The sequence below is a fragment of the Populus nigra genome, chromosome 1 (assembly GCF_951802175.1).
Source record: "Populus nigra chromosome 1, ddPopNigr1.1, whole genome shotgun sequence".
NCBI classification, from domain to species: Eukaryota; Viridiplantae; Streptophyta; class Magnoliopsida; order Malpighiales; family Salicaceae; genus Populus; species Populus nigra.
In genome coordinates, this window is record NC_084852.1 from 49,693,439 (window position 1) to 49,801,339 (window position 107,901).

General features: G+C 34.0%; 7 protein-coding genes and 1 pseudogene across 10 annotated transcripts; 7 read left to right on the forward strand and 1 right to left on the reverse strand.

Annotated features, from left to right (window-relative positions):
• The first annotated feature begins 3,463 nt into the window (after positions 1 to 3,463).
• Positions 3,464 to 36,981, forward strand: LOC133691077 (callose synthase 9). 2 transcript variants are annotated; one of them, XM_062111438.1, is made up of 52 exons: positions 3,466 to 3,695; positions 4,746 to 4,950; positions 5,570 to 5,667; positions 6,043 to 6,206; positions 7,088 to 7,184; positions 7,834 to 7,944; positions 8,023 to 8,148; positions 8,990 to 9,079; positions 13,551 to 13,648; positions 13,752 to 13,869; positions 14,251 to 14,382; positions 15,442 to 15,518; positions 16,351 to 16,429; positions 17,015 to 17,137; positions 17,434 to 17,536; positions 17,696 to 17,819; positions 17,925 to 18,114; positions 18,307 to 18,359; positions 19,028 to 19,088; positions 19,164 to 19,248; positions 19,787 to 19,836; positions 20,924 to 21,010; positions 21,208 to 21,293; positions 21,406 to 21,430; positions 22,129 to 22,226; positions 22,861 to 22,942; positions 23,078 to 23,235; positions 23,321 to 23,441; positions 24,672 to 24,766; positions 24,852 to 24,942; positions 25,032 to 25,192; positions 25,279 to 25,388; positions 26,577 to 26,711; positions 27,652 to 27,720; positions 27,794 to 27,971; positions 28,204 to 28,318; positions 28,822 to 28,941; positions 31,219 to 31,334; positions 31,419 to 31,502; positions 31,590 to 31,702; positions 32,205 to 32,257; positions 32,329 to 32,505; positions 32,991 to 33,038; positions 33,479 to 33,637; positions 34,222 to 34,335; positions 34,424 to 34,512; positions 34,605 to 34,763; positions 34,842 to 34,944; positions 35,056 to 35,175; positions 35,352 to 35,402; positions 35,505 to 35,687; positions 36,465 to 36,981. In XM_062111438.1, exons 2-52 carry the CDS (start codon positions 4,749 to 4,751, stop codon positions 36,699 to 36,701), a joined length of 5,718 nt encoding a protein of 1,905 aa, XP_061967422.1. In that variant the 5' UTR covers positions 3,466 to 3,695; positions 4,746 to 4,748; the 3' UTR covers positions 36,702 to 36,981. The 2 variants fall into 2 exon arrangements, 1 of the variants encoding a protein (XP_061967422.1); XR_009841613.1 differs by lacking the exons at positions 35,352 to 35,402; positions 35,505 to 35,687; positions 36,465 to 36,981 and having other exon boundaries at positions 3,464 to 3,695; positions 34,847 to 34,944.
• A 4,408-nt stretch (positions 36,982 to 41,389) lies between these two features.
• On the forward strand, positions 41,390 to 45,289 carry LOC133691254 (uncharacterized). Of its 3 annotated transcripts, none has more exons than XM_062111718.1 (4): positions 41,390 to 43,155; positions 43,807 to 43,929; positions 44,517 to 44,599; positions 44,726 to 45,289. In XM_062111718.1, exon 1 carries the CDS (start codon positions 41,659 to 41,661, stop codon positions 42,817 to 42,819), a length of 1,161 nt encoding a protein of 386 aa, XP_061967702.1. In that variant the 5' UTR covers positions 41,390 to 41,658; the 3' UTR covers positions 42,820 to 43,155; positions 43,807 to 43,929; positions 44,517 to 44,599; positions 44,726 to 45,289. The 3 variants fall into 3 exon arrangements, with proteins under 3 accessions (XP_061967702.1, XP_061967858.1, XP_061967779.1); XM_062111874.1 differs by having other exon boundaries at positions 44,751 to 45,289; XM_062111795.1 differs by lacking the exon at positions 43,807 to 43,929.
• A 2,310-nt stretch (positions 45,290 to 47,599) lies between these two features.
• On the reverse strand, positions 47,600 to 51,666 carry LOC133698601 (probable plastid-lipid-associated protein 12, chloroplastic). The gene is made up of 11 exons (XM_062121584.1): positions 51,364 to 51,666; positions 51,234 to 51,287; positions 50,800 to 50,874; positions 50,158 to 50,277; positions 49,339 to 49,530; positions 49,101 to 49,184; positions 48,913 to 49,005; positions 48,303 to 48,356; positions 48,112 to 48,191; positions 47,927 to 48,034; positions 47,600 to 47,846 (listed from the first exon to the last, which is right to left on the reverse strand). The coding sequence occupies exons 1-11, from the start codon at positions 51,613 to 51,615 to the stop codon at positions 47,759 to 47,761; spliced, it is 1,200 nt and encodes a 399-aa protein (XP_061977568.1). The 5' UTR covers positions 51,616 to 51,666; the 3' UTR covers positions 47,600 to 47,758.
• Positions 51,667 to 64,884: 13,218 nt separating this feature from the next.
• Positions 64,885 to 66,598, forward strand: LOC133681026 (peroxidase 15-like). The gene is made up of 4 exons (XM_062104111.1): positions 64,885 to 65,147; positions 65,254 to 65,442; positions 65,681 to 65,843; positions 65,967 to 66,598. The coding sequence occupies exons 1-4, from the start codon at positions 64,944 to 64,946 to the stop codon at positions 66,365 to 66,367; spliced, it is 957 nt and encodes a 318-aa protein (XP_061960095.1). The 5' UTR covers positions 64,885 to 64,943; the 3' UTR covers positions 66,368 to 66,598.
• A 19,618-nt stretch (positions 66,599 to 86,216) lies between these two features.
• LOC133683498 (peroxidase 15-like) lies at positions 86,217 to 87,882 on the forward strand. Its single transcript, XM_062106778.1, has 4 exons — positions 86,217 to 86,429; positions 86,535 to 86,723; positions 86,962 to 87,124; positions 87,248 to 87,882. Exons 1-4 carry the CDS (start codon positions 86,226 to 86,228, stop codon positions 87,322 to 87,324), a joined length of 633 nt encoding a protein of 210 aa, XP_061962762.1. The 5' UTR covers positions 86,217 to 86,225; the 3' UTR covers positions 87,325 to 87,882.
• A 9,688-nt stretch (positions 87,883 to 97,570) lies between these two features.
• Positions 97,571 to 99,276, forward strand: LOC133682811 (peroxidase C1A-like; annotated as a pseudogene).
• Positions 99,277 to 101,353: 2,077 nt separating this feature from the next.
• Positions 101,354 to 103,007, forward strand: LOC133693738 (peroxidase A2-like). The gene is made up of 4 exons (XM_062115028.1): positions 101,354 to 101,619; positions 101,708 to 101,899; positions 102,135 to 102,303; positions 102,394 to 103,007. The coding sequence occupies exons 1-4, from the start codon at positions 101,407 to 101,409 to the stop codon at positions 102,849 to 102,851; spliced, it is 1,032 nt and encodes a 343-aa protein (XP_061971012.1). The 5' UTR covers positions 101,354 to 101,406; the 3' UTR covers positions 102,852 to 103,007.
• A 3,074-nt stretch (positions 103,008 to 106,081) lies between these two features.
• On the forward strand, positions 106,082 to 107,745 carry LOC133690462 (peroxidase A2-like). The gene is made up of 4 exons (XM_062110682.1): positions 106,082 to 106,352; positions 106,445 to 106,636; positions 106,872 to 107,040; positions 107,130 to 107,745. The coding sequence occupies exons 1-4, from the start codon at positions 106,140 to 106,142 to the stop codon at positions 107,585 to 107,587; spliced, it is 1,032 nt and encodes a 343-aa protein (XP_061966666.1). The 5' UTR covers positions 106,082 to 106,139; the 3' UTR covers positions 107,588 to 107,745.
• The last annotated feature ends 156 nt before the right edge of the window (positions 107,746 to 107,901 follow it).

Genomic DNA, 107,901 nt, shown 5'->3' on the forward strand with positions numbered 1-107,901 from the left:
TATTATGTTAAATTCGAAAGAGAGGGAAAGAGAAAAATCATGAATTTTCTTCCTAAAAATTACTTTATCCCTACGTCTTCAACATTTTATAGGTTAGATATTAACCTCCTTTGAATTTTCTCCTTACTCGAAAATCATCTAAAAATCAAGTAAAATGGGCAAAAAGTTACCTCGTTTGCTCTCCAACCAAACATGATCTTAAGAAGGTGAAAAACAGGTGAAAAATAAAACGTTAAATATGTTTAATAAACGTGTAAAAAATAATTTGTAATGATAGGTTATTTCAAAAAAATTTCAATCAATATTAAATAATATAATAGATGATGTACATTTGGAAAAAAAAATTATTATTAAAGAAAATTTAATATAAATAGTGAACCTTTGTTTTTTGGGTTCAATTAGTATTTTTTTATTTTTTTTATTTTACTTTTTGATATTTTTTACTAGTCATTTATATTATTTTTTGAATGGCCAAATCGATTGGATGATATCAAAACAACTCACATGATTTAATTTTAAATCCATTTTAGATAATGAGTTGGGTTAATATATTTTTTTTTTATAAATTTTATAAAAAAATTTTAATTTCATCTTTAAATTTTTTTTTTAATTAATTGAGTTGCTTTTAAACTAGTTAAGTTGACTAGATCACGACAACTTCCACACAAAATTGACTTAAATTAAGGGTCATTTGGGCAATAGTCAAGCCCCCACTTAACAAAAAAAACCCGTATAATAAATAATATATATTTGTTAATTATATTTTATGAAATAAAAATTACCTCTAATGAAAGGATTGAAGTACAAAATAAATATTGTTCAAAGCCTCACTTGTCACACATACATCAAAATAATAATAAAATATTTCTTAAATATTTTAAAATGCTATATTTATAGTTATGTTCAAGATTTCTATTTATATTAAACTAGCTTAACTTCTATCTAATTTAATTTTAAACTCGGTTGAATAACGAGGTTTCAAGGTTCATATTGATTGTCATTCATTTATTACTGTGCATGACTTGATTCAAGTACCTAAACATGATTGTGAAGAGTTGAGACTGGTTGCTAGCGAAATGGTTCACCACTTTTGAAGTTGCTAGCATCAAATGAAGGAGGAGTTGAAGGGCCGAAGGGAGGCATTGTCTCGTTGCTCTCCAAATTGAGTCACAGACGCTCCTAGTCTTCTGGCTTCCACCTGGTGAAGTTGCAGGCCCTTGTCTGAAAAGATGACAATGAGCCATACCAAGTAAGCGTACTCCTGAAATACAGGAATCAATATTATTTTATTTTTATTTTTTTATTAATCGTGAATGTCCGAACCAGTTTATATACATCTTGATTAATCATTTGAGGCACTGAAGTAAATAACCATGTAATTCTCTAGCGGCCTTGAGATTTGTGGATCTCAAACTGGTGACTTCTAAATAGCGAACTCAAGATTAAATCAGTTGAGTTACACTTTTTAAAATTACTTGAGCACTATTATTGATTTTATAGAAGGGGGCTAACTATTAGGCATGGAGATGTAGAGAAACATTTTCATGGTGTTGAAATTTGAAATTTGACTAAAGAAAATAATGTTTAGATAAAAAAAATTCACACCATTACTTGAAAAGATAATTTTTCATTCAAATCATACTTCTAAAACCTGATATTAAAATTGACTCAGGATAAGATTTGAGTTGCAGATTAAAAGTGTTAATTTGGATTGACCTCAATTTTTTTTAAGAATCAAAATAATATCGTTATGATAAAAAATTCAAAAAAATCAATGAATTGATGGCTAAATTTTAATAGAGTTGGAGTTAGATTGACTAAGCTAATGAATTGTCCTAGATTTTTAATCAACTTGGCTAATTTTTTTCTCTTCAATTAATCCAACCTAAATTTTAGATCAATCAAGTCTTGGATACACCTACGGAAATCCATAGTTTACAACTATGCTCGAAATTACCCAAATGGTAACTCCGCAGGCCATTTCCCATTATTTGATCTCCGTATTACAATTAATTAATTTATTTTTGATCATTCACCAATCAATTTCCTTGGTGTTACTATCAATTTATTAACTAAAGGTCTTTTTATAATACAAAAAAAGGATCAAGTGACCATGTTCCACCTCCACGTGCACAAGGCCCAATAGACCTTTTTACACTACTTTTCTTTTCCGCGTTAATTATTCAAAGACATCGAACCCCGTGTCATGGCCTATAACCGGTAAATGTCTTCTTCTCATCCCATGTTAATAAAAGAGTAAATTATAAATTAGTCCCTCTATTTTTAAAAAAGAATTAAATATTTTTTCTAGTTTCAAAAACTAATTAATTAGTCCCTTATTAGTGCTAACCATACTTAATCTAGTATTAATTTATTCTTAAAAAATACCTTCTTCTTGTACTTTCTTATCATCAATTTCTTTTCTTCTTGTAGGAAAAAAGGTTAAAATTAAAATGGATGAAAAAATTAAGCCATAAATAAATTTGACAATATAAATACTCAAAAGTTACTCATGTAAATTATATAAAATAGCATAATTGGTTGGAGATCACAAGGTATTTAGTGTAAAATATTTAAATAAGATATAAGTACTTTTATTTTATTTAGTGTTTTCTTTTCGTATTTATTATATTTTTATGTTTTAGAGCTATATTAATTTGTTATAACTAATTATTTATTGTTCTCATCTGTCAAACAAAAAAATGTTTTTACAATAAGATACAATCAAAGAATTTTATGAATTTCATTGCATCCTTTATAAAAAAAAAATAAATGGAAAAAAAATAATAAATCACAAGTATATTTAAAAATACATGGACAAATCAATTACATTTCTAAACTAGAAAGGTTGATTTATAATCCTCTCCTTTATAAATTATCAAATCCGAATTCAACCGATTATGACCCGTAATTATCATTTTATAATTACATAATTATCTTTCTATAGATTTTTTATCGTTCCTCTTATTTATTTTCTCTCTTCTCGTAAACGATTTTTTAGCTCTTTTTTTTAAAAACAAACAGCAAAGTAAAAATATTTTTCTTTTTAAAAACTCTATTTTTTTTGTTTTTTCATTTGAATTTTTTTACTTCAAGATGAAAAAGAAAAAGAAGAAGAAATCGATTCATGAATATCTTTTTATTATCTAGTATTTTCTTTTAGTATTTATTATATTTTTATGTTTTATAGTTATATTAATTTATTATAATTAATTATCTATTGTTCTCATTTGTCAAACAAAAAACTATTTTGATGAGAAGACACAATCAAATAATTTCATGAATTTCACTGCATCCCTTAGAAAAAACAAATAAATTTAAATGGCAAAAATAAAAATAAATCACAAGTATATTTAAAAATTCATGACAAATCGATTACATTTCTAAACCAGAGGGGCTAATTTATAATTCCCTCCTATATAAATTATCAAATTCGTATAATTACATAACTACTCCTTTATAGATTCCCTATCACTCCCCTCATTTCTTTCTCTCCCCTCGGAAACGATCTCTCAGCTCTCTTTTTAAATGGCAGCAAAGCAAAAACACCCTTCCTTTTAAAAACCCCCGTCCTTTTGTTTTTTCATTTGAAATCTTTTGCTTCGAGACGAAGAAAAAGAAGAAGAGATCGATTCAACTCGCCTTGTCAACTCGGTCTCTATCCTTCTCTCTAACATTTTCGTGTCGCGATTCAGGTAACGGTTTTTGGTTTTTATTTTGTTTTTGAATTTTTCTCCTGTTTCGTTACCGAGAAAATTAGTGACTATAATTTGAGATCTATTAGGTTTTTGTTTTTGTTGCTGTTGGCCACAGAAAAATAATTCGAAAAAGTTTCGTTATTTTTTCTATTTTGAATTCCGTAACCACAAATTTTTTGATTTGTTTATTTTTGGAAACCTTTATCTCTCTCTTTGATCTGCAACTTCTTTTTAGCAATTTGTGTCTTTTTTTTTACATATTAGTATATATACACACAAATTTAACTAACTTCTGAGTATTTTTTCTTGTAATTTTAGCTAATTGTCACGTAATTTCTTATTTAGAAAGTATGATTTGGCTAGCTTAATTGTTTCTGTTTGGTGTTATCATGCTATTTAATTGTATTGCTCACTTTTTAAGTTAATTTTTCTGATAAATGTTGGTTTTAGGGTTTATGTTGCTCTCAAGTGTTCGTCAAAATTAAGGGCGTAGTCTATTGTTTAGTGAAAATCTAAGGTTCTATGAAAAGGACTAGGTCAAGGCAGTATAAATTTTACAAAATAAATTTGCTTAAAGCCTTTTGTTGTAGTATCTTGAGGCGTGCACAAATTTTGTGTGCAATTGGTTGTTGGATAAATTTAATCTGATTGGTGATTGCTTGCAGTAGCCTTGTTGGTCTTCGGATTGGATACCTGTTAGTAATTATTATTAGTGTCGTCTCTTGAATAATTAGTTTGCGTTTTGGTTTTAATGATTTGTCGGCTTTTACTTCAGCTGTGAGCTGCACTTCTTCAGTCTTAGACTGTTGATTGCCAGCTAGGCTGCCATACTTCAGTAATGCTCTATTGGTTGTAAAGGACAAACAATTTTAACTGCAAGTACTATTTATATTTTTATTTGTGTCTGATGCATTTTCATGACATCATCCATTGTATCAATCAATGAATCTATATGTACTTTTTATTTAAAATTCCAAAGTACAAGGTTCTTGTTTTTCATTTTTTCAACTATTTGGATAGAGTGCACTGATGATTTGTGCTCTGCAGAAAATGTCTCGAGCAGAGGACTTATGGGAGCGGTTAGTAAGGGCTGTGTTAAGGAGGGAAAGAACTGGGACTGATGCACTTGGTCGGCCTGTTGGTGGTATTGCTGGATATGTTCCGTCTTCGCTTACTAATAATAGGGATATAGATGAAATTTTGAGAGCAGCAGATGAAATTCAAGATGGAAATCCAGCTGTGTCTAGAATTCGTATGTATTTTATTTTCTTTTGGTTATGTCACTCTTATTTTGCATGTTTACACCATCTAACCTAGGGTATTTATGCAAATCTCTTAGTGAGAGTGTTAATCATTTTAGCTTAAGTTGATCAGACTTGCTTACATTCTAGCACAACTCAATGCAAAAAAAAAAAAAAAAAAAAAGAAAAAGAAAAAGAAAAAAGAAAGAAAGAAAAGATTTTGGATGAAGAAACTTTTGAACATGAACAATTTAGTCTATCATGATGTAAAATCTGAACTTAAGTTTAAGAAAAATATTACAAAGTTCATAAACTAATAAGCTGATACTTCAAATCAATTAATTATCAATGTCCCATGCATATGGAATATTTTGCATTTCCTATTCAAGACATAATAATCTAGGCAATTTAGTAAACCACAAGTAATTAAAATAATAAGCTTTGAGGTAAGTCGTCAAGCAAATATCAAACCCTTATAAGCATGACAAAGAGGAGTTTCTATGTTTTGCTTGAATCACTTATGTTCTGCTGTTGTTTCTGTTTTCTATTAATGATATGCCCCATATAATCAGCAGAAATTTTGCGCTCTTGAAGCTACTGTATTTTTTTTAATTATTATTTTACCTGCAGTATGTGAACATGCTTATTCACTTGCACAAAATCTGGATCCTAATAGTGAAGGAAGAGGTGTTCTACAATTCAAGACTGGTTTGATGTCTGTTATCAAGGTATACCTCTTGTATATGAAGACTTTTGGTCTTGTTTACATGTAGAAGATCTTTCAGTTTTGTAGAAAAAAAATTCAGGAAAATACAGTATTACCAGAAGATAGATTTCCATATAAATGACGAAAGCTATTTTGTAGACGTGCTGAGAAGTTTTTAAATTTGTCTTCTCTTTTCATTATCTATAATAATGATAATTGTACATTCAGGTATTGTTTTGATTGGTAGTTTATAATGTTATAGTTATGTTATTCTTTAGATACCTTAACAATTATAATATGTTTGACGCTATTCAATAGTTATTATAGATGTGATGTGTTTTTATATATATGTCTGCTAATATCATGTGCCTTCTTTGTCCTTTTGAGAAAATTTCAGCAAAAGCTGGCAAAAAGGGAGGGTGGAACCATAGATAGAAGCCAGGATATTGCTCAGCTGCAAGAGTTTTACAAATTCTACAGAGAGAACAACAATGTAGACAAGCTACGAGAAGAAGAAATGCAGTTGAGGGAATCTGGTGCTTTTACTGGAATCCTTGGCGAGTATGTTCCTAAAATAAAAAAGAATTCATTAAAAGATTGAGTCGAACTTTGCCTTTAAACAGCAGAATGCCTTTAATGTCATCCACAATAGTTTGGCTTTCCTTTTATTTTTCTTTTCTTCTCTTTGTCTCCACCTCTCTCCCTCTGTTTATTTTCTCTGCTTCTTTGCCAATTTTTAACATCATTAATTTCATGGAATAGGTACCATAGACATGGTTTGTATTTAAACACTGCTTCTGATTCATACATGTTTTTTTTTGTCATTTCCTTAGGTTTAATCAGCATTCATGATATAGTTTTAGTTTCTGTGAATATAAACCTAGATGAGAAGGGGCAGATTTTTATAGTTCTCCAATATGTAATAGTAAGCCCTTGTACTTGGGGGCTTATATGAAGAATTTAACTAGTGATGCTTGATACAACTGACCCCTATTAGTTTGGAATTGAGGCTTTGTCGTTCATGCTTGGTATTCATTAGAATTGCTGAATGAGGTAGGAATGCATTTTTAGTTATATTCTCCACTCAATTCTGGAGGTATCCACTTCATATGTTGTATCTCAAAATGCTCGCCTTTGAGTTTGGACAAACTCTGATCCCTCCCTCCTCTCCCAGAAACAAAAAAAAAGTGCCCCATCAAAATGGCTGCCACCATAAATAAGCCCTGTCACTGAAATTACCTCAGGTGGTAACTGTAGCTCTGCTAATTAATTTTCTGGCTTAATTAATTCATTAGCTCCATTTTCTTCTGTTTCTAAGGTTTCTGGCAGTCCCATAAATTTAGTTTTTGCTACATGCATGTGCACTTTGTTACCTAGTTTGAAACTATTTATGATTTCTCTTGTTTCACCATGGCATGCTTGGTTTTGATTTGTCAATCCAGGTTGGAGCGGAAGACAGTGAAGAGAAAAAGAGTTTTTGCAACTCTGAAAGTTTTAGGATCTGTACTTGGGCAGCTAACAGATGAACTTCCCGAAGCGGTTCGATCTATAGTCTTTTCAAACATAATTCTCTTCATGGCTGCTCATACATTAATTTTGCAGTTACTTATCCTGTGGACCATATCAGGATTATTTTGAGAATTTGAACTTCTTTGTTTCTTTCAAGCCACAAAGTTTTTTTTTCTTCATTCTTTCTCTTTGAAAAGTTAAAATTGCATGCATATGCAACTTCTATACTCTCTTCTTCCAGGTTGATTTTATTTATTTCCTGCGCCATTTCAACATGTTATGCAATATGTGCTTCGATCTACTTCTCTACTCTCCTGCCTACCACGGCCCCTATGCTATGTTTTTGGTAGAGCTTGGTGCTTCTAAGCCATCTCAGAAATCCAGATAATTCATCCATTGTGGTATTATCTATGACATGCTCTGCTTTTGTGAAGTTGTATCCATGGTTGCGCTAATTGAAGACATGGGAGGAAACTGCAGCATGAGAATATAATTTTGCTTTTCATTTTTGCTCTTTTACTTAGTCGTGAAAAGATATTCTTAATGCAACCAACTCTCGCCCCCTCCCCTTTTTATGGATACCAATGAATGCTATCATTAATATATGCATTTGTAAAGGTCGTTGGTAATACTTATATGTGTCTACTGTCAATTAATATGCATGTTGTATTTTGTGCAGCTTAAGCGAATGATCGAATCTGATGCCACCATGACTGAGGACCTTATTGCTTATAACATCATTCCATTGGATGGTCAAACTATGACAAATGCTATTGTTACTTTCCCTGAGGTCAACTAGTTTTATTATTATCCTATGCTCATAATTTGTTAATTGCATAATTTTTCACTCAACATCATTCAAGTGCAGGTACGAGCAGCAGCAACAGCTTTGAAGTATTTCCAGGGCCTGCCGCAATTACCAGATGGTTTTCCTATTCCTGCTAAAAGAAGTCTTGATATGCTTGATTTTCTGCACTACATTTTTGGGTTTCAGGTTTGTAATCCCGTGATTATGTTCTGTATGAGGCTATTTCACTTGTGCACTTCTGTAGTTTTTGTTTGTTTTCTCTTGATTCATGCTTCTAAAAGTAGAAATCCACCAATGAAGTGTCAAGCTTGGAGATTGTATGCTTATTTAGAAGCAGAAATTTTATTTGGATGTCTTTTGGATTTGCAATATCCGCAGTTAGTTATTTTTTGATGTTGTATTTGGATGTGATCAGAGCCTTATTATATTTTGATGCTTTTGGGGTTCTTACCTGGCAACTACATTTTAATCGGGTAATAATCTGGTTCGGTTGCAATTCTCACTCCTCATTGGTTCACTTAAAATGCAAAGGGAGTTTTAAAACTTGAATTTCGTTCATGAAATAGTAAATTGGGTCTTTGTTCTTTTATTTGGCCCTACCATAATCAATTTTCAGTTGATTCAAAATACACTATAGCAACAAGGATATCAAAACACCATGTCATTGTCTTCATTAAGTTCATTAACCGAAAAAGGAGCAACTTAATTGATTCATAAGGGGAGATAGGCTCTAGGAATACGACTCGTTTAGAGAGGAAATTAAAAGAAGCAATTGTGGGTTTTTAAATTGGATTCATATTTTTTGGATGCTAATAATTCTGTGCTTTGCCCAGCCTCCTATATCTATCTTCCATTCAGAATAGGTGAAAATTATATAAGTTTAGGGGGGGGGGGGGTTCAATTCAAAATCATGCTTCTCTACACTACTTTTGCATTCACTTCATCTAGTGTATTATGGACTTTTTCTAAGAAATCATTTGGAATAATTTGTTTCTTGCTTCTCATTTGTGAACTTTATGGCTGTCAGAAAGACAATGTTTCAAACCAGCGGGAACATGTAGTTCACCTCCTTGCCAATGAACAATCTCGACTTGGTATACCTGATGCAAACGAACCGGTATGTCTCACATGTTTCTGTTTCATATTTGGGTTAATTTCTGTTTTGGAATTTTAGGATGCTATCCCAAGGTAAATATGAATTTTCCATATCTGATCTTCTTATTAACTCTCCGCTAATTAAATAGCTTCGCGTGCAAGTATTTGTAGTTTATAGTTCAAAGATTTTAAGTTCCGTGAGATCGTTTGGAACTAATGCTGTTTTAGTGCTTACATTTGGCATTGAGTGATTTGATTTTCAGTTTGTTATTTTAATTTAACCTGGACTCTTTGTTCATCTTTTTTGCAAGTACCTTTATAATGGCTTTTATCTTCTTAGCCTGCTCTATAGTGACACAGCCAAGCACATGTTATTTGTTGCTTTTAATTTTTTAACACCTGCCCAACAAGGAAAGGATTAAAACTTTGCTTCAATCAATTGCCTTATAGGAAGTTTCTTGCTATATTTAAAGGTTCCTTTGCATGGTGGCGTTGAAAATTTGTCAAATAAGTATACCGAAGATAAAGAAATGCTAAAATTTAAAAAAGTATAATTTTGAAATGTGAATTTAGTGTTGTCAAAAGTGAAAGTTGTCCTAAGGCGCCAATGGTGCTAAACACCTGAGGTGCCATAGGCCCACTCGAACAAAATGAGGTGATATACTAAAATAAAATAAAATAATCAAATTTAAAATCAAAATATCATATTATAGAAAGCCATATCAATGTTCACTAACTGTTAATTAAGTCTATAACTTTGAAAGATAAAAGAGGATACTAGATAATTTAAAAGAGCAAGTAGATTAAATAAGTCTTAAAGATAGATGGAGTTATTTAAGGGTAACTGTTCAACCTTTATCAACTTCCAAGACATCATCATCCTTCCTCTCCTTTACTAAAGTCCTTAATTTCCATTTCATTTTAATCGTGATCTATTAAGCCATAATGTATTTCTTTAGAATTGACGCTTCTATGCTTAACTAGTTGTACAAGTCTAAAAGGAAATAATTTGAAAACCGTAGAAGAAATTTAAAAAAATAAAATCAAATTGAAAATCTGGCAGCATAATATAGCTTAAATATTTATAAATAAAGATTGATAAAGAGAAGAAAAGTGTGGTGAAAGTCAGAATAGATAAAAGAAAAGAAGAAATGAACAAAAGAAGATGAATAAAATAATAGTAAAGCATGGAGGTTAGCTGGTTCCATTAAATGTCTCTGCCGTTGAAAGGAAAAGGTGGTCCTCACATGCTATGTGTCAATCCCAATGATAGTTCTTGATGAATCTCTTCCTTATGTTTCTTTTTATAATTTTTAAAAGACAAGAGCCTTTGGTTTCACAATTATACCCTCTAAATAACAATGGGTGGGTGGATAGAAGAATAAGATTAGTTTAGTCAAAAATGAGAAAAAAAAGACAAAAATTATTGCCTAGTCAGCACCTCAAGTCCTAGCAACTCTTCTCCAGGCGAGCACCTATTAGATCGCCTTGCTTGGTGGCTCTCTCCTCACCTAGGGTGCCCTTGCTTTAGTGAAGTAATGTTTTGACAACACTGGTTGTGATTGCCATTATACATTTGTTTGCAGGCCGTTATTAGCGTGATCATATATATCTTCCAGTATTTTGTGGCTGATGCTCATTTTCCATTTTCCAATAGTTTGACCATAATAGACTAACAATTCTTTCAACAAAATAAAGGTACTTGTTTACTTTGTTCTATTCTAATTTATCTGATTAGAAGGGGCCGTACAAATACTTAAATTGGTAACCTAGTGAATCGGGGTCATCCTTATCCTCTCCTTATCATGAATAAAGGGTAAGGATTTAGGAAGCTCAATAGATTGCTGAAGACTTATGACATGCTGGATGTCAAGCATTGAGGACAAAGCATTAGGGAGCTTAAGAGTTTGTTCAAAATCTATGAAATGCTGGATGTCAAGCATAGGGGGTGAAGAATCATGAAGCCTGGAATGCTGCTCAAAATCTATGACAAGTTGGGTGTCAAGCATAAAGGTCATGAAATTAGTGAACTTAGAATGATAAGTATCTTGAAACTCTCCTAACATTGCACTTGTCTTTTCAGGCAACTTTACGAGAGTCTCCAGAAACTTTTACAAATAAAGGAGACATAAATGATTAATCAAACACAATGTTACAAGCAAGGACTCGCAATTATCAAAGAGGACTAGATGCTAGATATCAATGATGAAAGAGGTTGATAAGAAAAAAATAACAGATAAAAATGTAAGGTGAGATATTTTTTTTAGGAAGGTGAGATATTTTTTTTAGGCATAAAAAATAATATTAACGACAACTTTAAATGACAAGTGTAAAACCAGAAAAGTAAAACTAAACAAATCAAAAGGTGGAGAAATCATTGAATTTGATAGTAGATGGACCTTCGAATCACGTTGTTGTTGGTGATGTAGTATCGTTGACGCAATGGTGTACTGGATGATGTGATCTCTTTTTGCTATCGTGAGTATTTTTTTTTTGCCTTGACTCTTATTTTTGACTTTTTTTTATCAATTCGCTTTTTTATTTTAACTTTTTTTTTTACTCTAACTCAACTTTTTTTTTAAAATCAATATAAAAGAAAATAAAAATAAAAGTATAGTAAGACAAGAGATGGGTAATTTGCGGAAACTTGCCCTATACAATTCCTTTATTCTTCACGTCTATCTTAAGATCTTACTATTGGACACATGCTATGGTTCGAGGTGGAAAACCTGTTGATCTTTGCTGGCTGATGGGTTCTGCCGTGCATGAAAGTTTCTGGCTCTTTTTGGTTTTAATGCTAGTTTGATGGGTTTTTGGTTCTCCTTCGGCATTTGGTGCTGTAAGAGGTGTTGCCAGCTGAGACTGTGTGGGGGGGCTGACCTGCTAGGCTGTTGTGATGGCTGCAATGGGGTGGAGAAGATGAATTGATTTTTGACTCCTTCAATGTTTTTTTTTTTTCCGTTTCCCTTTGATGGGTTGTTTGGTGATTGAGTTGTTGAGGTGTTATAAATCAGAGGGACCCTGGAGACGATGGTTGCGACAGTGGGTCTTCATCTACTGTGATGGTGCTGAATCTTTTGGTGTGGGTGGCTTCCGTTGTTGTATTGATTTGATTTGTAAGGATTTGTGGAGGGTTTGTTGAAGTGGCAAGAAGAATGGAATAGGGCTTGTGTGGTGGATGAGGCAGGTTGTGGTGATGATTGTGGCTGTGCGGCTGGTTAAGTTGGGTAGAGAAGATGAATAGTAACTTTTTTTTTTGGTACTTCTACATTTTTTGTTATTTGATGAAAGCTTCCCAAAAAATTTAGAGTTTACGAACTAGATCGAATGTCAAGAATTTTAACAAGTGTATAGATCGTTTAATTGTGAGAACAATTAAAAAATCATCCTCTAATACCAAAGCTATTGTGGCACAAGAAGAGATTTAGAGCTAAAGAAGAAAGAAAAGAAGAAGCTAAGAAGAAGCAGCCAAAGAAAAAGAAGAAAAAGCCAAAAAAGAGAAGAATAGAGTTGAAAAAGTTCGCAATTTTGCAATTCTTTATTCAATTAATTAAAACTGTCTAACTTTTAGAAAAATAGGATATAAATACTAAAACCCTTACTAGAACAAATAATTGGGTTTATAGCCCACCAAATAAAATATCTAACAATGACTGAATCAAGCCCAACAAATAAACTCAAATAATCCCAAATAAAATCCAATAATGCAAGGGTTGGACAATCTTCTGTCATCATAAATCATACGGACATGTGAACCATGTCTCGGATCGATGTCCCCATCATGATTACTCTGAACTATTCTCTTTGTGCATGGTAGGTTGATAACTATATGGATGTGGATTATTTTGGTTTGTGTTGAATTTATTTGGATTCCCATTCCATAACACAATAAATTGAGAGTAAACCTGAACAGGATATTCTGTGAGATTTGCACTTTTTTACTGTTGATTCCTAATTTGACCGGGAATGTGATTGCATGTTTAAAGTTAAAGGCTGTTGGCTCTAAAAAGAGTAGTGGCTCAGCAACAGTCCATAAATGCATGCAATTGAAAGATCCAATTATACACTTGGGCCAGTGTATGTTACAGCTCCATTGATAGCTGTTGTTCAAACCATTTTAGAAAGCACTTCTACACAAACATTCATGCTTAAAGTCATCCATGTGTCTTGTATTTTGTTTATTGTGATCTATTGATGAATTGAAGAGAATATGTAAAAAGAGAAAGATTGTTTGACTACCTTATGAGTGCTTCATTAGGTTTGGCCTTTAACTTGCGGAATATATTATTTTTTCTATTCTTCAATATGGATACTGATTTTATTAGGCCATGTAACTGCAGAACATGACCGGATTCCAACAATTTATACTAATGTGAATCTTGGGCCTTGATTTAGTTTATGTAAAAAGCTCTGAACAATTTTGTCTTGATACAAACTTTTTTTCATAAGATGTCTTCAAATCACTATTTGTTATATGCCCTCGGTTTGTTCAGAAATTGGATGAGGCTGCTGTGCAGAAGGTATTCTTGAAGTCACTTGATAATTACATTAAATGGTGCAGCTACCTGTGCATTCAACCAGTGTGGAGCAAGTATGGAATTTTAACCTCTTACATTCTCGTTTGTGTTAATTATTGTATTTTAATTCATGAATGATAATGTTTGAAACTTGTGCCAATAAAATGTTCTGTGCAGTTTCGAAGATTTAAGCAAGGAAAAGAAGTTGCTCTTTGTTTCCCTGTACTTTCTAATATGGGGCGAAGCTGCTAATGTTAGATTTCTTCCAGAATGCCTGTGCTACATATTTCATCATGTAAGTGAATCTCGGAATACGCTATGAATGGATTAGTTTTTATCGTTTCCCTTTTCAGAAAAGGAACATTACTAATAAGATTGGTAATTGGCTTATTTTGGACCCATCAGCAAGTGTACATTTCTGCACTTGTGTTTTCTTTTCCTACTGGATTTTTTTTTAAAATTTCTCATGTGTTGAAGTTTGGCCTGAACCTCATATTGAGATGTCTTTTGATATTCTTGATCCTATTAATTTATTCTGCTTCTTAAAACCTTTGCTAGTGGATTCAAATCGTTGGTTTGAAGTGCTGTAACTGATAAAAATGAAAAACTATAATAAAAAACTGGTGCAACAATTTTTCTACTGACCTTATTCCACGAACTTTAAACTGATATTTAGATGGTAAGGGAAATGGATGGGATGTTGAGGCAGCAAATTGCTCAGCCAGCAAAAAGCTGTGATTCCAATTCTGAGAATGGCGTATCATTCCTTGATCAAGTTATTACTCCTTTGTATGAGGTTGTTGCAGCGGTGAGTGCACATGTTTGTCACTTCTTTCCTTAATTCCTTTACATTTAATTGATAAGGGACAATCACGATCCAGCTACTATCCTTCTTTCTGGATGTTGCTCTGGTTCACTTGGCTCGTGCTGTTAACTTCTTTGTTGTGGTGTTTTATTTTTATATTTATGTTCTTTTTAAGTGCTTTAAATCATAACAAAGTTTGTTGGTGTAACATGGTAAATGTGGCATGAATAGTTGCATTAGAAAAATAGGAATATAGAAATGAGTCAAGTGAGTTCATGATTTGGATAGTGTGGATGGGCAAGACTACATGAGATGCTCTCTTTTTAGCTCATGTCTATGGAATTAATAGATTGATTGCATTGCCGTAGAAAAATAAGAAAATAAAAATGAGTTAGTGAGTGCATGGTTTGATAAGTCTAGAAAGGAGTTTCGCAGCAGTTCCATAACAATTTATAACTGTTTGTGTATATTAATTCCAAGTACACCTAATAGTAACTTTTCTTTTCCCCCCTTGTAAAGTGGCAATTACTACTAATGTTGAAAAGTTTTTAAATCACATCTTTTAAGCCATGTTAATGATCAGTTATCTTTCTCTCAGCTAGGAGGCACACATTTTTCTTCTTTTGCTAACAGATGAAGGAATGGCAAGGAAAAAAGGTCAATGTGGAGGACTATTCTTGGAAAATGGTCATGTGAATTATAATACTGCTTATGTTTGTCTTTCCAGAGAGAACTGGCACCTAAGCCAAGTGCTGGAGTAGTTTTGTCATGCATGAATAATACTTAAAAATTTGGCAGCAATTTTTCACCAATAGAGCACACATAACATCATCTCTATGTTATGTCATGCATTGGTGCTAAGTTTGTTGCTTTGGGACTGACTTGTTCTATTGTGATGCCATTATGATTTAGGCTGGTCATTGTTATTTTTACTTGCAGTCATTTCTGTACATGCATCTCTTCCGGGGATGTTATCTTGTCATAAACCGTGCCAATTTCTTCTCTGCTGTCCTATGCATTGTGGTTTTGCTTAAGATTTGACTTCCCTGCCACTACACCTAGGAAGCAGGAAACAATGATAATGGACGAGCGCCTCATTCTTCTTGGAGAAATTATGATGATTTTAATGAGTATTTTTGGTAAGTCTCCTTTGATTTGTCAGTCTTTTCTCACTTAACTTGGAGTCATGTTGAATGGATGGAATGAAGAATTTAGATTCATTTTCCCAATTCATGCAATGGAAACAAAAAAAAAAGAGCTTCTATTCATTTAAAACTTAAATATTGGTGAATTAATGTAAATGAACACATGCAATTTAGTCTTTCTTGTTATTCATCAATGGAATAGCTAAACTGTGCAGCTGTGAAATTTATGAAGTATCCATGCTCTTTATTTCTTTTGCAGCTATTTCATAGACATTAAAGAGAATTCTATTGTAATTAACTATACTGAATTATTCAAATCAACTATATTGAATTGGAAAATCTATTTCAATTCTGTTTGTGGTAAGAAAATGATTGTCTCTGACTTGGTTAGTTATAAATAGAGTAATATTCAGTTTGATCTGACTTATGAAGATTAAATTTTGATTTTGAGTCATAATTCAAAAGTTATTTTTCTATAAACAACTTACGAGAAAAATGAGTTAGGTTAGAAGTATATTTAGCAAAAAGTTACTCAAATCAACTGTTTTTGAAGAAAGGGGAGAGGATAAATTATGTAATCAATAAGTTAAAAAGTTAATTTTTAACTTTTGATTAAAGCAGTTTGAACTCAAATTTGTAACAAAATTGATTTATGTCAAAAGTTATTTCCAACCAAATTTATTTATGACTTTTCTTTGGGTAAAAAATTACAGCAAATCAAACCAATTTGCAAAAGTCATAGTAAATGGAACCTAAAACTATTTTTGTGTCAGATGGTTGCCCATTGTTTTTCTCCTCATCCTTATCCATGTATTTCCATTTCCAGGTCACTTCATTGCTTTGAACTCAGTTGGCCGTGGCGCATGACTTCATCCTTTTTCCAGAAACCAAAACCAAGGACAAAGGTTTGTAACATTTTTTTATGCTTTCTGTTCCTTTTTGGAACATCTTTTAATAGTATCTGAAGACAGCAACGCTAGGAGCAGAAGCATATCCTTTGCTTAATTGATTCTGGCTCTGTGGTTTTCTTGAAATGTAGTTGCTGTCATTTGACAAAGTAAATATGTCATCATGTTCATGTATAGAGTTAAATATGAAAGCCAGACTGTTTGGCTTAAATCATAGATTATATAGAGACAAGGTGGATTAAACAGAGCAGAGAAGGTTTTCTGGGAAACTTGTCATGTTGAGGTCATATATGTATATATATATATCCACTTTTATAATCTCAACATGGCAAGCTTCCATCCTACACCCTTAATGCTCTGCTCAATCCTTATTACTTATATCCACTTTTGTTGGATGAGGGCTTGTGAAAGTATGGCTTTTCCTTCCTATAATGGCCAAACTATATTCATTTACATTTGTAGATTGCTTGTGGTGGGTATTACATTGTGCTACAATGTATGATTAAGGCTTTAGGTTTGTAGATTGCTTGTGGTGGGTATTACATTGTGAATCACTATAAAGCATGTCTTTTGTCCTTACAGTATTTGCTTAAAACTGCTGGAAGTCAACGCAGAGGGAAAACTTCGTTTGTTGAGCACCGGACGTTCCTTCATCTTTACCATAGTTTCCACCGTCTGTGGATATTTCTTGTTATGATGTTTCAGGTTAGCATGTCAAAATCAAATTCTCATAGAAACTACTATCCTTCTCCTGCTGTGCATCTGAAAAGCTTCTCTGTTCATTTTGTTTATTTTCTTGCCATGCATTTGAAAGGTCTTGTCCTTTGCCTTTTAGATATAATTTTTGTTTATTGCAAATATCCACACCAGCGACTCCCCTCTTCTTCATTGTTGTGAATATTTTTTACTATGCATTGATGAAGTCTCTACTCATTAATAACTTGTTAGCTTGACTAGAATGTAGCATTCTCATGGCTGCAAGCTTTCTTTTCTGTTTCCAGGGACTCACTGTCATTGCTTTTAATGGTGGAAAATTTAACTCCAAGACACTGCGGGAAATTCTAAGTCTTGGTCCAACATTTGCTGTGATGAAGTTTATTGAAAGTATGGTTCTCTGACGCATAAAATGATTTTCTCATTGTTATGTTGAACTAATTGTTAATTACTTACAGCTGTGAATCATCACGATAAGAAATATAACTATTTTTTATATTGCAATTTCACGAGTAATCTGATTTTTGATGTTCATACTTTTTGATTTAGGTGTGCTGGATGTTATAATGATGTATGGGGCTTATTCTACATCAAGACGTCTGGCTGTGACTCGAATATTTCTTCGTTTTGTGTGGTTTTCTTGTGCTTCTGTCTTCTTAAGCTTCCTTTATGTGTATGTTTTCTTAAGCAAGCATTTATACTTGATATCATTTTCTGCATGCTTGTCATATGTGAATAACAAGCTACCTTTTATTCTTGTTGTTTTCTTCAAATACAGGAAAGCTCTCCAGGAAGAGAGTAAACAAAATTCAAATTCAGTTTTTCTTAGATTGTACATGATCGTTGTAGGCATCTATGCTGGTGTCCAGTTTTTTATTAGTTTCCTCATGCGAATACCAGCTTGCCACCATATGACTAATCAGTGTGATCGCTGGCCATTTATTCGCTTTGTAAAGTGGATGCGCCAGGTTTTTCTTTTAACTTTTCTTTTGGCCAAATTATTTCTTCTTTATGCTTGATTTTCCTTTTATGTGCTGGATTATATTTTTTGGTCCATTGTCAAAATGGTTACTGTCCTATGTCCTTGGATAGTTTTTCTTGTTAATATTTTAGGTGTATTTTAAAATTTAAATGTTGATTCGTTGATTTTTTTTTTGAAGGAACGCTATTATGTTGGGCGTGGCATGTATGAAAGGACTAGTGACTTCATTAAGTAATGTCTTCTACATCTCTGTTACTTAAACCTCTTCTCCACAAAATATTTTAATTCTTGCATTGGACATTTGCTTCTGTTATGTTAGATTTTTGTCTCTGCTTTTTTTTTTGTTTGTTCGCTGTTGTTGTACAATGATGATATAGGGATGATAGTTTGTCCATAATTTTATTGGCTTAATCTTGTCAAGACTAGCTTCCTTCTTGCCCAAAAGCAGGGGAAAAACAAATACCAGACTGACCACCACACTTTAATGTCCTTTTAACATTGTTTCAAATAATAGCACAGTCATGATCTCTTCCATCATTTATACCGATAGCTTGAAGTGCAAATGCTCTGTTTTATGTTAATGGATTCATTTTGGGCTGCCTTTTGTGGCTTGACTGATTAGAATTGGCTCCTTAGATCTGTAATTGTGTAAAAAAGTCCAATATATGCATTGTGGACATTTTGAAGAACAATTAAGAAGAACTTATGAAAATCTAACATTTTCGCATAGAAGATGTAAAACATATATTATGCATTTTAAAAATTGAACAGCATTTCTCAATTGATTTACTGAAGAATAAATTTTAAATCCAAGGGATCTAATTCATCTTCATTGTTTTTATCTAAGTGCTTTCTAAATTTAAAGAAGATGAAATGAATTTTGAATCTTTAACAAGCAGGTACATGCTCTTTTGGTTGGTTGTTTTGAGCGGAAAGTTCTCATTTGCGTATTTCCTTCAGGTCAGTGAGATTTATATAACACCAGCCTTAATTTTGACGGAAGTTTCCTAAATTATATTTTAACCTTTTTTGCAGATCAAGCCCTTGGTGAAACCAACAAGGACAATTGTGAATATGACTGATAATCTAAAGTATTCCTGGCACGATCTTGTATCTAAAAGTAAGGTCGTTTGACAAAATTTTAAACGATAATTATGTTGTAAAATTTCTGTTTATTTTTTTTCCCATTGTGTTATATATTTGCACCAGTATTTTGCTCCCAAATATATGTGATGTAATTTTGGTAACTATAATTGTATTCTGTTTTATATTTTTATAGAACTTGAGAAGCCATTATTTGACTGTGTTCAATGCTTTGAGAAGCCATATTTTTGGAACTTTACAGTTTCTTCTCCAACTTCTATGTTTAAAAGCATTTTGCTAATAACCTGGTGGCATTTGGCAGAATTTTTTTTATCACCTTATACTGTTTAAATGTTTCATTGTTGCCATGTGGATTTGGAGATTTTTGCTAAAATGTCATTTTAATTCACTGTAGGTTTTTGTAGTCTCCTTGGAATCGTAACATTTCAAAATTTTGCTGGATTTTTCCCAGCATTTCAATACCAGTGTAGCCTCTGTGGTCTTGTTTGATGTTGCAACATTCTCTTTATTAATTTATGAATGCATAGCTCATTGGGAATTCTCTTTCATTGCAGATAATCATAATGCCTTGACAGTTGTTACCTTATGGGCTCCAGTGATTGCTGTAAGTTGCAATTCATACATACATGTTCTCACACCTGCACATATTATGAATCTGTAATTGATTTTTTTGTTTCTTTCATTCATTCGAATTATTGGTCCCATAATTTTTCTGCTGGATGTACCTCAACAATCTGACAGTTGGAGTTTTTTTTTGCCCGCTATGTTTGAGTTACTGATATAGTGTGGGTAGCTTAAAAGGAGAAGGTGGCTCTATTGTTCCCTGATGTGTTTCCAATTCGCTTCAGCCATATTGGCTGAATGGTTTCAGACATGCCTTTTATGCAAGGGGGTGTGGGAGGATGCAACATCTCAAATAGATGGGATATGGACAAACAACCTTGAAAATTATTGAGGCCTTTCTTATGATCATTAGTAAAATTAGAGCAAGATTACCAGAAAAAGCATACTACATGAAGAAATTAAAATTCACATGCCTATTATAGTTTAATGACTCTTCTAAACCCTCTACTGCCATGCACCATTAGAGGCTATGAAAACTCTAAAACTCACAAGACAGAATTGATGGAATTTTCTAAAGAAGTGGAAGAAGAACTAGAGATACTCTAAAGTGCCAATTTCAGCTCGGTAAGTGGTGGTTGAATCCCTCAAAATGGTCACCAGTAGTTTGTCTTATTCCAGACAGCATTCATCAAGCTTCATTGCTACCAACTTAGACGACGATATCATCATAACCACTACAACACTTTTGCAAAACTGCTGCAGCACCTTTGAAGCTACCCACCACTATTGTGATCAACATCATTACATCACCACCTAATTACCCCTTTTTTCATTATCACTACTGCTACTATTACTATGTTTTATATTTTTTTAAATAAAACATGTATCCTCACTCTTATCTACTTAATGATAAATAGTTTTTAAAAAACCAAAAATTGTAAAAAATTAGATTTTGGTTTTTGAAAAACAGAAAACCTATTTTAAGAGTGCTTTTGAACACAAACTTTCTATATAAACTAGAGTTTGGTCAGTGCAAGTAGTTACTTGCAAATTGTGTGATATCTGTTATTTGCTCAGCTAAATCAGAAGCTTTATTTTATTTAATACGTTTCCTGGTTTCCGGACAGATTTATCTTTTGGATATCCATGTGTTCTATACCATTATATCTGCTATTTGGGGATTCTTGCTTGGAGCAAAAGACCGCCTTGGGGAAGTAAGTGAATTTTTTTTTTGTATATTTGCTTTCTTCTTTTCATAAACATGGAAGCTAGATCCTTGTTGTTTTTATCTCATTTCTATTTAGCTAAAATTTTATATTTCCTTTCCCTTCTCATTTCTCATTAGTCTTTGCATTTCTTTGGTTTTTTATGTGTGCCTTAAGATTCATTATTATGCATGTAATAAATCCAGATTAGATCTTTGGAAGCTGTTCACAAACTTTTTGAGGACTTTCCTGGAGCTTTTATGAATAATCTTCATATCCCACTCCCCAACAGGCATGGTTTCGTTAATTTTCTTTCCCACCCATTTATAAGATATTATGATCTCAATTGTTTTCCTCCTTGTTTTCATTATGTCTTTCATCTGAAAGCAATCTCTGCTTTGCAGAAGTTCCCGCAGCTCTTCAAGTCAGGTGAGTCATTTGACAATTTAGTTTCCTAAATAATGTTTTTGGTCATTTTTCTAGATAAATTATATCTTATACCATCATCTTCTTGAACTTCTATAACCTTTTTTTGGGGACCTAAAGGGGTTCAGGTATAAGGTAAATTAGAGAGCCCCTCTGAGGTGTTACAAAATTACACATCATCCAAAAGTTTAAAAATTTGGCAGAATTCCCTCCTTGTTTATGTAAATATTCCAAAAATCCCCTACTATACCCAAAATGCCCTCAATATTCTCAAAATCATTCCCTTTAACAAAATGAATTTTTTTAAAAAGAAGTGCATTTTGGGTACAGTGGGGATTTTGTAATATCTTCTAACTATTGGGTAGTCATGGTAATTTCATGATATCTCATGGACGTTATTGTAATTTACCCTTATATACTTTTATGAACTTTCACTGTGTGCTTGTTTTGTTCTGTATTTCAGAAAATGTTGTCTTATATCGTTTTCATTTTAATGATTTGTTGAAATTCAGTCGATAAACATGAATTCAATGTCTTGCTTTACTCAGCACTTAAAGGAGACTATACTTTTGCTGCTTGGTTCTAACGCAACCACAATCTGCATTGCTCTGATTTTTTTTCCTATATTTTTTGTACATCATTTAGTTTTGTGATCATGAATGCGATAGGAATCTTAGATAACTCATTTTGGTGTGATGCAGGATGCCTTGGAGAAGAGAAAAAATGATGCTGTTATTTTCGGACCCTTTTGGAATGAGATCATACGCAATTTAAGGGAAGAAGATTATGTCACCAATTTGTGAGTCCTTGAATATCACCTATTCATTGCAGTTGTTCCATATCTTTTGTATTTATTGATATTGCATGCTTCACACTGTACTGCAATGCTTGATAACAATGATTGTGCTTTATTGTTGTTCATTAATCTGGAGCCACTAGTTTTTATTCATCCTTTGTCAATTCCCTCTTGAACAACCATTCAATAATTTTTTTATTTATCCTGAGAAAGAAGTTTGCAATATACAACTTGGGGTTTGCCTTATAATTGTCATACTAAACTTTGAATCACCAAGTAATTTAAGCTTTGTGGTTAAACTTTATTTTTGAAAAAAATGCCATTGAATCTAAACAAGAAATCAAGACTTTTTGAAGTTGGTTAATCTTTTATTTGATTTGATATTTTATCAAGGGACGGAGGAACCATGTAGGATTAGGGTGGTTAATAATTCTCAATAATAAATAGTAGATTGTTTTAAGGCCATGCTTTGAGGACACTATATTCTGTTGAATTTATGTTGTCTTTGTCCATGTTTCTTTTACTGTTTTTCTAAGTCATAGTGGATTTTTCATGTCTCTTTACAAGCTCTTCAGGTTCTGCTCTACTCCTAGCAGATTGTTCTGATGATTATCATATCTCTGCTATCTCATTGCAGAGAAATGGAGTTGCTTTTGATGCCTAAAAATTCTGGGAACCTTCCCTTGGTTCAGTGGCCCCTTTTTCTTCTTGCCAGCAAGGTCATCTTGGGGCCTCCAGCCTTATATTTCTTGTCTCATCTCCATTTCTTTTGATGATTTTTTTTTCCAGTTTCCGGAGATTCTTGAACAACATGATCTTAATTTTTTCCTTGTATTTGTTTATGTTTTTTGTAGATTTTTTTGGCTAAAGATATGGTGGAGGGTAGTGATTCACAAGCAGAGCTGTGGGAACGGATTTCAAGAGATGACTATATGAAGTATGCCGTTGAGGAGGGCTACCATGCCCTTAGATTTATCTTGACAGAAATATTGGAGGGCGAAGGAAGGATGTGGTAAGTTTTGAGATGAGGAAACTATTTGAGCCATTGTACATAGGTACGAATGCTTTGTGATGTATTAATATCTTCTCTACCTCAGGGTTGAAAGGGTTTATGCGGACATTGAAGACAGTATTGCAAAAAGGAGTATTCATGTTGACTTTCAGCTGAAGAAACTTTCACTTGTAATTACACGAGTTACTGGACTGCTTGGAATTCTGGTAGGTCTCATTTCTGCTTTGTGTAACATGTTTAAACTTTGTATAAATTCATGCTTACCTATAGAAACATCTGTTGTGTTGATAATAGAATTCATCGAAAAATTACAACATTCTCAAGTGCATTGACATAATCCAAGGAGTGCCAATGTGGACCAAGAATTAGAGGCAAGAAATTGAAAACTGTCAATAGAGTACAAAAATGGAAAGCATATAAAGGCCAAGTAACAACCTCCATGATATGGATGCAAACTCTCTGTTCAATTTAGATGGGGGGAGAGATTTGAGAAAAAAAAGGTTTCGTTTTCATTCAATGCCCATGGAAGGTTGAGCTGCATGATATTCTGGATCATGTCTGTCTAACATAATCCATGAATTGGGAATGCAGTCACGTGGTTTTATAGTAAAATGAGACATGATAATCTATGGAAAGTTTTAAGTAATTGACATTTTTGTATGATACAAATGCTTTTCTTTTCGCTGTTCCCTCGCTACCTTCTGCTTCATTCGTGTGCATAGCACAAATTATCCTGTCTTGATCAGCTTAAGACAGTCATGTTTGGCGATTTCTTTGATATTCTAATCAGCAATGTCATTGTCTTATCTGTCTAATATTTTCCTGAGACTCTGACCCTTGTAAGCTATCAAATGTTCAAATCTAGTAGTTACCTACAGAAAACCCCTTCTTTTGCTATCTGTGTTTAAACCTGACAACTGATATTTTCTTATACACAGAACTGAGGATATAAATATTCCCATGGTTCATTTGTTTCTAATCTGGAGCTTTTCTCGTTTGTTCACTTCTTAGATGAATTGGTGATAAAGAGATGGTTCTGACCCCACTGGTTCAGCTATAGATGTTCTATATCAGGCTTTTATTTGTGACAAAATATCTGTGGGCATTTCTATATTTTTTACTTTACCCCAGAATTTAAAAACTTTTCTCCCACACGGGGATTTAACAAGGTCCCTTATCCTATGCGATGGTGTTTTCCAGCAACACCTGTTTTCAATAACATTCTTTTTTACACATTGAATAATTTTGAATATCTCCAGTTATCATGATCAGTTGTCCCCTAATTATGCTATTCAATATGAAGGATGATTGATAATGCAAGGATTTGGTTTACATTGTCTAATTTCCTTGGCAAGGGACCTTTCATTCTATATCTATCTCTAAAGCCATAAACTGCTATTGAATGCTTCTGCACTGTATATGAAATTCTTCTACAGAAAGCTGAAAAACCAGACCAGGAAAATGGTGCGATTAAAGCTGTTCAAGATCTGTATGATGTGGTGCGGCACGATGTCCTTTCTGTCAACATGAGGTCTGGTAAAATTGCTTGTGTTCACTTACGCATTTGAAACGTTGACACTTTCCTCTCAAATATGCCTTTTGGGTTCATATTCCAGGGAGCACTATGAGACGTGGAATTTGCTGTCAAAAGCAAGGACTGAAGGTCGTTTGTTTACAAACTTGAAGTGGCCAAGAGATACAGAGCTGGTATGTTAGAGAAGATTTATCTTGTTTCTTCTCTTAGTAATGACAGGGTGTGTTCTATATGAAATTATTTAACTTTGGAGGATATGCAGAAAATGCAAATCAAGAGATTGTATTTGCTTTTAACAATCAAAGATTCCGCTGCAAATGTCCCCAAAAATATTGAAGCCAGAAGGAGGCTACAATTCTTTACAAATTCCCTTTTCATGGATCTGCCTGCACCAAAGCCAGTTCGTGAGATGCTATCCTTCAGGTTGTACTTTTTCAGTGCATTAATTGTAGGCATTAATGCATACTTGATGGATCTAGTTTTCTCATGATGTTTGTATGCATGTGCAGTGTGTTCACTCCATATTATTCTGAGATCGTTCTTTACAGCATGAATGAACTTCAAAAGAAAAATGAGGATGGAATATCAACTTTGTTTTACCTCCAGAAAATATATCCAGGTACTCTGTGTGCTTTGTTGTGATGATTAAACTAACTTTGACACTGCTGTTTTTTGCTTGAGTTTATTTGTCCTTGCTTTGTAATTGCTTGCAACCTTTAGTTTATGGTGATTAGAATGTTTGTTCTTTACTTTGAAGGGAAAGGTTGGAGAAATTTGCCTGGTTGTTGGGAGGATTTTATGTGATAGTCTTGATTCCCAAGTGGTCAATTCTATTTGTGTTTTCTTTTTCCTTTCTTGTTTTTTTGTTGTACATGTACTCCTTGCATTCTTTATCTCTTACTAAATTACGATCCTGGTTTAGGCATGGTCAATGGACAGAATGCACTCACTGAAGGAGTCTAAGCTTTATGCTTTGTGTATTTAGCTTTATGTGATGTCAAGCTTTCATCTGCTTTGGTATTTATTTGGTTTCCCATTTCTTGTAATTCCAATTTGTGATTACTTCGGAGATTTACATTACACTTGGTGGACAATTTACATCTTCACAAACTAAAAATGTTGGAAAATTTTTCACTCAGTTTTTAACACTTCATTTCTGTGGACCCAATATCTGTTAGAGCGGAATATGTGAATCCATACATGACTTGGATGTGGCATGTCATGGATAGTTAATTGCAGGTAACGATATGAGGAATAGAGTTGTTGACAAGGTGGAGTGATGATCCATGATAAATCTTGATTCTCTTCCAGTGAATAGATAGTCCGATTAGGGAAAGAAGAAAAAATAAAATAGGTATTGGGATTTAGTTATGAATAGAAGAATTTCTTGGGTTAGTTTTAGTGATGATCATGGAAATTTTTTTATTCCCTTCCAGTTTCATAGTCTCTGAATTTAAAAGAAAACCATTGATTACATTGTCAATTGTTGATTTTTAGTGAAGTCTTTGCGTGCCCTTGATTTTTATGGCATTTTTATCCAAGTACTAATTTGAATTTGAGATAGTATAGAATTGGGAATCCAATAATGAAGACCACCTGACTTTTTGATAGTTTACCAACAGAAAGTGCAAAAATGGACTGTATTGTGGGGGTATAGAGGGAGTGTTGCAGTTCTTGAGTTTTTGATTTATCAGTCTGGTTGGCTAGTTGACTATTTATGGCTGCTTTGAAAAAGTTTGCTTAATGACATGAAATGTATTTTCTCTCACTTGCTGGCACCCTCAAAATTGTTTATGTTTTGTCACAGATGAGTGGAAGAACTTTCTTGATCGTATTGGCTGTGATGAGAATGCACCAGACTCAGAGCTCATTAATAATCCTGATGACAACCTTGAACTTCGGATTTGGGCCTCTTACAGGGGACAAACATTAGCCAGAACTGGCAAGTGATCTTTCTCTTTTCTCACTTGAGTTTCTTGGTTCCATATTCTATTAGTTCATTTGGGAGAAGTTCTTATAGTAAAACAATATAATCCGTTTCTTTATACAGGATCTGGTCATGGTCTAAATTTGTATGGGAAATCTGAATTTTGTTATTTGGTTTTATGATGTTTAGTACATCTTTCCTGTCCTATTCCAAGTACATTGATTTCAGTGGATATATGATTTCACACACCGCTATTCTATTCTCTCATATATTTGGGAAGTCATGAACCATTTCTTGTATTTTAGTATTGTTGCCTGGTTCCTGTAAGGCACACATGTCCTTTTCGGGCTTTCCATTCCAGATTGCTCTCTACACTGTGCTTGTAGGTTTTCTTCTCCGGTTTGTTTTTCCAAAAGTTGCTTGTCTTTTGAACTATTTTCTAGGAAACTGTGTATCTGGTGTATATGTGGGACAAATACATTTACTGTGTTTCTAATTCATGTAAATGCATGTTAAGTTGTTGATAATTCTTTCCTATTTTGATCTTTTAACGACACTCACACATCCACTTGAGTTTTTTTCCTAGCCAAGTGTACTTGTGTCTGCTCGGATGAGATTCCAGTTGGGTCATTAGCCACTCGCATGCCATGCTCACACTTATACCATGAAACTTGCATCAATCAGTATATATTATGCTTTTCTAGGTTTTATAACCTGCCAATTCAGGATTGAGGGTTTTTTTAGATGAGTATTGGATTATAGTTGAGTGAGTTAATTAGGGGACATAGCTCCTTTCTTAAGTTAGCGTTTACTGATATGCTAGCATCATCTGGACTCTTGGTCTCTTCACTTGAAGATAGGTTTCTTGCTTTTCTATTTTATTAGTTGCACAAATGCAATGCATGTCTTGTAAATTATTGGGTATTTTGCTAAATCACTGTTTTGATATTTCCAGTCCGTGGGATGATGTACTATAGGAAAGCTCTAATGCTTCAGTCTTATTTGGAAAGAGGGGCGTCTGGAGGTTGGTTCATTTATATCTTTCTTTTTTATAGCCCTGACATAATCACTGATCTGATCATGCATGTCAATGTCAGATGTGGAAGCTGCAGTTTCTATTAATGATACAAATGATGCTAAGGGCTTTGACTTGTCTCCGGAAGCACGAGCACTGGCTGATTTAAAGTTTACTTATGTTGTTACGTGTCAAATTTATGGAAAGCAGAAAGAGGACCAAAAACCTGAGGCTGCTGATATTGCATTGCTGATGCAAAGGTGAATTTTAGCATGTCAAATAGATGTTCTTATGCTTGAAGTATGTTCTCTTTTGCCAGATTTATTTTGTGCCCCCTGCGCACTCTCCTTGCCTGTCTTTTTTTTAAAGCATGTTAGTTTTTCTTCGCCAAATTTAGAGATTCAAGCATTTCTCTGTAGTAATAGCTTTTCCCACTTGAATGCTTGGTTATATTATAGATACCTAATATCTAGCTATTTACTTATGTTGTAGAAATGAAGCTCTTCGTGTTGCTTTCATTGATGAGGTTGAATCTTTGAAGGATGGTAAAGTGCATAAAGAATACTATTCGAAGCTTGTGAAGGCTGATATCAATGGAAAAGACAAGGTTCACATTTTTTTTGCTGTCCTCTAATGTTGATGATAGCCATTGGCTTTAGTTGAAGTATGTTGAATGAACTATTATTTTTATAATATTGGTGCAAATGCATTTATCTGGGTTGTGTTTTAACCCAGTTTGAATTTGTTGTATTTTTCATCGTGATTTGTTGCATTTTTTTTTTAATTTTGGTTGTATCTACAAATAAAGTAAAATCATAGTGTGCTTTGAAAACCGATATTACTCATATATTGGTTGGTTAGTGTTGTGTAACGTTTATCCTCTAGATAATGTGGGTAGAATTGTTTCTATTCCGTGCTAATGCACTAGCAGTTTATTGGATGTGCAGTTTCGGGATGTATTTGCGTGGAGCTAATCCAATTAGGAGTCAAAATAGTTCCATCCTGAATAGATTATAATGGACAATGCAATCTGACAACTTCTATTTAGAGCAAGAGCTGTTCTTTGTTCCACTTGTTGCTTATTAATTTGTGAATTTTTTTTCTTTGAAGGAAATATACTCTGTTAAGTTGCCTGGGAATCCAAAACTTGGAGAAGGAAAACCTGAGAATCAAAACCATGCAATTATATTTACTCGTGGAAATGCAATTCAGACAATTGATATGAATCAGGTAAGTCATAGTTTTTTCCCATTAATGTAATTATCTTGAACAGTTTTGGACTCGTAAAATGTTGAGACAAAACTAATCTGTCATTTTGTGCAAATTGGCCTCATTATTTTTTGTTCTCCTGTTTTTCTTTTGAACTTTTATTATCAATAACCTTATTGGAACAACGAGAAGTATTATTTCCTCCTTCACAAAATTACAATTACTAGAAACCCAATTTGACAAAGGGCCTTACATTTCCAGTCTCTTTTGCTTTAACCCAAGACTAGATGTTTTAGAAGCACTGCACAAAGTCAAGAAAGCTACCATATTCCACAACATCTTTTCAAGAGGAACACCTCCCAAAATTTTTGGAATTCTTCTTGCTCCCAATCCAATAATTGTTGTGTGGAAAACGAAGAAGGATTTTTTATGTAATATAGGAACAATAAAGTTCACTTGTATGTTTGTAATGTAGCATGTTTACAATTTCATTACTATTTAAGGAAAGAACATTAATGATGAATTAAATTTCTGAATTAAGTATTGTTTCTTGACGCAGTGTGTAACGAAGATAAAACTAGGGTTCTCAAGCCCTAAGGTTACAGATTAAACTGTAGAGAAATCTAGAGAAAACTCTCTTATATTTTCATTGAATCTAAATAAAAGTCTTAATTTCCATAAAATAAACTAGACATTACTTTTTATATTAGTACTAAAATCCTTTATAGAAAAAGATTCCTAATTAATAGAATCCATCTGGCATTGAGATTTCTAAATAGTAAAATACTAATTAAATTATAAGTCCTAAGCTAAGTAGGAAACAATTAATTAAAATCCAAAATTAACTAGGAAAATAATTAAAATAAGAAAACAATAACTTCATGCTTCAATATGGTCCTTCTCTCTTGGGATAATTGCTCTACAGTAGTCTCTCCCATTTTAGAAAAACTCGTCCTCGAGTTGAGTTCAGTATTTGGAAAGCACTCATAAAGATCAACAACATTGAAGGTCTTCGATATGCCTATGCTATTTAGAAGACCAATAACACAAGCATTGTCATTGATTTTCTTCAGCACCTTGTACAGACCATACTTCTTCATCTTTAGTTTATAATAGGTTCCTACTCGAAACCTCTCCTTGCGCAAGAAAACCATGACTCCTTGAAACAATTTAACTCCTCTATGCTTGTCTGCTGCATTTTCTAGCACCTGTTTCTTCCAGTTTCCTTCTGACCTTTTGATGCACAACTTGCACTGTTCAGTCAATTTCTCTGCTGACTTGCTTTAGGCAGTGAGTAGATCGAGCACATGATTCTGAAGTTTCATGTACACAATTTCTAATGATGTCTTGTCAACAGCACTATGCTTGGAACTGTTGGAAGCAAATTTTGCCTGAGCCAATGCAACATCTCACAGTTTAGGCTTGTCCCCACAAATGCTACGAATCAGATTGCTCAAAGTTCTGCTTAGACTCTATTTGGCCATCAGTTTATGGATGAGCAGTACTACTAAACTTCAAAGAGGAATTAAACCTCTTCCACAAAGTTAGCAAAAAGTGACCAAGGAACCTGATATCTCTATTAAACGTGATGGATTGTAGAACACCATGCAACCTCACTGTCTTCCTAAAAAATAGCCCAGCCACACTGATCACATCTATATGCTTTTTGGGTTTTCTGAAACACATGCACGTAGCGAAAACGATAAATTTTTAAAAAAATTGGGAGATCTAAGATCCTGTTCGACAGATCTAGTGTTTTTTAGAGTTTATACAAAGATTACTTGAAAATTAGATATTTTTTTCGGCTTTGAATAATTGCTTCAAAAGTGAGTTGTCGCAAATCATAAGTTGTCTAAATGTTCGACCTCTAACGGTATTCCACATGAACCATCATTGATAAATCTCTTAAACCCTTTTAAGAGAGAGGGATTGCTATGGCTTTGAGTGCTAACTCTTTTCTTTTGTGTTTTTCAGGTGTTCTGTAACTTATTATATAGTTTATGTACTGTGTACTTAGAAAATAAAAAGTATAACATTCTATTTATAGGAAAACCTGAAAACCCTATAAATGAAAAAATATTAATTTGCCCCCTTAATAATATCAAATATATATGATTTCTCGTTGTGAAAGTTACGAAAATGATTTTTTAATGCGTCAAATAAAATGAAAGTTACTCTACATTTTTTCTTCTTTGTTCCCTCACTGGGTTGCTGTTGTTATGGTATGTAGAGTAGGTATTTGTAATTTTCTTCACTGTTTAATGTTGGTTGTAATGTGTCTTTACATGATAACTCTAGGATAATTATTTTGAGGAGGCCTTGAAGATGAGAAATCTGCTGGAAGAATTCCATCAAGATCATGGTATTCGTCCTCCAACCATTCTTGGTGTTAGGGAACATGTATTTACAGGAAGGTATGTTTCTGCTGAAACAAGTATTTCTCTCATTTGAGTAATCGTGTTATTTTCTGCTAAAGGCATTACCGGTGATGATTGCAGTGTCTCTTCTTTAGCCTCATTTATGTCAAATCAGGAAACTAGCTTTGTAACTCTCGGTCAGCGTGTTCTGGCTAATCCTTTAAAGTAAGCTCGTAGTTTTATAGCAAGTAAATTGGTAGCATACTGTCATATTGAATTTTCAGATACAGATAACTAGTACGTAACTTGCAGGGTCCGTATGCATTATGGACATCCAGATGTTTTTGACAGAGTTTTCCACATAACTCGGGGTGGTATTAGCAAGGCCTCTCGTGTTATCAACATCAGTGAAGATATATATTCAGGCATGACTGTTTTACTTGACTATTGATGGACTTGTTTCTTGTTTCCACTTCTTTTTATGTCTTTGCTAGGGGCATATGGTACCTTAGATCAAAACCTGATTTGCTTAATCTGTTTCTGAAAGTTTTAATACCAGTAGCATTTAGCACCTGATGGGTTTTATTATCACCAAAGAGAAGTTCCTTGTTTTATCCAAGTGATCAGAAAGTTTAAGGGTTGTTGGAAGTTGGTTCATTTCTCAATAAAAGAAGCATCACGGCCTCGTGAATTTGATCTGCCAAAGCCAATCTCTCTTGTTGTTGTTCAGTATGTGTGGGCTTTCTCCTTCACCTTAGGCTTTTAGTAATTATTTTAGTTTTTAAGTTAAAAACCTATGAAGGAATTAGAATGTAGTTTCTTTCAAATACTTTTATTTTTACATTTAACTCTCTCTCTCTCTCTCTCTCTCTCTCTATTATGTGTGTGTGTACCTGACACAATTTTGCCTTTTGACATCCCATGCAGGGTTCAATTCAACTCTACGCCAAGGAAATGTCACACATCACGAGTATATTCAGGTATGGTTTCTCATTTCTTACTTGGAGCTTTTTTAAGGTATGTAATTGTAATCCTTAATTAAAATTTACAGGTTGGAAAAGGACGAGATGTTGGTCTCAATCAGATAGCTGTATTTGAAGGGAAGGTTTCTGGTGGTAATGGTGAGCAAGTTCTTAGTAGGGATGTCTACAGGCTCGGGCAGCTTTTTGATTTCTTTCGAATGATGTCATTCTACTTTACCACTGTGGGATACTACTTTTGTACGATGGTATGTAATTGCCAGCTGTGGTTATGAACATGACAATTTATAATTTATTTGCGGTTGAATGAATTGAAGGTTTACATTGGTTGGCTTAAGTTGTTTAATGCAATCATAAAGAAAATGCAACATGTAAAGAGTTAGACTATGCTAATTTTACGCTGTTTCACGAAGGGAGAATGTATATCTTACTCTAAAAGTTTGCTTTCGTTCCAATCCTTTGAGTGTGCACCTTTTGCATGCCTTTCTTCTTACCAGCTGGCCTCTATGATTTGATTCATCGTGTAGGTTTTGTGTTGCATTTCTAGATAGTATTTAGATAAATGTGTATCTAGTACAACAGAGATTGGGGTTTACATCTTATGCTCCAATTTTACAGGGAAAAAGAGTAGGAGAGGAAAAATTTGGTGTGAAAGCTGCATCATGCTTTTTTGCATGCACACCTCTCATTTTATTTCTTTTTAACAAGTTTTGTTTTTGAAATTATATTGCAGTTGACGGTGTTGACTGTATACGTTTTCCTTTATGGGAAGGCATATTTGGTAAGATTGATATCTGTCCATTACTGGACAAAAATTTCCATTCTTGTATACTTGTTCACTCTAAATCCTTTGCACTCCAGATCACGACTTATATGTTCATTTTTATATTTAGTTTGCTGATATTTTTCTGTTTCAAGTCGATAAAATATGATATGAAATTATGTACCCGTTTGAAGCCACCATAAAATGAAAAAACAATGTCTAACATGTATCATAAATACAATCCCATAGGTTTTAAGGCATTCATCTGATGTAAAAATGTTTTAAGAAATAATCCATATATGTTTTTTTTTAGTAGAATAATCTATATATCTGATTTTATAAGACTATATAAATATAGTTCACAGTTTTGTTTCAACTCAGCACCTGCTGTTTTGCACAAATATGCTAGCTCTTGTTCCCAATTTATTTTTCTTGACACTGATGCGATTTTGTTTTAGGCACTATCTGGAGTAGGTGAAGAAGTTGAAGTTAGAGCACTGATAACGAAGAACAATGCCCTGAGTGCTGCTCTGAACACTCAATTTCTCTTTCAAATTGGTATTTTTACTGCTGTGCCAATGGTTTTGGGCTTCATCTTAGAGCTGGGATTCTTGAGGGTAAATATCATTCTTACTATATGTTTCGTAAGCTGTGAATGCTAATTACATGAACTAACTAAGGGTTAAGCAAGATACAAGAAAGTTTATCTCTTTATATTTTATTTTCATTTACATTTTTTGTCCACCTATATCATCCTTACATTTTATGCCCTTACATTTTTATTCTATGTTAATTTTTCTGAGCTTCTTGGTGTCGTAAATGCCAAACATCTGCATGTGGTACATTACATCCTAAGCTTGTAAAATTATTTTTATGTAGGTTAGTGTTCCTCCTTCGCAAGCATTGTTTAAGCAACTGGACCCAGTAAACTTGGAATTACGAAGAGAAGAGAACTAAGATTTTGCATTTTTTTTGTGTTGCATTATTGCACTCATCTACAAGCATACATATTTACATTTGAACTTCTGCTTATGCTATCCTGTCATCTGAGACTACTGTAATTCGTTGCTTAGCTTACTTGACTCATGTGCTCACAGTTCACAGTTTTAAGTACATGAACTTCTGCTTAGCCTCATGTTGTTTAATTTTGTTGCTGAGCTGAAAAATTGTTGTGGTGGTAATCTTCTGATTAATGTTGCAGGCTGTTGTCAATTTCATCACAATGCAGCTTCAGCTCTGCTCTGTATTCTTCACATTTTCATTAGGCACAAAATCACATTATTTTGGTAGGACCATTCTTCATGGCGGTGCAAGGGTATGTTCAATCATTTTCTTTGTTGAATATTTATTATTTGTTTTTAGTGCTGTGGAATGTGTTACAATAATATTCTTTTTCCTACTAGTATCAAGCCACTGGTCGTGGATTTGTAGTCCGCCATATTAGATTTTCTGAAAACTACAGGCTTTACTCCCGCAGCCATTTTGTCAAAGGGTATCTCTCTCTCTCTCTCTGTGTGTGTGTGTGTGTGTGCGCGCGCGCATGCTTGAGCTGCAATAATCGTTTGATTGTCCTCTTATCTTCAGACTAGAAGTTGTGCTTTTGCTGGTCGTGTACCTTGCATACGGGTATAATGATGGTGGTGCATTATCTTACATTCTTCTTTCAGTCAGCAGTTGGTTTATGGCTCTATCTTGGCTTTTTGCTCCCTATTTGTTCAATCCATCTGGATTTGAGTGGCAAAAGTAAGCACTGTTTCTTATGTTTATTTATGGGTTTTTTTTGGCCACCTTGTTGAGTAACCCTTAATGCTGTTCTTTTAGGACAGTGGAGGACTTCAGTGATTGGACAAATTGGCTTTTTTACAGAGGTGGAATTGGGGTTAAGGGACAAGAAAGTTGGGAGGCTTGGTGGGATGAAGAATTGGTATTACTTTTGTTCTTGTACATGTCTTGTATGTTTCACTTTTTATTTAGCATGTTCTATTTTTTTGCATTTCACCTTGTTTCACGTTAATGACCTCAAAATATCGTACAGGCACATATTCGGACTTTGAGTGGGAGGATAATGGAGACTCTTTTGAGTCTACGATTCTTTATCTTCCAGTATGGTGTTGTATACAAGCTTCATATACAAGGAAGTGATACATCATTATCGGTAATACATCTCTTAAAATGTCTCTTTATGCAGGACTTGCTTTGGCTTCTGAAATGGCTATTTTGGCTCTTAATGCAGTTTTACCCCTCATATGTTTCGTCCTCCAAATGAAAAAAGATTCATTGATCTTACATGCATTGCTTATTCTTGGGAAATCACTTTTTGATGTATCTTAGGTGTATGGCTTCTCGTGGATTGTGCTAGCTGTCCTTATAATTCTTTTCAAGGTGAGCAGTATTGCTGCACAGCCACAAATTATGTACTTTTAATTATGAGACTTGCTTGTCATGTTGTTTGTAATTCAATTCATCTTTACCTTTTGATTACAGGTGTTCACTTTCAGTCAGAAGGTCTCTGTCAATTTCCAACTTTTGTTGCGCTTTGTTCAAGGTGTCTCCTTCATGTTTGCTTTGGCTGGTATAGTTATAGCAGTTGCGCTTACAGAATTGTCAGTGAGTGACATATTTGCGAGCATCTTAGCATTTATTCCCACTATATGGGGAATTTTATCCGTGAGTTTTCTGAATCACCTTTTTCATTCTTCTTTTAATTCTTTATCTTTACTCATCTTCTTTCCTTAAAGCACAAGTAGAAAAATTTCCATACGTTCTTCAGTGATGAAATTCTGAACTACTCTTTTGTTGTTGCTGTTGCTGTGCTGTAATCTTGATATATGCGAGTTTAACATCAAGGACAGATTATTTCTTGTGTAAATCTGTGAAAATTGAAAACTTTGGAAGGAAAAACATCTTGTCAGATACATGTAGGCTATTTAGTCAACTTTTATTTCCTCATGAATTGTCATGGTAAGAATTATCAGGGGGGTGGGGCACAAAATGAAAAAAAAAATGTCCTCAAGAAGCCATTGCACAAAAGTGAGAGTGAATAAGCACCGAGTGGTCATGCTAGAACAATGAAACTGCTTGCAGTAAGATGAGTTACGCATGTTGTTCATATCTAGAAAAACAATTCCATGCTATCAAACACAAAAGAATGCAAGGGCTTTTGAGTGCCGCATCAAACATCGTAATAGACATCCTGAATTAATTCAATACGGTACGAACTTGAGAGAGAAGGAAGAGGGGAGAGAAGGAAGAGATAGACATCCTGAATTAATTCAATACGGTACGAACTTGAGAGAGAAGGAAGAGGGAGCGGAGAACATGGACAAGTAGTTTGTCTTTAACCTGATTGTTTGTGAACAATGTTTATTATATATATCTTTTACACAATTCTTCCCCGTTTCTTTCATGGTTTAAGATTATAATTTCATTCTCTCTTTTTTTCAGATTGCATCTGCTTGGAAACCTGTAATGAAACGGATGGGATTATGGAAATCCATCCGTTCAATTGCCCGCCTATACGATGCTGGGATGGGGATGCTGATCTTCATACCAGTAGCATTCTTGTCTTGGTTTCCATTCGTTTCAACCTTCCAAACCCGGCTCATGTTCAACCAAGCCTTCAGCCGAGGACTGGAAATTTCTCTCATTCTTGCTGGTAACAACCCCAATATTGGGATATGATGAACAGGTTTGATCCTAAAGGAGAGTTTTGTTTTTCGAGTAGTATCGGTTTGATCTTATTATATCTCTGTGATAGCAGCAAACCAGTTAGGTTACATTTTAGCTACGTGAATAGCAATGTAGCATTTGTTGTTATATTGTATATTAGATTCTGTGGTTACAAACATTGCACAGTTTGTGGTTAGTTATGTGTATACATATTCAGCTAAAATTTTCAACCGATTTAACACGTAAATCTTGTGCTTTAGTGGCTAATCTGAAAAACCCTATTGATTGTTAATTCCATCTTAGCAGTGGTATATTGCTGCTGATTACCCATTATTATTATTATTATTATTATTATTATTATTATATGTTTACATTTAAGTTCAAATTGGCACATTCTTCTACTTAGTAAGTACACAAGCAAGTAGTTCACTTTGTTTTTGTCTTTGCATTTATTTTATTTTTTTATCAAATAGCACAATATTGGAGCATGGTTTGATTTCGGGATGCATCTAAATAAGCGTTCGTGTTAACTTGTGGGTCGCTTGGTGAATGTTAAGCCTAACCTTAACAAGATTCAGGAAAATAGAAGAAGAAAGGATAAGGAATGAACAGAATAGGAAGAGAAGATAGAAAAAGAATTCCCCTGTTATTTCTTGCATCTCACGTAATCTCTATATGGGCTTATATACATCACCAGACCGTCATTTAACGAACTCTCCCTCGCTTATTGATGTACTGACAGTTACTGTCATTAACAGCCTCCAACTGTCAATTAACCATCACACTATTAATGTGTTATGTGTATTTCCAGCTTAGCTTTTGTTCTTCCCCTGAAGGTTGTAACAGTACTCCCCTCTTGAATGACAAGAATGCTCTAAGTTGGACCCCACTGAATCAAGCCAGCTGTTGCTACTCTGTTCCTTTTCTTCATCAGTTTCCTATCCAGCACTGTGACAGGAAGAACTTCCATCCTTCCTCCATTTATTACTGGTAATGTGGAGGACACCACATCCTCTCAGGCAATTTCAGTAGATTAGCTACTGCGCCAATCTTCTTCCTGCTAATTTGATATGGTCTATAATACCCAAGATTAAGTTTAAAATTCTTCCTCAAGGCCACACGACCTTTCTTGTATGGCTTTAGCTTCAAGAATACCTGATCACCGTATGAGAACTCTCTCTCTTTTTGTCCTGTTCTTGTTAGCCAGTTGCTTCATTCATATTGACTCTCCTTGCACCAGCTCTTCCACATCAGCTACTAATATTGACTCTGGATGAACCATTTCTCTTTAGGGAGGGGCATGACCATAGAGAGCTTGGAAGAGGCTCGTTTCTAGGGCCGAGTGGCAACTGATGTTGGACCGCCATGTGCTAAAGACAGCCATAGGCACCCATCTCTTAGGATTATGCATGGCCATTTTGAAGAACTGGTTGGAGATTCCCATTCTTTTATAAACCGTTGTTCTTCTATCTTATCATGCATAGTCTCGTGGTGTGACCTGAAGATGTTCACGTGAGTGACATTGACAGAAAAAGAATATTAAGGTTTGGGGGTTGATTAGATACTAAATACCATCCCATTTCTGTGATTCTTACTCCACCAGATGGGATTGGATTGATGGCCACTATATGCACCGCCTGCTTTTTTGTAAAATCTAACCCATTTTCTTTTTTCTAGAATTTCGCTTTCACTCATAGGTTGAACAATTATAATTCTATGTGGTAAATTGTGTGGGCTTCAACAAGATTTTTCATGCACCACCTGCTTTTCCTTGAGAAATTCTTGGAATTTACTCGGCTAGGAATAGAGCAAGATGGTCAGGTCAATTTCTTACTTTTCAATTCAATTCAAAACTCATTCCAAATTAACTTTGAAGGTCATAAATCTCTTAGACCAAACTCCCGAGAATTAATCAATTTTAACAACTACGATAGAAAGGGTCAAAACAGAAAATAAGCGAGAAAAAGAAGAGAACCAATGGCTCCTCCCTTTACGAGATGCCGGTGTTCTTGTTTCCTCCCTTCTGTGGTTTCTTAGAAGCTCGCTCATCAGCAACCACAAAGGCATGCAGTGCAATGGATTCCACCACATCTCTCTACCTACTGAAGCACAAAGAGCCCTTTTCATTGACGAGTTCACTTCACACTTGAATCTTTTGTGCCCAAGAGTTCGTTAAATGGACACTTTATCACACGGATCTAAAGCACCGTTTTCAACTAGCAAGAGCATTTTATATGTTACTCAGTCTCGTAGTATTTCTTCCGTATGGTATACTCGTATATATGCCGTTGTCAAGTTTTCTCTCTTTCCTCCCTCTTAGTTCTCTTAAAAAAAAATCACCAATGGCAGCCCATCATCTCCCTGGTTCTCCATTTTATTTCCTTCCTTCGTTTCTTAGAATGTTAACAAACTTGAATGAAAGTTAGGCGTTTATCATAAAATATCATTGCTTGTTGCAGAGATTAGCTGTTAGATGCCGTTTAAGGTTAGGTGATTATCTTTGGCTAGAATATATACGGGGAATATTTAGCGAAAAAAAGAAGAAAAGAAAATCTGGGGTTTAATCTTTAGACCGACAGGTATATCATAAGGTTTATTGAAAAGCCTAAAAAAATAATCACACGATCTTCCTCATTGTAAGCTGGGAACAAGAATAGAAGTGAGAAATACTTGTTCCCTTTAAGCGCATGATATTCTTCGTTAACATTTGAGTGAAAAATATATATATTTATATGTTTTTATTCTGAAAACATAAAATTTTAAATCAAATTATCTTATAAATATTTATTTTTATATCTTCACCGTATTTTTATTATTATATTTATTCTAAAACATTAACTAAGTATATGTCCCATGCATGTCATTTTCCTCCTTGCTTACCACCCAAGCCACCTCTAAGTATCACCATCATCGAAGTATGTTACTTTTTCTCTCTCTTAATTTTCACTCATTCCATTCTTTCCCTCTTTGTATTCCCTTCTTCCAACAAAGAATTTTACACGATAAGTTTAAATAATTGGTGACTTTAAATCTAAAATTCAAAAGGGTTAACTTGCTTAATAAGATGCCCTCTTCTATACTTCACACATAATTATTCCTTAAATTAATACATAAACAATTTATTTAAACACAATAAAAAAAAGACAGAATTAATTTTAATATATTAACATATATTAAAAATGCTTAGCTTTTCACTATAGAAATATAGCAATAAACAATGAAAAACCAAGTTCTTTTTCACTTTGGTCCTTAAATTTTTTAGGTTTTTTTTTTCAATTTTATCTTTCAATATTAAATTTATAGAGTATAGAGCTTCATAATTTGTTTTGACTTCCTTTCTATTAAGTTATTCTAGTCTCATAACTCGGGTCATGAATTTTACGGGTTATAGTCGTGTTGACTCGGGTCGTTTTCTTTGTCTATTTTTTTTATTTTATCCTTCAATATTGGATTGATTGAGAATCAGACTTTATAATTTTTTTTGAATTGCTTTATATGTAATTATCACAGTCTTCTGCTATACGTTTGGTAAATTAATCCAAGTTTATGCCAGTCAATTTTTATTTCAATGTAATCCTTGAAAATTAGAGTTGATTGAAAATTAAAATTTATACTTTTTTTTATTTGCTTTCTAAGTGGTTATCACGGTCTTATGTCCTGAGTCATAGGCTAGGCCAGCTGACTTGGGTTTTTATTGTTTATTTTAGTAAAATTTTATTGAAGTTCATCATTCAATATTGAGTTAGTTGAGAATTAGGATTCATAATTTGTTTTGGTTTGCAATCGATCCAGTCTCATAACCCGAGTCACAAGTTTGGTTGGTTGATTCAAGTGGTTTTTTTTTTGTCTTTTTTTTTTAATTTTACCATTCAATATTGAGTTGATTAGGAATTGAGTTTTATAATTTGTTTTGATTTATTTTCTATAAGATTATTCCAGTCTTATAATCCAATAGATCAACCGAGTTGATTTGACTCATTTTTTTAGTTGAATTTTATTTTAAATTTTATCCTTCAACATTACATTAGATTGATTGAGAATTGAGTTTAATATTTTTATTAATTTGCTTTCAATAAGATTATCATAGTCTCATGATCTGAGTAACAGATTTGACATGTTAATCTAAGTTTATTCAAGTCGATATAATATGTTGTCATTTTAATATTTTAAAATAGATTTCATTCTTGATATTATATTTGCGTTGAATTTTTTTTATTCAACTTACAACATTATGCAAACAATTATCCAGTAAAAATTAAATCAAGAAACAATTTGCTATTAAATAAAAAAAAACTCTAACATTGAGCAGCTCATAATGTTCAAGTAATGCTACTTATTCAAATTAATATTACTGAAAATACTAATTTGAAAGGGATTGTTTTAGATGATTATCCAAAACCCAAAATTCTTTCAAAAAGAAACATAGAAGTACTTCTACAATGGTTATTAAATACAAAAACTCTAAAGGACCAAGTTGCAAAGTCCCTTCATTCTCCAAACTAAAATATTCAATATCTCATAAACCAAACCCTAAGCCCATAGAAAATAAAGACTAGTTTGCAATTTCCCTACTTATCGCCTTCAAGCAGTCAAATCAAAACCCTTTCAAACCGACACGTCCTTTCATCTCCACCGTCCATTACAAAACCCCCAAATCCAACCGCCATAAATCTCCTTTATCCCCTATATAAACAGCCCCTTTATACCCCACCGCTAACACAATAACACAGCCCTAAAAAGACATTAACCAGGAATTCTCTAGATCTCTAAAATTAAAAACAAATTAAAGAAGTTTTAAAAAGTCGAAAAATATCCGATCTTTTTAGGGTTTCTCGATCTGATCTTAATTTCTCATCCTCTTCTTCTTAGTAGACGGGAATTGATCTTACTTGCAAATCTAATTTTCTAATTTAGATTTTTGTACGTCAAAACCGAGCCTCTTTTTTATTTTTGTCTTAGGGTTTGAATAATGAACGATCAGCCATCACCGTCAATCATGAATCAGCAGCCACCGCAATTGATGGGTCAGCCACCGCCGATTCATCTTCAATTACAGATGTTGAGTCACAGTCAAGCCATGAATCAACCACAGCCGTTGATGATGATGATGATGAACCAGAGACCTTTCAAGAAGTTTCAAAATCCGTCGAAGTTTAATAATAATTTTGTTCCTTCAAAGCCTAGAAGCAGCAACAGCAGCAGCAGCAACTGGAAGGGTAAAAATGCCAACAACAACAAAAGAATGGAAAATTCCAATAATAACCCTGGTTTATCTTGTGGTGTAAGTGGCGGCGGTGGCGGAGGGTATAAGCCACCGAGTTTGAATGAATTGCAAACACAAAACAGAATGAAAGCGCGGAAATATTATCATCCAAAGAAGAAATTTAATAATCGGTTCGCGCCTTATGCGCCGAGGAATACGACGTCGTTTATTATCCGGGCGAAAAAATCTGGCGGGATTGCTTCGTTGGTTTCTCCGTGTCCGGTGACTCCGGCAATGTTGCCAACTCCGATGTTTTCGCCTTCGAGGGAGGTGTTAGGTGATATGGCGAAAGAGGAGTGGGGTGTTGATGGGTATGGATCGATGAAAGGGTTGATTAGGTTGAGATCCCCTGGAAATGAAGCGAGTGAGGATGATGAGGATGATGAGGAGAGTGATGTGGAAGAGCATGTGGAAGTGGAAAGGAGATTGGATCATGATTTGAGTAGGTTTGAGATGATTTATCCGAGTGGTGGTGGTGTTGGAGGGGAGTATAGTTATAATAATAATAATAATGTTTTGGAGAATAGGGTTGCTGATCAGGACACGCATATAGCGCAATTGGAAGAGGAGAATTTGACTTTGAAAGAGAGGTTGTTTTTGATGGAGAGTGAGTTAGGGGATTTGAGGATGAGGTTGCAGTTTTTGGAGAGGCATCAGCAGCATGGTCAGAGTAGCAGTAGTGCTATGGTTTTGGAAGATATTAATGAGGAGGTTGTGGAGAATGTTTCTGAGAATGAGAGTGATGGAGGATCTGATATTGGTGTGAATACTGTAGCTAACGACGGTAACGAGGAGGTGATGGAGTGGGTGGAAATGGAGAGAGTAGGGAGGAATGTTAGTAATGTTGATAAGGAGGAAGGGGAGTGATGATGTTTGTATGGAAGAAAATGCACTGATGATCAATTTATCATGAAGCATGAGGTTAAGGATGAGAAGGCAGGTAGTGGATTTGTTAATGATGTAGAAAAAGGAGACGATTTTGTAGCTACTGATGCAGTTGATGAAGCAAATGATGAAGAGGGAAAGCTAACTTTTACCAGACTGTCTGGTTTCAAAGGTGCAGGAGCCTGTCTAAAGGTGATACTGCTGACAACAGGGTTGTGCAAGACAAAATGGTTTCAAAGGAGGACACTTCTAATGATAATCAAGTGTCCTTGGAGAAGAGCATTGGCGGTGGTGACTAATCTTTTGTCCCGCGTTAATGTAAGTCTCTTCTCTGAATAGATGGAATATCATGTTCATGTCTCTGCACAAAGGATAAATGTGACCTTTGTAGATTTAGTTTAATTTTTTTTTTCTCTTTTATGTTTTGTTGGTCTGAAAGGAGGAAATAAGGGAGGATTTGTTTTGATTCCCCAATTTTCCCTTGTTCAGATTGCAAAACCTAGGAATTAGGTTGTATCTTGTTATCCTTTTTAGGCTACCGCGGGTGGTATTTGGGCGGGAGGGTTCAGGTAATGGGGGGCTAGTGTGAATGTTAGTTCTGTTAAAAGCATAAATCTGTATGTTGCATTTTATGGCTTTTGAGCCGGATGTAACCTGGAACATGTGGCGTAAATCTATAACCATGATGTACTGGCTTTTCATTTGTCTAATTCCATAAACATTTCTACCGCGTTTGCTCTTTTTTTTTTCCTTTCCATGGAATGCCTTTCTGAATGTTTTATCCAAATTATCCTTACTATATTTGTGATTACTTTTCTAGTATTATTTCAATTCTTGATTGCAGGGAAGGGAGGCCTGCTGTTCTGATCTGTGCACATGTACCTTTATAATTGTTACCATTTTGTTCATGTTTCTGTACTTAATTACTAAATGGCCTTTTTTTTATTATTGTTTCTTTGGTTTTCTCAGGAGATCTGAAACTTTTGAGCCTGAAGAACTTCTCCCTCTTAATTACTTTTTTTTTATTATTATGTTCAGGTTGTTATGACATGTAGCCATAAAAAGTTACACATGATTGAGTGATAGTGGATGGTAGGTTTATTACTTTCTGATTCCAGATATGATTAGAAGTAGAAAACCAGCTGTTGGAGATTCTAATAAAACTTTCCCATCTGAGACTCTGAGTACAGTTTCCAATTTGAGAATGCTGGGAGATTTGGTTGGGTGTTGCTCTTCGAACTTTGCTTATTAGTGCAAAACTTGTACTTTGATGCCATTAACTGTTATTGCTTATTGTTGTTTGTAGTCAAAGAGGGTGGAGTTACATTCAGTGGCTAAAATTGGAAAAAAAATGGCCTCAACAATTTCTCTGTCCCTTGGTATATCCGTTACTGGATTGTTCAGAGAGAGCTAAAGTGCAATATCTTGCATGAAAACATTTAGTGTCTCCTCATATGAGGTTAATGCAGCTTGACTTGTAATTGCAGACAGATTGTGACTTAAAATTCTTTTTGAGAACTCGCATACTTTGGATAGTTCAATTGATCATAAAAATCGGTGTCCAATGTTTGAGCAATTGTAGCTCCTGAGATGCTTATGTTTCCCGGCAAATGTGATGCTTATGTTTCCCGGCAAATGTGATGCTAGCTTTAAGATGTTTTTTTGGTTGCCTATTATAGGGGCGTGTTTTAAGCTGCAGGCTATGTTGCTTCCACACGAGTGATTGTCCTGGTGGATGATGCAGAAATTTGGAGACTTGATGGTGAGTCTGCTACACTAATGAGCTTGCAATAAGTCTTGACTAGCAATATTAGTTCTTATAATCGTTGTGGCATTCAATTGGTTTTTGTTCCATCACTTGATTTTAAAGTCTTTCCTTCTGTGTCAGGTACTGAGGATCCCTTTTATGTCAGGTTTATAAAGAGATCGACACTTTTGGTCTCTCCGCGTCTGCCTGAAGCTGTGTTCCTGCATTCCTTTACCCGACAGGAAGATGGCAGCAACTGTTTGTCTGCTGTATCAGGTTCATTGTTAATACAATGTTATTTGTCGAATCTTGACAGAATTCATGTTCATGTTATGCTAGCTCATGTGTCTATAATCTAGTCATGAATCGAGTGACAGGTAATTGACATTTACGGTTTTTGTGGGGGCATCATTCATGGTGTAGAGCCGTAGGTTTCTTGCTTAATCTTTGAAATCAAGGAAAGGCCAAATCCTTGTTTCCTGTGTGGCTGAACCTTGAAAACCCAGCTTCCAAGATGCGTGGCTAATCCACGAAGCAACCTTTCATGATTTGTTTTTTTTTCCTTTGGATACAAGGGGTCCTACAGTAGAGTATACTTTTAATTATTTCCATAAGAATATTTCAAACATCACAGCTGCATGAGAAGACTAAGATTTTTCCTTTAAATTTTGTCTGAAGAGCAAATGCACTCTTCGTGTGGTTACAGAGGTGGCTTTACTTCAATTGATGGCTATTTCCTATCTGTGGAGACCGCGTTACCTTGGTTTGGTTGGCAAACAAAGTCATGATCTTTGGGCCTGAAATAATGTGAAAAAGACTAGGTTGCTTGATATTACTTGACAAAGAAAAAGCTCACGAGAAGAAGAAAGGATGCTAAATACACTTTATATTTTTTTGCCCCCAAGATACCTTGTTGGGTTAGTAGTTATTCTCTTTTTTAGCTGGGCCCGGGTTAGGTTGTTAAAAAAGTTGATCTAAAATTGACTTGTGAATTGTGATTCTATCAAAATTTAATTCGATTTTTTTTTTAAAAAAAACGTTGTCTAAGTTATGGGTATTGGATTTAATAATCCTGGTTGAAGTGATCAAAGAAAATCTTGGACTAAAATATCATACTAAATTCAATATCATTTAAATCGATATGAATTTAACTTTGCATTAAATTACCTTCCAAGAGCATGCTGTGGTAAGTAATTATTATAGATGATGTTTCCCCGCTAAATGCTCACTACATCTTATCTCAATCTCTATATTTTTACTTGGAGTGATGCTGGTGGTGGTGACCGTGCCCTCCCTCCACGCTTGTGAAACGTACGAAGGATAAGGTAACGTGTCACGCATGCAATTCTTTTATCCAAGTTGATCTCTTCAAAATTAAAAAATTAAAGGATATTGTTTTGATTAAATTTTTTATCAAAAAAAAAAAATAGTTAATAAGTTTTTTCAGTTTTTCTTTTAACCTATACCGGTTAAGGTTTTCAGCCAGGAGGCTGATTTTACAAGGAAGAATTGTATTGATGTTGGTTATGCATTGCTGTTTTTTAATAACGGGTTCTTAAAGCTCAAAGGGGCAAAGGCAATGTGGCACGCATGCAATTCTTTTAACGGTTTCAATTTCTGCCATTAGCTCGCACGGAGGAGCGTCTTTGCCCTCCTTTTCTATTTGTTTTTTCCCTTGTTAAATCCAACTTACGTTAGGTTGACTCCACCGATTCAGGATTTAAAACTTGGTTGATTTAAACTATTAATTAAACTGAATAAGATATTAACTTTGATAAAAACTTTTAATTGACTTGATTAAATGTAATTGAGTTAATATTTAAAAATAAATTATTATTATTATAAAAGTAATTGATTTGGATGGATTTGATTATGTATTGATAAATAGACCCTCTCACATGCCTGCGATTTATTCCTTCCCTTCGCACCATATTTATATCCGATGGCTCTTCCCTCGGAGACCTGACATCATGCTGCAATTACTTGTTAGTTGGTGGCCTTTCTTTTTAGAATATATATATAGAACTTGTTGATATATATAATTTTAGCATGGCTAATTATTGTTGATAGTGGGGTTCTATATAGGAAGGTAGATTTTATTTTTTGTTATAACTGAAGGTTTATAAGAGAATAAAACACTTTATTTATCTATTTAAATAAATTTCTTTTTATATGATATCATAATTTTAATAATCATTCAATTATACAAATTTGAATTTTATCATTTTTATTTTATTTTTTAATTAAAATTATTTAATAATGTAAATTATATAGGGACACCTCACTAGTTTAAATTTTTTATAGGTTGAGATAGTTCTTAAATTATATATTCGAATCTTTTTTTTTTTTTAATTCAATCACAAAATTAACATGGAAGCTTGCGTATGGAAGATTTTAGGGCCCAAATATTGCCTATTCCAGATGAGTTCCCATGGTTTTAAAGCAAACCAAAAGGCCAGGCTTAAATATGGGTTTGATTGGCCAACTTTCATGGGCTATTACCTCAACGCACAGATGCGGACCCTCGACGTCGAGTCACTGTCTCCCAAAGTCATTATCGTTTTGTTTTTGTTTGGGGCTGTGGGTTTTATTAAATGTTTTCCGTTTTTGTTCTCAAAAATCTTAAAATAAAAGATATTTTTTTTTCTTTCAAAAATATAGAAACCAACTATTTTAAAACATTCTCAAAAAATAAAGTGTTTCGAAAATTTCTGATAATAGTTGGTTTTATTTTTTTCATTAAAAAAAATCAATAACAAACCATTTTTATGTTTTTGTTTCCAAAAATAAAAATAATACCACACAACTCCTTGCGTGAAAATATTCTTATCATTATGTTTTTGTTTTTTTAATTTTTATATCCGTTCATCTCTTCAAAACGGATTCATCAAGTATTAATATTTACTCCTGAATTTCATAAAAATCTATCAGATTTTTATCTCCATTTAGCTGACAAGCAGGTATGCTATTATTAGTTCAATTTTCTACACAAGGAAAAAAAGAGGTAAGGGAAAATCAAAGGAAAACCAATGTTCTGTATGCTGTATATATATATGTAATACAAATTGAATAAGAACACTCACAATTTCCTCTTTCTAATATTCTGTCAAAGATGCATCAAGAAAACTGACAGAAACAAGTTGCAAATTCTCCTTGGTTGATCCACCAATTGGTTTATTTCTGCCTTGTTCCATCTGTTCGTACATGCACAAACACAATGTTTTTGTACCCTCGACTGATTCTGATTTTATCATCACTATATCTGCAACATGTATACCTTCTCTTGTTAATGGTCAGCGGAGAAAACCATCTATTGATAGTATCTAAGACCAGAAATCTTACAGCAACTCTAGGTTCATCTTGGTTTCCATCTCCACAGGGAGTCCAAACATGCCACCAATGATGGCTGCATCATCCATTTTAACATCATATGTATTGGGACTTGATTTCCTGCCAATAGTTTGTGCCATATCAGTTTTACTTGCATTTCTTCTCTGTAGATCCCCACAAAGTGCTGATAGACTTACACAAATGTTCCTGTCATGGAGAACCTGACACCGAGCAAGATGTCAACCACGAACTTTAACTGTCCGTTCTTTGTGACAATCTGAAATGGCAGGAGTAGAGGGTGAGGGAGTTAGGATGTGATTTGTAAAGAAGATTTGGGCATGCAGGAAGATTTAACATGAAGAAGAATATTGACATCCTTTGTGCTTACCTGCTTTCCCATTAGACCTCTGCCAGCATTCTCTATCCAACTATCTGTCTCCATCTGCATCATAAAAATTGCTATTTGGATCTAGGTAAAGTAGAACTGACAAAAAAATCATATTAAGAGCTAATTAAGAATCAGTGTCAAGTAAAGAATTTAAATTTAATATTGAATGTGTTATAAGAAGAAAGTCGCTTGAATTTGAATGATTCAACGATAGATTATCAACATCCTTGTATCATCTAGAGATATTATTCATGGTGCTGATGTCCATGTTAAAAAACAATCTCAACTCAGAAACTTAAACTATTAGTTCAGGTTTCAAAAACATTTTTATATTATTCTTCGATTTGCTTTTTCAAGTAAAATTTCTTGAACTTGAAATTTACACGAACTCACTACTACTTTCTACTTAATTTTTATAATTTAATTAAATAAAATATGGTTGTGAGATTTTAATCATTTAGGTTTTGATACCATATCAGAAAATCATTATAATCTAAAATTTTAAGCTATTAGATGAAGTTTTAAGAATAATTTTATAGGCAATTCAAGTTTTTTTCATTAAATAAATAAATAAATAAATAAATCTGTGCAATCATCATCACACAATCACCTGTGAACTCCATATCATCTGCCACTCTCCATCGATGAGTTCCATTTCATCTTTAGCAACATTCTGATTTAACTTTATAAATTCATTGATTGCCTGCAAAGGTTATAGCTCTGTAATTAGCAACGTGGAGCTATATTAGCTAACAAAGCACGTCCTCTGACGGTCTAGAAAGACGATTGTGATTTTACCTCTAGAACTCCGGTTCCTGTCCCAATTGCTGACAGCAATCTTTGTCTAGGTTCAGTTTTCTTCTGGAGCACAAAGGTGGTGCCCTGCACTACAGAAACATTGCTTGATGACTTCAGCAAATGAAACCAAAAGAAAACTTCTGAACCAATATCATTAGTACCTCCCACCCACCAATAGAGAAGGTAACAGCATATACACTGAATTTAGGATGCTCAAGATCATGTAGTTCTTATATACCTTATTTCCTCTCGAGATGCGAAGGTTTCCAGATGGAGACAAGTATGTGGTGTCCAGCCAGCCCTTTGCTTCATCACCAAGAAGCCTAAATGGCACTGGATATGGAACCTTAAATGGTAAAAAATTGAAAGAAAAGGCTGCTCTGTCAAACTGGAAAAGGATCCTCTTTCCATTTTCAATTGTTGCTGCTGCCTGAGAGAAAAATGAAATGTGCATAGGGTAAGAGAAAGAGGAGTGGGTCATTTATAACAAAGCTTGAAACATGAACTTCAGATGCATGGAAGTTGGGGCTATAACCTCTACATTGTTCACTATATGCATCATTTAAAAGAGAAAAATACTTAGGGAGCGTTTGGGAACGCGACTGCGGCTGCGTTCCTAAAAAATTTGAAAATTTTTCTCTTTTTTTTTTGCTAAAATTTAATATGGTTTGTATGTTTTGGATCATTTTGATGTGCTGATGTCAAAAATGATTTTTAAAAAATAAAAAAACATCATTGGCATGAAAGCACCCGCAACCACACTGCCAAACACGCTAGTCAAAGCATTTTTGCATGGCTCTGAAGATGCATGTGCTTGTCAGATACTTCTTAGGGTTGAAGGAGAAACCATTGCATCTATGCTGATTGTCCTAGTCCCTTCTTCTATTCTTAGGCCATGCTTTCAAAAATGAAAAGATGACTCGAGTGCAATGACTTGATGGGCTCGGGCTGACTGGCTCGTCCCTCACATCGCTTAATCGAGGTGGCTAATGGTGTTTGATGAGACTTTTCTGGTGGAAAAGCTTATAACTTACTAGAAAAGATAGTGGATTCATACCTCTACTTTCAGCTCGCCTATAGCATTTGAGAATCTTACAATGTTGGACACACGAGGATCATTTGTCCGAAGGTATACCTCTTGAAATACGCTGAAGAAGTCAACACCAACAAATGTTCTCTGCAGCATATTGCAAAGCACATGGCCAGAATGAGCACAAAATGCACTGGGAGAAATTTATGCTATTCAAAATGGTATCAACCCAGCAAATCCACTTTGTGATTTTGAAGTTTCTGTAAAAAAAAAAAAAAAAAACTATTTCAAACCAAAACTTTAAACTATTTAGTGGAATTAAAAAATGATTTTATATTATTTTCTAATATATTTTCTCGAAATAATATTTTATTGAGCTCGAAACTGATATAAACCCACATTCAAGATAGAATAAAAGTGAAGAAATTAGAATTTATAATTAAAATTATGATATTATATCAAATAACCTTTTTAATTTAAAAACTGATGTATAGTTTTATATTACTCAGATGATTTCTAAATTGTCTAATGACACAAAAGCACCAGAAAAGTAGATCCAATCCCGATGTTGTCACATGAAAATTAGGACAAATTCCAATATTTTACACTAAGGAACCAAGTTACATGAAAAGCACAACAAAAATGTATGGCAACAAATTGCAATCTAACCTGAATTGGAGATGCTGTCCCAGGTCTAGTAGTAAACATTAATTGCCACCGACCTTCGATCAAGTTCGAGCCTGTCTGTGGGTGGTACTCAGAGTCATCAGAATTCATAACAATCACAAGATCCAACACATCATTACAATTTCATCTGCCCCTCCCATTTTTCCAAAAACATTTACTTGTCAATTTTTTAGGCTAATTACAGATGACTCCAACTAATCTTATGAAATCAATCATGCTGCAAACAAACATAAACTACCTTTAATTTGATTTACTCTAGTTTCCGAAGTAAATAAACATTGTCATAAAACCCAAAAACAAAAAGAAACCTATCAAACTTTAACAATTTTAATCAAAATCTGGAATTATATACAAAAAAAAAAAAAACAAAAGAAGAGAAATCCCACCCATCAATATTCCAAAAACTTATCACTTACAGGTTCAGACACTCCTTCTAAGCCTTCAAGAACTTTAACTGCGTGTCCCACCTCCTGACAAAAAGTCCCATTACATTTAAAACAACCACAGCATCTCATCAAGAAATAGAGGGAAAACAAGAAGACGTACATTGAGTTGCTGAGGGGATGCTGATTTTCCTCTGCCTTGGATGCCAACAAGGGCATTTATCAGCTGATTTTCTTGCTCATTGAATGAAATTTGCTGCTGTTGTTCATCGACAAGAGAGGACTGACAAACATGAGTTTTTTTTACTAATGATTTCAAGAGTTTCTGAGGCTTACAAAATGATGGTGCAAATAATGTAGGAGATGGGCTCAATTGCAAGCTTAAATGAATGGCAGCATGAAATTTTAGAGCCATTTTTATTTTGTTGGAGCGAAGAATCTAGTAAGACTGAGTGTTTGTTCAGTTAAGTTGGTTAGTGGTCTTTAAGGAACCAGATGAGAAAAATATCTTAATGGGATTTTGACACGTGGTCTGTTCTCAGTCTGACACGTGGTGTCCGTTATCCTTAGCGCCAACTTATGTTTGGCAGTTAGTTAAGCAGCTAGCAATGGTACAAGTAAATTCTAGTCACTTGAAGGATGGAAAAGATGAGAAATGATCCACGTCACCAATGAAAAAGGATGACAAATGATCAATATTTTGCTTGTTAATTGATTTTTGTAAGCTCCACAAATCTCTCATGCCCTTATTTTAATTTCTTGTTGGCAAATCTCAAATTAGTCTCCCTATTATAAGTTTCTCGTTGTAGTTTCCAAACCATCGATATTCTCAATTGGTTTCCCCATCTTTCATTTTTTTTCTCAATTAGATGTTGGATATACGACTAAAATTCCATATTGGTTAGAAATGGGGAGGATCATAAATATATAAGGATGGATAAATATCTTCATTGGTGTGAGGTCTTTTGGGTATAACCCAAGAGCAAATTCATGAGGGTTTAAGCTCAAAATGAACAATATCACACCAATATAGAGATAGATAGTGTCTATAATCCTTACATTAGATCCCTCTGATATTCTGATGTAAGGGTGCAAAATTGGGTCAGTCGTTTAGGTGCCCATTATTACATCAGATAACAGTCACTTATGGTCGATGGAATTTAACCGAGGGACCCAATTGAAGAACTGATTAAATATAGGGGATCTAATAATAAAATCAGTAGCTCGAGCCATAAAAAAGGGAACCCCTCGACTGTTTAGAGGACCATGCTTGTTTTTTAGGAGTAATGATTCATAGTCCCTGTTAACTTATGACTGCCAGAACCTGAATAAACAAAATAAGAAGAGGTTAAAAACTATAATGCGATCAATAAACTTAAACAACACTTCAAAAATATTTTTTTCCCTGTCAATGGAGGAGATGATGATGAGAAGTTTACCCTGCCGAACCTAAATTAAGCAAGGGGATTTGAAGTTGTTGATGCAATAAAGAGTTATGTGGAAAGTCAATGTAGTGGTGTTAGTCCAATATTCTCTGTTTATCATGTTAAATATGCAGTATTTGTAGATGATTTTGAGCTACAATATGTCGGCAGAGAGGGGGGAAATCATGGAAAGTTCTGTTCGGAAGAAGAGATGGACTCGTGGCTAACCAGACTGGAGCAAATCTTCAACTCCCTGCCCCCATTTGAAGGAGTGGATGACACTATTCGTAGGTTTGTTGGAGTACGTTTGAATGTCACCAATGTATGTTGGTTGTGGAAGGGGATGGTGGAGAGAGTTCATAGTAGGAGGGAAAGCCTCACAGCATAAGTTAGCTTTTGAGAGGGAGATAGGTACAAGATCACCTAATATGGCCTTATCAGAGATGGTATCCGCTTAACGAGAACTGCATCCACGCTGTGGGCTACAAGGACTTGTTCTTCAACTGTAAATTACATGCATAATTTCATTAGTCTGAAAATCGGATATTATGTAATTTCATCAGTCTGAAAATCGGATATTATGTAATTTCATCAAGGTGCTCGATCACACAATTGGACTAGCAAAAGGGGCTACCTTCAACTACAGATTGTTCAACTTCTCGGGATCTGGTTCTCCGGACGTTACAATGGAATCAAGTAAGGTATCTGTATACAGAATCCATGTCCACTAACCGATGATGGGAACAAGACTACAGCTCTTGATCGGAACCCAACTGATCTATTTGACAACCACTATTTCCAGAACTTGGTAAGCAATAAGGGCTTGTCACTTCTGACCAAGTATTTTCAAGTGATGCAGCCATTTGGGCAGCCATAGATCTTGTTCAAGCTACATCACTAGTCTCCATTGGATCTTGCAGAAAGATCTCTGCTTGATACATCCACATCACAAATGTATTTGGATGGATGAAAGAAGTTTGCCTACCCCTTTTGGCATTCTAAATACGGACATAAAATATATAGGCGGGAAATTAAGGATACTTTTAATAAGACAAAGACGACCAGCCATGCTTAATAATCTCTCTTTTAACATATGAAGCCTTTTAATTATGAAACTTCTCTATCACTGGCTTCCATGTGGAGATACGAGATGGATTGGCTCCCAGTGGCATGCCAAGATATTTGCTTGGGAGGAAGTCTGATCTACAAAAAATAGATGTAGTCAAGTGCAAGCACAAGTGATCGTAGACATTGATACCAATAATGGAGCTTTTATGGAAGTTTATATGAAGGCCTAAAATCAGAGCAAACCATCTCAAAATTATTTTGACTTGAACTAACTGATCAATATCTGTTGGGATGAATATTAGCATGTCATCTGCATATTATAGATGGCTGAAGCAAATTCCTGATGCGAATTGCAGCCCTTTGAGAATGTTCCCACTAGATGCCCTTTGAAAGAGGATCGAGAGGCCCTCAGCAGCAATGTCAAACAGAAAAGGGGTAATCGGGTCTCCTTGACGCAGTCCTCGTCGAACAAAGAATTATTTTGAAGGAGATCCATTGATGAGGACCAAGAGTTTTGATGAAGAAAGACATTCATAAATCATGCTTCTCCATTTTCTGCCAAACCTCATTAACCCATGATATCATCTAGGTAATCCCAGGAGACCGAGTTGAAGGCTTTATGGAAATCAATCTTGAAAATCAGACCTGTCGCTTTTGGCTTTTTCAGATCACTCACCAACTCATTTGCAATCATAAAGCCATCTATAATGTTGCTGTCTGCTATAAACATTGATTGGTTAATGCTAATGATATCTTGCATAACAGTCATCAATCTGGACGCAAGGATTTTAGCAATGATCTTGTAGATATCACGAATCATGTTGATGGGTCGAAAATCTTTAAACTCTATGGGGTCTATTGTCTTGGGGAGGAGAGCTACGTAGGTTGTATTGATTCCTTTAGGTACCCTTCCAGTTCTGAAAAAGCTTAAGACTATATTGAGGATGTCTTGAGCAATAAAATCCTATGCTAATCTATAGAATTTAAAGTTGAAAACATTTGGTCTAGGACTCGTTGACCCATCACAACCCCATACACTGCGCTTCACTTCTTCCATTGTGATTTCCTGCTCCAGCCATTCAAAAGATTCTTTATAGAGGTATTTGAAACCCAAAGGATTTTATTGCAGCTTTCTTTCAGAGGGAGAGTCATACAGCTCAGAGAAATAATCCATAGCAGCTTGCTTAATACCTTGTTGAGAATCAAAAGTGTTGCCATTATGGTGGATTTTTAGGATAGATGATTTATCCTTCCTGAAATTGGAAATTAAGTGAAAAAACTTGTTATTTCTGTCACCCAATTTGCACCACATCTGTCTTAATTTATGCCTCCAAATAGATTCAATGTGGTTGTTGCGAACCCAGCGGTCTTTCAACAGAAAGTCTAAATGCTCCTGCTCTTGGTCGGTTATACCTTTTTCTTCATATTTTTCCTCTAGTATGTTGATAGCTGAAAGGGTTCGTTGAAGGGCAGCTTCTTGATTTCCAAATTCGAGCTTATTCCATTGCCTCAATCTGACTGCAATATGATTGAGCTTTTTGAGAAATTTATAGTGGCCAGGGTGAAGGGAGCATGCATCATTCCAGAAGTTTTCAATGATGTGCTTGAAATTTAGGTACTGAATCTAACAGTCTAAGAAATAGAAAGGACGCCATTCATGGTCCTGCAAGAAGCTAGATATAATTAAAGGGCAATGATCCGAGAACTCTCTTGGAAGTCGACGAAGAGATAAACTGGGGAAATGAAGATGGCATGATGAGTTTATGAACATACGATCCAGTTTGCTCTTGGACCCTCCTCTAAACCAAGTAAAATAACCTTATGCTAAAGGGTATTCAATGAGCTCACAAGATTGCAGAAATCTACTTAAAGAATTTGAGCCTGCAAGATGACAGATTCCACTGTTTCCGTCTTTTTGAGAGAATGTTTTATTAAAATCTCCAGCTATTATCTAGGGAACTTCAAAAGCGTGTTTAAGAAGAATAAGATCATCCCAAAATTGTTGTCTGTTCTAATAGTTACAAAGAGCATAGATGCCAATAACAAAGCAATGAAAATCATTGTAAACATGTTTACCATATAAACTGATCCAACCATGATCATATTCAATTATAAAGACTTCAAAGTTGGTGTTTTTCCACATAACAAGCAGACCTCGTTTTGATCCTTGAGTATTATTACTAAACCAACTCACATGATTTCATTCCAAATACGAGACACAAAGTCAATGGAACAATTAGCCAGCTTAGTTTCCTGCAGGAAACATATATCAATCTTATATTCTGTTATTAATTTTGTGATTCTTCTTCATTTCCTCATGATGCCTAAGCCATAGGAGTTCTAAGAAATAATATTCATAACAAGCCTGTGTTATGCTGCAAGATGGATAAAAAAATCTGGACTCTCAACAACAATGGCCTCTTCATTGTAAAATCTTGCTCCAAAATAATAGACCAGATGCTCTATGGTCGTGCCAAACTATTCCAATCTTCTATTTGGATAAAACTAACCCCATCAAAAGTGCAACTTTTTCTCTGGCTCCTTGTCCAAGACAAAGTAACCACAAGATATTTTCTATTTCAACATGACTATCTCATCCTTCAAGAATTTAGATGCGCTTTATGCAATAAAAGCTTGGAATCTTCAAGTCACCTCTTCATTTATTGCCACTTCACTTGGAATATATGGATGAAACTGCTTTCTAATCAGGGCTTTTGCAATGTTTTTTCAAAATCTGTTGATGATATGTGCTACCAATGGTCTTCCATGGTTAAAGGCAAGCAACATAATCTCTCATGGTAGCTTCTTTTCTCATCCGTTGTTTGGAATCTTTGGCTCCACCGGAATGACATCATTTTTAATGATGCTGCCCCTAACCTCTAAATGTGTTTCTCCATGGTGCTTTATGGCTAAGGCTTGATTCCAGCTCTTTGGAGCTTAATATAGAGAATGTTCAATAGGGAGGAGTTGGTTTCTTATGTTTATTTTTTGTTCCCTCTAATTGTTGCGCTTTCCTGTTTCATACAACAGCTTTTGTGCTTTTCTTTTCTCTGCTTGTTCATCTAATATAAGTTAGGCTATTATCTTTGTAGCTTTTTTTCTTAATAAAACTTTTGACTATTACCCAAAAAAAATATTCACAATAGAATTAAAAGATCTATCTGTAGGAACTAGGGATGAAAACTTACTATTGTGTTATTTCCGCTTAATTACATCACGAAGTCATGCACACACCACCTGGTCTTGTTTTACCACACCACCTGGTCTTGTTTTACCATATAGTATATTGCAATTTAGTGCATGAATGAATTCACAGTTAGTAGGATTTCTATATTCTGTTTTCCCGTTTTGTTCCTGATAGAACAAAAAGATCTTATTAAAAATGGCACTAAAGATACAAACACAGACATCACTGCGAAGCACTAAATCTGCACTATTGCAGAGATGGCAGTGTATAATCTCAGACCAAATAGACAATAGCTTATGACTTTTGAGCAGCAACAAGAATCGGCACCATCATCATATGCTATTAACAGTGGTTTTCAACTTTCAAAATATTAAATCAGCTGCCAAATCTGGCTGAATTCGTTGGAAATGTTGTCCTTTCATCTTTTAGCAGCTGTTCAAAGGAGATGAGAAATTGTCTTCGGATATGATCGATTAACAGGCAAGACTTTTGATTTTTCCAACGTAGTAAACTGAAAATACTATGGTGATTGTGAAATTCTGGCATTTTCAAATCACTGGATGCTGCAATGACAATCCTTAAGGCCTATATCTATCGTCAATGATAACGAATCAATATTATATTCAATGTTCTTATATTAGAATTAGAATTATCATTCAATGATAATGATCAGCTGAGAAGTTGCTGTTACCCCAAAGTAAAATGTCACAATGAGCAGAAATTCTGCCCTCTTGACTTGTATACCAATCGATGGTTTCTTAGACTCATAATAATCCTTTTGTGGTTAGGAAAGTTTGAAACTTGATTAACAACATTAAGTCTGACTTGAATGGAATTTTTAAGCATGCTTAAGCAATTTCTTGCGGGTTTCAGATACAATGAATAGTTTTCAAGCCTGTAGCTGCTGACTGCAGAAAATCATGAACTTAATCAAGCATAGACGAACTGATGTGATTCCTCCATAATTCAGGATCCTGATTTTACTACATTATTTTTTTTCAAAAACTGACAGGCAGAATAATTTTCATAGCTAGATATAGTTGCACCTTAGGATCTAGTTGCTCGAAGTTTTCAACCATGCACGTGTATATATATTTTCAACCATGCATGTGTATATATGTGGTTTACAAATCTTGAACTCACAGTGTTAGCCGGATACGGACACCTGATCAGTCTAAATCTAACTGAAGAAAATCTGGAATGATTTTTGTTTTCTTCTCAGCAGCACAGAATCCACATGTTCTGAAAGTTGAATACTGTGTCATTCTCAAAAAAATGCTTGCTTCCGCATTTGCAACAGTCAAGTGAAAAATCCCAAGCCGCAAAGTAAAATTAGACAACAATCCCGGACCATGAAAATTTATTAATTAATCGAGATATTATTTATACTTCAAATTTAAGTTGAAACCGAACAAAAACTATATAATCGAGGTTATTAATTTATTAAGGTTATAATTGTTAAAATAACTAAGATCAAACATAAAAGAAGGATAGAATTCTCAATGATCTGTTTATTATGAATGCTTAGGGTTAACCTAAATACAAAAAAATTATATATAGGTTAAACTGAAAATACAATTATACCTTTAATAAATAAGATTAAATAAATATTATTTAATATCTCCCCTCAAACTCACGATGTAGCAGCTACAAGCATCAAGAGTTTGCTAACTAGAAAACAAAAACGAGAAATGAAAGGCGCCTTGGTAAAGAAATCTACAATCTGCAAGGAAGAAGAAACAAAAGGCAAAGTAATGGTGTCATGCTTGAGATGATGACGAGTAAGATGACAATCGATCTCAATGTGCTTAATTAGTTCGCTCATGAAAAACTGAGTTGTGAGCAATCTGAATAGAACTCTGGTTGTCACAATATATAGGAGTAGAATGAGAAAATGAAACTCCCATATCAAAAAGTAACCAACGTAACCAAACAATTTCTTTGGTAGTAGATGTCATGGCATGATATTCTGCTTCGGTGGATGATTGAGAAACAATATATTGTTTTTTGCTCTTCCAAGAAATAAGAGAATCACCTAAAAGATTCAGAACCCGGTAACAGACTTGCGATCTGTGGGATCACTACCATGATCAACATCAGAGTATGCACACAACTACAAGGAAAAGGTGGATGAAAGTAAAAGACTATGAAAAACTGTACCCAGAAGATATCATAAAATATGAAAAACAGTTGCCCAGTGAACAATAGTAGGAGAAGCAACAAACTGATTAACAACATGAACAACATATGCAATATCTAGACGAGTAATGGTGAGATATACCAAGCTCCCAATAATAGTACGGTATAAAGTAGTATCTATTAAAGGTAAACCATCAGAAGAAGAGTACCTTGCGTTAACTTTAATAGGAGTATCTATAGTGTTGTTATCAGTAAGTTTAGTATGCTCAAAAATATCTGCAACATATTTCGACTGAGAAAGAAGGTAACCTCTAGGTGAGTATGCTACCTCAATACCTAGGAAATATCGAAGAGAACCCAAATCCTTCATTTCAAATCGTCTAGTCAACTCTGTCTTTAAAACTGAAACATACAAAGACAAAATGATACGACCTGCATAAGTGCACTTAATAAAAAAAGCAGAATCATGACTACTAGAAACAAAGCCAAGAGACAAGATAATAATAGAGAATTTCTCAAACCAAACACGAGGTGCTTGTTTGAGACCATATAATGCTTTCTTAAGCTTACAAACATATCCAGAATTATGTGAAATACCAGGAGGGGGTGCCATATAAACTTCTTTTTGAAGATCCCCATTCAAGAAGGCATTTTTAACACCAATCTAAGAGATATGCCACTAACGAATCGAAGCTATGACAATAAGAGTATGAATAGTAGTTATTTTTGCAACAAGGGCACATGTCTCCTCATAGTCCATACCATACTGTTGAGAGTATCCTTTTGCACCGGCCTAACTTTATATCTCTCAATAGACCTATCAAAATTAGTTTTGATCTTATACACCTAACGACAACCAACAACACTCTTACAAGTAGGTAGAGGAACCAAATCCCAAGTATATGTCTTATGCAAAGTAGAAAGTTCCCCATCCATAACTTGCTGCCAAAGCGAATCAAGAATTGTCTTTTTATAAGAAAAGGATTCAAAGAGACAATAAATAGAAGCTAAAACGGAAGTAAATGATGAAGAATAACAAGAATAAGCAAAATATAATAGTTTTATGGACTTACAAATACGGATGGACTGACGTAAAGGTGGATCCATAATCTTAGATGAAGCTTGAAAGGCTATAGATGAGAACAGAGCTTCAAGTGTGCTAGAAAGTAAAGTATCAGTATCTGCAGAATTATGAGTACAAATTGGTAGAGCATGGGGAGAGGTCTGACTATCAGAATCCTCAGAAAAGGGATCTATACAAATAGAGCAAATTCTTTAAGACAATAGCTTATGACTTTTGAGCAGCAACAAGAATCGGCACCATCATCATATGCTATTAATAGTGGTTTTCAACTTTCAAAATATTAAATCAGCTGCCAAATCTGGCTGAATTCGTTGGTAATGTTGTCCTTTCATCTTTTAGCAGCTGCTCGAAGGAGATTAGTAATTGTCTTTGGATATGATTAACAGGCAAGACTTCTGATTTTTCCAACGTAGTAAACTGAAAATACTATGGTGATTGTGAAATTCTGGCATTTTCAAATCACTGGATGCTGCAATGACAATCCTTAAGGTCTTAATCTATCGTCAATGATAACGAATCAATATTATATTCAATGTTCACATATTAGAATTAGAATTATCATCATTTTCTGCAGACTTGGTTTTTCTTGCAGGGCTACTAGTAAAGCAGGATACTTTCCAAGAAACCTACTTAGTTTACCGAATCAAATCAAATTCAAGGCCACAAATTCTTGATCGAGACCTCTATTTGCGAAGATTGTTAATTCGTTAGCAACAAAAGAGGAAAAAAAGAGCAGGAAAATTAAAAATCAACTGATCAATGATTAGATAATGATAAGCTGAGAAGTTGCTGTTACCCCAAAGTAAAATGTCACAGTGAGCTGAAATTCTACCCTCTTGACTTGCATACCAATCGATGGTTTCCTAGACTGATAATGATCCTTTTGTGGTTAGGAAAGTTTGAAACTTGATTAACAACATTAAGTGTCTGACTTGAATGGAATTTTTAAGCATGCTTAAGCAATTCCTTGCGGGTTTCGGATACAATCATTAGTTCTTAAGCCTGTAGCTGCGGACTGCAGAAAATCAGGAACTTAATCAAGCATAGACGACCTGATATGATCATTCCTCCATAATTCAGCATTCTGATTTTACTACATTATTGTTTTTCAAAAACTGACAGGCAGAATAATTTTCATTGCTAGATAGTTGCACCTTAGTCTATTTTGGGTCTTAACGGAAAGGGTATGATCTCTAAATAACCACCTTTCACACATCGAGATTAAGCTCCTCTTCGATTATGTCTTAACCATTGGTGCATTCATAAAAAAATAATTTTTTTAGGTTATGTTTGATCATTATGTCCCAATATATAAGGGATAAATACAAAAGATACAAAAACATATTTAGTTGCATAAAATAAATTTGTATCTAGAACAATTTTGAAGTGAACTCTTATATTTTCAAAATAGAGAGCGCAGGAAATCCATCCCTTTTATCTCTATTATTTTCATCTTTTTTTATTTCAAAACAGTAACTACATGCTTCTGAAACAGTAACTTACCTTACATTCTCTTCAAGGATTCGAATCCTAAACCTATATCTTTTGTAGAGTAGAAAATAAATTTAACCCCTCGCGATTTAAAAGGAGATAGGATATCAGGATTGATTTTGACACGCAAATAAATACAACCAAATCCGACTTATGATAACTTAGAAAAAAGTTGGAAGGTTTCTATCTAATTATTTTAAGTGCCGTAAGACCTTGTCAGGAACAGATACTCGTATCCATGGCTAGAAGTTGAGCTAACCAATATAACAAATAGAGATGTGTGTGTGTGTAAACGAAGCGTTTACAAGTATAATAACAAATTAAGAAAGAATCAACTAGATACATAAATGCTGCTAACATCAAACTACTGTTTTCCTTGATTGATTCCATTTACATTAATAATAGCAGAAAACTACGGGTAACTAAATCCTTGGAATTGAGTCACAGTTTCCTGGATTGACCGATGACAATTGAAGAAAAGTAAGACATTGCTAATAATTATAGTAATTGCATGGATAATGATAGGGTTTGACCATTTTAGTTGAGCTAGCCTGGCCTTACACCTTGAGATGGATATATATTTAATCTGATCTTACCAATCGGTCCATTACAGACCATAAAGTATAATAAATAATTAAACAATCCCTTGAATATATAGCTTTGACAATCCTTACTTTACAAGTTTTTTTCCTCCAAAAAAACCTTTTTTCTTGATCAAACTTGTATACATTTGTGATAAAATACCTTCATTTTCCATTTTCTAAGAAATAAAAAAATCAAAATAATTGAAAAGGAAAAACATGGAATCTGTAACAGCCTCCTGTCAAGCAGCAATTTCTTGTTTTGTTTTTGTCTCCTTGAAAAATCTTCATGCAAGTCCACCCTGAAAAACCGCCCATGATATGGATTTTATGTCAAATTTATTCACAACAACGTGTTCAAAACCTTTTCCTCCACCATTACGTACAATATTGTGATTTGTAATCTAGGAGTCTGAATTATCCATGCTTGCAAGTATTACTTTCAGTACGGAATAAATTATAATTTATATAGTCCTTGTTTTTTTGATAATCAATTTATATAGTCCTTGTATTCTCAAGAAACTAATAAGTTAGTTCCTTATTCAAAGAATTTCATATTTAATCCCTATTTTTTCATATTCATAATATCGTTATTGAGATGTTGAGTTGTCACTTTAGGTACTAACAATGAAAGGAAATAAAACGGTTAAAAACATATATATAAGAGACTTGGTTACAGTAGGACCAGCGATCCAATTTTTTTACCACAATATTATCATTTCATTTTTTTAGGTAAAAAATATCTGTTTGAAATGAAACACGCTCCAAGTAATTAGCAGGTCATAGGGTTGACCCGCCATGCCAGAACGAATTTTATAACTATGGTAATTAAGAATTAATAGTCAAAGCTGGCGAATGATTCAGTTATGATTTCCAAAAATAGAGGAGTAAAATTACTGTTTCATCAATACAAGGACCAAGTAAAATCATTACTCTTTGAATAGTTGGGAGGAAAGCTCTAAGCAGATTCTGAGTTCCTGCAAATCAAGCTGTCTCATCTGTAATACAAGTACTCCAGTTCAGCCTCCAAGTTTGATATTAGTAGAGCAAATCAAGCTCATGATTATGGAAAATGTTATCCTCCAGGTTGGCTTCACTCCTTCGTGACTTTGTCGGTTATCACAAGTCCAGAAGGTTGCATCTACTCAAGGCATGTTAATTTGGCCCGAGTATCTTTCACGAGTACCATACAAGATGTCCCACGTAACTTTGACATATTCCTTTCTTTTGGATCATACCAGCTTACGGGTTTTTTTTTTAACATAACAAAAAATTTATTGGTTGAATTTAAAATTAAATTGTATAGAAGTTATTTTGATATGATTTAATTATTAAGTTGGTCCAAAAATAATCAAGATAACTATTAGAAAACGTATAATGATGAAAGTTTGAGGGGAAAAAAAGGAAGAAACTGAAATTTTAAAAAAAAATTGAGAGAATGGAAGAACAATGGCGGGCTGAATAAAAAAAAAACTCCATAACGTGATTCTCTGCTGCTTTAGTATAGAAGTAACAATATTGCGCGTAACACTTTTTCTTTGCTTTTTACCTAGAATTTCCCATTGATCTTCAATGTTTAGTACAGTAGGGAAACCCTGCTTGTATCAAGCTCAGATTGCAGGAACACGTAAGTTTGAGACCGAAAATATGAACATAGGCTCGCAAGAATTTTATTTTTAGATGGGATAGGAAAGTTTTTGTTTCTTCTTCTACTTAGGCAATCCATGTTTTATTAGCTAACTATCCTGCTTAATTACGTTTTTGCGAAATAGTCCTGCCATCACAAGGGAATTTCATCTTCAAAGGGGCATAGTAACATGAGGGAGGATACAATTTTAACTTGGAGAATTTTGGTTGCAAGTTGCACTCATATTTATCGGTAGAGATCAAAGTGTGTACTGTTCTAAAAAATGCGTTGCATGCTCTGGTAATATTCAAACTATTCTAGAGGTTTACAAATCTTGAACTCACAGTGTGAGCCGGATACGGACACCTGATCAGTCTAAATCTAACTGAAGAAAATCTGGAATGATTTTTGTTTTCTTCTCAGCAGCCCAGAATCCACATGTTCTGAAAGTTGAATACCGCGTCATTCTCAAGAAATGCTTGCTTCCGCACGCATGAGCAACAGTCAAGTGAAAAATCCCAAGCAGCAAAGTAAAATTAGACAGCAATCTCGGACCATGAAAATTTATTAATTAATCGAGATATTATTTAAACTTCAAATTTAAGTTGAAACCGAACAAAAACTATTTAATCGAGGTTATTAATTTATTGAGGTTATAATGTAGTTAATAATTAAGCCAAAATGATTAGCTTGGCTCTGTATGGATTCTTGGACTCCGAACTGTGACAAACCGTGTCCAGAGAGAAAGCTCACTCCTTTGGCCTTATGGCAATGGCACCATATGTATTTGACAATGATTAGCCTTGCAAGATTAAATATTTCAAACATCTTTCAACAGTAGAAGTATCCTACATACGGTTTGAAATATTAATTGTGGGCGAGCCAGGTCCACAATCTTTGATATTTTCTGCTTGAGGAAAAGTAAGAAAAATAGTTTTCTAACAGTTCCCTTTTGGTCCCAATTTCTTAGTATGCAAGTCTCAACCTCAACTCTGAACCCTTCTTCCTCTTTTTTTGTTAGGCAGGGGTGTACCTTTCAAGCTCTTACCTACTCTCTTTTTTTTCCTCTATTTATAGGGTGCAATATCACAACAAGCTCGACCTCAATTCAAAACATCTAGCATTTCCTTTCTGTAAGAAAAATGTCTTCTGTTCTAGCTACAGTGATCTGTGTAGTAATGTTGTTTTGGGGCATTTCTAATGCTCAATTAAGCCCCACATTTTATGCTAGCACTTGCCCGAATGTGTCGAGCATTGTGCGAGGTGTAGTGGAGCAAGCTGCGCGAAATGATGTCCGGCTTGGAGCCAAGCTCATTCGCATGCACTTCCATGATTGCTTTGTCGATGTAATTATCTTCCATATATAGTTTCTTAAAGATTCACCTAGCAGAAAGATTTTCTTTATGTATGAAGTACCAATGCACTTATCTTCTTTTCGTATTTTTTTGGCAGGGCTGCGATGGCTCTATTCTGCTGGTCGATGCGAATGGCATAAATAGTGAGCAAGATGAACTTCCTAATCAATCCGTAGAAGGTTATGGTGTCGTTGATGACATTAAAACAGCAGTGGAGAATGTTTGTCCTGGCATCGTCTCCTGCGCAGATATATTAGCCCTTGCATCTGAAATATTGGTTACCTTGGTATAGTATTATCAACCTTTCATAATGACCTTTCTTAATGTATTGCCAGCATCTCATGATGTCATAGGCTAGTTGGTCAAGTAATGAGCTCATAAGTTGATAGATGTCTGGTTAATGACTAAAGAAAAAACAAAAAAGGGTTGAAAAACTGAAGATGACTTGTGCTAGCAAGTCTTGATGAGTTTACTTTAGTTGATTACGAATTTTGTGGCCTTAACAAGTAAATGATATGTTGCAGGCAGGAGGTCCAACATGGCAAGTGCCACTGGGAAGAAGGGATAGTACGACTGCAAACGCAGCAGGAACTTCTGACATTCCTAGTCCTTTCGAAACCTTTGAAAATCTCTCTCTCAAGTTCTCAAACAAGGAACTTGATTCCACTGATCTAGTTGCTTTATCTGGTAATTAATTAGAAATCTTTCCAAATTTTCATCACCAAAATACAGCACGAACAGCTCTTATTACTTGTGTTTAGCATTCAGTACTATTGTTTTATGCTTACAAAAGATAAAATGTTATTTCAGGTGCACACACATTTGGGAGGTCTCAGTGCCAATTCTTCAGCCGGAGACTCAATGTTACAAACCCTGATCCAACCTTAAACACAACATACTTGCAGACACTTCGCCAAGCATGCCCACAAGGCGGAAATCCAAGTAGATTGAACAATCTTGATCCTACAACTCCTGATGATTTTGACAACAACTACTTCACAAATCTTCAGAACAATCGTGGCCTTCTCGAAACTGACCAAATACTCTTTTCTACTAGCGGGGCTGATACTGTTGCCATAGTCAACCGGTTTGCTAGCAGCCAGTCCGCCTTCTTTGATAGCTTTGCTCAGTCTATGATAAAGTTGGGAAATTTAAGTCCTTTGACAGGAAGCAGTGGAGAAATCAGAGCCGACTGTAAGAGGGTCAATTAGGGTCTTTGGAAATTCTATGCTATGAGATGGAAAAACTATGCATTTCTTTCCTCCTTTTCAGTTTTTTTCCTCAAATTCAACGTGTGCTAGAACTAATAAGAAGGGTGGGATTTTTTCTGGTTCTGAGCAGAACCTCAGGACTGAACTTTGAATCATCCTCTACGTTGATGTATTAGGAGCGTACCAAATTTGTGTTAAACACATAATTTGAATGGAAGAAATTTTTAATTATTACATATTGTTATTAGGAATGAATATAGTTCAATAAATTATTAGCTCTGCAGTACAAAAACAGAGCTGCTGCAGATCAACCTATAAATTTATCATCAAAAAATTTATCATAAATTTTAATGGGTCAACCTATAAACTCGAGATATGGTTTTAATGGGTCAACCTATAAATTTATCATTAAAAAAAAAAGACTGAAATAATATCATTATAAACATCTTTAAAGTTCACTCAGTTAGGTGTCATTCAAGTTTGGTTAAGTTCAGGGTTGACTCATCGAGTCACTTGTGTATTACTAAGTTAATGTTCAAAACAATTCGGGAAAAAAAACCCTGAATATCCAAACTGTTAATTTATAGCTTGATTTCCATTAATTTTTGAATTGGGATTCTAATTAATTTTTTCAATTAGAATCTCATCGAGACTATCTTATAATTTATTCAAACTCTTTATTTGGTAACAAATTGATTTTAATCTGGATAAATCAACTATAAAAACAGCATATGTGAACATTCTCTTCTCTATATGTATATTCTTTCAAAGTGATTTTTGATAATGGCTTCCAGGAAATTATTTGCTACTGCAGTTCTCATATCCAGATATGTTTCTATTGACGGTTGCTATTTTTTTTTAACTATAAATATATTTCTGAACGTGATTCATGGGCGAGGGGAAATTTCTAAAAAGCAAACCACATGGTTACTATATTTACAGGAGAACTGCAAATCAAATTGCCCACCGCGTGGATTTCGTACAGGAACTTGTGTGGCTTTCGATAATCATCCTGTTGCAGATTGTTGCGGAGACAATGACAAAGAAATCTACCAATTTATAGGACTGTTATTCCATTTCCATGATCACCTCCACCTTTACTAGCATTTTCTTGGAATATATATATATACACACACACAATCACATACAATGTGTGTGCCAATAATTTTTTAAAAAATTAAATAATAATAATAATAATAATAATAATAGTGATGATAATAGTGATAATAATGATAATAGTGGTGATAGTAATAATAATAATGATCGTGATTTTGATGATAATTATAATAATGATGATGATATAATAACAATGATGATGCTATTAATAATAAGATAATAAATATATTTTATATATTTTTATTGTCACAATTGTAACTAACAAGTAATAATTTTTAAGTCAAGTTTGAGTTTAGGTTTGGATTGTGAAGATTTATAGGTTTTTATGAGTTATTTATGGGTTTTTTTTATAGTAAAGTTTTTCTAAATTAGAGTAGAAGTCTTGTTTATGAGTTAATATTTTATAAAATAGTTTATTAAGCTTTGAATAAGGCTTGGATTTGAGACAATTTCCCTAACAAGTTAGTTTTTAAACTGATAGCAAAAACTTTTTAGTTACTGTGTCGTTGGTTTCATTTTTACATATTTTATCTCAAAAGCATCCCAAAGCTACAGAGGAGGCCTACTTAAAAATGTTTTTTTGAGTTCCGAGAGAGATGGGCCAGGAGCATATTAGTGTGTGTTTCAGTAATTGTTTCTGTGTTTGAAGTAAACCATGAAAAATACTTTGTAACATATAAATAGCTATTTACTGTTATAGGTCCCAGTTAATTTTTTTGTTGAAAACACGGGTAAAGTAAAAGCTGCTCCAGACTGCTTCTCAACTACTGTGCTACAATTAAAAGACCGGGAAGTGCATAGTGAATTTCACTCTGCACTGAACAGTGCAAAATGAAATTCACTCTGCACTTCCCGTGAATAGTATCCATTGTTCATGATCAGATCAGGTCCGGTTCGAACCTAAATGTATTGGACCGGGTCCAACTCAGAAAAAATAAATCTAATTTTTTTTATTTTTAATTATGTTTTATTAAAAAAAACTAGTGTTTAACATTATTTAATGACACTACATAAATTAGAAGGAGATCGCATGAAGGCGTAGCATTTGCAGAATTTGATCATAATTTCAATTTTGTTCCTGATGATATTTTACCTGATTTTGTTGCACGCTCAAAAAACCATGAAAATTGTAGTCCTTGTCGAATGAATTTCGTTCGTGATAGAATTGTAGATAGTTTAATGGAATAATAAAAAATATTTTATATAAAGTATTATTTATTTCAAGATGTAATAGCAGTAGTTAAATTTACAATATTTAAATTAAAAATCATCAATATTAATATATATATATATATTAGTTGTTTTATAACCTCAATTTCAAAAGCATTCTTAACCAAGCACATTAAACTACTTTTTCTTCAACCTCAATTTCAACCACAATTTTAACCAAACACCTATTTTTTCAAACCAACCTCAACTAAAAGTGTTTTTTTATAAAAACAACTTTTTTCAAACCACAACCACAACAGGTACCGCAATACCAAACACACTCTAAAGAATATTCAATGAGCTCATAAGACTGCAGAAATCTGCTTAAAGAATTTGAGCCTACAAGATGACAGATTCCATTGTTTCTGTTTTTCTGAGAGAGTGTTTCATTAAAATCTCCAGCTATTATCCAGGGAACTTCAAAAGCGTGTTTAAGAAGAATGAGATCATCCCAAAATTGTTGTCTACTCTGATAGTTACAAATTAAGAGCATAGATGCCAAAAACAAAGCAATGAAAATCATTGTGAACATGTTTACCATAGAAAACGATCCAACCATGACCATATTCAATATTATAGACTTTAAAGTTAGTGTTTTTTCACATAACAAGCAGACCTCCTTTTGATCCCTGAGCATCATTACTAAACCAACTCACATGATTTTCATTCCAAATACGAGACACAAAGCCAATGGAACAATTAGCTAGCTTAGTTTCCAACATGAAACATATATCAATCTTATATTCTGTTATTAATTTCATGATTTTTCTTCGTTTCCTCATCATGCCCAAGCCATAGGAGTTCCAAGAAAGAATATTCATAACAAGCCTATGTTCTGCCGCAAGATGGACAAGAAAATCTGGACCCTCAACAACGATGATGGCCTTTTCAGTGTAAAATCTTGCTCCATAATGATGGACCAGCTGCTCTACGGTGGTGCCAAACCATTCCAATCTTATATTTGGATAAAACTAACCCCACCAAAAGTGCAACTTTTTCTCTGGCTCCTTGTCCAAAACAAAGTAACCACAAGAGATTTTCTACTTCAGCATGACTACCTCACTCTTCAAGAATCAAGATGCGCTTTCTGCAATAAAAACTTGAAATCTTCAAGTCACCTCTTCATTCACTGCCACTTCACTTGGAATATATGGATGAAATTGCTTTCTAGTCGGGGCTTTTGCAATGTTTTTTCAAAATCTGTTGATGATATGTGCTACCAATGGTCTTCCATGGTTAAAGGCAAGCAACAGAATCTCTCATGGCAGCTTCTTTTCTTATGCGTTATTTGGAATCTTTGGTTCCACCGGAATGACATCATTTTTAATGATGCTGCCCCTAACCTCTAAATGTGTTTCTCCATGGTGCACCAATGTATTGCTTTATGACTAAAGCTTGATTCCAGCTATTTGGAGCTTAATATAAAGAATGTTCCGTATAGAGGAGTTGGTTTCTTATGTTTATTTTTCATTCCCCCTAATTGTTGCGCTTCCCTGTTTCATGCAACAACTTTTATGCTTTTATTTCCTCTGCTTGTACATCTAATGTAAGTTAGGCTATTATCTGTGTAGCTTTCTTTTTAATAAAACTTTCAACTATTAAAAAAAAAAGAATATTCATAACAGAATTAAAAGATCTATTAGCAGGAACTAGGGATGAAAAATTACTATTTGTGTTATTTCCGCTTAATTACCTCACGAAGTCATGCACACACCACCTGGTCTTGTTTTACCATATCGTATATTGCAATTTAGTGCATGAATGAATTCACAGTTAGTAGGATTTCTATATTCTGTTTTCCCGTTTTGTTCCTGATAGAACAAAAAGTTCTCATTAAAAATGGCACTAAAGATACAAACGTAGACATCACTGCCAAGCACTAAATCTGCACTACTGCAGAGATGGCAGTGTATAATCTCAGACCAAATACAACAAATTCTGTTAAGACAATAGCTTAAGACTTTTGAGCAGCAACAAGAATCGGCACCATCATCATATGCTATTAATTAATAGTGATTTTCAACTTTCAAAATATTAAATCAGCTGCCAAATCTGGCTGAATTCGTTGGAAATGTTGTTGTCCTTTCATCTTTTAGCAGCTGTTCGAAGGAGATGAGAAATTGTCTTTGGATATGATCGATTAACAGGCAAGACTTTTGATTTTTCCAACGTAGTAAACTGAAAATACTATGGTGATTGTGAAATTCTGGCATTTTCAAATCACTGGATGCTGCAATGACAATCCTTAAGGCCTATATCTATCGTCAATGATAACGAATCAATATTATATTCAATGTTCTTATATTAGAATTAGAATTATCATTCAATGATAATGATCAGCTGAGAAGTTGCTGTTACCCCAAAGTAAAATGTCACAATGAGCAGAAATTCTGCCCTCTTGACTTGCATACCAATCGATGGTTTCTTAGACTCATAATAATCCTTTTGTGGTTAGGAAAGTTTGAAACTTGATTAACCACATTAAGTCTGACTTGAATGGAATTTTTAAGCATGCTTAAGCAATTTCTTGCGGGTTTCCGATACAATCATTAGTTTTTAAGCCTGTAGCTGCTGACTGCAGAAAATCATGAACTTAATCAAGCATTGACGAACTGATGTGATTCCTCAATAATTCAGGATCCTGATTTTACTACATTATTTTTTTTTCAAAAACTGACAGGCAGAATAATTTTCATAGCTAGATATAGTTGCACCTTAGTCTAGTTGCTCGAAGTTTTCAACCATGCATGTGTATATATGTGGTTTACAAATCTTGAACTCACAGTGTTAGCCGGATACGGACACCTGATCAGTCTAAATCTAACTGAAGAAAATCTGGAATGATTTTTGTTTTCTTCTTAGCAACTACTTAGGGTTAACCTAAATACAAAGAAATTATATATAGGTTAAACTGAAAATACTATTATACCTTTAATAAATAAAACTAAATAAATATTATTTAATATCTCCCCTCAAACTCACGATGCAACAGCTACAATCATCAAGAGTTTGCTAACTAGAAAACAAAAACGAGAAATGAAAGGCGTCTTGGTAAAGAAATCTGCAATCTACAAGGAAGAAGAAACAAAAGGCAAAGTAATGGTGTCATGCTTGAGATGATGACAAGGAAGATGACAATCGATCTCAATGTGCTTAGTTCACTCATGAAAAACTGAGTTATGAGCAATCTGAATAGAACTCTGGTTGTCACAATACATAGGAGTAGAATAAAAAAACAAAACTCCCATATCAGCAAGTAACCAACGTAATCAAACAATTTCTTTGGTAGTAGATTCAAACACAAAAAAGGTTAGAATTCTCAATGATCTGTATATTATAAATGCTTGGGGTTAACCTAAATACAAAGAAATTATATATAGGTTAAACTGAAAATTCTATTATACCTTTAATAAATAAGACTGAATAAATATTATTTAATATCTCCCCTCAAACTCACGATGCAACAGCTACAAGCATCAAGAGTTTGCTAACTAGAAAACAAAAACGAGAAATGAAAGGCGCCTTGGTAAAAAAATCTGCAATCTACAAGGAAGAAGAAACAAAAGGCAAAGTAATAGTGTCATGCTTGAGATGATGACAAGTAAGATGACAATCTATCTCAATGTACTTAGTTCACTCATGAAAAACTGAGTTGTGAGCAATCTGAATAGAACTTTGGTTGTCACAATACATAGGAGTAGAATGAGAAAATGAAACTTCCATATCAGCAAGTAACCAACGTAATCAAACAATTTCTTTGGTAGTAGATTCAAACATAAAAAAGGTTAGAATTCTCAATAATCTGTTTATTATGAATGCTTAGGATTAACCTAAATACAAAAAAATTATATATAGGTTAAACTGAAAATACTATTATACCTTTAATAAATAAGACTAAATAAATATTATTTAATATCTCCACTCAAACTCACAATGCAGCAGCTACAAGCATCAAGAGTTTGCTAACTAGAAAACAAAAATGAGAAATGAAAGGCGCCTTGGTAAAGAAATCAGCAATCTGCAAGGAAGAAGAAACAAAAGGCAAAGTAATGGTGCCATGCTTGAGATGATGACAAGTAAGATGACAATCGATCTCAATGTGCTTAGTTCACTCATGAAAAACTGAGTTATGAGCAATCTGAATAGAACTCTGGTTGTCACAATACATAGAAGTAGAATGAGAAAATGAAACTCCCATATCAACAAGTAACCAACGTAACCAAACAATTTCTTTGGTAGTAGATGTCATGGCATGATATTCTGCTTTGGTGGATGATTGAGAAACAATATATTGTTTTTTACTCTTCCAAGAAATAAGAGAATCACCTAAAAGATTCAGAACTCGGTAACAGACTTGCGATCTGTGGGATCACTACCATGATCAACATCAGAGTATGCACACAACTACAAGGAAAAGGTGGGTGAAAGTAAAAGACTATGAAAAACTGTACCTCGAAGATATCATAAAATACGAAGAACAGTTGCCCAGTGAACAATAGTAGGAGAAGCAACAAACTGACTAACAACATGAACAACATATACAATATCTAGATGAGTAATGGTGAGATATACCAAGCTCCCAATAATAATACGGTATAAAGTAGGATCTATCAAAGGTAAACCATCAGAATAAGAGTACCTTGTGTTAACCCCAATAGGAGTATCTACAGTCTTGTTATCATTAAGTTTAGCTCGCTCAAAAATATCTGCAACATATTTCGACTGAGAAAGAAGGTAATCTCTAGGTGAGTATGCTACCTCAATACCAAGGAAATATCGAAGAGAACCCAAATCTTTGATTTCAAATCGTCTAGTCAACTTTGTCTTCAAAACTAAAATATTATCAATGTCATCACCAGTAATAATCATGTCATCAACATATAAAGACAAAATAATACGATCTGCATCAGTGCACTTAATAAAAAGAGCAGAATTATGACTACTAGAAACAAAGCCAAGAGACGAGATCATAATAGAGAATTTCTCAAACCAAACACGGGGTGCTTGTTTGAGACCATATAATCTTTCTTAAGCTTACAGACATATCCAGAATCATGTGAAATATCAGGAGGGGGTGCCATATAAACTTCTTTTTGAAGATCCCCATTCAAGAAGGCATTTTTAACACCAATCTAAGAGATATGCCACTAACGAATCGAAGCTACGACAATAAGAGTATGAATAGTAGTCATTTTTGCAACAAGGGCACATGTCTCCTCATAATCCATATCATATTGTTGAGAGTATTCTTTTGCACCAGCCTAACTTTATATCTCTCAATAGACCCATCAAAATTAGTTTTGATTTTATACACCTAACGACAACCAACAACACTCTTACAAGAAGGTAGAGGAACCAGATCCCAAGTATATGTTTTATGCAAAGCAGAAAGTTCCTCATCCATAACTTGCTGCCAAAGCGAATCAAGAATTGCCTCTTTATAAGAAAGGGCTCAAAGAGACAATAAATAGAAGCTAAAACGGAAGTAAATGATGAAGAATAACAAGAATAAGCAAAATATGATAGTTTTCTGGACTTGCGAATACGGATGGACTGACGTAAAGGTGGATCCACAATCTCAGATGAAGCTTGAGGGGTTGTAGATGAGAATGGAGCTTCAAGTGTGCCAAAAAGTAAAGTATTAGTACCTGCAGAATTATGAGTACAAATTGGTAGAGCATAGGGAGAGGTCTGACTATCAGAACCCTCAGAAAAAGGATCTATACAAATAAGTTCAGGTTTAGTCAGACTATGAGTAGTGGATGGAATAGAAAAGAAAGGTAAGTGCACGAGAAAGACAACATGACGAGACATATAAAGTTTCTGAGTTATTGGATCAAAACAATGATACTCCTTTTTACCTTCACCATTACCCAGAAAAACACAAATAGCAATTCAGGAGGATAGCTTACTGCGTTCCACATGAGGACGAAGAACGAAACAAGTACAACCAAAACTTTAAATGAGGAATAATCAGGGATATACACATATAACTTTTCAAGATGAGATGGACCTGAACTATGAGAAGATGAAATTGTATTAATCAAACTTACAGTAGTAAGAACAACTTCTTCCCAAAACTCACTAGGACTAAAAGCAGACAATAAGAGAGAACGAGCAGTTTCGATAATGTGCCTATGCTTTCTTTCAGCAACACCATTTTGCTCAGGAGTATCTATACATGAAGTTTGGTTAATGGTTCCATCTAAGGCAAGCAATTGACAAAATTTATTAGAGGTGTATTCCCCACCCAAATCACACCTAAAGCATTTGATCACAACAAAATATTGAGTTTTGACTAGAGCTCGAAAACCTGCATATATCTCAAAGAATTCAGAATGATATTTCATTAAATAAACCCAACAATAACGAGTATGATCATCAATAAAAAAGACATAATATCGAGACCCTCCTTTTATGGCAACAGGAGAAGGTCCTCATACATTAGAATAAATCAAGTCAAATGGTGAAGAAGAAACAGAATTACTTGGATTAAAAGGTAAAGCAGAAAATTTTGCCAGTTTACATCCACTACAATCAGAAATGTCAGGAGTTTTCAATTTCCTAAAGCTCCTGCGGATGCCCAAAATATCAAACGAGAAGACGAAACATGTACTAGACAAGAATGCCATAAATAAAAACTAGAAGACAAAGAACTCAAACGAAAAAAAGGCAAATCAACAGTAGTAGTAGTAGCAACGGGAACTGATACTTTTAACTCATCCAAAATGTATAGTCCATTCTCTCTATGACCTGTCCCAATCAACTTCTTAGACTGCAGATCTTGTACACAACAAAAAGAAGAGAAAAAAATGACTAAATAATCACCAGAATCACATAATTGACCAACACAAGCAAGATTCAATTTGAGATTCGGAATAAGATAAACATTAGGAAGAGACAAGTGAGATGTGACAACAGAACCAACACCTATTAAGGGTATATGAGTGCCATCAGTAGTCATAACACGAATGGAGGGTGAAGGGGAAACAGAGGTAAAAGATGAAAAATTTGGAGATATATGATGTGAAGCACCAGAATCTAAAATCCATTTAGAATGAGACATACTTGAGAAACTATGAGGCAACTGACTTATGGAAGAAGAAGCGGACATTGCTTATGGATGCAATGAGAGAAACTTCTGAAATTGCTCAGCCAAAGTACTAGGATCGGTAATAGAGCCTAAGGAAGCTACTGCTGCAGTATTGTGGTGCGGTGATTTATAACCCTGAGGTGGTCTATGAGCATTAGATTGTGTCTGGCTGCCAGGCTTCCAAGCTTGATTATGCTATCTCAACTTAGAACACTGAGCCTTCCAATGACCTTTCTGCTTACAAAAACTACACTCGTCGAAGCCAACCCTTGTGTAAGGCTTATGGTGGTGATTGAAGAATTGCTTATGACTTTTGAGCAGCAACAAGAATCGGCACCATCATCATATGCTATTAATAGTGGTTTTCAACTTTCAAAATATTAAATCAGCTGTCAAATCTGGCTGAATTCGTTGGTAATGTTGTCCTTTCATCTTTTAGCAGCTGCTCGACGGAGATTAGTAATTGTCTTTGGATATGATTAACAGGCAAGACTTCTGATTTTTCCAACGTAGTAAACTGAAAATACTATGGTGATTGTGAAATTCTGGCATTTTCAAATCACTGGATGCTGCAATGACAATCCTTAAGGTCTTAATCTATCGTCAATGATAACGAATCAATATTATATTCAATGTTCACATATTAGAATTAGAATTATCATCATTTTCTGCAGACTTGGTTTTTCTTGCAGGGCTACTAGTAAAGCAGGATACTTTCCAAGAAACCTACTTAGTTTACCGAATCAAATCAAATTCAAGGCCACAAATTCTTGATCGAGACCTCTATTTGCGAAGATTGTTAATTCGTTAGCAACAAAAGAGGAAAAAAAGAGCAGGAAAATTAAAAATCAACTGATCAATGATTAGATAATGATAAGCTGAGAAGTTGCTGTTACCCCAAAGTAAAATGTCACAGTGAGCTGAAATTATACCCTCTTGACTTGCATACCAATCGATGGTTTCCTAGACTGATAATGATCCTTTTGTGGTTAGGAAAGTTTGAAACTTGATTAACAACATTAAGTGTCTGACTTGAATGGAATTTTTAAGCATGCTTAAGCAATTCCTTGCGGGTTTCGGATACAATCATTAGTTCTTAAGCCTGTAGCTGCGGACTGCAGAAAATCAGGAACTTAATCAAGCATAGACGACCTGATATGATCATTCCTCCATAATTCAGCATTCTGATTTTACTACATTATTGTTTTTCAAAAACTGACTGGCAGAATAATTTTCATTGCTAGATAGTTGCACCTTAGTCTATTTTGGGTCTTAACGGAAAGGGTATGATCTCTAATTAACCACCTTTCACACATCGAGATTAAGCTCCTCTTCGATTATGTCTTAACCATTGGTGCATTCATAAAAAAAATAATTTTTTTAGGTTATGTTTGATCATTATGTCCCAATATATAAGGGATAAATACAAAAGATACAAAAACATATTTAGTTGCATAAAATAAATTTGTATCTAGAACAATTTTGAAGTGAACTCTTATATTTTCAAAATAGAGAGCGCAGGAAATCCATCCCTTTTATCTCTATTATTTTCATCTTTTTTTATTTCAAAACAGTAACTACATGCTTCTGAAACAGTAACTTACCTTACATTCTCTTCAAGGATTCGAATCCTAAACCTATATCTTTTGTAGAGTAGAAAATAAATTTAACCCTTTGCGATTTAAAAGGAGATAGGATATTAGGATTGATTTTGACACGCAAATAAATACAACCAAATCCGACTTATGATAACTTAGAAAAAAGTTGGAAGGTTTCTATCTAAGTGCCGTAAGACCTTGTCAGGAACAGATACTCGTATCCATGGCTAGAAGTTGAGCTTACCAATATAACAAATAGAGATGTGTGTGTGTGTGTGTGTGTGTAAACGAAGCGTTTACAAGTATAATAACAAATTAAGAAAGAATCAACTAGATACATAAATGCTGCTAACATCAAACTACTGTTTTCCTTGATTGATTCCATTTACATTAATAATAGCAGAAAACTACTGCTAACTACATCCTTGGAATTGAGTCACAGTTTCCTGGATTGACCGATGACAATTGAAGAAAAGTAAGACATTGCTAATAATTATAGTAATTGCATGGATAATGATAGGGTTTTGTTGGGAAAACTCGGGACAATTAACCGGATCAATTCAGCGGAATACAATTCACAATTCACAAGTCCCAATCCTTTTTTTCCCTCTTTGTGCAGTAAAAAACAGAATCAAACAATGATCAAATATAATGCAAATAATCACACAAATCAACACCAAGATTTTTACGTGGAAAACCCGATGCGGGAAAAACCACGGGACCGGAGTCCACCTAAAAACTTCCACTATCACAAATAATGGTTTCACAATTGTTCTTCCTCAGATTCAACTAAGGGCTACAACATATATATCATCAAGAACTACTTATTCTCGGATTATAACAAGATTAAAGAGAGTAATGTTAGAGAAAAGCTCACAACATTGACAGCCCCGTTTTCTGTCAAAACGACCAGCTTCCACACCACCAATCTTCAATCCAACCGTTCAGAATGAAGAGGAACGTGTCTAGAAGCTGCTGTCAAAATCTCAGCCCGATCCAACGGTGAACGAACTGGAAATCGAAGAAAGAAGACAGACTGCTCTGCTGCCTCCTCTTCTTTCTTTCTCTCGGTTTTCTTCTCCTCTCTTGTTCAAAATAGCTGCTGCTGCTACAGTACCCGACCCACATTAATTTAAATTCCAAGAGACAACATGTCTCTTGACAATTAATGTGGTGGTCCCACCATCACATGGTGCGGGACCACACAACAAATCTCCCCCTCACGCACCATGTGAGGAATTCGCCATACTGGCGATCAATATGTAAACTTCAATTTAGGAGGCTCTGATAAGCCTGCTTCCCTTCTGCAAAACTCAAACTTCTCTCTCGGTAGAGGTTTGGTCATCATATCTGACACGTTGTCATCAGTATGGATCTTCTCAACAACAAATGACTTCATCTCCATAGCATCTCGAATCCATTGATATCTAACTTCAATGTGCTTTGACCGAGAGTGAAAAGTAGGATGCTTACTGAGATGGATTGCACTTTGACTATCACAGTGCAACACAAAGTTCTCTTGAACTAGGCCAAGTTCATGTAAGAACTTCTTCATCCATAACAACTCTTTGCCCCCTTCAGTAAGAGCAATATATTCAGCCTCTGTAGTGGATAATGTCACACATTTTTGCAACCTTGATTGCCATGAGACTGCTCCCCCTGCAAACTTCATCAAGTATCCTGATGTGGACTTTCTAGAATCAACATCACCAGCCATATCTGCATCTGTGTATCCATCCAACACAGGTTTATCATTACCAAAACATAAGCTGAAACTAGAAGTACCTTTGAGATACCTGAGTATCCATTTCACTGCTGACCAGTGTTCTTTACCAGGATTGGAGAGGAACCGACTAACCACACCAACTGCATGAGCTATATCCGGCCTTGTGCAAACCATGGCATACATCAAGCTACCAACTGCGGATGCATAAGGAACCTTTTCCATCTCATCTTTTTCTTCATCACTTGAAGGACACTGCTTAGAACTTAGTTTAAAGTGGCTTGCAAGTGGAGAACAAACCGGTTTGGAGTTGCTCATGTTGAATCTCTCAAGTACCTTTTGGACATATCTCTCCTGAGATAGCCAAAGTTTCTCCTTCTTCCTGTCACGTGTGATCTTCATGCCAAGAATCTGTTTTGCCGGTCCTAAGTCTTTCATTGCAAAAGACTTGCTTAACTCTTCCTTCAACATCTGAATCTTCTTAGCATCATGGCCAACAATCAACATATCATCCACATACAACAGGAGAATAATAAAGTTTCCATCTGGAAACCTTTTCATAAATACACAATGATTAGAAGTGGTCCTGTCATAACCATGATTCACCATGAAAGAATCAAACTTCTTGTACCATTGTCTTGGAGCTTGCTTTAACCCATATAAGCTCTTTTTCAACTTGCAAACTAGCTGCTCTTTACCTTTTGCTTCAAACCCTTTAGGCTGTTCCATGTAGATCTCCTCATCTAAATCACCATGGAGAAAGGCAGTTTTCACATCAAGTTGCTCAACTTCAAGGTTCAAACTAGCAGCTAAGCCAAGCACAACTCGGATTGAAGACATCTTGACCACTGGTGAAAAGATTTCTTCAAAATCAATACCCTTCTTCTGACCGAAACCTTTCACAACCAATCTTGCCTTGTACCTTGGCTGTGAGCAATGTTCATCAATCTTCAACCTGAACACCCATTTGTTCTTGAGTGCTCTCTTACCTTTAGGAAGCTTCACTAAATCAAATGTATGATTTTCATGCAAGGATTTCATCTCTTCTTGCATTGCTTTCAACCACTCACTTTTCTTCTCATGTGACATAGCTTCATCAAAGCATTCTGGCTCTCCCCCGTCAGTAACCAGCACATACTCATAAGGAGAGTATTTGGTGGAAGGTTGGCGAGGTCTAGTTGACCTCCTCAATTGTGGCTCATCTGGAGCTTCCTGCATAACCTGTTCAGGAATAACATTAATATCATCATTAGCTAATTCAGGATCACCAACTAATGGCTCATTAAGAAAACCACCACTTTCATCATTTTGCAAGTCTCCCCCATGATTAGCAGGCATCAAAGATAACTGTGGAGTAGGTGCTGGATTTGAATTAGATGGAATAAAAGTAGTAGACTCTGTTTTCTCCTTCAGTTCAAAGTCTTCAATGGTTTGATCTTCAAAGAAGATAACATCTCTGCTTCTCACAATTTTCTTCTCCTTTGGATCCCACAACCTATAACCAAACTCATCATCTTCAGAGCCCAAGAAAATACACTGCTTTGTCTTGCTGTCAAGCTTAGACCTTTCATCCCTTGGAACATGTACAAATGTTCTGCATCCAAACACTCTTAAGTGTGCATAGGAAACATCCTTTCCTTTCCAAACTCTATCTGGAACATCAAACTCAAGAGGAACTGATGGAGAAAGGTTGATCATGGCAACTGCAGTCTTCATTGCCTCGCCCCAAAAGGACTTAGGTAGCTTTGCATGAGAGAGCATACATCTAATTCTTTCAACAATTGTTCTGTTCATTCTCTCAGCCACTCCATTCTGCTGTGGAGTCTTAGGAACTGTCTTCTCTAACTTGATGCCATGTTCCCTGCAGTACTTCTCAAAAGGGCCCCTATATTCACCACCATTGTCTGCTCGAACACATTTCAGCTTTCTACCAGTTTCTCTTTCAACTCTGGCATGGAAATCCTTAAAGACATCAAGCACCTGATCTTTGGATTTCAAACAAATAGCCCAAATCTTCCTGGAGTGATCATCAATAAAACTAACAAAGTACAATGCACCTCCAAGAGACTTATCAATCATTGAGCAAACATCAGTATGAACTAAATCAAGAACATGTGACCTTCTATGTGAAGGTGATCTTTGAAATGCAACTCTATGTTGTTTACCAACTAAACAATGAGTACATGTGTTCAAGTTCATACCTTTTAAAGGAAGGTAATTCTTCTTGGCAAGGATTCCAAGGCCTTTCTCACTCAAATGTCCAAGCCGCTTATGCCATAAATCAGTAGAGCAATCTTCAATTGCATTTACCTCCCCTTTGATCACCTTGGCTTGTGACATGTAAAGACCCATCTTCTTCCCTTTAGCAACAATTAGGGAATTTCTGGAGAGCTTCCATTTACCATCTCCAAAGTAACTGTGATAGCCTTCTTCATCAAGAGTACCAGTAGAGATCAAATGTAGGCGCATATCAGGCACATGCCTAACATCTTTGAGTAGTAACTTGCACCCAGTATTGGTTTCCAACCAAATGTCTCCAATGCCCACAACACTGGCCATCCCTTGATTTCCCATCCTAACTTGACCAAAGTCACCAGTAGTGTAGGATGTGTAAAAATCACGTCGAGGTGTAACATGGTAAGAAGCTGCTGAATCTGCAACCCAGGTGGTATCTTGACATGCAAGATTAACACAGCCATCATCACACACAATGGCAACATCACCATCAGATACAACTGCAGCTGTACCATTCTCTTCATTCTTGTCTTCATCTCTACCCTTTTTATCTCTTTTATACTTTCTGCAATCTTTTTGCATATGCCCAGGCTTGTCACAGTAATAACATTTAAAACCCTTCCTTGACTGAGATCTTCCTCTTGGCTTCCATTTGCCTTTTCTATTGCTGGATTCTCCATCTTGCTTGCCGTGAGAGAACCTGCTTTGACTTCTCCCTCGACTTTCTGTAACAAGTGCATGAGACTCGGAAGTGCTTGTCCCTTTCCTCCTCTTCTCTTCATTGAGGATACAATCCTTCACTGTTTTCAAAGTGAGCTTTCCATTCGGAGTAGAATTGCTAAGTGACACTACCAAAGTCTCCCAACTATCCGGCAATGAACTCAATAGGATTAATGCTTGCATTTCATCGGCTAACTCAAGGTTCATCAATGACAACTGATTCAAGAACCCTTGGAATACATTTATATGCACTGAAGCATCTTCACCATCTCTATACTTCAAATTCACAAGGTCTCTAATTACAAAAACCTTGTTTTGTGCACTCTCCTTGGCAAATGTTTCTTCCAACATCTTCCACACTGTATAGCAGTCATGTTCTTGAGAAATATGATTAATGGACTTAGAAGATACCCACTTTCTAACATTAGCTGTAGCCTTTCTATTTAGTCCATTCCATTTTGCATCATCCATGTCATCAGGCTTTATTCCTTTACATTCAATCGGCAAAGCCAAATCATTGCAATATAAGTGATCCTCCATCATTGTTTTCCACAGAAAAGAATTTGAGGAAGTGAGCTTTATCATGCCCGAATCTTCTTTTTCCATTTTAACTGCACAAGAACTCAATCTACACAACCAAATGCTCTGATACCACTTTGTTGGGAAAACTCGGGACAATTAACCGGATCAATTCAGCGGAATACAATTCACAATTCACAAGTCCCAATCCTTTTTTTCCCTCTTTGTGCAGTAAAAAACAGAATCAAACAATGATCAAATATAATGCAAATAATCACACAAATCAACACCAAGATTTTTACGTGGAAAACCCGATGCGGGAAAAACCACGGGACCGGAGTCCACCTAAAAACTTCCACTATCACAAATAATGGGTTCACAATTTTTCTTCCTCAGATTCAACTAAGGGCTACAACATATATATCATCAAGAACTACTTATTCTCGGATTATAACAAGATTAAAGAGAGTAATGTTAGAGAAAAGCTCACAACATTGACAGCCCCGTTTTCTGTCAAAACGACCAGCTTCCACACCACCAATCTTCAATCCAACCGTTCAGAATGAAGAGGAACGTGTCTAGAAGCTGCTGTCAAAATCTCAGCCCGATCCAACGGTGAACGAACTGGAAATCGAAGAAAGAAGACAGACTGCTCTGCTGCCTCCTCTTCTTTCTTTCTCTCGGTTTTCTTCTCCTCTCTTGTTCAAAATAGCTGCTGCTGCTACAGTACCCGACCCACATTAATTTAAATTCCAAGAGACAACATGTCTCTTGACAATTAATGTGATGGTCCCACCATCACATGGTGCGGGACCACACAACAGGTTTGACCATTTTAGTTGAGCTAGCCTGGCCTTACACCCTGAGATGGATATATTTTTCATCTGATCTTATAATCAAGCTGTCCATTACAGACCATAAAGTAGAATAAATAATTAAACAATCCCTTGAATAGCTTTGACCACCCTTAATTTACAAGTTTTTTTCCTCCAAAAAAACCTTTTTTCTTGATCAAACTTATATACATTTGTGATAAAATACCTTCATTTTCCATTTTCTAAAAAATAAAAAATCAAAATAATTGAAAAGGAAAACATGGAATCTGTAACAGCCTCCTGTCAAGCAGCAATTTCTTGTTTTGTTTTTGTCTCCTTGAAAAATCTTCATGCAAGTCCACCCTGAAAAACCGCCCATGATATGGATTTTATGTTAAATTTATTCACAACAACGTGTTCAAAACCTTTTCCTCCACCATTACGTACATTGTGATTTGTAATCTAGCTAGGAGTCTGAATTATCCATGCTTGCAAGTATTACTTTCAGTACGGAATAAATTATAATTTATATAGTCCTTGTTTTTTTGATAATCAATTTATATAGTCCTTGTATTCTCAAGAAACTAATAAGTTAGTTCCTTATTCAAAGAATTTCATATTTAATCCCTATTTTTTCATATTCATAATATCGTTATTGAGATGTTGAGTTGTCACTTTAGGTACTAACAATGAAAGGAAATAAAACGCTTAAAAACATATATATATAAGACTTGGTTACAGTAGGACCAGCGATCCAATTTTTTTACCACAATATTATCATTTCATTTTTTTAGGTAAAAAATATCTGTTTGAAACGAAACACGCTCCAAGTAATTAGCAGGTCATAGGGTTGACCCGCCATGCCAGAACGAATTTTATAACTATGGTAATTAAGAATTAATAGTCAAAGCTGGCGAATGATTCAGTTATGATTTCCAAAAATAGAGGAGTAAAATTACTGTTTCATCAATACAAGGACTAAGTAAAATCATTACTCTTTGAATAGTTGGGAGGAAAGCTCTAAGCAGATTCTGAGTTCCTGCAAATCAAGCTGTCTCATCTGTAATACAAGTACTCCAGTTCAGCCTCCAAGTTTGATATTAGTAGAGCAAATCAAGCTCATGATTATGGAAAATGTTATCCTCCAGGTTGGCTTCACTCCTTCGTGACTTTGTCGGTTATCACAAGTCCAGAAGGTTGCATCTACTCAAGGCATGTTAATTTGGCCCGAGTATCTTTCACGAGTACCATACAAGATGTCCCACGTAACTTTGACATATTCCTTTCTTTTGGATCATACCAGCTTACGGGTTTTTTTTTTAACATAACAAAAAATTTATTGGTTGAATTTAAAATTAAATTGTATAGAAGTTATTTTGATATGATTTAATTATTAAGTTGGTCCAAAAATAATCAAGATAACTATTAGAAAACGTATAATGATGAAAGTTTGAGGGGAAAAAAAGGAAGAAACTGAAATTTAAAAAAAAAATTGAGAGAATGGAAGAACAATGGCGGGCTGAATAAAAAAAAAAACTCCATAACGTGATTCTCTGCTGCTTTAGTATAGAAGTAACAATATTGCGCGTAACACTTTTTCTTTGCTTTTTACCTAGAATTTCCCATTGATCTTCAATGTTTAGTACAGTAGGGAAACCCTGCTTGTATCAAGCTCAGATTGCAGGAACACGTAAGTTTGAGACCGAAAATATGAACATAGGCTCGCAAGAATTTTATTTTTAGATGGGATAGGAAAGTTTTTGTTTCTTCTTCTACTTAGGCAATCCATGCTTTATTAGCTAACTATCCTGCTTAATTACGTTTTTGCGAAATAGTCCTGCCATCACAAGGGAATTTCATCTTCAAAGGGGCATAGTAACATGAGGGAGGATACAATTTTAACTTGGAGAGTTTTGGTTGCAAGTTGCACTCATATTTATCGGTAGAGATCAAAGTGTGTACTGTTCTAAAAAATGCGTTGCATGCTCTGGTAATATTCAAACTATTCTAGAGGTTTACAAATCTTGAACTCACAGTGTGAGCCGGATACGGACACCTGATCAGTCTAAATCTAACTGAAGAAAATCTGGAATGATTTTTGTTTTCTTCTCAGCAGCCCAGAATCCACATGTTCTGAAAGTTGAATACCGCGTCATTCTCAAGAAATGCTTGCTTCCGCACGCATGAGCAACAGTCAAGTGAAAAATCCCAAGCAGCAAAGTAAAATTAGACAGCAATCTCGGACCATGAAAATTTATTAATTAATCGAGATATTATTTAAACTTCAAATTTAAGTTGAAACCGAACAAAAACTATTTAATCGAGGTTATTTATTTATTGAGGTTATAACGTAGTTAATAATTAAGCCAAAATGATTAGCTTGGCTCTGTATGGATTCTTGGACTCCGAACTGTGACAAACCGTGTCCAGAGAGAAAGCTCACTCCTTTGGCCTTATGGCAATGGCACCATATGTATTTGACAATGATTAGCCTTGCAAGATTAAATATTTCAAACATCTTTCAACAGTGGAAGTAGCCTACATGCGGTTTGAAATATTAATTGTGGGCGAGCCAGGTCCACAATCTTTGATATTTTCTGCTAGAGGAAAAGTAAGAAAAATAGTTTTCTAACAGTTCCCTTTTGGTCCCAATTTCTTACTATGCAAGTCTCAACTTCAACTCTGAACCCTTCTTCCTCTTTTTTTGTTAGGCAGGGGTGTACCTTTCAAGCTCTTACCTACTCTTTTTTTCCCTCTATTTATAGGGTGCAATATCACAACAAGCTGGACCTCAATTCAAAACATCTAGCATTTCCTTTCAGTAAGAAAAATGTCTTCTGTTCTAGCTACAGTGATCTGTGTTGTAATGTTGTTTTGGGGCATTTCTGATGCTCAATTAAGCCCCACATTTTATGCTAGCACTTGCCCGAATGTGTCGAGCATTGTGCGAGGTGTAGTGGAGCAAGCTGCGCGAAATGATGTCCGGCTTGGAGCCAAGCTCATTCGCATGCACTTCCATGATTGCTTTGTCGATGTAATTATCTTCCATATATATTTCTTAATGATTCACCTAGCAGAAAGATTTTCTTTATGTATGAAGTACTCATGCACTTATCTTCTTTTCGTATTTTTTTGGCAGGGCTGCGATGGCTCTATTCTGCTGGTCGATGCGAATGGCATAAATAGTGAGCAAGATGAACTCCCTAATCAATCCGTAGAAGGTTATGGTGTCGTTGATAACATTAAAACAGCAGTGGAGAATGTTTGTCCTGGCATCGTCTCCTGCGCAGATATATTAGCCCTTGCATCTGAAATATTGGTTACCTTGGTATAGTATTATCAACCTTTCATAATGACCTTTCTTAATGTATTGCCAGCATCTCATGATGTCATAGGCTAGTTGGTCAAGTAATGAGCTCATAAGTTGATAGATGTCTGCTTAATGACTAAAGAAAAAACAAAAAAGGGTTGAAAAACTGAAGATGACTTGTGCTAGCAAGTCTTGATGAGTTTACTTTAGTTGATTACGAATTTTGTGGCCTTAACAAGTAAATGATATGTTGCAGGCAGGAGGTCCAACATGGCAAGTGCCACTGGGAAGAAGGGATAGTACGACTGCAAACGCAGCAGGAACTTCTGACATTCCTAGTCCTTTCGAAACCTTTGAAAATCTCTCTCTCAAGTTCTCAAACAAGGAACTTGATTCCACTGATCTAGTTGCTTTATCTGGTAATTAATTAGAAATCTTTCCAAATTTTCATCACCAAAATACAGCACGAACAGCTCTTATTACTTGTGTTTAGCATTCAGTACTATTGTTTTATGCTTACAAAAGATAAAATGTAATTTCAGGTGCGCACACATTTGGGAGGTCTCAGTGCCAATTCTTCAGCCGGAGACTCAATGACACAAACCCTGATCCAACCTGAGACACAACATACTTGCAGACACTTCGCCAAGCATGCCCACAAGGCGGAAATCCAAGTAGATTAAACAATCTTGATCCTACAACTCCTGATGATTTTGACAACAACTACTTCACAAATCTTCAGAACAATCGTGGCCTTCTCGAAACTGACCAAATACTCTTTTCTACTAGCGGGGCTGATACTGTTGCCATAGTCAACCGGTTTGCTAGCAGCCAGTCCGCCTTCTTTGATAGCTTTGCTCAGTCTATGATAAAGTTGGGAAATTTAAGTCCTTTGACAGGAAGCAATGGAGAAATCAGAGCCGACTGTAAGAGGGTCAATTAGGGTCTTTGGAAATTCTATGCTATGAGATGGAAAAACTATGCATTTCTTTCCTCCTTTTCAGATTTTTTCCTCAAATTCAACGTGTGCTAGAACTAATAAGAAGGGTGGGATTTTTTCTGGTTCTGAGCAGAACCTCAGGACTGAACTTTGAATCCTCCTCTGCGTTGATGTATTAGGAGTGTACCAAATTTGTGTTAAACACATAATTTGAATGGAAGAAATTTTTAATTATTACATATTGTTAGTAGGAATGAATATAGTTCAAAAAAATTATTAGCTCTGCAATACAAAAAAGAGTTGCTGCAGATTACTTAGATGTAAATTAACTAACATAAAACAATTTGGGTTTGTATCATAGTTGTCATATCCGACCAGGATAAGGATCTAGCACAATTTTAAACTTGAATTAAGGATTTTAATAAGTCAATCTATAAGTTTATCCTCAAAAAACACCATTTTAATTATTAAAAAAACTGAAATAATATTATTATAAACATCTTTAAAATTGACCCAATCAAGTCTCATTCAAGCCTGGTTAAATTAAGGGTTGACTCATCGAGTCACTTGTGTATTACTAAGTTAATGTTTAATATAATTTGAAAAAAAAAACCACTTGGGCCAAGCTTTAAGCTAACCATGAAGTTGGATCAAGTCTAATAATTACATTTTGCATTATTAATGGTACTTAAAAAAAAGTTTATAAACCTAAAAGAGAGAGTTGTAGCTCTGAGTGTTTTTTTCTCTTTCAAAAAATATCCAATTTGAACCTCCCCTTTGTAATTAAAAAAATATATATTGAAAGAGAAGCAAAACTCAAGTTGAGTCCAGGTTGAGTCCAGGATTAGGCATTAACTAATAAATAATTCAAATTAACTGGAAAATAGCAATTATTTTTTTCAACCATGACTAATCTAATTTTAATTTTTCTAATGACTAATGATGAGCTATGTTAGATCAAAAATCATATTGTAATAAAATTTAGAAATGTCCGCTAAATTTTTTGAATTGACTTCTAAAAAAAGTAATCTTGTTGAACTGATGAATATCTAAATCGTTAATTTATGGCACAACTTCCATTAATTTTTGAATTGAGATTCTAATTAATTTTTTAATTAGAATCTCATCGAGACTATCTTATAATTTATTCAAACTCTTTATTTGGTAACAAATTGATTTTAATCTGGATAAATCAACTATAAAAACAGCATATGTGAACATTCTCTTCTCTATATGTATATTCTTTCAAAGTGATTTTTGATAATGGCTTCCAGGAAATTATTTGCTACTGCAGTTCTCATATCCAGATATGTTTCTATTGACGGTTGCTATTTTTTTTTTAACTATAAATATATTTCTGAACGTGATTCATGGGCGAGGGGAAATTTCTAAAAAGCAAACCACATGGTTACTATATTTACAGGAGAAGTGCAAATCAAATTGCCCACCGCGTGGATTTCGTACAGGAACTTGTGTGGCTTTCGATAATCATCCTGTTGCAGATTGTTGCGGAGACAATGATAAAAAAAAGCATCCAATCTATGGGATTGTTTTTCCATTCCCATGATCACCTCCACCTTTACTAGCATTTTCTTGGATATGAGTATCATATTTGACAATGCATCGTGTGTATCATATGATATGTGTGCGGATAATTTTTTAAAAAATAAGTAGTAATAATAATAATAGTAATAGTAATACTGGTAATGATGGTGATAATAATTATTATTATAATACGTTAAATATATTTTATATATTTTTATTATTCCAATTGTAACTAACAAATAATATTTTTTTAAGTTAAGTTTGGGTTTAGGTTTGAACTATGAAGGTTTGTAGTTTTTTATAGGTTATTTATGGGTTTTTTTTATAGTAAAGTTGTTCTTAATTAGAGTAGAAGTCTTGTTTATGAGTCGATATTTTATAAGATAGTTTATTACGCTTTGAATAAGGCTTGATTTGAGACAATTTCCCAAACAAGTGAGTTTTTGTATAGAGAAATTAAACTGTTAGCAAAAACTTTCTAGTTACTGTCTATTTGGTTTCAGTTTTATCTCAAAAGCATCTCAAAGCTATAGAGGAGGCCTACTTAAAAATGGTTTTTGAATTTAGAGAGAGATGGGGCAAGAGCGTACTGAATTTGGATGTTTAACCATTAACGGGAAGGATAATAGTGAGCCCTCGATGGGGGAGAGAGATCGATGCTAAAACCAAGCCTCTAGCCTTCCCCTAATAATAACCGAAAGCCCTAACAGTTTCCATATTTAATCAATTATCAACCCTCCAAAGAAAGGCGGTCCAATTTGGGTGTTTATGGTAGCAGGAATGTCCCTTTATTTTCCATATAGAAAATTAGGTTTTTTTTTTTTTTTTGGAAAACCATTTTCAATTGGTAAGGGAAGATTTGATTTGATCAGTAGTTTAAGCACTGGGATAATTCTGACTCATTATTAGCAATGGGAGAAGATAATTAACTCTTTGAACCAGAGCAAGGGAAAAGTCAATTTAATTTCCCATATGTTAAATTTTCAGGAATTTCTCCTAATGAAGGAGACAAGAAAACTTCTTGCAAACTACGGCAGCACTTGAAACTTCGTGAAATCAATCCTTTTTTCCTTGTTGAAATGGGTTCTTTCTAGTTTAACGCTGTTGTAATTATTTATTTTCTTGCCACAAAGCATACAAGAGTCGAAGAAAGGACGAGGCACTCGAAATAGAGAGGCATTGCCCCAACACATCACGTAATTCAGAACAAGTACAGTCAATTTTAATATTAATTTCTTATTATATACATCCCTAGTGTAAGAATCTTTACAATCACCACGCCTCAAATTTTCTTATTATACACAGAAATTAGCTAAATAATCAAGAGTTATTCCATGGACCTCTTTCGGATTGTAGAAATAAATAAATATCAGAATTCGAAAGGGGAAGAAAGAAACAAGAAAAGAGGAGGCCATCATACTCAACATAGGTGAGGGCCCAAAAAGGGATTTGAGTTGGGACCATTCATCACACCATTTACAATAAAAGACCGACCAATTTGAAATAGGGCCTAACAAAACATGCCCAACTCAATATGAATCGGCAGAACCAGACTTTTAATATATAAAATATATATATATATATATATATATATATATATATAGTTAATTAAATATTAAATCCAAGTTAAATTTTATGTAGCAAACTGAAGTAAGTTTAAGTTTAACTGCTGCCATGTACAACTAGCTAGTGTTTTTTGTTTGTACATGTAAATATTGATGTTGGATAGATATAGGCTGTCCAGTGACCCCTTGCGAGTTACAATGTGGATCTAGCTCTAGTTACAGCAACACTTTTCTTTGAACAAAAACTTGCGGATTCAACTCGTTAAAAGACTAAATTTAAATCCTAAGCCAAAAACCAAAAAGAATATCAGTTCTTAGGTGCACCTTGCCTTATGTCTATGTGATCCAGGGCTGTTGAAATTTTAATGACACCTCTATTTGCAAGAGTATTTAAATTAATTTTCTGATTCCATCATGATAACAATAAACTATTTGATTCCCTCTTACATCTTGTTTTTTTAAGGCTGTGTTTATTTTTAAATTTTAATGTGTTTGTTTGTAATTATAAAAGTCTGTCAACGGAAAACACTTTTCAATTAAAGAAAAATTTAGCTTAGTTTTCAGGAAAATGTTTTTTTTTATTTTGAGCGGAAAACACTTTCTGGAGTTGTGAAAAATTTAGAAACGTCATATTATTTGCTGATTATATCAAATTTGGTTCTCAAACTTTTGATTGCTATATATATTTTGTTTTTTAATTTCTTCCCTTAAAATTTAATTTTTATATTAATTTTGTTTCTTATTTTTATAATTGTTATTTGCTTTTCCCTTATCATTTTTTAATTGAATTTTTTTATCTATCAAATTTGGTCCTCATTCTTTTGATTGGTACTTATTTTATTTGAAATAATTTATGAAATGCTAATTATTATTATTTTAATTTCTTCATCTTTTAATTTTTTTATTTTTTAGATTTGATTTCTATTATTTTAATTATTATTTATTTTATTTGAGATAATTTATGAAATTATATTTTTTTTTCAATTTCATTATCATTCAACTTTTTAATTTGTAAGATTTGTTCCTCATTATTTTAATAAACTTGAAAAAAAATAAAACATTAATAAGTTATTTTCCAGCTTATTTTTCATGACATAACCAAACACTGGAAAGTGTTTTCCAACTTATTTTTCATTACACTACTAAACATCATAAAATAATTCACTTTTCTGGAATTCACTTTTCCTGAATTCACTTTCCAAAATAAAACTACTTTCCAGCAAACAAACGGGGCCTAAGAGAAAAGTCTTGTTTAATAAATCATCATTTAATACTATGATCATTAGGAATCTTAACTGGTCAATAAAAATTATATGGTACAGGACTGGTTACACAAAATGAAAGATATTATTACCCCTTAAGCATCATATCTAAGGTAAATTGTATTGCTGATTTTATCTTAAATTGCTAAGGGTTTGTTGTATTATGCTACCGATAGTCTGCTTGTAATATTCATGACTCTAACATCATTGAATATTTAACTATGGATACTTCCAACTGTAGCGTTGGTAAATATTACATAGCAAAAAAAAACGTATGGTATTTCTAGCTCTGGCGTCAGTAAATAAACCCAAAAAATCAATTTAAATCAATGCAAAAAAAAATGTATCGTATACCAAACTTGCATTTCACAATAAAAATCCACATACCAATTATACAATGAAATACCTAAAATAAAATATGAGAGACCTACAAATAAATTAAAAAAAATCATGAATTTTTTTGAAATTTTCTAATATCAGAAAAACTATTTTTCTAGATATTAAGTAATAAGTTAAAGGGTGTGGGTGATTCATTGTTCACCCACACCCAATGCACTGTGGATTATAACAGTAATCCATAATGCATTCCTCTTCTTCTTCTTCTTCTTCTTTTTTTTCTCTTTTTTTTCCAACTTTCCCCCTTTTTTTTGTTTATTTTTTTTCAAAATTTCTTTCCTTTTTTCCAACTTTTCCTCTTTTTTTTTTTAAATATTATCTTTGTCGAATTTACTTTTTTAATATTGAGTTGGTTAAAAATTTTGCTTTGTAATTTTTTTCCTTTAAAATACTGTGGATTACTACGGTGTTTTTCCACATGGTTTTTCTATTTTTTTATTTTTTAAAATTATTTTTGTTGATTTTTTTTAATATTGAGCTGATTGAGAATTTAGTTTTGTAATTTTTTTAAAACATTGTTGATTGCTATAATGTTTCTCCACATGAATTTTTTTGTTTTTGTTTTTTTATGATTTTCTCCGAAATTATATTTTTTGATTTTATTTTTTAATATTGAGTTGATTAAAAATTACAGTTACAATATGTGAGAAAAGCAATGTAACTTTTTTCACAAATTACTGTGAATTGCTAGTGTTTTTTCCTACATGGTTTTTTTCCAGTTTCTTTTGTGTTTTTTTTTTTGTAATATTTTTTTACAAAATTATCTTTGTAGATTTTATTTTTTTAATATTAAGCTGGTTAGAATTTAATTTTATAATAAAGCTTAATCATGTGAGGAAAGCATTGTAACTTTCCTCACAAAACACTGTAGATTGCTAGAGTGTCTCTCAACATGGTTTTTTTTTCTCCTGTGATTTTTTTCAAAATTATCTGTCAATTATTTTTTAATATTGTGCTGATTGAGAATTACAATTACAAATCATTACAAATAAGGATAAATCATGTGGGGAAGCACCATAGCTTTCATCACAAAATACTGTAAATTGCTACAGTGTTTCCAACATGGTTTTTTTTCTTGTTATTTTTTTATATTTTTTTTCTAAAATTTTCTTTCGATTTTATTTTTTTAATATTGAGCTCATTGAGAATTGTTTTTGTAATTTTTTTCTTTAAAACACTATGAATTATTGCAGTGTTTTCCCATATGATTTTTTTCCAAAATTATCTTTGTTGATTTATTTTTTTTAATATTGAGTTGGTTAAGAATTATAATTACAATAAAACTAAATAAAAAATGTTGTAGTTTTTCTCACAAAACACTGTGAATTGATACAATATTTGTCTAAGTGGTTTTTTTATGATTTTTTCTAAAATTGTCTGTCGATTTTATTGGAGAAAACACTGTAGTTTTTCTCACAAAACATTATCAATTGCTACAATATTTTTCCTTATGTTTTTTTCTTCCAGAATGATCTTTGTTGGTTTTTTTTTAATATTAAGTTGGTAGAGAATTTAGCTTTGTAATTTTTTTTGCTTTTTATTAACAGAAAAGCTAAATCATGTGGTGAAAGTCTTGTATCTTTCCTCATAAAATATTGTTGATTGCGACAAATTATTTTGTTCAGTCTCTAAATTTTTTATCACCAACACAACTTTTTTTTCTATCGTGAAATATTGACTCCTTCATACCTTTAGTTTTTATTACTTATTTAGCACTGATTCATAATTATAATAATAATAAATATATTTATTTTATAAATTCACGGCAACACGCGTGCATACTATGTCGTCAAAATAAAAATAAATGGAACATAAGGACAAGCCATGAGGGTGTGTTTCAAAACACACCCTTAGCCCAAAATAAATTGGGCTGGCCGGGTCTGAGACGCAGGCCCAGCCACCACTGTTCTCTGTTTCTTCCCCCCTACAAGGACGATGTAGTTATAATTCACAGCAACAGTACCAAATGAATTAGATTGCAAAGGAAGAGAAGAAGAGACTTACCTGGTTGCTGATGGAGACGAAGTGTGCTGGCGGACCGATGCTATTCCTCTCTTCTGTTCCTTCTTTGTTCCTCCTTCTCCTTTCTTTTGTTTTTTAGCTTTCTGTATATTCTCTATTCTTGTTCCTCCTCTGTGTTTGTCTCCTTCCTTGGTGCTTGGAAACGAAGCTGAAGACAACGGTGTGCTTTCGTTTGGCTGGTTCCTCTGTTTTTCTTTCTGTCTTCATCCTCCTGTTCTCTTATCTCCTTGTTTTCTTTTCTACTCTTTCTTTTTTTGTTTCCTCTCTCGCTCTGTTCTTTTGGTGCTCTCTGTTTCTGTCCAACTTCCAGTGTCTATGGTCCCCTGTGTTGTCCCCCCCCCCCACTCTCCTCGGCGTGGCCTTAAAAGCCAGAGAAAAGGACTATAATTGTTATATGGAAAAAAATAAGGACTCAATGAAAAAAAAGAAGAAGAATGATGCAAATGAGAAAAATGCTCAATGAAAAAAAAGAATAATGTAAATGAAAAAAAAGTGTGAAGTAGTTCATTGTTCACGATCCAAATATTATTTAATGATTTACAGAGCATTAATTTTATGAAACTAAACTACAAATATTAAATAAAAAAACAAAAAGACACTATAAAAAACAAAAGGATACAAATGAAAAAAAATCTAAAAAATTGACAAGAACGAAAAAAAAGAAAGATGTGGTTGACTCTTTACATAAACATTTTTCCACCTCAAATCTTGTGCTGTTTTTGATAATAAAAAATGCTAGGCATGCGTGAGTGGGAAGGAATAATATCTTTACACTCTTTTCAGTACCCCAGAAGATATTTAAATATTATTTTAATATATTTTAAAAAATAAATTATTTTAAAAAATATCACATATATACGACGCTATCTAGATAAAGGTTACGTGTTCATACATACATCCCTTCCTTTGAATTTTGAAGGGGCGCGTGTTCGTTGCGTGCAAGAATCCCTGTAACTATCAACTTTTCCATGTGCATCGAAAGTTTCAAAATCAGATTCCGTTGCCAGGAAAATTAACGCGTAAGAGCAGCCTGCTTTAGATTTCTTCTCTCGTAATTAGCTTTATTGACATTTTTATTATTATTTTTTTTGTCTTTTTCACATCAAACCTTGAGAAGTCTATATAAGATAACTCTAGTTCTACAACTTCACTTTTTAAAATATATTAAAATATTTTATATTTTAGATATTTATATAAAATATATTAAAATTTAGATTTTTTAAAAATATATATAAATATATTTGTCTAAAAACATAAAAAAAGACTTGATTTTTTAATGCAATACAAGTCTAGTACAAGATTTAACAAATAATTAAATTTAATATAAGATTAACTTCCCTTTGTCACATGTATGATTTAACAATCAAAATATTTTTATTGTCGGTGTCATTATTGGACCCACTGAATTTTTTAAGTTTAATTTTATTATGAAAAAAATTCTTAAATTTATACGGATGCTTTCCATCCTCATCACATTGACTAAAATATAATAAAAAAGTGAGCTTATTCAAAATTGATTAAAGTATAAAATGATATAAGACATCTCTCTCTCTCTCTCTCTCTCTCTCTCTCACACACACACACACACACACACACACATATAAGTTTTAATATATTTTATATATAGGTTGCTCATGGGTATCATCGCCAGCATCAAGAGTGTAATTTCTATATCATTCAACGAGTATATATTATTAATTTTATTATGAAAAAAATTCTTAAATCTATACGGATGCTTTCCATCCTCATCACATTGACTAAAATATTATAAAAAAATGAGCTTATTCAAAATTGATTAAAGTATAAATTGATATAAGACATATCTCTCTCTCTCTCTCTCTCTCACACACACACACACATATATATATATATAAGTTTTAATATATATTTTATATATAGGTTGCTCATGGGTATCATCGCGAGCATCAAGAGTGTAATTTCTATATCATATATTATTAATTAATTAAGCACGGCATATACATTTTTTAAAATGCTATTTTTTTTAATTATTATTATTAAGAGGACATTAAAAGAGAATTCTAGATATGAAAGGAAGAAGAGGAACATTACTAATTATTTTACTTTATAGCTAGCTTCAAATGCAAGCAAAAACACAAAAGTTTTCAGGCGGTCCAATGTACATGCATGGTGGGTTGAATTTGTTGCCAAATCAAGCCATGAAAAAGACATGGTAATGCAAATCAAGCATTGTTTCTTAAGAAAAATGCATAAGACTATTATTCCCCCACTATCGTTATATATTTCCGTGTCGCATTAATAATTAATTATAGGCCCCACCCCATGTGCATAGAAGAGCAGCACCACAGAAGGTTAATTCATGGGAAAAGAAGATTATTGGGCTTAATTAACGATAACATATTTATTGATTGGGGAAACTTCATGTTTTTAATTTTATATTATTTTAGATAAGGTATTGACTGTGGAAACCTAATCTCCAACAACAGATCTACAAGCAAGGAGTCTACATCGTCGGAAAAGTAGTCTACCTGTGCGAACAGATTGTAAAAGGAATCCGAATGGGATATTTTCTGCAATTGAGATCTCAACTTGTTTGGATCATATATAATAGTGGTTAATCACAGTTGAATCTTGATCAGCTAATCAAGTATTTTAATTAAACTAGCTAATTACTACACAAATCAAAAATCATACATCTTAAAGTTAAATTTAATTAAATACATCAGGCCCCCACGAAGATACGAAGAATATTTTCTGAATTTTTAGAAGAAAATACTATAAGATGTAAGAAAAGTCCAAGGAAATTTATTGGCTTACCAACAATAAATTAATATATCCACCGACAGTTTTTTTTTAATTTTTTATCACCACCTAAGAAATCAATGTCTACATGTCGTTGTGGCTACGGTCGTGCCAAGAAAATTCAAGGAACCGTGTCTTGGCTTCCAAGCCTCTCCGTCACTGCATAAATCATAGCTTCAAAGACTAATTCCCATGCTTAGAACAGTGAAAAAAATTGGAGAAAAATATGAATCTTTCAAAAGCTATAGCACTGGCAGCCTTTTTCTTTGCATTTTTTCTTCGAGGTACTCTACCATTGGCTCATGGTCGGTCAGCTAAGTCCAACATTTTATAATTAGACAAGGTGTCACTAAGATGACACTGGTGTCCGATCCTCGGATGGCCGCCACCTTCGCTAGGCTTCACTTCCATTAATTTAAATATATATTTAAATTTATAATTAATATAATTTTTTTTAAAAATCTAGTATCTATGTTAATAATAAAAATAATTATACTTGAATTAAATCTGGAAAAAACAAGAATATTTCAGATGAGAGAATCAAGGATTATTTGAGATTAATTTTTCACTTACCAATAATAATTTGTTTATTTAAAACAAATTTCCAGCATGTTTTTTTAATGGAAGTAGTTGTTCGATTTTTGCAGAATCAAGCCATCTATAAAACTTGTGATTCTAAAGATTTGTTGATTTTTATTTTCAGGGCTGTGATAGATCAGTTTTGTTGGACGACACTGATACTATACAGAGCGAAAAGGAAGCTAATGCAAACAACTACTCTGCAAGAGGTTTCGATGCTGTTGATAGAATGAAGGCCTTGTTGGAGGCTTCTTGTCCTGCTACTGTTTCCTCTTCCTGTGCTGATATAGTCACTATTGCATCTGAAAGATCTGTTTTTCTGGCATGTTAACATGATCCCCCAAACCCCTCCAAAATAAAATATATATAAAAAAAATTAAATCCCTTGTTTAATAATTCATAGCTTATAATAACTGAAAGAAAGAAAACTTGAAATGTGTTCAAGAGTTGAAAAGTACTACAAGTCCCTTGAATATGCGTAATTGCAGTCAGGAGGTCTAAAATGGACAGTTCCATCAGGAAAAAGAGAGAGCACAACAGCATGCCGAGCTGCAGCAAATGCTTTCATTCCAGCCCCTTTTGACACCCTGAGAGAGAGGTTCACTAATGTCAGCCTCAGTAACAATACTGATTTGGTCTCTTTACCTTGTAACTTTTTTTTTTTTCTGAAAAAGAAAACAGTACCCAGCCTCAACCATTCAATACTGTTAAAAAAGTAATTCATTTAACGACTTAAATTTTTAAGTTAAATTAACTCTTTAATATTAAATCAAAATTTTAATAATTAAATAGTTTGGAATTCGAGTCTGAACACTTTTTTTTTCTAATTAAATTAATAAAATTAAACACAATTAAGTTCCATGATCAAAAAGCTTCCACTCGAATAGATATAGATATGTTACAAATAATATGCGGTAAAGAAAAAATCCTGTACCTTTCAGTGCAAAACGAGAGGCGTGCTTCGATAACAGATCTTCATCCCACAACACCTGATACCTGTGACAGTAACTACTTTCTCCAATCTGCCAGTTGAACGAGAGGCCAGCTTCAGAGTGATCAAGAACTGTTTTCAACTCCTGGGGCAGATGATGTCATTGCGCACTTGTTAACGCTTTCAGTGCTAATCAAACATCTTTCTTTGAAAGCTTTTTGGAGTCCATGATAGGAACGGGAAATCTCAGCCCTTTGACAGGAACTGAAGGAGAGATCAGATTGAACTGCAGTGTAGTCAATGCAAACTTGGCAGCTGGGCTAGATAGTTTGCTTCATTGCTTGTCAGTTCAATTTGAATGAAAGGCTACATGCGATGAAGGACATGATAAGGAGCGATCATATGCACTGTAATAAATATCAGAGTGATGAAAACTTGATGTAAATTGAATATCAGATGGATTCTTATGTTTGTTTTTGTATTTAAAAGTATTTTTAAAAAAAAATCAAATTTTTTATTTTTATTTCAAATTAATATATATTTTAGTAGTTTTAGATTATTTTAATAGGCTTATATTAACAATAATTTTTAAAAAATAATAATGCTTTTTAAAATAAAAAACACTTTAACAAATAATTACAACTATATATTCTCAAACACCCCTAACATACCTGAATGATGCTTTTACTTTCAACTTAAAATGAGTGAAAAATACTAAAAAAATGTTTTTTTTTTCTTTTGAAAAAAAAAAAACCACTGCAATAACTTTCACAACTGGATAAGCCCAATTCAATATCAATTAAAAAAATTAAAAAAAATGAATACATAGTTATAACTTTTATCCAGATTTTCTGTTTTCGTATTCTTCTATGCAAGGGCAGAGGCAGGGGGCGGCTGGCAGGGCCCCGGCCCCTGCAAAAATTAATATGAATTGCTCATGATTTTCAAGTATTTACCATACGAAGAACTTTCAAATTTCTACGGCATATTTTTATAAAAGAACATTACTTTTAAAAATCTTAGTCCAGATTCCAAGTAAAGGCGTGTTCATATATATATATATATCCCTTCTTTTGAATTTTGAAGGTGCATGCATGAATTCGAATCCCTGTAACTTTCAACTTTTTTTCACGGGTATTGAAATCTTCCCTGTGCAGGAAAATTAACTCGTAGTGGCAGTACTGCTTTAAATTTCTTCCTACATAATTTGATCTGTTGACAATCTTTTTCTCCTTTTTGTAGACATTAATTTAATATAAACCTTCAAACAAGGTGTCTATCTAAGATAAACTATACTTCTAGAATTCCACTTTTAATATGTTTTACCCTTCATTAGCTAAACCTAAAGTTAAAACATCACTAAGAAAATCTTCATCATCGATCAAGATTGTAATTTAATCTTATTTAATCATAGCTATAAGATTTTATTTGAGTAATATCAAGACTTGAGTTGCAGGTCTGAATAAACAAATTAGCGAGTTATCGAGTTAAACTGGTGGTAATTTTCAGAAACAGAAATCTAGATAAGACTTCAAGAACAGGAACATGACTATTTCTTTCACTTTATAGCTAGATTCCGGATGCAAGGAACAATAAAAGCTTGCAAGGTGTGCATGCATGTCGGCTTAAATTAACTAAGAGTTTGCTATTAATCAAGCCATGAAAGATATATGGTAATGCACAGTGTTTTTACAAGAAAAATGTTTAAAATTACTGTTTCATGTCGCAGGTGGTCCCATTGGTAGAAATTAACTACATATGTATAGGCCCCATATATATGCATAGAATAATAGTGGCACAAAAGGCCTAGTCATAAAATAAAAATAAAAAAAATATTCTTGGGCTATTTGATAAATATCTACTGATTGAGGAAACTTCTTGCTTGTGTTTTCTTTATTAAGGTATTGATCGAGGAAATTTAATCTCCAATAACACTTTTACAAGCAAGGAGTTATATCATGCTTTAATGAAGGGGAAACTCTACCTGTCCGAACAAAAACTTGTAATAGGAATCCAAATGGCATATTTTCATTTCTTTTATTGTTTTTTAAAAATTAGCAGAATTTAAAGATAAATTGATAAACTCGCACAAACAGGGGGGAAAAAAAAAATTCAAGAAACAGAACAGTCAAGAAAAAAAACCGCAGTTCCCATCTGCGAGTTGTTAAAAAACTATAGGTGATGAGAACTAAGGTTATTTTTAAAAAAAATAAAACTTGCTGCTTTTATGTACCTTTAATATTTTACCATATATAAACCCATCTTAAATACCATAGGTGTTAATTATGGTTTTTTATGGGTTGTACTATTTCTTAAAATCTTTTTAAAACAATGTTATTTTCTTGAAAATTTTTAAAACATGTATTAAATGGGAAAGACACCCATATTTTATGAAATTTAAGATTGTTTAAATCATAATAATGGTAATCATTAAGTTGAAGCTCTATATATTAATCAGGATAGTAGAATTTAGATCCTTCTATTGAACTTTAGCTAAGCTGGCCAACATCCACGCAAATAAAAGTCAGGCATATTAAAGTTGAATTTAATAAATTTACTATATAAATTGTAGTAAATTCAAAGAACCGCGTCTTAGCTTCCAAACCTCTTTATCACTATATAAACTACAACATCATTGAGTTCCATGCAAGTTTTAACATTGACAAAAACATTTTGAAAAATGCATATTTCTAAGGCTATTGTTGCAGCTTTTTTCTTTGTAGTTTTGCTTGGAGGAACATTGGCTTGTGGCCAGCTTACTCCAACATTTTATGACCAGACATGTCCAAATGTGAGCAGCATTATCCGTGATGTCATTACGGAGACATTGGTATCCGATCCTCGGATTGGAGCCAGCCTCATCAGGCTCCACTTCCATGACTGCTTTGTTAATGTAATTACTTTGAAACATCTTATATTGCTTAATTTTATTAAACCATCTATCTAAGTTGTGATTCTCAAGTTTTTTATTTTATTTTCAGGGCTGTGATGGTTCGCTTTTGTTGGACAATACTGATACTATAGTGAGCGAAAAGGAAGCCGGAGGGAACAACAACTCTGCAAGAGGTTTTGAAGTTGTTGATAGAATGAAGGCTTTGTTGGAGAGTGCCTGTCCTGCTACTGTTTCCTGTGCTGATATACTCACTATTGCAGCTGAAGAATCTGTTGTCTTGGTATCTTAAGATGATCCCTCAACCCCCCAAATCATAAAATAAATCTCTTGTTGTCCTTTTCTAGTCAAAGTACGAAGAACACAAATATCATAGTTTATCATAATTGAATGAAAGAAAGAAGCTGAGATTTACTTAATTTTTTTCATGACTTTATGAAGGTTTGGACAAAAGGAGTTAAGATAGAAATACGTTAAGAGTTGAAAAGTAGTAATCCCCTGACTATGCATGGTTGCAGGCAGGAGGTCCAAATTGGACAGTTCCATTAGGAAGAAGAGATAGCACAACAGCAAGCCGAGATGCAGCAAATGCTTTCCTTCCAGCCCCTTTTTTCACCCTTGATCAACTCAGAGAGAGCTTCACTAATGTCAGCCTTAATAATAATACTGATTTGGTAGCTCTATCTGGTAAGTATTGTTTGTCAGGCTCGACTCTAACCTGTAAAACTCTGTTATAATTGATTCTCCTTTGATGTAATTTCCTTTTTATCTTCTCAGGTGCTCACACATTTGGAAGGGCAAAATGTTCTACATTCGACTTCCGATTGTTTGATTTCAACAGCACCGGTGCTCCTGACCAATCACTGAACACAACTCTTCTAGCAGATCTTCAGGAATTATGTCCCCAAGGTGGAAATGGGAGTGTGATAACAGATCTTGATCTCACAACACCTGATGCCTTTGACAGTAACTACTACTCCAATCTGCAAGGTAACCAAGGCCTGCTTCAGACTGATCAAGAACTGTTTTCAACTCCTGGGGCAGATGATGTCATTGCACTTGTTAACGCTTTCAGTGCTAATCAAACAGCTTTCTTTGAAAGCTTTGCGGAGTCCATGATAAGAATGGGAAATCTCAGCCCTCTGACAGGAACTGAAGGAGAGATCAGATTGAACTGCAGGGTAGTCAATGCAAACCTGGCTGGGCCAGATAGCATGCTTGTTAGCTCAATTTGAATGAAAGGCTATGTGCCAAGAAGCAGGTGATAATAAGCGATCATATGCGCTGTAATAAATATCAGAGTGATGAAAAATGAATACCAAATGGAGTCTTGTTGACATTTTTCTCACGCTAAAAAATGCATATATGTTAAGTCTTATTGATTCGATAAATTTATGATCCTTACCTCATTGTGATTGTGATTGAGTTTTAAATTAAATCAGAAAAAATATAATCCGAGAGTCTTGTAGAATCTATTCTAAACTTGGTTAGATTAACTTTATAAAACAATATTGTTTTAATAAAAAAATAATTTGTTTTTTTTTCCATGTTAACAGCTGTGCTAAAATTAATTGTTTTTAATTTTTCTGTGATCTTTTCTGATGTAATTGATGATGATATTTTTTACTCTGGTTCCATGTTCGATATTTTTTGATAAAAAATTATAAATATAATTTTTTTAATGTATTTTTATATATATAAAAATTAAATATCAGAGTAAAAACTAATTTTTTGTAATAAATATCAGAGCGATGAAAACTTGATGTAAATTAAATATCAAATGGAGTCTTGTTGATTTTCTAACATCCTAAACCGAATCATTATTTTACTTTCAAACTAAAATGAGTAAAAAACGTTTTTCTCTCTCTCTCTCTCTGTTTTTTTTTGTTGAAAAGAATACTAATGCAATATTTTTCACAACTGGATAAGCTCAGTACCTTAAAAGAACAATTCTTTTTTTATGCTCCGGAAGTTGATTTTCATTACCTTCTGGATATCGATCTAAGAGGTGCCTACCTCCTTCCTCGAAAACGCCCTGTCTATAGGCTGGGGCCTTTTCTTGCACTTGCAGGATGATAAATGTGGAAAGGAGCGTCGTTAAACTATCTTCAATATAATTAAAAAAATTTAATTAAATACACTGAAGAAAATCATTACATGTTACAGTGTTTTTCTACCCTTCTTCGTTGTAACAAAAATGCTCCATTTCTGGACCCGCGTGTCACCCCGAGATGCATTTGAGGGTTTGACCTAGTGATCTTGGTAAGGAATTCCTTGCCTTAGCATCCAGGTTCGATCCTTTATGTGTATTTTTGTCATCCTTGTGACACCTTATATGTTTACTGAGCTTGCAAAATGTTTAGTAGATCCAGGAACTAGTTGTAGTGCGTGTAACCTGATCCGGACACCTCGAGTTATATAAAAAAAAAGCTCCATTTCTGGTTATTGTTAGCTATTTTACCTAGAATTTTTTTATATAATAAATTATATATAGACTTTTTCAATGTATTTTTGCACATAAAAAAAATTAAGTGTAGATTAAAAAGATTATATATATATATAATCAAATAAATCAAGAATTATATGAGTTATTAAACACAAATTTTATAAATTGATTTCTAAAAAACCAGTTTTCATGAAATAAACAGTCCTTAGAATGTTTTACCTTTCATCAGCTAAACTTAAAATTAAAACATCACTAAGAAAATCTTCATCATGGATCAGGAATGTAATTTAATCACAGTTATAAGATTTTATTGCAGTAACAATTTGAGTTGTGGGTGAGGATAGACTCGAGAAAAGTCAAAATCTAAACTTATAAAAAGAGATATAATTTTTATAAATAAAAAAAACAGCATTTTCCATTTAACTTGGCTCAGGACAGCCCCAAATCAGCGAGTCGTGAGATAAACTGGTGGTAGTTTTCCTGTTCAATCACGAGAATCAGAAATCTAGATAAGACGCGAAGAAAAGGAACATGACTATTTCTTTCACTTTACAGCTAGCTTCCAATGCAAGGAACATGACTATTTCTTTCGGGTGTACATACATGTCGGCTTAAATTAACTAGGAATTTGCTATTAAATCAAGCCATGATCAAAGATATATGGTAATGCAATAATATTGTTTTTACAAGAAAAATGTTTAAAATTACTATTTCATGTCGCAGGTGGTCCCATTGGTAGAAACTAGCTAACTATACATGTATAGGCCCCATATGCATAGAAGAGTAGCTAGTGCAAAAGGCATAGTCATAAAATAAAAATAAAAAAAATATTCTTGAGCTATTTGATAAATATCTATTGATCGAGGAAATTTCTTGCTTGTGTTTTCTTTATTAAGGTATTGATCGAGGAAATTTAATCTCCAATAACACTTTTACAATCAAGGAGTTATATCATGCTTTTTTTTTAAAAAAGAGTGGGTATTCATATTAATTTACACATATCTCAACTTATCTTTTAAGATTTTAAAATTAATTACTATGTAAATCTATAAAAATAATGAGATTTATAATATTTAAATTTATGATTTTTATAGAAAAAATAAAAAATATGATCAATTAAGATACATTTCTTTAATGGAAATGAACTTTACTTGTCTTAACAAAAACTTGTAATAAGAATCCAAATGGCATATTTTCAATTCTTTTATTGTTTTTTAAAATTTTAGCATAGTTTAAAGATAAATTAGTAAACTCGTACAAAAAATTAAAAAATATTCCAGAAATAGGACAACCAATAAAAAAACTGAAGAGTTTTTTAAAAAATTAGATGAGAACTAAGGTTTTGATTTGTTTTTTTTTTATAAAAAAAACCTCTCAGATTTTACCTGTAATATTTTCAAAATCTTTTTAGAACAATGCTATTTTCTCGAAACTTTCTAAAACATGTATTAGACGGTAAAGACACTCATATTTTATGAAATTTAAGATTATTTAAATCGATCATAATAATGGTAATCATTAAGTTGAAGCTCTAGATTTATTCATTAGGATGGTAGAATTTAGATCCTTCTATTGTACTTTAGCTGAGCTTGCCAACATCCACAAATAAAAGTCAGGCATATTAAAGTTGAATTTAATAAATATACTATTCAACATTGTAGCCCTCCAACCTGTTTTTGTGATCACCACCTAATATCACTTGAGAAACATGTCATTTTCGACAACTATTCAATTGAAATTTTCAAAAAATTTTGAAATATTCTTTTTATTTAAATTAAATTCTTTATATTTTTAAATCGTTTTGATTTGTTAATATAATAAATAAAATTTTAAAAATAAAAAAATATTATTTTAATACATTTTAAAATAAAAAACATTTTAAAAATTAAATACTATACATCACTATCTCAAACACCCCCACCCCACCTCCGTATAGCTACTATTCTTGTTAAAAAATTCAAAGAACCGCGTCTTAGCTTCCAAACCTCTTTATCACTATATAAACTATAACATCGTTGAGTTCCCATACAAGTTTTAACATTGACAAAAACATTTTCATAGGAGAAATTGGAGAAAAATGCATCTTTCTAAGGCTATTGTCGCAGCTTTTTTCTTTGTAGTTTTGCTTGGAGGAACATTGGCTCGTGGCCAGCTTACTCCAACATTTTATGACCAGACATGTCCGAATGTGAGCAGCATTATCCGTGATGTCATTACGGAGACATTGGTATCCGATCCTCGGATTGCAGCCAGCCTCATCAGGCTCCACTTCCATGACTGCTTTGTTAATGTAATTGCTTTGAAACATCTTAATTATATTGCTTAATTATATTAAACCGTCTATCTAAGTTGTGATTCTCAAGTTTTTTATTTTATTTTCAGGGCTGTGATGGTTCGCTTTTGTTGGACAATACTGATACTATAGAGAGCGAAAAGGAAGCCGCAGGGAACAACAATTCTGCAAGAGGTTTTGAAGTTGTTGATAGAATGAAGGCTTTGTTGGAGAGTGCCTGTCCTGCTACTGTTTCCTGTGCTGATATACTCACTATTGCAGCTGAAGAATCTGTTGTCTTGGTATCTTAAAATGATCCCTCAACCCCCCAAATTATAAAATAAATATCTTGTTGTCTAATTCTAGTCGAAGTACGAAGAACACAAATATCATAGTTTATCATAATTGAATGAAAGAAAGAAGCTGAGATTTACTTAATTTTTTACATGACTTTATGACGGTTTGGACAAAAGGAGTTAAGATAGAAATACGTGAAGAGTTGAAAAGTACTAATTCCCTAACTATGCATGGTTGCAGGCAGGAGGTCCAAATTGGACAGTTCCATTAGGAAGAAGAGATAGCACAACAGCAAGCCGAGCTGCAGCAAATGCTTCCCTTCCAGCCCCATTTTTACCCCTTGATCAACTCAGAGAGAGCTTCACTAATGTCGGCCTTAATAATAATAGTGATTTGGTAGCTCTATCTGGTATGTATTGTTTGTCAGGCTCGACTCTAAACTGTAAAACTCTGTATAATTGATTCTCCTTTGATGTAATTTCCTTTTTATCTTCTCAGGTGCTCACACATTTGGGAGGGCACGATGTTCTACGTTCGACTTCCGATTGTATAATTTCAGCAGCACCGGTGCTCCTGACCCATCATTGGACACAACTCTTCTAGCAGCTCTTCAGGAATTATGTCCCCAAGGTGGAAATGAGAGTGTGATAACAGATCTTGATCTCACAACACCTGATGCCTTTGACAGTAACTACTACTCCAATCTGCAAGGTAACCGAGGCTTGCTTCAGACTGATCAAGAACTGTTTTCAACTCCAGGGGCAGATGATCTCATTGCACTTGTTAACGCTTTCAGTGCTAATCAAACAGCTTTCTTTGAAAGCTTTGTGGAGTCCATGATAAGAATGGGAAATCTTAGCCCTCTTACAGGAACTGAAGGAGAGATCAGATTGAATTGCAGGGTAGTAAATGCAAACTTGGCTGGGCCAGATAGCATGCTTGTTAGCTCAATTTGAATGATGGGCTCCATGCCAAGAAGCAGGTGATAATAAGCGATCATATGCACTGTAATAAATATCAGAGTGATGAAAAATGAATACCAAATGGAGTCTTGTTGACATTTTTCTCACACACTAAAAAATGCATATATGTTAAGTCTTGTTGATTCGATAAATTTATGATCCTTACCTCATTGTGATTGAGTTTTAAATTAATTCAGAAAAAATATAATCCGAGAGTCCTATTCTAAACTTGGTTAGATTAACTTTATAAAACAATATTGTTTTAATAAAAAAATAATTTATTTTTTTTCCATGTTAACAGCTGTGCT

Coding starts and splice junctions, on each gene's coding strand:
- LOC133691077 (XM_062111438.1), top strand. CDS start 4,749: ATGTCTCGAGCAGAGGACTTATGGGAGCGGTTAGTAAGGGCTGTGTTA. Junction 17,820..17,924: donor TTCTTAAGCTTCCTTTATGT/GTATGTTTTCTT, acceptor CTTCAAATACAG/GAAAGCTCTCCAGGAAGAGA. Junction 31,503..31,589: donor GTTCTGGCTAATCCTTTAAA/GTAAGCTCGTAG, acceptor CGTAACTTGCAG/GGTCCGTATGCATTATGGAC.
- LOC133691254 (XM_062111718.1), top strand. CDS start 41,659: ATGAACGATCAGCCATCACCGTCAATCATGAATCAGCAGCCACCGCAA.
- LOC133698601 (XM_062121584.1), bottom strand. CDS start 51,615: ATGGCTCTAAAATTTCATGCTGCCATTCATTTAAGCTTGCAATTGAGC. Junction 48,357..48,912: donor AGATGATATGGAGTTCACAG/GTGATTGTGTGA, acceptor TTTATGATGCAG/ATGGAGACAGATAGTTGGAT. Junction 48,192..48,302: donor GAGGTCTAATGGGAAAGCAG/GTAAGCACAAAG, acceptor CTGCCATTTCAG/ATTGTCACAAAGAACGGACA.
- LOC133681026 (XM_062104111.1), top strand. CDS start 64,944: ATGTCTTCTGTTCTAGCTACAGTGATCTGTGTAGTAATGTTGTTTTGG. Junction 65,443..65,680: donor CTGAAATATTGGTTACCTTG/GTATAGTATTAT, acceptor GATATGTTGCAG/GCAGGAGGTCCAACATGGCA. Junction 65,844..65,966: donor TGATCTAGTTGCTTTATCTG/GTAATTAATTAG, acceptor ATGTTATTTCAG/GTGCACACACATTTGGGAGG.
- LOC133683498 (XM_062106778.1), top strand. CDS start 86,226: ATGTCTTCTGTTCTAGCTACAGTGATCTGTGTTGTAATGTTGTTTTGG. Junction 86,430..86,534: donor TCCATGATTGCTTTGTCGAT/GTAATTATCTTC, acceptor TTTTTTTGGCAG/GGCTGCGATGGCTCTATTCT. Junction 87,125..87,247: donor TGATCTAGTTGCTTTATCTG/GTAATTAATTAG, acceptor ATGTAATTTCAG/GTGCGCACACATTTGGGAGG.
- LOC133693738 (XM_062115028.1), top strand. CDS start 101,407: ATGCATATTTCTAAGGCTATTGTTGCAGCTTTTTTCTTTGTAGTTTTG. Junction 101,900..102,134: donor CTGAAGAATCTGTTGTCTTG/GTATCTTAAGAT, acceptor GCATGGTTGCAG/GCAGGAGGTCCAAATTGGAC. Junction 102,304..102,393: donor TGATTTGGTAGCTCTATCTG/GTAAGTATTGTT, acceptor TTATCTTCTCAG/GTGCTCACACATTTGGAAGG.
- LOC133690462 (XM_062110682.1), top strand. CDS start 106,140: ATGCATCTTTCTAAGGCTATTGTCGCAGCTTTTTTCTTTGTAGTTTTG. Junction 106,353..106,444: donor TCCATGACTGCTTTGTTAAT/GTAATTGCTTTG, acceptor TTTTATTTTCAG/GGCTGTGATGGTTCGCTTTT. Junction 107,041..107,129: donor TGATTTGGTAGCTCTATCTG/GTATGTATTGTT, acceptor TTATCTTCTCAG/GTGCTCACACATTTGGGAGG.